The sequence below is a fragment of the Stomoxys calcitrans genome, chromosome 1, assembly GCF_963082655.1.
Source record: "Stomoxys calcitrans chromosome 1, idStoCalc2.1, whole genome shotgun sequence".
NCBI classification, from domain to species: Eukaryota; Metazoa; Arthropoda; class Insecta; order Diptera; family Muscidae; genus Stomoxys; species Stomoxys calcitrans.
Genome location: NC_081552.1, coordinates 70,425,588 through 70,547,483, shown reverse-complemented (window position 1 = coordinate 70,547,483; position 121,896 = coordinate 70,425,588). Strand labels below are relative to the sequence as shown.

At 38.3% G+C, this 121,896-nt stretch overlaps 4 protein-coding genes and 4 long non-coding RNA genes across 9 annotated transcripts in view; 6 read left to right on the top strand and 2 right to left on the bottom strand.

Moving 5' to 3' along the window:
* Positions 1–4,376: 4,376 nt before the first annotated feature.
* Positions 4,377–4,843, top strand: LOC106093678 (uncharacterized). The gene is made up of 2 exons (XR_009398488.1): positions 4,377–4,447; positions 4,527–4,843. It is a non-coding gene; the product is annotated as an uncharacterized LOC106093678 (long non-coding RNA).
* A 6,489-nt stretch (positions 4,844–11,332) lies between these two features.
* Positions 11,333–37,545, top strand: LOC106093680 (endoplasmic reticulum-Golgi intermediate compartment protein 3). The gene is made up of 6 exons (XM_013260798.2): positions 11,333–11,697; positions 11,770–12,124; positions 12,195–12,354; positions 14,680–14,860; positions 36,818–37,019; positions 37,098–37,545. The coding sequence occupies exons 1-6, from the start codon at positions 11,610–11,612 to the stop codon at positions 37,231–37,233; spliced, it is 1,122 nt and encodes a 373-aa protein (XP_013116252.1). The 5' UTR covers positions 11,333–11,609; the 3' UTR covers positions 37,234–37,545.
* LOC106093682 (reactive oxygen species modulator 1) lies at positions 14,886–15,672 on the bottom strand. The gene is made up of 2 exons (XM_013260800.2): positions 15,380–15,672; positions 14,886–15,192 (listed from the first exon to the last, which is right to left on the bottom strand). Exons 1-2 carry the CDS (start codon positions 15,508–15,510, stop codon positions 15,084–15,086), a joined length of 240 nt encoding a protein of 79 aa, XP_013116254.1. The 5' UTR covers positions 15,511–15,672; the 3' UTR covers positions 14,886–15,083.
* On the bottom strand, positions 37,412–39,581 carry LOC106093679 (U4/U6 small nuclear ribonucleoprotein Prp31). 2 transcript variants are annotated; one of them, XM_059369911.1, is made up of 7 exons: positions 39,564–39,581; positions 38,957–39,328; positions 38,695–38,899; positions 38,488–38,630; positions 38,244–38,428; positions 37,897–38,187; positions 37,412–37,835 (listed from the first exon to the last, which is right to left on the bottom strand). In XM_059369911.1, exons 2-7 carry the CDS (start codon positions 39,300–39,302, stop codon positions 37,497–37,499), a joined length of 1,509 nt encoding a protein of 502 aa, XP_059225894.1. In that variant the 5' UTR covers positions 39,303–39,328; positions 39,564–39,581; the 3' UTR covers positions 37,412–37,496. The 2 variants fall into 2 exon arrangements, with proteins under 2 accessions (XP_059225894.1, XP_013116251.1); XM_013260797.2 differs by lacking the exon at positions 39,564–39,581 and having other exon boundaries at positions 38,957–39,332.
* Positions 39,582–55,778: 16,197 nt separating this feature from the next.
* Positions 55,779–56,401, top strand: LOC131998014 (uncharacterized). The gene is made up of 2 exons (XR_009398490.1): positions 55,779–55,932; positions 56,012–56,401. It is a non-coding gene; the product is annotated as an uncharacterized LOC131998014 (long non-coding RNA).
* A 10,822-nt stretch (positions 56,402–67,223) lies between these two features.
* On the top strand, positions 67,224–69,511 carry LOC131998001 (uncharacterized). Its single transcript, XR_009398486.1, has 3 exons — positions 67,224–68,216; positions 68,291–69,171; positions 69,384–69,511. It is a non-coding gene; the product is annotated as an uncharacterized LOC131998001 (long non-coding RNA).
* Positions 69,512–94,489: 24,978 nt separating this feature from the next.
* LOC106095142 (probable DNA mismatch repair protein Msh6) lies at positions 94,490–112,365 on the top strand. Its single transcript, XM_059369860.1, has 9 exons — positions 94,490–95,141; positions 95,274–95,582; positions 96,165–97,475; positions 97,529–97,681; positions 97,743–98,042; positions 98,107–98,689; positions 98,755–98,906; positions 98,969–99,124; positions 112,194–112,365. The coding sequence occupies exons 1-9, from the start codon at positions 94,719–94,721 to the stop codon at positions 112,338–112,340; spliced, it is 3,534 nt and encodes a 1,177-aa protein (XP_059225843.1). The 5' UTR covers positions 94,490–94,718; the 3' UTR covers positions 112,341–112,365.
* Positions 112,366–115,860: 3,495 nt separating this feature from the next.
* Positions 115,861–121,896, top strand: part of LOC131998016 (uncharacterized) — a 41,063-nt gene continuing 35,027 nt past the window's right edge. Inside the window, exon 1 of the long non-coding RNA XR_009398491.1 lies at positions 115,861–115,993. This is a non-coding gene — a long non-coding RNA (uncharacterized LOC131998016). The remainder of the gene's footprint in view (positions 115,994–121,896) is intronic.

Below are 121,896 nucleotides of genomic sequence, written 5' to 3'. Positions count from 1 at the left end.
CGCCCATAGATTGGGCTATCATTTTGTTCAATGATTTCTTTCATGACTTGGTTTTTTTCGTACCGTGTATTGATATTGCTACTACTTAAATCTGACTCCTGATTTTTACTTCTAATCCTGGTTTGAAATATAGGAAATATGGAAAATAACCGGTAGTATGGACATTTAATATTAGAAATATCGAATGTTGTGATTATCGATAGTTTGCCAGCTATAGTCTGCAATCATCTAGTTATCGAGATTAATAACGGTTTGCAAAGAATATTGTTCTTATATACATAACCTATTGAGTTGCCCAAAAAGTAATTGCGGATTTTTTAAAAGAAAGTAAATGCACTTTTAATAAAACTTAGAATGAACTTTAATCAAATATACTTTTTTACACTTTTTTTTCTAAAGCAAGCTAAAAGTAACAACTGATAACTGACAGAAGAAAGAATGCAATTACAGAGTCACAAGCTGTGAAAAAAATTTGTCAACGCCGACTATATGAAAAATCCCCAATTACTTTTTGGGCAACCCAATATATTTAATATATGCACCGTCAATACCAATACCACAGTTTGACCGTGTATATATACTGAACATAATTTGTGTCATTAGTTATTTCATTTTATTATACCAGCACATACTTATATAAACGTATATGTGTGTAAATATCTATTTATATATAAACTATTAATTTAAACTCATTAACGCGCGTAAAAAGAAAATATTTTTTTGTAATCATCTTGAAGCAATTCTCTTATACTAAATCTTATATTTATTTGTAGTGATTAAGAATTTAAATAACAGATATATAGGGATTATTGTTCAACAATTCCCCCTTCGCGTAATTTTGCATAAAGTCGTTAATTTTGAACCCCCTTTCAGGAATCGAGCTCGAACCCCGATAGGTCGGGTATTTTAGTAACTCGTTATTATACCATTCACCGTAGGATATACTATTTTCGTCATTCTGTTTGCAACTACTCGAAATATTCGTCTGAGACCCCATAAAGTATTTATGTATGTATATTCTTGATCGTCGCGACATTTTATGTCGATCTAGCCATGTCCGTCCGTCTGTCTGCCTGTCGAAAGCACGCTAACTTCCGAAGGAGTAAAGCTAGCCTCTTCAAATTTTGCACAAATACTTCTTATTAGTGTAGGTCAGTTGGTATAGTAAATGGGCCATATTGCTTCATGTTTTGATATAACTGCCATATAAACCGATCTTGGGTCTTGACTTCTTGAGCCTCTAGAGTGCGCAATTCTTATCCGATTGGAATGAAATTTTGCACGACGTGTTTTGTTATGATATTCAACAAGTGTGTCAAGTATAGCGTAAATCGATATAGAACCTGATATAGCTGCCATATAAACAGATCTGAGATCTTGACTTATTGAACCTCTAGAGGGCGCAATTCTCATCCCATTTGGCTGAAATTTTGTACAACGGCTTCTCTCATGACCTTCAATATACGTGTTTAATATGGTCTGAATCGGTCAATAGCTTGATACAGCTCCCATATAAACCGATCTCCCGATTTTGCTTCGGGCCCCTACAAAGCGCAATTCTTATCCCAATGAACTGAAATATTACACAATGACTTCTACAATGTTCAGCATTCATTTACCGTCCGAATCGGACTATAAATTGGTAAAGCTCCAATACCATAGCAGTTTTTATTCAATATTTTTCTTATTCTTTTGGGAATAATAAACTGTTTGACCCTATCGCTTCATCCAAAATTATATTTGCCAAACAAAGCGAATGACGTCATATTTGGGCGAACCACAACTCAGGATTACTCTTATTAAAATTGGGTGTATGTACCCAATGCATTCCAGGTCGTTGCACATCATTTGAAGTTTGCTGTGCTTCTAGAAGAGAAATGACTTTACTCTCATCCTCACTCAAATCCTCCATACGTTTTAGAATAATTGCCATTTCTGGCATCTCTGTATCACTGGAGTCGAAAAAAACCCAAATTCTCGCCGCTACTTCCTTATAATCGATGTCTCCTCGTTGTCGCAAGTTGTATTGGTTGGTATGCACCAGCAAAAAACAAAATTTGTCATAGCAAAACGATGCATGCACAAAATATGATGAAATTGACGTTGAATTTGAAAATTCTGCCGCTGCTCTGCTTCCAAGAATACTATTTTCCAATAACGTTGAAATCAATTGTATCTCAGACCGTACGTGAAATGCAGAGGTCAATGTTGATAATTAACGCACTTGCAGACAGACACAAAACACAAATAGCTGGAAAATACGGATGGCGAAACAATCTTCTGTACAACAGGCACAAATCTTTTGGAGCAATCCGCCATCTTGTCATCAAACTGATTGACGTTTTGGCAACACACACAAAGAAATTTGTGGGCATGTGTGTATACATGTGCGTACATGAGAAGAGAATATGCGAGAAAAACGATAACACCAAAGAGAATGCAAACAAAAATCTGATAATATAATGCCGTCAAACCTGGCCAGCTGTTCTTGTGAGCCACCTTTTTAAATCCGCCTTGGAAAATACGTTGCATTTGCATTGACTACTTATGCCTAGTTCTAGTATTAACCCAGCAATGCTTTGCGTGTTCAAATACAAATAAAACAACGGTGTGGTGTAAAATAGTATATGTATGTAAGTTTAAAATAATTTTTGTAGTGGCCCGACGACTGATTGGAAAATTAAAAACAAAAAAGGAAAAAATATCAGTTTAGAATAAGTTGTAATGTTCGGACAACAGAAAAAAGACAAAACGTAAAGGTTTTTCAATAAAAGGAAAGTGCCATATTAAATCCAAAGTCGATGAAGCCTATAAAAAAAGAAGGAATATCGGCTAGAATACTCTCAAATATTAAAAAAAAAAAAACAGAAACGCAATCCGTAATTTACTGTATCCAGTTAAATTCAGAACGTTAGGATGCTTTACAGTGGGTTAGAATCCAAAAAAAAACTAGTAAACAATCTGCGGTTTGAGAACGGGTAGAGAGTTAACGGGATTATATGTAAAATTTCAAGGCCATTATTCGTCCGGGCAAATCTTTTCTGGTATCGAGGATTTTCGACGTTTAATTTATGCCAAGATAAGCTTCCTAAAACGTTTTTTGCACACAACAAAAGGCTCCACATTTACTAATGAATGACGATTTTGACACTATTCTGCGCAAAATGTATATTTCAAACAAACGGGCTTGCACTGGAAACATTTTTGCATTTATTTTTTGCCTTTCACGGATAGTATATCCAGTACTAAAATAAAACACAGCTTCAAAATCTATTCTTACTTAATCTTAAAAAGTAATCATGAAAAAATTTCGCTAAAAGCGAATATAGTACCACCCTTATTGTGGAAAATCTCATAAAAAGGTTTTTTGCAATAAAAATGCATATAGCACATAAGAGTAGCACGTCAATTTAATTTACTCCCTAAAACCTAGTACTGACTTCGACTTTTCACACGAATAACTCTCAAAACGCACCATCAAAAAATGGTGACGAAGATAATGCGAACACATTCCGTAAAAGTGGTACTGAGTTCTATAAGCGAAATAGTAGCGACATGTCGCTGCATCAGGATAAATTTCGCACAACTTGTTATGTGTGCGCTTGGCCGGCATTTGAAATAGTCACCGGTTAGCTGTGGAGAGACACTCAGGGCTAGGGGCCTCAACCCACCAAATCAAACTTTGAAAATATGAGGGGACATTATTTCACTTACTAACTTGCAACTAAACACGAGAGGTAAACATTTTATACAGGGATCTTGGTGCTACGATCCTACACTTGCCCTCCCAACCATGGTCCAAGACGTCCTCTTACCTATTTCCTTCTTGGACCCCAATTACCACACACATTAATTCACGCACTTACTTCATAGCTTCACCCCGCAAGTATAAAAATGACCAACACATATTTTCTTTTAATAAACACTTAAGACATGATAGAGGTTTTTAGGGGGGGTGAAAAAAAATTAAATTTTATTTTGTTTCTTATATTACTATTACAATTGTTAAACTGCAAACAAAACACAAAGAAAAATACCGTACAAATTAAAGAATAATAAATAGATGTTTTGGCTCACTTTATCTAAGGCAAGACCACGCGATTCACCTCTGTACCTTGTCCTAAGACGCTCTTAAAAGAGCTCTCTTAACAGATTTCCGCCACTCACTTATAGCAGAACAACAACAATTAGAACGAAGTTTGGGGCCATTTTATTGGTTCTCTTAAGCATTTTTTTACTGAACAGAACGGGTACTATTCTCCTCTTTTTTATATTTACGTTAATTCCTATATCTAACCGCCTAGCCTATATTATCAATTTATAAGTTTTCCTTTTTTGTTCATAATAAAATTTGACCTCTATTCATGTTTTCTTTGTTCTAGCTTTCCCGACGGTTGTCAGACACACTAGTCGAACGCAATTGAGACACAAGGACACACACAAACTGGTAATACTTTTTACCTTGATTCCAGTACAAATCTATCTATTGATTGATTTGATTTTATTGTTCTCTCTCTTTTTTTTAGGGCGTTATTTGTATGGAATGTGGCTTACAAAGCTCTTGGCCAGACAACGCACAAGGCAATACACTCGGCACAAGCTTCAATAAAATCACGGCTTTAACGAACGCACAATACAATGCAGCTGCCACAAGAAGTATCACCGTTCCCAGACCGATGGCCTGATGATAGTTGGGGAAAGTTTTGCCACAAGCTTTTTTCGCAATAAAATATCGCACTGGCCCCCTTCGTAGCTATGATGGCAGGTGCTATTCTTCACAGGAATCACTTTCTATGCACAAAAGATCGACTATAAAAATAAATTTGATTTTACTGTCTTTTAATTCGACTTGACTACAAAAAGGTTAATATTTTACTTAAGCAGGCAAAAAAAAAAAAAACTTCTTCACGATGACTTCTCTTTGGTAAATGGCTTCCTTTTGGCCACGCCAGCTTATATAGGCCAATTTTCCTCCCGCCAAATGCCAATTTTCCAACGATCGACCATTTTCCTCGTAGCTTTGTTTTGGCCGCATTTTCTTTTCTCCCAAAATAAACAAACTATTTCTGCCACTCTTTCTTTAAAGACAGGGCCGGTATTTTGTTATTGTGAATAGTTATTCGGTATCAACCCTGGACATTCAACCTTCAAATAAACGGACAAATCGTCGATCTATACAAAGTAACTTCACACATCCAAACACATATGGTCGGCTCTGCTCAACAGAACCAAACATACATACAAACGAACACACAAACAACATCATCTCGTCTATGTTGGTACAAGCCATAAAAAAAATTATACATGAGTAGGTGACGAAAATAATGCGAGCACATTCCATACAAGGATAAATTTAGCACAATTTTAATTACAAATGTAATTGAATGCTAACGAAATAGGCCGGATCAACTCTGCTCAATGATGTTGTCTTTTTTGTGTTGTTGTTTGACTTTTATTTCATATTTGCAAAAATTCAATAGTCATTTTCGCTATGAATAAAGTCAGTACTCGCTTAAAGGATAAACTCGTAATGGCGCAGCGACATGACTCCTCTACTTTAAACATTATGTCATTCATGCGATTCACCCCACATCATCCACTAACTGTAAGCCCCTCTGACATTCTGGTGATACTTGAAGGCAACTTCATGCATTTCCGCATTCACTCACACGCCACCACCATACAGCATCAACATCGGAGAGCATTTGAAAAATTAAAAGAAAACAATTTCCAAAAGAAAAAAGTGTGCTCATCCTTTTAGGAATATCTCCCTATTTGCATCGCCGTCATATTTCATACATCGGTGGTGGCAAGATATATTTATTTACAGGTAGTGGCAGTTGCCCAACAACAAAATATTGAGTACACTATCAGTCAAAATCACAGATTAGTGCAACTCTGATTTTTCGTATGTTACTAGTTCCCGCCATTTTTCGTTGTTTGTGTGTGTTATGGTTCTTAACTATAATACACACACAACCAAAACTCGTTGACGGATAGTGCCCCTCCAAACATTTGGAAGTGACTTTCTCACTCCCTCCGAGAATAGACACTTTTTAGGTCCTTTTGTATGATAGTTTGTAGAGATTTCATGATTTAAAACAACAAAATACATTACTGTCGGAATTCTATCATTCATGTTTCGCTAATTAGTTTATCATAACCAACTGTCATTGCTACAAATTTAAAAATAGATTTTTTGTTGTAGTTTTGGACGCTAATTCAAAAAACCCCACTCAAGAGAATGTATGTTTACTTAGCCTTCTGTAATGAAGAAAGGCCGGTAGCACAGAGGGATAGCATACGCCTCACAATCAATCGTAAGGTTGGCTGTTCAAACCCAGTCAGGAAAAATCATTGCAAATAAAATCTTCGATTATTAATCTTGATTTGTAAAAAAAATAAATTAGAGAAATAAAAATAAGTCTCACTCTCAATGGTAAAAAAAAACATTAGGCAAATAAAAATTTATTTTTATTAATGACGTTGATAATCGAATTTTAAACTTTTTTTAGTCCCTATTTAGTCACTAATGGGTATATATCGCCAAGTGGCACGTATTCTGCAGATTTAGTGACTCGCACGATAGAAAATGTTTTCAGGGGCGAGAAGAAATTGTACTCAGCAGTGTGAGTGTGTGGACCGTACTCAAATCCATATGTGTTGTTGCAATTTCAATCAAAAACCACACCTTCGAAATTGATAAAAAATAAAACACAAAACTATTTAAACAGAAACGAATTCAGCCTTTATTTGTAAAAATAAATAGATTTTGTAGTATTTCCGTATGTATTAGTTAAATAAGCACAACTTTCCAAAAGCCTTTGCCCGCATCTTCCACTTGTATAAAAAAATGTTTTAATAGCAAGACAAAAGAACAACACTCACTTTCACAATCGATACTACTTTGTATAGATGTATTACAATAGCAGCTGGTTGTAGCATGGCAGTCGGTTGTACGCATGGTAGCCGGTTATATTCACCGGATCGGCCCGATGGAACAGTGATCGGCAAGGGCTGCCGCCTCAGTGTACGTGTTCGTCTTTTTTCGTCATGGGAGAGGCACAACCCGGAGTGCCTTCTCCGCACGCTTCTGGTCCGTGCCGGGATTGAAAAAAACCCCGGAACCTAGTTCTGTTCGGTTTGCCAGAAGCGCCTCCATCATTGGTCGGTGTCGGTGAGGTGAAACCGGTGCATGGAGTGGGTACATTTCCAATCTTTCTCTGGCCTTACTTCACTACGGGAGTGTAGTCATACTGGATATGTTGCAAGGTGCTATGTGAACATAGCCAACAGTGGGTAACAAGCGTCGTTGTCGTCACTTTCTGCGTCCTCGTCGTCGGACTATGTGACTCCCCGACCTCACCCGTACCGCAATTTACGCAACGGCAGCATCCCAGCCCTAATATTGCCAGGCCAGTGCCGGGAAGTGTATCGTTCTTGCAGTTAAACTGCAACGGACTTCGTGGCAAGATCGATGAGATTGTGGACTTTATGAGTCGGAAGAGCATATTGGTCGCAGCGATCCAGGAGACAAAGCTGACCAACACCTGCAGCTTGCACATTTGTCACGGTTACAATGTGCTACGTAAGGATCGCTCAAGGAATTGAAGTGGGGGATTGGCCTTCGTGATACACCATTCAGTGCAATATAGACCTATCTCGCCTGCACATGGCGCTAGTGACCCTAAATGGAATGAATGGGGATAGCAGTCAGGTGGGGTACTGCCGAGATAGAGCTATACAACGTGTACATACCGCCGGTTGGTAGCTGTGTCCCGAGTAATGTCCAGGCTTACAACGCCGACATAAGTGGGTTGCTATCTGGCCATAATCGTCTGGTTCTAGGGGACTTTAATGCGCATCACACGTCATGGCATTCTCCCCTAGGTAACGACCAGCGTGGCATAGCTTTGGCAGAGAAGATTGAAGGCTCCACGTTTTGCACGGTGATTACGAGGAGGTGCAGAAGCTCCCCAGACATTTCCATTGCATCCCCTGATCTCCTGAGTGACGTATCCTGGCAAGCCGTCATCTCTTTGGGGTCAGATCACCTCCCCATAATTCTCACCATCGACCGACCACCCGACTTTATATCCTCTGAGCGCCGGACGTTTATCCAACAGAAGAAATCCGATAAGCTGGCTTCAGAGAGTATACCAATCGCCGCTTCCATTTGCCGAGCATCAAAATGGATTTTTAAGACTACATAGCACAGCAACTGCTTTGCATGCCATCACCGCAAACATTTGCCGTTGCTTCAATCAGCCCAGGCCATGTGATAGGACGGTCCACGGGGCCCTGAACCTATCGAAGACATTCGACACGGTAAGCCATGCCAAACTATTTGAGGACATCGCCAACACGTCCCTCCAGCCAAAACTGAAACGCTGAGTCGCAAATTATCTGTGTGGTCGCCAGTCATTTGTGGAATTTAGGGATAAAAAGTCGAAGCACCGTAGAGTGAAACAGGGAGTTCCCCAAGGTGGGGTAATATCTTCGGCACTGTTTAACCTCTACCTATCCTCCATTCCACCCCCTCCAGACGGCATAGAGATCGTATCATATGCGACAATTGTACGATCATGGATAGGTTGAACGTCTGCATCAACCAACTTGCTTCACATTTCGCTGCAAAAAATCTGAAGATATCTGTTACCAAATCTGCAGCCACATTGTTCACTACAAATACGCATGAGGTGAATACTGAGCTGACTGTGGTCGATGAAGAAATGATTCCGACCATCAAGTGTCCCAAAATAAAGGGTGATTTTTTTGAGGTTAGGATTTTCATGCATTAGTATTTGACAGATCACGTGGGATTTCAGACATGGTGTCAAAGAGAAAGATGCTCAGTATGCTTTGACATTTCATCATGAATAGACTTACTAACGAGCAACGCTTGCAAATCATTGAATTTTATTACCAAAATCAGTGTTCGGTTCGAAATGTGTTCAAATGTTGACAAATTTTGTTCAGCGATGAGGCTTATTTCTGGTTGAATGGCTACGTAAATAAGCAAAATTGCCGCATTTGGAGTGAAGAGCAACCAGAAGCCGTTCAAGAACTGCCCATGCATCCCGAAAAATGCACTGTTTGGTGTGGTTTGTACGCTGGTGGAATCATTGGACCGTATTTTTTCAAAGATGCTGTTGGACGCAACGTTACGGTGAATGAACACATTTCGAACCGAACACTGATTTTGGTAATAAAATTCAATGATTTGCAAGCGATGCTCGTTAGTAAGTCTATTCATGATGAAATGTCAAAGCATACTGAGCATCTTTCTCTTTGACACCATGTCTGAAATCCCACGTGATCTGTCAAATACTAATGCATGAAAATCCTAACCTCAAAAAAATCACCCTTTACTTGGCGTCACATTTGACAGCTCTTACACTTTCTCCCCACATGCCACAGCAATTTGCGATAGAGTCAAAAGTAGAAACAAGGTCCTCAAGTCACTTGCTGGCAGCACTTGGGGTGCAGACAAAGAAACCTTGTTGACCACGTACAAAGCAATTGGCCGGTCTGTGGTAAGTTATGCAGCGCCAGTGTGGTCGCGTCAACTTTGTGACACGCAGTGGAATAAAATTCAGATCTGTCAGAATGCCGCCCTCCGAACTGCGACGGGCTGTCTCCTCAGTTCTCATGTGGACCACCTCTACCAGGAGACAAAGATCCTACCAGTGCGAAGGCATAATTAAATGCTGTCTATGCAATACCTTTTGGGCTGTTATCGCAAAGACCATCCAAATCATCATCTTGTGGATAGATATCTTCCTTAAGGTAGATCTACATGATCTAGAGCGTGAGGTTCAGCGCTACAAGAAAGAACCTCTAGATCAAGCATGACATAACTACCAGGTAGTGTACCGTAAACTGTCAATGATTGTTGGTTGTGTGTGTGATGGCGCGAACTAGTAACATACACAAAATCAGAGTTGCACTAATCACTGATTTTGACAGATAATGCACTCAATATTTTGTTGTTGAGCAATTGCAACTACCTGTAAATTAACATATCTTGATATCAAGCAGGTCTAGACAACATTCATGCAGACACGGTAGCATATGCGGTGATTGGCTACCGGGTGAATGTCGTCCTTGAAGAACGACCGCCTCCCATTGCACCTAAAGCAATTGACCTCCCCCGGCAAGCCAGAGTAGTTTCGGCTCAATTACGTTCCGCCAGATGCAGCCGCCTCAACTCCTACAGAGCAAGAATTGATGCCGACGTGCAAGATGTATGTCCCGATTGTAACCACGATACACATCACCTGTGTAACTGCCCAGCCAGACCCACTCGACTCAGACCCAGATTCCTGTGGGCGCACCCCATCCTAGTCGTAGAGTTCCTGGGCCTTGACACTCATAAGAATCAAGCAGACGAAAGATTGAACACAACAAACTGCTACAAAACAACAACAATAGTGTTATGAAAGAAACATATATTTTTTATTTATTTTAGAAGTATATTTATTTATATTTCTATACAAATAGTTTCTTATTTATGCATCCACAAATATCTTTTTCCACCCCTAGCAAATACATATGAGCAAGATCACTAACACTAACAAACACAAACAGCGACAGTGGTTGTGGTCTTTTTGGGCGTCGTGAAATGTAAATTTCCCCTAGATGAAATAACAAGTTATATAAAGAAAGGAACACTTCTCATCAATATTTTCCGCTCATTTTTTTATATGGAGTTTCACCGCGAAAACCGAATATAGTACCAACCTTTAAAAGTTAAAAATTTTATATTCCATATAATTGATTTGAGAAGTTTCATGTTTGAGAGTAATTTTATTGAATGGGCTTTTATAAGGCTTTAAAATTACAAAATTCAGAAATAAAATAAATGAAAATGGGCAACCCTGCCATTATATGTTTTACCACCAACATTATTTTGGTAAATTATATTGAAGCGAAAGAGCTATATTTGCTAACAATTGTTACTTAATTAAAAAATAAGGACCGAAAATGCAACGAAAAATCCTTGTTTCTCATGTTGGCCCAAGTTAAAAAACGTTTCGTCCACGCCTTAGTGAATGTCAAATTTTCACTCAACGAAGATCTTAGTGCCACAAATGAAAAAGTTTCCACAGATTTTGTTCACTATTTTTTTGTATGGAGTTTCACTGTGAAAATTGAACTTAATACCACCATGTATATAAATAAAACATTTGTCTGAATCTATTAGAAGAAAATATCACACGGCGGCTTGGAATTAACCGTTATTACAGAGGCTTTGTTTTGCAATACACAACGGCGTTTACATTTGATAGACCTCTTATTATATGACTTTGAACTCTCTTGGTTGCTACGTTGCTGACAATCAGCTGTTACTAAGAAAAAGCCGACTGATTAAAACCAAAAACACAACTAAAATCCTGTAAAATCAATTTGATAGCGTTTGTGCATTTGTTGAAATCCAAATATTTAACTTTAATATTTATTTTGTTCAAAAGTCTAATGAAGCAAGGAAAAAAACAAAAATAAAGTTGACCAATGTTTTAACGCGGCCAAACAACGTACTGATATTTTAACATGTTTTAAAACAAAACAGATTTTTTTTATTATTAGTTAATTAGAATCTCATAACAATGAAAATCGCAGATGCTTTAAGACGCTTGGATGCATATCCAAGAACACTAGAAGATTTTAGTGTTCGAAGTCTTAGCGGAGCCATAAGTAAGTTGACGTTTGCGCCAATAGATGGATTGTGGTTCGTCCACTAGTACAGTAAGTGGTTATTTTTTTCAGTAACGCTGATAAGCACAAGCATTGTCATAATCTTGATATTTCTGGAATTTGTGGCCTATGTGACACCTAACCTTACTGAAGATTTGTTTGTGGATACCACACGTACCCATAAATTAAGAATCAATGTGGACATAACTTTACATAACTTGGCATGTAATTATGTTTCCTTGGATGCCATGGATTCTTCGGGAGACCAGCATTTACGTGTAGATCATGACGTATTTAAACATCGTTTAGATTTAAAGGGAAATCCTTTAAAAGAAACGGAACCAATCAAGGAAATTGTGGCCGTATCTCCTTCTAGTAAAAACTCTACATGTGGTAGTTGTTATGGAGCCGAACACAATAAAACACAGTAAGTTCATTAATGTTCATTTTGGTGTGATTTTTGTATAATTGCTGACTTTCTGATTTCTTACCATTAGTTGTTGTAATTCTTGCGAAGAAGTATTGGAGGCTTACCGCCAAAAGAAATGGAATGTTCAATTAGATAAAATCGATCAATGTAAAGATCAATATAAGCGTACGGATGCTGATGCATTCAAAGAGGGATGTCGTATTCAAGGCCATTTAGAAGTAAACCGGGTAAGTTGTTTATCTTTTCTATCTAATATTAAAGGGCGTACTGAGATATCTATTTTGCGGATATGATCTAAAATGTTTATGCATTGCCATTACCAGGCTGTAAAAAAATAATTCCCCGCAGAGATATAAATTATTTGTTATGATTGCGATAATGAGCCCAACAGCTGAATAAATAACTAAATTTTGAATACAGGGGGGTAAAAATATATAGTAACCATTTTTATAACCACCACGATTTCAATTGAGTCTTTTTTTTATTTGATTTCCACGTCAAGTAGACTTACGCCTTCCAACACCCTTACCCAATGCCGCCGTGCCATGGCATAACTAAATTATATTTGTTTGTATTCATTATTTTTTTAAATTTCTCTGTACCGGCTGCACTTTAATTTTAAAAATGTGAGAAAAGTCCGTTTAACTTGACCATTTGCTCTTCAATTTGCATTTAAAGGCCTCTTTATTGCAAATATTGTAATACCCAAATGACACTCAGAATGGCTGGTATTACATCTATATATGACCTCTTAATACCAGTGTGGATTGCTCCAGAGACAAGCGCAATTGTATTCAAAAAGAATAGAGATGGCATTGTAGTCAAAAAAAAAAAAAAAAATCAAAAATTATGTTGTTGTAGCCACATTTGCATGTGGAGGCGACAAACCTCGTTAAGCTCTCATAGACGAGCAAGCTCGTTTCGGTTTGTACGACCGATCGCCTTGAGAATATGATGAGTGCCTATGACGCTCGATATGACAAGGCGATATGACAAGGCGAGTTATTGGCGCCTTAAAATAACCAATGGCCAACCTGTTCCCGCGGCGATCGGCCCTTTGGACCGGAACGAACTTGTTCCCTTTCAGAAGCTTGACGAGGATCGCTACCTCCACATGCAATGTGGCTACAACAACAAAATGATTCTCTTTATCAGACATCGAGAGCAGTAACTACCGCATTTAAATAGATCAAGAGAAAGGATCCGTTAAAGTTGTTCGGGCAGTTAATGCGGATGATATCAACACTTAGAACGTCTTGTTAGCCCGTGCAAACAAAACAAAAGATTAGATCCTTGCACGGGATGAATATGAACACGACACGGGTTGGAACTCCTAGTTCCGAATTGTGTGGTGTTCATCGTCCATATACGGAGTAGCTGCAACTGCAGAGGCTGACAATCAGTGGTATCGAGTGGAGAGTCTCTTGCTAAAATACTGAGTGTCTATGATACTTTAATATTATATTCTACGGACCGGAACGAGTTTGTTCACATATGGAGCATGACGATGAACGCCTCCACATACAAATGTGTTTACAATAACATCCAAAGATTAGATAAGGATGAAAAAAAGATGTGTATTGTAATTCACTCCATGCAACTATGGACATAGACCTGAACCAGCAAATCTTTGTCAAGAACTCTCTAATCTCGCTAACCATTCTATGCCTCAAAATTATGACTCTGAAAGCCTGAGCTCGAATCCTGGCGAGAACATTCACAAAAAAGATTTCAGCAGTGGTTATCTCCCCTAATGCAGACGACATTTGTGAGGTACTTTACGATGCAAAAACTTCTGCCCAAAGAGGTGTCGATCTGCAGTTCGAACTCGCTTATAAAAAGAAGATCCCTTATCATTGAGATTAAACTTTAATCGGACAGAAGTCATATATGAGAATTTTGCGCCTTTTCTTTAATTTAATGTTCATAGGTAAATTAACATTTTTTACAAGATACTGATCCTTCCTGCGTTGTTATGTGGCTCTGAAGCACATATACTTGTAAAATTTTTGGATAATTGGACATTGAGCTCCGATCTGTGTGGTGTTAATTGCTGTCACGAGAAGTTTAGATGCGAGCTACGGGGCGCGTCCACAGGTTGCAGATAGTGGAATATTCCGTAGTAGCTGCAACGGCAGTCGCGGACAATCAGCGGTATCGAGCAGTCTCAATGAAAGGCCGGGCGGCACCGGCTATTGTAGATATACTGAGTGCCTATGATGCTCGATATGACAAGGCGAGTTATTGGCGTCTTTACATAACCAATGGCTAACCTGTTTCCGCGGCGATCGGTCCTTTCGGCCGGAACGAGCTTGCTCGCCTACAGGAGAAATTGGAAATCTATACTTAATTCTAATGAATCAAGCTTTCCGTCCTGGATTCAACCAACAACATTTCTGAGCATAAGCCCTCTGCCTTGCAATTCTGCGACATTTACAACTCGGCTACAAAACGGAGGCCTTTTTTTCATTGAATGAGCTTAAAATCAGGCTCTCACATTGATCATTGACAATCTCAATAATTTTTAAATTCTCTTTATTGTTTTCTTACAGATGGCTGGTTCCTTTCATATAGCACCCGGAAGCTCATTTTCGATACGACAATTTCACATACACGATTTTCAAATTGCTGATGTTAAACTTGCACATACCATAAATCATTTATCGTTTGGTGATAAAATCGAATTTGCCACGACACATCCTTTGGATGGTTTTAAGGTTGAGCCCGAAGGAGGTAAGTAAAAGCTTCACTACATATATTCTCCTTAGGAAATATATATTAAAATTTATTAAGCATATAATGTAATTTCAATTCAAAATCTACTTTCAACAACAGAACGTTAAAGATATATAAACCACAATATTAAACCAAATCATATGGTTTTCGAGCTTCACGACAAAGATATTCCATTAAACGCTCATTAAGCGTTGAACTTAAAAGTCATTCACCTCTTGCATTAACAACGAATTCCTGTGCCAATGGCCATAAACGTACCAAAAGTGCCACCACCTTGTATCATAACTTTGCCAACATTATTAATAAGTTCACGTCCCCTTAGGCCGTATCTAGAAATAGAAAAGCAAGCGAAAAAGGCCACTAGTCAAAACAAAACCATAGCATTGTGTTTTTGCACTTATGGCGTCACAAAGATGAATTTGTGTACTACGTCATTATGTAATGGTGTGCGGTTTACCGGTATCACGTTGCTTTGCATGCTTTGTTTATACATTTTTCTTAATATTCGTAAATTACCTTAAAGCTGAAAATCCTCCAAACAAAGCTCCACTGGCCATGCCCACACAGAATCCAATTGTAAAGCCTGTTTTCATTTTATCAAAGCATGAGGGTCCTTGTTGACCAAATGCACCACTAGGCAAAGGCATATCTGTTCAAATGGAATTTATCTTTTCACTCAAGATTTATTAGGAAGCTGTATAATTTTGCTTATTTTCTAGGTGGTTTAAGATAAATAATGTGAATAATGATTTCTATTCTATATTTTTTCTGACGTGCTCAGATGTTATGATTTCGTATTGGTGTTGCCGTACTGTTTGTTTGTCAATAGTATAACTAAATGGCTGAGTCTTGCGTGACGTGGCTACTGGTTGACATTACTGTGCGATTACGCTTGATTAGGGTTGCCGATGTAGATAATTTTATTTTGAATGTGATCGAATTGTTCAGTTTTTTTTAAGACTATTACAAGGTATGTAGGTGTCTTATGACATGTCAAATTTAGCGCATATAGAGTGTTACATGTTGTGTGATGCAGATGAAACTAACATATGAAAAATAATGTTCAAAATAGCACATGTAATTTTTATGTATCATGGCTGGTACTATGTTCGTTTTTCAGCATTGAAAACCCATGTTTTTTACGATTACTTTTTAGAACGACACACAAATAACAATTTTATTACATTTTTACCATTAGTAATGGCTGGTACTATTTTCGCTTTTCACGACATTTTTTCATGATTACTTTTTTTAGATAATAGATTTTGAAGGAAAAATTGCTGATTTCATTCAATAGGACATACCCATATTTCATATAAAAAAATGTTCATAAAAATATTATGTATTCATTGACATTTTTGTAGTGTTACAAAGAAGTAGCCTTGAAAAATGTGTGTTTTCTACTGTGGAAAACGAATATATTGGGTTGCCCAAAAAGTAATTGTGGATTTTTCATATAGTCGGCGTTGACAAATTTTTTCACAGCTTGTGACTCTGTAATTGCATTCTTTCTTCTGTCAGTTATCAGAAGCTTTTAGCTTGCTTTAGAAAAAAAGTGTAAAAAAAGTATATTTGATTAAAGTTCATTCTATGTTTTATTAAAAATGCATTTACTTTCTTTTAAAAAATCCGCAATTAGTTTTTGGGCAGCCCAATAGTACCAGCCTTAATGAGGGAAAGTCCTACTGAATGAAATCAGCAAGTCTATTTGCTTTAAAATCTAGTATCTAAACAAAAGTAATCGGTGAAATCTATTCCTTCTGATAAAGACATAAACAGCTGTTTTTGTTGTAAATCGAAACAAACGAAGACAAACGTCAAAATTTGTCAGTGTAAAAAATGGTCGATTGGCAACAAAAAAGATTTTTTTCTCTCCAGTGTAAAAAACACTCCCTATGTCATTTTTACATCTACCATAGGAGATTGCTATCATTCGACACGCTCTTAGTTTCATTCGTATCACACTATGTGTGCAACGTAGCAACAGCAAAATTTGATATTTAGACATTAAACAAAAACATGTAGTGTGATGGACAAGAACTTGTAGTGTGATGGACAAGAACATGTAGTGTGATGGCACCTTAAAATAGGTAAATTTGACAGGTCTGTAAAGGTAATCTATTAAATAAACCTATTTAAAATCTACAAAGTTTGATGAATACGGGTCTAAGCCTGTGAGTCAACATAAACGCATCGATATATTTTTCGAGTGTCTAGTCGAGTATCTGACGAAGGTTGTCAACATTTCTCTGTTCAGTTTTGTAGTTTCTAATGTTGAAGCCAGGAAACGGTTAGAGTAAGGCAGAGTGGTACAGAGCGATTTCCCTTTTCTCGAAAATGTCCATATATTGAACACAAAAATAGATTTCGTAAATTGTATAGCACGACGAGCGCTTTGCCTGTCTTTTCTGAACATATAAGGCGAGCCCTTAAACAGGTCAGAACGTGCCGTAGGTCAATACTCGTAGCTTTTGGCCTATTGAAGGCACGTCACGCTTTTTGAGGATATTGCCAACTGTTTTGCACGCCATAACCATCAGGCCATGTGATAGGACGGTCCGCGTGGCACTCGACCTATCGATATGGCAAACTTTTGATGACATCGCCAACACGTCCCTCCAGCCAAGCCTGAAACGTTGGTTCCCGAATTATCTGTGTGGTCGTCAGTACTTGTAGAAGTCGAAACACCGTAGAGTGAAATAGAAATTTCCTCAAGATGTGGCGATATCTCCGGCAGCCTTTAACATACAGACGGCATTGAGATCGTATCATATGCGAACGATTGTATGATCATGGCATCAGGATCCCCACCCGATCAAATAAAAAAATTTTTCACTTTTTTTTAATTTTTATTTTATACTAGGGATCCTATGTTGGAACGAAAAGTCGACTTTTAGACTATCAAAATGGCAATAGTCGACTTTTCGAAATTTTTTTGCAAAAAATCGACTAGTCGATTAGTCGAAAGTCGACTTTGGGATCTCTATTTCATACCTATATTGCTTAGTTTAGGATGTTCACTATCGTAATGCCCTTTGGAATTTTCCCGGGTAGTATTTTTAGGCATATTTATAATCTACTCGTTTATACGTTTTGTTTGATATCCATATTGCCTAGGTTACAACACTTACCATTAAGTGGTTTATGACCCCTAGGGAGGTCCACGTATCTTTGACCCAAAAATCGGCTTAAGATTCGTGTTCCTGGGGTCGACCCACATCTACATACTTTATAGGTGCGCTCTATAGAGAATTTTTACCGCGAAAGCGGTTAACAGCTATCTTGATTGGTCCTCCACGTTGAAGTTAGGAAATTCAGTCGAAATTCTCTATAATGTAGCAGTTGGGTACACGTTATGAAGAAACTTCGTTAAAGAGAAACAGACAAAAATTAGGTTAAATTTGACGTGATTTTAAAAATAAACAAAAAAATTTTTGAATCTGAATACACAGAAAACAAATTTTTATTTGGTTATGAAATATGAAGTGAAAATCAATCGGGTTATGCAAATTGCAAATTTTGCCCATGAACATTCCACTAAGGAACAGGGTCAAACTTCTCACATATCAATGAGTGCAGTCCGCTTCATGTTTAAGTTCAATGATAAGGGGCCTGCTTTTTATAGCCGAGTCCGAACGACGTGCCGCAGTGCGACTCCTCTTTGGAGAGAAGTTTTACATGGCATAGTACCTCACAAATGTTGGATTCGAACCTAGGCGTTCAGCGTCATTGTCGGACATGCTAACTGCTACGGTGGTACCCACACCATAAGATGGGAGGTATACTAATCTAGTCACTCCGTTTGTAACATCTCGAAATATGGATCTTCAACCCCATAAAGTATGAATGTTTTTAATCGTCTTGACTTTCTAAGTCGATCTAGTCATGTCCGTCCGTTCATCCGTCCATCTGTTGAAATCAAGATAGCGGTCGACCGCTTCTGCTTTCCTTTTATAATCTCGCGTCAGTGTACACAAACTGCTACAACAACAACAACAACCGCTTAATACTAGCTGCTCGAAATTGCGAACAGATATTGATGTAGGTCATTGGAGATTGCAAATCGGCCATCTGGTTCAAATTTCTGTAGTATCGTCCTTGGACTTGACTTCTTGAGCACCTCTAAGTCGCACTTCTTACCCGATCGTATCGTTCTGTTATGACTTCCAATATTTGTGTTTAGGCCCAAATCGGTGTGTAACCTGATATAGCTCCCATATAAACCGACATGCGAATTTGATATTGGAAGCCCCTAAAAGCCGCAGTTGTTATCTGATTTGACCGAAATGGTGCCTCTTAAAGCTTCAGTTTTTGCCCGATTTGGTAGAACTTTGGTACATAAATACTTATTTTTACTTTAATTGGCTATGATAGAACATTTGTCCCTTTAACCGAATGTAGAATAACGTTCCAATCGCCTCAATCTTCTGCGTTCCTTCTATAATCTCTGACACCAAATTTCAAGGTGTCCCTCACCGCTTATTCACCACGATATTTCCATTGGGCTTTTGGCTGTCCCGGTTTGCGTGTACCATCTGATCGCCTTTAAAAGACTTCTTCGCTGAAGCTTCTTCATTCATTCATTTTGGCAACATAACCTAGCCAACGCAACCGTTGTATTTTGATACGTTTAACTATGCTAATATCGTCATACAGTTCGTGGTTCATACGACGCCGATACTCTCCATCAATGCAAACACTCCATTGTCATCCATCCATAAAGTTGCTGACTATCTCAAAGTTGTGTTTTCCAAGTTTCTCCATTTTCTATATCTGATCGATTGTACAAGGCGTTTTGGGAGTGGATACCACCCATTTACTTATTTCGTATCTTTCCAACGCTACGCCTATTTGGCCAAAAAATTCGCACTGCATATACCCAAGTACAAAATAATACTAAACACTGACTAAACTCTAAATAATTATTGTTAGATTGCAAAAGAAATTGTTTTTGTAGGCTCCCCAGTCAGTTAACAATCAAAGCAGAAAGACTAAAAAACGTCCTATGGTGATAGCAACAGCATTGTTGATAGGAAAAAAAGAAAAACTATCTACGTAGAATAAGGCACACATTCAGATGCTAAAGCATATGATCAAAGCGAAAGTCAATCTCCCTTATTCCGCTTGGCGATGGCGTAGTCGAATGTCGAAATGTTTACAAAATTGTATTATGGTTGTCGTAAACGAAAATTCGTTTACATTTTTGGTATCACAGAAGTCAAATTTGACGAAACCGATCGATATAGAAGCTAATTGCATTCTAAACTACATCGCGCCTGTTTGTCGAAAGAGTACACAACCTACTTTTATATTATTTTTTGAAGGCGAATAAGTACCAAATACCATGAAATGTGAATTTCGCCTTCGCCTATGACTGCTGTCGATCTTCGCCTTCGACAGCGGGAATAGGGGTGAATCAGGATCTATCAGAGCTGAAATAATTTGTAATTTTCAATCGAAAAGCATTGTTTGAATGAGCGAAAATTCTCATATCAATCGGGCAATACGCACAACGAAAAATTTATCGTACGACGACAACGACGACGAACGAAAAAATGTGCATAAATCACGAAAAGGAAAAGGAAAGCAATTTTTAATAATTTTATAAAACTACAGCAAATTAACACGCTTAATATAGTTATCGAAGGCAACGCCAAAAAACTCTCGGACGAATTCTGTTGTATGTTTACGCCTGCGAACATTAAATACAAATCGAACAATGGTATTCATTATACGCCTTAACATCCGAATGTTGCTTCTCGCAGTACCAGACACAACCTCCCGACCATATCTAATAGTAGGCATCAACATAGCATTAGCCAGTCGTTTCCCCACCCAAAGATGCAAATAAATGTTTGTAGAATATATCCTACGCAAATATAAAGGGTGATTTTTTAAGAGCTTGTCTGCCTGCATAGACATTCGAAAGGCGTGAAATCACACGATCTAGGCGGCCAATTGACCGGTCCCGAACGTGAAATAAAATGTTAACAGAACTCGCCTCACTAAGTCCATCATCGTTACGAATCGCATCATCTTTGAAGAAGCACGGTCCAATGATGACACCAGCCACTAAACCGCACCAAACTGTAATTTTTTCTGGATGTAATGGTAGCTCTTGCAATTTTTGCTTGTTTACGTTCCCATTGAGCCAAAAATGAGCTTCGTCTTAAAATGGAAGAAGCGAGCAATGAACAAAGCACACATTTTGATAGTAAAATTGAATAATTTTCAAGCGTTGTTCGTTTGTAAGACGATTCATGGTTAAATTATAGACCAAACTGAAGATGTTTGACAGTGAAACAAAATTCGAAACGAGCGTGAGCTGCTTAAACCAGTGTTGCCAAAGAGATAATAGCTAAAAAATAACCCTTTATAAAGCACTAAACAAGAAAGGAACTGATCCTTGCGTAACTCCAAAGCAAAGCAAGCTCGTCATTATGGGAACCTACCATTTTCGACTTCGGAATAGGAATAATCCAAGTAATCTTCCAATCCTGAGGAAAATTAGATGTAATCAAAATATGGTTCACTATGTCTAAAATAAAACAGGAAATGTAAAATGTCTTGATATCCCATCAATTCCAATTGACCTAGATTTCACCTTGTCCATGGCGGTTATCAAATCAATTTTATCAATACAGTGGGCCCAATTTTATCAATACGTTCCAGAAGCTTGGTCATTATGCGAAACGTTCGTTAAGCAAAACCATTATTTCCATATATATAAGTGCAAAATAAAATAATGCGTTCCAAAGTGGAAAATGTACATACAGTGGGCCCTCGGTTAACGAACACAATTCGTTCCAGAAGCGTGGTCGTTATGCGAAACGTTCGTTAAGCAAAACCATTATTTCCATATATATCAGTGCATAACTAAATAATGCGTTCCAAAGTGGAAAATGTACATACTAACATATTTCAGTATTAATTATTTATTAAAAGTAATATAATATATAATTATCAACATTTTTAAGGAACTGAATATAGAACAAAATGAGACAATCTGCAAGGAAAAAACGAAAAAATTACAAAAAAAAAATATTTTGTATGATAGCTGGACGCATACCTAGTTCTTCTTTAACAAAAAACTGTTGGAGTATCAATCGACTTTGAATAATTAACTTTGTTATTTCTTTTATTATATTCACATAGATAGCATTGATTTTCAATGTATTATACATGCTGTTAATTCTAAAGAATATTTTTTCTTTCTCAAATAAACCTTTGTATCATTCAATTAGTGTGTATTCTTATTAACTCAATTCCACATATATAGAAGCATTTCCAATAGGTTTTGGGTCCAGCGCTATGGAGTATTTAAGAACATCTTTCGCGAAATTAAACGAGGACAACTACCATTTGTGGAAATTTAAGCTGGAGTTGATTCTACGTAAGGAAGGTTTGTGGGAATACGTAACAAATCCGGTCCCAAGCGAACCAGACGAAATTTGGAAGAAAAAGAATGAGGAAGCCACGGTCATCATTGGTTTATCCGTGGAAGATAGTCAACTTATGCTCATTAAAAAGGCTCGAAATGCTAACGAATCCTGGAAATATTGCGTTCTCACCATGAAAAGGACACGCTCGGAAGTAGCGTACGTATTATGAGACAAATTTGCAATTTGAAATATTCAATGGATGGTGATATAAATGAGCATATAATGGAAATGAAGCTATTGTTTGAAAAACTGGAAGCTGTCGGTGAAAATTTTTCAGAAAGATGGCTAGTAGCAATGCTACTGAGTAGCTTACCACCATCATTCGATACGCTCGTGACAGCCTTAGAAGTTCGGAAAGGAAGAACTTACTGTAAAAGTCGTGGAAACTTGCTTGACTGAAGAATGTTTGAAAAATAAGGAAAATGTAGCTTCGAATTCAATACTTAAGATTTCAGACCGTGAAGGCGAACATCATGCGAAACGTTGTCATTTTTGTAAGGCAAAAGGTCACCTTAAAAAGGATTGCTGGAAGTTCAAGAAAGCAAAGAATAACTATAAAGTCAACGAAGCAAAAGAAGTTAATTCATCAGAGGGAAACTCTTGTTTTTCAACTGGAAGTGATGTTTCATCGTGGGTAATCGATTCTGGTGCAACTTGCCACATAAGTTCACAATGCTCGTTTTTCTCATCGCTGGATGCAAGTGTTCGGGAATTAGTAACTGTTGCAAATGGTGAGTCAGTTTATTGTGAAGGCAAGGGAACTTGCATTGTTCAAACTGTGAATTCCAAGGGCGATAGTTTTAACATAACTATACATGATGTGCTGTTTATTCCGTCTTTTCAAGGCAATTTATTGTCTGTCAACAAAATGTTAAAGAAGGGCTTGAAGATAGTTTTTGAAAATTCAAATGCAAGTATCGTAGCGAAAGACGGGAAGGAAATTGGTTTTGCGGAAAGTATATCAGGGCTATTTTATTTGCGTCAAAAACAAAAACAAAAAGCTTTGACTGCCTCATGTGATATAAACAATTGCCAACATTATTGGCACAAGATTTTTGGCCATAGAGATATCGAAGCACTGAAGGAAATGCAGAAACAGAATCTTGTAAGTGGTATGAAAATAAGAGATTGTGGCACAAGCAAACTTTGTGATGTCTGTGTCACATGTAAAATGTCCAAGAAGCCTTTTAATAAGAAATCTGAGAAAAACTCAAGTCGAGTTTTGGATTTGATTCATACCTGTGATGAAGATGAACGCGAAACAGCCGAGAGAAGATCTGAAAGGAAAACTAAAGGTAACCCTCCTGATAGATATGGATACAGCGTACACGCCGATGACAACTTCATTGAACCAAAGACATATAAGCAAGCTTTAGAATCCCCACAACGTAAACAATGGATCAGTGGTATGGAGGATGAAATGTCATCTCTAAATTAGAAACGTGGGATCTGGTTGTACCTCCAGAAAATGCCAATATCGTCAGTTGTAAATGGACGTATAAAATAAAGAGAGATGCCGAGGGAAGAGCCCAAAGATTTAAGGCACGACTGGTGGCTCGTGGTTATTCTCAAAAGTATATGGTTGACTATGACGAAGTATTCGCTCCTGTTGTCAAACAGACAACCTTTCGAACCCTTTTATCTGTAGCAGGTGCAAAGAAAATGACAGCGGTTCACTTCGATTTCAAATCAGCGTTTCTAAATGGCGATCTTCATTCATGGATTCATTAATCCATTTACATGCAGCAACCTGCAGGATTTGAAGAAGGCGGAAAAAATCTGGTACGTAAATTGAAAAAGAGCATATATGGTCTTAAGCAGGCTGCGCATGTTTGGAATGCAACCCTTCATAATGTCTTGTGTAAAGGAGGGTATAAACAATCTGTTGCGGATCCTTGTCTTTATACAAAATGCGCCCACGAGGAAGGGATCATATATATTCTTGTATACGTTGATGACATTTTAGCTGTTTCAAAAAGCAAATCAGATATTAGAATGTTTGAAAAACTGATTCAATCGCATTCTGAGATAAGTAATCTCGGAAATGCAAAACACTATTTAGGCCTCGAAATTTTTCAAGACAAGAATTTTAACTTTTGCATACGCCAACAAAAATATATTACTGATATGTTGAAGGAATCCGGTATGGAAAATGCAAAAGAATCAATATATCCGTTAGATCCTGGCTACGGAAAAACCGAGTCTAATCTTCTGATAGACAACACCAAATACCAAAAATTGATTGGATCGCTTTTATACCTTAGTGTTAATTCTAGGCCGGACATTGCTGCGAGTGTTTCCATACTTGCGAGAAAAGTAAGCTGTCCCACTCAGGAAGATTGGGCAGAGTTGAAAAGCATCCTGAAGTACCTCAAGGGAACAATAAATCACTTTTTAAAGTTAAGTAACAACAATTCTGAAGGTAACATATTGATTGGATACGCCGATGCGAATTGGGCCGAGGACAAGATAGATAGGAAGTCCAATTCTCGATATGTGTTCCAAATAAATGGTGGTTCAATAAGCTAGGCTTGCAGAAAACAAACTTGTGTTTCACTGTCCTCTACGGAAGCTGAGTTTATTTCCCTTTCTGAAACTTGCAAAGAAGCAATCTGGCTAAGACGTCTATTGAGTGACATGAAGATAATTCAAACTTCACCAACAATAATCTACGAAGACAATCAAAGCTGCTTGAAACTTATTAAAGAAGAAAAACTCAGTAACAGAACGAAACATATTGACACAAAGCTCCATTTTGTAAAGGATCACATCAAAAAGAAAGATGTTGAATGCAATTACTGTCCAACGGAATCAATGGTGGCGGATATAATGACTAAACCTTTAAAACCACCTCTATTTGCAAAATTTCGAAAATCAATTGGCGTTGAACTCGATTGAGGAAGGGTGTTGGAGTATCAATCGACTTTGAATAATTAACTTTATTATTTCTTTTATTATATTCACATAGATAGCATTGATTTTCAATGTATTACACATGCTATTAATTCTAAAGAATATTTTTTCTTTTTCAAATAAACCTTTGTATCATTCAATTCGTGTGTGTTCTTATTAAGTCAATTCCACATATATAGAAGCATTTCCAATAAAAACTGTCTATAGTCGTTTGTTTTTGGCGACGCTTCAAAATTTGTTGAAAATGCGAGACGGCATTATCATTGAATAAATCTGTTACGCGTTTAGCCACTGTCTGATTGGGGTGATGCTTTTTAATGTATGATGCCACAGACTCTGATGCCTTAAGCATTTCTTTAATTGCACTAGACGGTTATTGTTCTTCTGTAACTTCCTCGGTTGATAAATTTTCCTCTACATCTTCTTGCTGTAAAGCACATTGCAAATCCATAAGCTCTTCGGTAGTGAGTTCCTCACTGTGCTCTGCCACAAGCTCATCGATATCTACCTCTAGGCCCATCTGGATAGCCAGAAATATAATTTCATGGATGCCAGTACGTTTTTTAAAGTTCTCGACCCACCCCTTGCTTGCTTTAAATACTTCTTCTCTGACTGCTGATGATCCAGGTGTTCTTTCAACAAGATCGGCGAATATCGATTTAGCCTTCTCACAAATTATGTTCTGCGAAATGCTATCACCTTGCATTTGCTTTTCGTTAATCCATATAAGAAGTAATTTTTCAACATCATCGAGAATACGTGATCGTTGCGAAGATATTCTTGACACTCCCTTTGAAGCATTTGCGTCCTTAAGTTTGTATTTATTCTTTAGGATGGTGGATATCGTTGATTTTGTTAGGTTGAATGTACGTGCTAGATGACCTACCCCAACACCTTGCTTATGTTTTTCAATGATTTTATGCTTCATTGCTATAGTTATTTTTGCTCTATTATTTTTCTGTTCTTGCGAATCTACGTTTAAAGGCATCTTTTAATGATACGTTACACTTTCACAAAAAATGACAACACTTCTTCTTAATTGTACAAACACAAGTGATACTAAAGCTAAACACAAACAGAGAACTTTTATGCGCAATTCGGTAGTTCCCCTGTTTTAACACAATCAAATACATAATGAACATGAACTATATGTTTCTATGTCTCAACACGTCTTCTTAAATGTAAGAACACAAGTGATTCCAACAGAAGTTTTCCGCGCAATTCGGTATTTCCCATTTTGCGTTGGTCGTTATACGAAACTTTGTTCGTTAAGCGAAACTTTTTTTTTTTAAATGTGTTCGTTGTGCAAAAAGTTCGTTAAGCGAGGCGTTCGTTAACCGAGGGTCTACTGTACATTGAAAAGAAAAATAATTAACAAATTCATCGAAATTATCGGCATTGAATTAACAGCATTGGGAGGGTAGTCAAGAAAAACATCATTATCCGCACCTACACCTTTAGTATCTCTTAACACTTTCCACAATGCACATGAATGTAAACTCCAGAAAAGACTGAAAAGTAATTTCTTCTTTTTCTTCCGAATAATGCTTTTTGCCTTGTTACGATGTCTGCAATATGTCCACCAGTTTGCCTCTGAACTGTGCAATTGAAAAGCTGAAAATGCAAGACCTCTTAAAGATTTAGCGAAATCCTATTCGAATCCATCCAATCGTCTTTTCGGCAATATAACGCTTTCTAATAACAGCAAAAAAAAAGGAATTGAAAAGAGAAGAAATATAATAGAGCACTTAACATTAATGTCAGTTGCGTTGAAAAAGGTATCAGCGTTAAACTCACTAAAAAACAAAAACAAATCATCGCAATCTATGTTCTTAAAATCATGGTACTCTACATACTCGGGTAACTCTCTTACTTGTAAATGAAAAACAGTGAAGATAGGGCATGATCTGGCGGAGATGAACACTTTTGAGCCTGGCCAGAGAATCGTCACTGATTAAGAAGAAATCGAGCAGCCATGTAGACTGAGTTCTTATATCAAAGTGTGTCTCGAGCTATGTGTTAAAGACAAGTTCATTCACGATCTAGAGCGTGAGGTTCAGCGCTACAAGAGAGAACCTCTACATCAAGCGGCATATCAAGCGGGTCAGAACAACATTCATGCAGACACGGTAGCAGACGCGGTAATTTGCTACCGGGTGAATGTAGTCCGTGGAGAACGATCGCCACCCATTGCACTCGAAGAAACCGACCTCCCCCGGCAAACCAGAGTTGTTCTGGCTCAATTACGTTCCGGCAGATGCAGCCGCCTCAATTCCCACAGAGCTAGGATTGATGCCGACGTGCAAGATGTATGTCCCGATTGTAACCAGGGACCGCACGATACACGTCACGTGTTTAACTGTCCGGCCAGACCCACTCGACTCCGACCCAGATCCCTGTGTACGCACCCCATCTTAGTCGCAGAGTTCCTGGGTCTTGACACTCAACAGAATCAAACAGACGAAAGATAGAACACAATAAACTGCTACAACAACAACAACAACAAATTAATATCATAAAGTTATTGGCTGCTATAACAAGTTGAACAAAGCAAAATCATTGAAATACCATAGGAACATCACTTTCATTTACTGTTGGTATTCTTTTCTGCTTTCGGAATAGTCGCTGAAATGTTTGTTTCGTGAGCGAAATTTTAAAGTAATCACTTTTTTTTGATTTTCATAACAAAATATGTTTTTTACTTCCACTTTGGTTTTATAAATTTTTTTCACAAAAAAAAAATTTAAAAAAAATGAGCCGTTGCAACCAATAAAACAAACAAAAGTGATGGCGAAAATAATTCCAAGCGTTGCCACTAAAATTTCTTTTTGCCATTCTCGTCAGTATAAACTCAGTATTACTTTTTCGCCTATTTTCCTCCAGGGTTTCGCCGACGTTTTTTATATGGAGTTTGACAGCATTCCGCCTGAAAAGCTGATCAGAACTCAGCTTTAGCAAAGCAGAACATCTGGAGGAATCTTTTATAGCTTCTTTTCCATCTGTGAAAATTAGTTTTGCCTTAGGTCTATCTGAACTTAGGATTCTAAACTTCGATATGATCATTGACTTTAGGAACTTGTCAAACAATGCACCAAAAAAACTATTGGCAGGAGTAAAATGATCATTCAATATTCAAATACGTTTGTTAATCACGGAATCATCAGCACACTTTCAATGTTAGAAATGTTCGAATCCAAATTACTCACCATATGCTATACCAATAAGGGTTTATAATTTCTGTATAATTTTGTCTCTTAAAAATACGCTGCTAAATTTAACGAGAAGAGACTTTATGGAATTTGTAGCAGGCATAAATGATATCCGAACGTGTGATCGCAATTCCGTATAACGTACTCAATTTTATAATTGGACCAATTAAACAATCGAAAATTATAAATAAATTAAACTAAAACTTCAGCAAATCCAATTATTATTACCAACGATGCTCAATTTAATGTTGCAAATACAATTTTTGCCCATGAACATTCCATTAAGAAACAGGGATAAACTTCTCACACATCAATGAGTGCTGTCCGATTCAAGTTTAAGCGCAATGATAAGGGACCTCCTTTTTATAGCCGAGTCCAAACGGCGTGCCGAAGAGGTGTCATTGGGGAGAAATTTTTACAAGGCATAGTACCTCACAAATGTCGCCACCATTTGAAGGGGATAACCACCGCTAAAATTTTTTTATGATGTTTTCGCCAGGACTCGAACCCAGGCGTTCAGCGTCATATGCGAACATGCTAACCTCTGCTATACGGTGGCCTCCTATTTCAATTTAATTAAAGCAAATAAAGTAAATCAGATTTTATGTGATACTAGCTGGACCGGGCCCGCTCCGCTGCGCTTTTTTTTACTTTATATGGAATATTTATTTCCAATAATTAAAGAGCTTCTAGTGAAATAACATGCTACGAAAATAGTATATGCATATCGCTTAACTAACAGTATAACATAACATAGTATAAATGCCTTTATCTGAATCCCGTATGATCTTTATTGGACTACGAATCCGCTCGGAGGGTTTAATGTCATTTAAGTTTGGATATTAGATGTACTCCATTCTTAAAAAGATTTATTTCTCATGGAGTGTCATTAGGAGTGTTTTTGGGGGTGAGCGGGTCCCCAGACAGTTGGCCCTGAAATACCATTTATTTAAACCCCATAATGCTATTGTTTTAAGGAGAGTTTATGGGATGAGGCCTCTCCCAAACACTTGGGCCCAAAATTGGTTTTATAATCTCAAATACCTTTAATTTGGAGGAGGTTTGGGGAAGGAGCGGTGCCCCAAATACATGGTCGCACATTTTGATATCAGATTCGTATTCTACAGGGTGGCTGATGAAAGCCGCTACCAAAAAAAAATGTAATAACTTTTTTTCTATTTAATAATAATAATTTAATAATTAATTTAATTAATTAATTAATTAATTTAATTAATAATAATTTAATAATTAATTTAATAATTTAATTTAACATGAATAAAAGAAAAATGTATTCCATACACCGAAAAAAAAATGTAGCAATATTCATCATTGTAGCAATATTCATCAGCCACCCTGTACTCCCAAATACCTTTATTTGAGCCCCTTATTGCAATGGTGCAATGGGGTATTTTAAAAAAAGGGGTAGACCCCCAGAAAATTGGTCCTGAAAGTGAGTATCAATTTCGTGCTTTGTTCCCCAATACCTTTCATTTGCGCCCTTACATTGACATGGTCGGTAAATATGCCCGATTTAGGGGTGTTTTGGGGAGTGGGTGGTCCCCCAAACACTTAACCCTGAAAATATACCAGCATCATGCAATATTCCCATATATCTATTATTTGAACCCCATATTCCCATTGACCTCGAAATTGGATATCAAATTCGTTTTCTAAGCTCAAATACCTTTCATTTAAACCCCTTATTAGAGGCCACCGTAGCGCAGAAGTGAGGATGTCCGCCTATGACGCTGAACGCCTGGGTTCGGATCCTGACGAGACCATCAGAAAAATTTTCAGCGGTGGTATTACCCTCCTAATCCTGGCAACATTTGTGAGGTACTTTGCCATGTTAAACTTCTCTCCAAAGAGGTGTCGCACTGCGTCACGCCGTTCGGACTTAGCTATAAAAAGGAGGCCCCTTATCATTGAGCTTAAACTTGAATCGGACTGCACTCATTGATATGTGAGAAGTTTGCCCCTGTTCTTTAGTGGAATGTTCATGGGCAAAATTTGCATTTGCATTGCAAAAGTCAGGAAATATGTCGGGTTTGGGGTATGGGCTCTAAAAACTATCGATACCGATCTCCACTGTCTTGAAGACCCAAATTGTCTTGGTGAGCAAATACGTCCTATTTGGGGGTTGTTATGGTGGTGGGACGTCCCCTAGACATTTGGTCCCGAATGTTGATATCAGATACGTGGTCCACTCCCTGGACCACCAGATACTTGGTCCCACATTTGGATATCAGATTCGTATTCTACTCGCAATTACCTTTCATTTGAGTCCCATATTGCCATGGTCGGTAAGAATGTCCGATGTTTTGGGTATTGGGGTGGTCCCCCAAACACTTTTTTTTTTATATATGAGACTAGCTGAACCCGGCCCGCTTCGCTGCGCTTCCTTTTACACCATATGAATTATAACTTTCTTTTCAATTACTCGTCTTTGCATTCACTAAGTTACGTATATATTTTACGGCCATGTTTTTATAGAACTTTTAGACTATTCTGGAAGCTTGTCCGAGGGTAGGAGGGTTAAACAAATAATACCGAAAACAGTCAAAGGCTAGTTCCTTTATTTTATTTATTCGAAGGACAGACAACTTGTCAAAACAGTAGTGAAAAGCATATGATCGACTTTAAACATACTCTCCTGTACCTCTTGCGCTCTTTTTCTTTGTTCGGGTTTGCTTGGCTATTCAAATTCAAAGCATCTTCGGCTTACCCATGCCAAAAATATCAGAAAAAATTGTCTGTACTGGATATTCTTTCAATAATAGTTGCGACAATAATCATTATCCATTTAAACTTCAGGACAAAAACTTACGGTCTAGACCACTAAATTTGTTTTTTTCTTTTTATACCCTCCATCATAAATTAATTTTGTCATTCCGTTTGTAAACCATCGAAATATTCATCTGAGACCCAACATCTGTCGAAAGCACGTCAATTTTCGAAGGGATAAAGCTAGGCGCATGAAATTTTGCACAAATATTTCCTATTAGTCATAGTCATATTGGTCTATGTTTTGATATAGCTGCCATATAAACCGATTTTGGATCTTGACCACTTGAGCCCCTAAATGCCGCAATTCTTATCCGATTTGTCTCAAATTTTGTATAAGGTATTTTGTTATGACTTCCAACATCTGTGCTAAGTATGGTTCAAACCGGTTTAAAACTTGATGTAACTCCCATATAAACCGATCTCCTAATTTGACTCTCTGAGCGTCTAGAGGGCGCCATTCTTATGCCATTTGCCTAAACATTATTTTAACGACTTCTTCTATGATCTTCCACATACGTGCCAAATATGGTCTGATTGGGTCCATAACCTGATATAGCTCCCATATTAACCGATCTCCCGATTTTATTTCTTAAGCCACTATAAGGCTCAATTCGTATCCAATTTTTGCTGACATTTTTCCCAATGACATCTACAATGGTCTCCAACAGCCAAACAAGCATGTTCCGAATTGATTGATAACCTGAAATAGCTCCAATAGCTTTGCAATTTTTATCATTATCCTTTGTTTACCTATAAAGAGAAATCGGGCAAAAAAAATGACAAATAAGATCCATGGTAGAGGGTATGTAAGATTCGGCCCGGCCGAACTTTTCCCGCTTTTACTTGTTATCACTCGATTCGTTTATAAAATCAGCTGTTTTCAATGACTTGGAGAACGAATCGAGTGACAAAACGAAAAAAATGTGTACTTATCGGCACGCCACTTGAGCTACATTTTCAATCAAACCCGCTCCACTGAGCTTTCGCTTTCAAGACGTAGAAAAATGTCACCTCAGTAACGTGACCTACTCTCACGTTCGTTAAGCCTTCCCCTCTAACAGTTTAACACAAACTTGGATATTCACGCTCTACTTAATAATTTTTTATCTATGGCAAAGATAACCACTTAAACTACCTGAAACACATATTGTTAAGGCCCATCTTAGGGAGGGAAATTAAAAAAATAATAATACAGCAAACAACCGCAACGAAATTCCTATATTTTATTTTGCTTTATTTTAAGGACCGATAGGTTGCAATAACAAAGATAATTGCTGCATGATGAATTTTTACCACCCAGATTCTTGAACACAAAGTTTAATGTCATATTCGTAATTTGCTTCCAAATGCCTTTAATTTCAGGCTCATCTAGCTGGGATCGTATTATATTCCCATTTGAGGGTGGGGCGACCCCCAATTACTTGGACCTCATTTTCATAGTCTAGTCCCGAATACCTTTCATTTGAGTCCCATATTGATATTTACGTCCAATATGTTTGTTTGGGGGAATTTTTCTACTCCACAATACCGCCCCCTACCACAAACCGTTTTTGATTTTTTTTTAATTTATCAAACTTGTGGCGCACAACATAAAATGTACCAAAAATACACATGTTCCCTTTTAAAACATTGTTTTGTTTGAAGGCACGCAGTAAGTTTACCGTGTACATGTCGGAAATCTGAAATATGGAAAATACTCAACCATTTATCTATTGTGAAATTTGAATTATGACGCGCTAGATTCGCCGTTTCGTCTACTGTGCGTTGTAATCATTGAAAATCTAACGTATTTAATTGCAATTTTCATTTTGTGTCTCCCTGCAGGTGCCTTCATGATCATCATTGAATGAGTTATAGTTGTTGTGGCTAATGAAAGACTCTAGTTTAACTTAACAACTATTTAAATCTATCTTTATATAATATAAAATTGTGCGACAATTAATACAATAAACTTTTACGAAAGTGTACAGCCGAAGGCTTAACAACTCACGAGCAACTAGCAATTTTTTTTATTTTTCCAGGTCTAAGTTGAAGGGTTGCCATCTCGTTTACACTCAGAAGTCGGCAAGTTCGGGGTTTCCACATCCACATGCCGGCGTTGACGAAGATGGAATAGTCTCAGATATCGACGTTGCATCTTGTGTTGGCTGTGGTTCTTGATGTTGTTTTACCGGTCGTTCAGAATTATTGATGATGGAAGCCGCTTTCAGACGGTCGACGGATATGTTAACATTCTTGTATATATTCGATCTGAAATTCTTTTAACTATTTCGAATGGTCCAGTTGTAGCAAACATCGGTGTAAATGGATCTAAAATCCTCTTAGAAGTTGGCCTATGAGAAATGAGAGGCATGGCACGCATTTTTGCCACCCTTATCGCTCGTCGTCATCGAAGGTACAAAATTGTGCCCTCGAGAAATTTAGAGAAAGTGACAGAAAAAAAAGAAAGATAGAGGAGTGATATCCGAATTTTATCCAAATTGATGCACTTGCGCTAAGCTGTTTAATGCGCAAGTCATTTGCCCGCCCTACCCGTTTACCTAGAACCGAAACCATCATGGTAAATCCATGTTCTGTTATCCTACACCTCTGATCCAGCCCTTACAAATCAAACGTCTCACAAATTTAGTTCATAATTACAAAATAATCCATTTTATTATATTATTATGCCGCTCAACTTGGTTTTATTAACTATATATGAGCTATATGTCCCATTATAAGACATTTCTAAATATATCTGGCAAAATTCAAAATTCATTTAAATTCGGAAATGAAATTTCGAATGGACAACAGGGGGGTTTCGATGTACGGCATATGTTCCTTGTGACAAAACTGAGGGGGAACGTTGTTAGAATATCTAAAAAAAGACATCCTCAGTGCACAGTCTGGTTAACTTTAGAATTCTGTCGCAAAAAATTATATATTGGGAGCGTGCAATGCGTAAGGCTGCATTTCAAATAAAAATTGTCCAGATGCTTGACCATGAAGGCTGCGATGTTGCCCCCTATTCTACACTCGGCCGTGACCAAGAACATATTAGCTGAATTACCACTACTAACAAAAATTTCCAAAATTCAATATGTCCTCCATACAAATACTATTCTCACCAAACCATGGAAATGTAACTGCCAGAAGTATCTCTCATTAGAAAATATATGCAAAACGTTATAAAAATTCACCACATCTAAATTTGTGCAAAATTCTTAAAGTCGAAGTGCGCAACAATCATATGAAATTATTTGAAAGAGCATTCTCTGTTAAATAAAATGACTAAAATCTGTTTGAAAATGAATAGCAAAATAAAGAAAAGAAAAAAAAAAAACCACAACCACTGCCGGTGGGATTTGAACCTGGACATTTGGCGTGCTAGTCTCAGACACTTGCGCTAGGCTACCAAAATTACATGGGTCTGTTGAGTCTACAGCAGCAAGATTCAGTTCAACGTAGAGGAGCGACTCCTAACATGGGCTCATCAATAGCAGAACCAAATAGGGGAACATCAAGATAGCAATAGTTGCAGAGGTAGGACAAAAAAGGATATTCATGTTATGAAAGCAACGATGTTCAACCGTAAAATTCTTGGGATTTTTCTATGCGTAGGAAAACATGAGTACAATCCTCAAGATTCTTAAATATTAACATTTTACTATTTTGGTATTGGTTGGTATGCATCAGCAAACGATGCGTGCAAAATGTGATGAAAGTGACGTTGAAGTTCAAAATTCTGCCGCTGCTTTGCTTTCACAAATAAAGGGTGATTTTTTTGAGGTTAGGATTTTCATGCATTAGTATTTGACAGATCACGTGGGATTTCAGACATGGTGTCAAAGAGAAAGATGCTCAGTATGCTTTGACATTTCATCATGAATAGACTTACTAACGAGCAACGCTTGCAAATCATTGAATTTTATTACCAAAATCAGTGTTCGGTTCGAAATGTGTTCATTCACCGTAACGTTGCGTCCAACAGCATCTTTGAAAAAATACGGTCCAATGATTCCACCAGCGTACAAACCACACCAAACAGTGCATTTTTCGGGATGCATGGGCAGTTCTTGAACGGCTTCTGGTTGCTCTTCACTCCAAATGCGGCAATTTTGCTTATTTACGTAGCCATTCAACCAGAAATGAGCCTCATCGCTGAACGGTGAATGAACACATTTCGAACCGAACACTGATTTTGGTAATAAAATTCAATGATTTGCAAGCGTTGCTCGTTAGTAAGTCTATTCATGATGAAATGTCAAAGCATACTGAGCATCTTTCTCTTTGACACCATGTCTGAAATCCCACGTGATCTGTCAAATACTAATGCATGAAAATCCTAACCTCAAAAAAATCACCCTTTACAAATTTTCAATAACGTTGAAATCAATTGTATTTCAGACCGTACGTGAAGTGCAGGGGTCACCAATATAGTTGTTGTTGCCAATAAAAGGCTCAAGTTTAACTTAACAACTATTTAAATCTATCTTTATTTAATATAAAATTGTGCGACAGCAATTCGATTAACTTTTACGAATGTCTACAGCTGAAAGCTGAACGACTAGCAATTGCTTTCGTCTTCGTCTGGCAGCTGAAGAGTTGCCATCTCGTTTACTTTCAGAAGTCGGCAAGTTCAGGGTTACCACAGAGTCTTGTTTTGTTTCTCTTCTTTGTGTGAGCTTCACTAAAGAAACAGGTTTGCCAAAAATTCGTTACACAGAGATTAGTTTGTATGAAAACTTCAAATTGCTCTTTAAAAACAATTCGTTACCGAGAAGTATTCGTTATAGAGAACAATTCATTATGGGGAAGATCGTCATAGAGAAGTTCGACTGTACTAGATTACTAAAAATAGTAGTAGAGTAGCTGCAACGGCAGTCGCGGACAATCAGCGGTATCGAGCGGAGAGTCTCAGTGAGAGACCGGACGGCACCGGCTCTTGTACAAATACTAAGTACCTATAATGTTCGATATGACAAAGCGAGTTATTGTCGCCTTTAAATAACCAATGGCCAATGTTCCCGCGCCGTCGATCCTTTGGACCGGAACGAGCTTGCTCACACAGGGGCTTGACAAGGATCGCCACCTCTGCATGAAAATGTGGCTACAACAACAACAACTTAAAATTGCTTAGGTCGCTTAAGAAAACATTGATACGTGAGATGTTTTACAGTTTTAAATCAAAATCAAATGAGCAAACTGTAAACTGTTGGGCTAGCTGACGGGAAGAGGGCTCATAAATGCACTTATCAAGCGAAAAACATCCACTAACCGATCCTCCGATCCATCCATTCTAGCGATATTCATATTCATGGTCATACAGCTGGATTCTCTCCTCTTTGGGAGACAGGATCATAAGGAGATAAAACCCAATCTGCCGATTGGACATCTTGATAACCCAGGCTGCTAATTTTTGCCCGAATATGGCTCAGATAGGTCCATAAATACATACAGCCCCCATATGAAACGTTTTGACTTTTTGAGGCTCGGTTTTTATCCGATTGATCCTTAATCTTATACCTGCTATACACTTATGACTGAGAATTGCTAGCTTTGTCTCATTTCCCTTACGATTTCGTTGCCTATAATTTTAAAATGTTTTCCCGCCTTTTTTTTAGATGCCAAGTCGGAAATGTATAATTATTATCTCAAGATTATACCTACAGTTTATGTTAGAGCTAATACGGCTCCAATTAACACCAATCAATTTTCTGTTACACGTTACCGCAAGGATTTGAGCAGCAGAGAAAGGGGAATGCCAGGAATATTTTTCAGTTATGAATTGTCCCCACTGATGGTCAAATATGAAGAACAGCAAAGGTAAAGTGAATTTGTAGTTTTGCTTTTATTTATTTCATATAAGTATCAAATCAATCTTCCTTCCCACTTTACTTACAGATCCTTTGGTCATTTTGCCACCAACTGTTGTTCTATTATCGGCGGAGTATTTACAGTAGCCGGAATTATCGCTGTATTTTTGAGCAACTCTTGGGAAGTGTTACGCAATAAATTGGAAATAGGGAAATTAAGTTAACGACATTCGTTAAGTTCGCATACCAAAGGTGCTCAATGACCTAATTTTCTAGACTTTCTATTAAATCTTTAATTTTCTTCTTCTAAAGTTTGGCATTTTATACTTAGTGTTTATATTTTACCAAACTAGACGCAATGTCCAAAGCATTCCTACGAAAATGAAACTTTTTTAACCCTCCTTCTATGTTTATTATAATTGAAGTTCTTTTATTGATTAATTATTGTATTTTCATTGTTTTTGTAATAAAGAAAAGTGTTTGTGACTTATGTTGTCCGTTTACCAACTGACAAAAAGCCCGATGTATTGGAGAAATATTTGGCATTCAATTCAGCTTGGGATTTTTCAGCTGCCTGGGGATTGACAATCTCCAAACCTTGTAGAGGTGTAAAGGCTACACTAGAAGCCGTACCCGAGACAATTTGCCTTTTCACTGTTGTACTACCTCCATAAACCTGTTGTTTTTGCAAATTCTTTTGGAGAGTCTTGCTAATTCGTACTTTAGTCTTTTCATCAACTTGAGGGAGGCGTATGCGGCCAGTTCCTGTTTTACCTATGGTACCGCGAGAGTAACCCAAATCATCCTGATAGGCGTCCTCTTCGATCTATACGAAAAAACATAACTCATCATATTAGAAATCATGCTTTAAATTTCCACAGACTTACATCACCAAAGTTCATTCTATTTGCATGCTTGCGGAACTCAGTCAAGGCATATCTTTCCTTCATTTTGCGAACCCGCTTGCCACCACGTTTCTTTTTGCTACCTTCTATGGGTTTGGGCAAAGGTTTTATAAATTTCACTGGAGGTGGTTCTTGTAGTTTATCCAACTTTTTCTCAATGTCCTCTTTGAATTTTAACCCAATTTCACCATGTACCGATTCATGGCAGGCATCTACGCGGGCAGCCAACACAGCTTTGGCAGCTACCAAACGAGCTGCTTTACGTCTTAAATCCTATTTTTGAATGAAGTTGCAGTGGCATCTTGTTATTCTCTTAAGCTTCTACTTACCGGTGGAGTGTCTTGTACAATCTGTGAAAAGAACACATAGCCTGTGTGGGGAAGCATTTGAGTTTTTGAAAACCCCGATAATGTTTTCTTTTGGGAACCGAGTACCTGAACATTACAAGCCGGCATTTTGGAAAGTTTTGTAAGACCGCCAGCAATACCCAAAAGCTTGGCTGCAGTAGATGCGCCTAAAATATAGATAATTTGTTTAAATCCACATTTGCTTTAGAAAGAAGTTTCAACTTACCCACTATCATTGAAAGATTTGGGGCAATAAATGTCATGCGACTTTCAACATATTCATAGATTTTGGTTTTAATATTATTGAGTTCTATGGCCATTTCACAAGCCTCATCTATTTGAGCTTTTTCATTAGGGGTTAAGACAGTGCTGCAATAAAAAAAGAGAAAGAAATCAAATTTTATGGCTTTCATAATTTTATTTCCACTCTCACCCCTGTGTGGTAGATGCAGTCACTGAAACAATCATAATTGTTGCCTGTGTTAGTATGGCCTGTAACTTTTCATTGTTCTTGACTTGATCTAAATCATTTCCCAATTCTTTAACAGCTAGCAAATATTCAATTTCTCCCACAATCAGTGAGTCCAATTCGGGAAAACGTTTCTGATATTTCTCCTTGGCAAACTTGTGGATAATGGCTGCAATAATAAATTGGCTCATCTGTCTTTATCTACTGTCATTTTGTCATAACTTACATATTTCATTATCCACTTCAACTGCCAAAGCGTTGGCATCTACTATCAACCTATACTCGGGATCAGATTCTACATTTCCCAGCATCTCCGAAGCAGTGCGCTGACGTTGCGAATAATTATCAATTAGACTTAAGATATTCTGCAATCTATCCGAGTCCCTGAGTTTACAAAGCTCCCTAATGGAATTTACTTTCACATCCACTTCCATGAGATTATTTACCGTTGGTTTTAGAAACTGTTCAGCCTCTTCTGGTACATCTTCCGAAATTTCCTCCTCCATGGCCAAATCATCGTCGACGTCATTATCATCCTCTAAATCGGCTAAAAGTTCGTCGGCTAAAGACATGGCGGGAACTAGATATGTCCTTTTTTTTTTTTTTTTTTTTTTTTTTGGACTTTAATTGAAATGGCAGAGTACGACTCTATATGCCAGGTTGTACTTCCGAAGTTGGTGTCCCCACCAACTGTATATAAAAACACGTGTAATAAAATTACAGAATTAAAAACAATGTACAGTTATAACTGTACTGAGTATAACGATGACTATGCACCGAATCCCGAAGCGTCCACTTCAGACGAATTCTAAATGCAAATTGTGTCCTTTTTTAAGTGGAATAAATTGTTGCAACAATAATACCGCTAATCTGTACGTAAACAATGAAAAAAAGTTAAACGTATATGACATCAGCTGATTAGTACAACAATTCTCCGCATGTCGATGTTCAGCACAATAGCTGCTATTTATCGATATTTACTATCATAATGAGTCGTTCTCACATGGGGCTTTTTATATTAAAAATCATTTATAAGCAGAGTTTACATGGCACATCATGATCGTACTCATCGTGTGTACGTACGTGTTGATTACAGCTTGTGCCTAAAACGGTACATCGATTTTTTCTTTTCTTTTGATTTTATTTAATTTTTCATGCTTTACTTCTCATTTCTTAACTTTATTTGGCACAGAACGCCTTTTCAATATCTGTCAATTAATGATTACACATTTCTTTGTAAACGGTAATCGATAGACGCCATTCATCGAAAAAATCAAATGATTTTGATTTTTCAGCCATGACTGATAGTTATGTGTACATATGAAGCATACACCTTTGTTTGCAACAATACTATTACAATGACCATACATCATATGTGCAATGTAACCTCCGAGTGTACTCATCGTGTGTACGTGTTGATTACAGCTTTTGTCAAAAACGGAACATCGATTGTTTTCATTGATTTTATTTAATTTTCTTTTGTTATCTTTGTATTTGGCGCCGCGTGTTTTTCAATGTCGGTCTTGTAATGACTCCACATTTCTGCGAAAAAAATCAAATGATTTTGATCAAATGATAGCCATTGCTGGTGGTCATGTGTACATGTAGCGAATACACCTTTAAGACTCTATCACACTATATGTTTTGTCTTATGCATGACATAATTACCAGGTAGTGTTCTGCAAAAAGCTGAGTACAATTTTTTCTCGCGAAGTGCACTATCGGTCAACGAGTTTTTGTTGTGTGTGTGTGTATTAGAGTTAAGAACCACACACACACAAACAACGAATTATGACGCGAACAGGTAATATACTCTAAACCAGAGTTCCACTAATCACAGATTTTGACAGATAGTGCACTAAATATTCTGTTGTTGAGCAATTGTCACTACCTGTAAACGAATATATCTTGGTCTTATGACATGTCACTTTTTATGTATCAATGGTATTTCATTATGTGTGTCAAAAATGGCAATTTACATATGATTTATCATTTTTGTATCACACTAGTATGTAGTTTTTGCATGAGATAACCTAAAAATGTAAGCAAAAGATGATTTTTTGTGACTACATATTGTTTAAAGGCTGGTACCACGTTCTTTTTTACGGAAAATTTTCCGAAATAGTTCTTTCGGTGGTTTGACAAGGTTGATTTTTTTTTGGGTATCTTTGGCCAAAATGCTGCCATTTACATAAAAAAAATAAGTTTGACGGTTGCGTGTATTTTACGTAAGAAAATGATTTGTTGCACAGCGACTGTGGTTGTGCTCTCAATGGGATAGATACCTTTTAAGTATTTACCCATCGCCCATCTCTACTCATATGGAAAATGTTACCCGACCACTGCAGTGTGCATTAAGCGGAGATCCTTGCAATTTGAGAATGGAGGAATGGGTTATTGAATGTCATTACGACGATTGGCATAAATATCTTCTCAGACAGCCATTAAATCCCTGGAGAACACATTTCTGAACACAAAAACCGCCCTCGACTGGCGCAGATCTCTCAACGAGATGGCTGAACAGTTCAAAATTCACCTGTTCTGGGTGCCGGGCCACAGAGATATCCCAAGAGAATTGTAAAGGGGACGAACTTGCGAGACTAGGAACTATCCTACACATTCCAGGAATACTAGAATCTATGGGTATGCCTCTAGCGACATGTAAGCTAAGATTTCATGACCAGGCCCGAAGGACAACTGATGATAGATGGTCACAAAGAGGGGGCTATGAGCATTCCAAAACTATGTGGCCTAATCTCAACCCGAAGAGGTCTACCTCTTTGCTGTCATTGGCTAGAAGAGATGTCTCAGTCATTGCGTCCGTCATGACAGGTCAATGTCTAATCGGAAAACATGCTGACAAACTGAAAGTTGCCAGCAACGACTTTTGCAGAAGCTGTGAGGACATCAAAGATGAAGACACTATGGAACACCTTCTGTATGTGTGTCCCGTACTAGCAGTCAAAAGGAATTCCACTTTAGGTTCTCATTTCTTTGAGAACCTGTCTGAAGGAAGAAGGCATCTTCCTTCTTCTGTTGGACGAAAACGTCTAAGTGAGTCTGATGGCAGACTGCCTCTTAAACCTAACCTATTACAATGACCACGCATCATGATGGCTGGTACTATGTTCGTTTTTCATCGTTGTTTATCTGCTTTATAATCTACTATCTGCACCGGGCCCGCTCCGCTGCGCCTTCTTTTACTTAGTATGGAACAAAATTATCCTTTGAATATTTATTTTCGACAATCAAAGAGAATATGTATATCGCTTTTTTGGACTACAAATTCGATCGGAGGGTTTAATGTTATTTGCGTTTGGGTGTTAGATGTACTCCATTCTTGAAAGACTTTATTTCAGTTCGATATTCTCATGATATCCGGTTAAGGGGCGTTTTCGAGGGTGAGGTGGTCCCCTAGACACTTGGCCATAAAAAATAGCAGCATCGTGCTCTTCTCCCAAATACGATTTGTTTAAATCCCATATTGCCATTCGATTAAGGGGAGTTTATAGGATGAGGCGTCCCCCAAACATTTGGCCCCAAAAATGGTTATAAAATTTGTTTTCTAATCTCAAATACCGTTAGTTTGGGCCACATATTGGCATGGTCGGTACATTTTTACCCTTTAGGGGATGTTTTGGGGAAGGGGCACTGACCCAAAACTTGGTCCCAATATCAGATTCGAATTCTTCTCCCAAATGCCTTTATTTGAGCCCCATATTCCAATGGTCCCTAAATAATTGCTGTTTGTAGGGTATTTTGGGAAAGAGGTAGATCCCCAGAAAATTGGTCCCGAAAGTGGGTAATTTCGTGCTCTACTCCCCAACACCTTTCATTTGAGCCCCACATTGACATGGTCGTAAATATGGCCGATTTAGGGGTGTTTTTGGGAGTGCGGTGGTCCCTAAACTCTAAGACCTGAAAATATATCAGCATCGTGCTCTATTCTCATATATCATTTATTTGAACCCCATATTGCCATTGGCCTCAAAATTGGATATCAAATTCGTTTTACTATCTCAAATACCTTTCATTTATCCCCTTTTTGCAAAAGTCAGTAAATATGGCCAACTTGGGGTATGGGCTCTAAAAACTATCAATATCGAGCTACACGGTCTTGCAGACCAAAATTGTCTTGGTGAGCAAATACGCAAATACCTTTTTGAGGGTTGTTATTGTGGTGAAGCTTCCCTAGACTTTTGGTCTCCAATGTTGATATCAGATTTGTGGTCTACTCCCAAATACCTTCCATTTGTGCCCCATATTTCCTTAGTCGGGAAACATGAGGTGCTATGAGGGATGGGGCGACACTCAGTTACTTGGCCTTGAAAATATACATCAGATTCGTGTTCTAATCTAAAATACATCTTATTTGAGCACCATATTGCAATGGTCAGCAAATACTTCCTATATGGGGGTGGGTGGCTCCAAAGGCACTTTTTCCCAAATATTGATACCAGATTCGTGCTTTACTCCCAAAGACCTTTCATGTGAGCCCCATATTGCTATGGTCGTAAATTTGTCCTCTTTGGGGGATGGCGGCCCCCAAAACACTTGATTCAACATTTGAATATCAGATTCGTATTCTACACTCAAATACCTTTTTTTTAGTCCCATATTACCATGGACAGAAAATAAGTCCTGAGTGGAGGGTGGGACGGCCACCCTAGGTACCCCATCAGAAATTTGGATACCAAATTTTTGTTTTTAGGTTACTATAAGATAGCACATAATATTTAGCTTAAATCGCACCACCCATTTCCAAGATCTGGCGTTTCTGAAAATTAGGGTAAGGGCGAGGGTCCACCCCCTCTTCAGATTTAAAAAAAATTTATTACCCTATTTCACCACGGGATCATTATGCATCTGTGAAAATTTCAAAAAAATCGGTTCAGCCGTTTGGAACACACAAACAAAAAAACATACAAACAATCAAACACAAATTCATTTTTATGAATATAGATTATCTAAAAAAGCAATCGGCGAAAAATATCGTGAAAAGCGAATAAAGTACCAGACTTTTGCCAAAAAGGGTACATCGGTATTTCCTTTTCTTTGTGTTTGTGTGCACTCATCGAAAAAATCAAATGATTTTGCATGTTATCGATAACTTATCAGTACAACTTTGTACTCATGTTGTATCGAGAACATCCGACTTGCACTGGATAGAAGTAATATAAAACATAGCATACATAAAATCCATGTGGTTGTACCCACAATTTCATGTGGAGGTGGTGATCCTCGTTAAGCTCTTATAGGCGAGCAAGCTCCTTGCGATCCAAAGAACCGATAGCCGCGGGAATAACGTGGTCATTGGTAATTTAAAAGCGCCAATAACCCGCCTTGCCATATTGAGCATCATAGACACTCAGTATTTGTGCGGGAGCCTGGACAGTAGTAGTCCTGGCAAAAACGGCGTCCGGATCGCACGTTCTTTGTCCTTCATCCGTGTCGTGTATAGTGGTTTTACTATTGTCAATAGTTTTGATAAAACAGTTCATAACTACCTATGTGCAAACAAAAAAATAATGCAGTGATTATAAATACATAAAGAAAAGAACAAAACAGATAATTTTACAAAACGACAAACAATAACAAAATACCGCGCTGTTACAAGAAAAACAAGTTAGATATGGTCCGGTTTGGAGCACAATTAAATTATATTTTGGAGACCTGTGTGAAATGTCAGCCGATTTGAATAAGAATTGCGCCCTTTGGAGGCTCAAGAAGTAAAATAGAGAGATCGATTTATATGGGAGCTGTATTGGGCTATAGACCGATTCAGACCATAATAAACACGTATGTTGATGGTCATGAGAGGATCCTTCGTACAAAATTTCAGGCAAATCGGATAATAATTGCGACCTCTGGAGGCCCAAGAAGTCAAGACCCAAGATCGGTTTATATGACAGCTATATCAGATCATGGACCGATTTGAACCATACTTTGCACAGTTGTGGGATATCATAACAAAATACTTCGTGCAAAATTTCATTCAAATCGGATAAGAATTGCGCCCTCTAGAGGCTCAAGAAGTCAAGACCCCAGATCGGTTTATATGACAGCTATATCAGATCATGGGCCGATTTGAACCATACTTTGCACAGTTGTGGGATATCATAACAAAACAGGTCGTGCAAAATTTCATTCCAATCGGATAAGAATTGCGCACTCTAGAGGCTCAAGAAGTCAAGACCCAAGATCGGCTTATATGGCAGCTATATCAAAACATGGACCGATATGGTCCACTTACAATACCAACCGACCTACACTAATAAGAAGTATTTGTGCAAAATTTCAAGTGGCTAGCTTTACTCCTTCGGAAGTTAGCGTGCTTTCGACAGACAGACGGACGGACGGACGGATGGCTAGATCGACATAAAATGTCGCGACGATCAAGAATATATATACTTTATGGGTCTCAGACGAATATTTCGAGTAGTTACAAACAGAATGACGAAATTAGTATACCCACCATCCTATGGTGGAGGGTATAAAAATAACCAAATCCACACGCGAATATCGGAACGCTTAACAAAAAACAATAGCAGACAAATAGACTACAAAAAATAAACAACAACAATAGCAACATGCAGACACACACACATTGTTTCTCTTGGGAATTTTACAAAAGAGAAAAACATATCTCCCCCACACCACTTCACCTACAGATGTTCAATAACTATAGATGTTCCATCGCCTCTTTTAGGAGGCCAAACGAACAAATATAACAAATAAATGAAACAAATTAAAAGAAGAGAATTTCAACATAAGTGTGTATGAAAAAATGAATGAGTTTTCAATGGATTGTGGACACTTTTTTCTTTTAAACTTAAAATTATTTTTACAAAACACCTTTCAACTTTTTGTTAATTTACTTGTGTTTTTCTGCAGTTTTTATGTTCACCCAATTCCATTTGCTCCTCTCCTATGGCTGGTCTATGTTCGTTTTCACAACATTTTTTCGTAATTACTTTTTTTAGACAATAGATTTTGAGGCAAAAAAAAACGTGTTGATTTTATTTAGTAGGACATTTCCTCACATTCCGTTGTCATTTGTTTGAGAGAGGGAACAAATGACCCCCTCCCGTTCCTTTTCATGTCTTGAGGTTGGAACTTTTGTTTTCTTGTCGCTGTGCTCCCATTGCTTCAGGCATAACACTGGGCAGTGGAAGTATTGAACGAGACGAGAGATTCGAGTCTGTTTACCTTATTAAACACGGCATTTTGTTTTCCGGTAGGCAGTATGTTGGATGGGTACATTTCGTCAACATACGAGGCATGAGATCTAATTTCTTTGCAGAGCATTCGCAAATTTATTACCATCGCCCTGATGAACTAGTTCTACGTAAGACACAGGTGCTTGAGAATGCAGATCCAATGGGTTTTCACTTTCCTGGGTATCACACCCCCTAATATTTTTTTTCTCACAGAGGTCTTGTGATATGCGTCCGTAACAATGTAGTGTTTCAAACGGCAACACATGGAATTACAGGATTCAGAATTTTGGCACACATGGTACATTTCGGATTTTATATGCTTCATGTGCTTGCTTCTTCAAGGGGAAGTAAACGTTTTTCGTCGTTTGTGAAAAGAGTGAAGGGCAACTGATCGGCTATCCCGACTCAAATTAAAGGCGATCAGATATTCACTGACCGGTTGATAAGGCTAACCTGCTGGCTGACATGTTTGCGGGAAATTCTTTCCTGTCGGAAAACGATCAACCACTCCCCGTTATTGAATACGTATCTAATTCCGTTCTTGCATATCTCGACGTAAATAAATCCCCGTGCCCGGATGGCATATCGTCATTTGTTTCTACCAGTTCGGTGAGATTAAGGTCGTGGATCTGGATATCTCCAATCCATTTGATAGGGTCTTGCACGGTGCACTCATTTCAAAGCTTATCGCTTTTGGTGTCGGTAATAACTTCGCTGGATATCGAGTTTTCTCAGAGATCGCACTATATGAGTTGTTGTTGATGGACTCTTATCCGACGTATATGGATTGACCGCAGAAGTACCACAAGGCTCTGTTCTTTCTCCTTTTTTTTCTTATTTTCATTGACGATCTACTGGGCGTGACTCCGAATCGGATCTACTCGTTCGCGGATGAGAGCAACCTCTGTAATTCATTTTCATTCGACCACAGCCCGAGTTTTCAAGAGATTGACAGGAGGCGGATGGACGTAACACTCTGCCTGGATTTGCTGGCCATTTCTGAGTGGGGTCGATTGAATAGAGTGGATTTTAATTGTCCTACAAACGATTCACTGACACTTTACAATAGTCAGTATCTATCGACGGTGTAGAAATCAAGCAGTCAGAGGCTTTTGAAGAAATATTTCACTCCCTCTGATCTTCTTAATATTTACTCTACGTACATCAGGAGCTGGTTGACCCTGTCCAGAGGCGGGCGTTGGTGTTGATTGGAGATGGTAGGGTATCCAACTCTATTGTTTCCCGTGAACATAGTCGAAATGTGGGTTGTGTGGCGCAGTTTTATCGATTCTTGCACGGTGTGTGTTCTCCGGAAATCAGTCTTCTGATTCTTGACTTTAGGTTGTTTGTCAGAAAAACAAGTTTTTCCAGAAACGCGCACCAGTTTGCAATCGATCGGCCACCTGATCGGACCATGCAATACCGAGAGAATTCTTTTTTCGCAAGGACGGTTCGTATGCGGAATCGACTTCTGGCAGATGTCTTTCCCGCTACTTACGAAATCCAAAAATTCAAAACAAATGTCAATAAACACTACTCTCAATTCCCCCCTTCGATCCTTAACTATCATTTCCAACGCAATGCAAGTTTAAAGTCTTGTACCGCAATTCTGTAACTTAAGGCTGGTACTACGTTTTATTTTGGAGAAAAATTTTCCTAAATCGTTCTTTCGATGGTTTGACAAGGTTACCACATTTGATTTGTGGTATATGGTCAGGCAGTCTAAAACTGATGTCAGTCCCTGGGTTTTCAATGTAAACCCCCCAGGTCCACCCTGTCCTCTAGTTTTGATCCATCCATGTAACATGATCTTCCAGATGGCAATAGTAGGGTTCCGTCAATCCAAGACTGTGCCTCTGGCAGCAGTGCGTCGCACTCGACTTGAAGTTCATCTCAGGTATCCGATCGGAAACCTCTCCCCTTCCTTCCAGGTTTCCTATCGTCGCCTCGATTATACGGCGATGGTACGAGCTGCTCCCATCCTCAATCCATTCTCCCATCGCCTTAAGTCTCATAGCTGCAGTGGCTGCCTCACACTTAATCTGTATGTCAATGGGTCGGATATCTAGAATAGTCTCCAGTGCCCTAGTGGGCGTGGTCCTCATCGCTCCGCCTATGCCAAGACAACATGTTCTCTGAACCTGTTGTATGGTCCTTATGTTGCACTTTTTCTCCATAGCAGTCCACCAAACTACTGAGGCGTAAGTTAGTATTGGTCTCATCACGCTCCTGTAGAGCCAGTGAACTATCCTAGGACTCAGGCCCCATTTCGAGGCTACGGCCCGTCTACATAGTGCCCAACATCTGTAAGCTTTCACAGTACGCTCCTGAATGTGACACTTCAATTCAGTTTCCTGTCCAAGATCACACCTAAGTAGTTGACCTTGTCAGATATCGAAATCGTCTTATTGAGGAAACGTGGTGTGTTAGATTCGCCCACCTTCGTCTTCCTCGTGAACAGGCATATTTCAGTCTTCTCTGGGTTAACATTGAGACCTGTGGATCTAGCCCAGTCATATGCCATATGCAAGACCCTTTCGGCCCTTCTGCATAGCTCGTTCGGATCCTTTCCCCTTAGAAGTATTATAACATCGTCTGCCTAGCACACGGGTTCAAATCCCTCTTCAGTCAGCATTCGTAATAGGTTATTTATGGTGGTCACCCACAGGAGTGGCGATAAAATACCCCCTATAGAACCCCACCAGTGCAGTCGTAATCCTGTTGACATTTTCGTCAATCTCTTCTATGCTTGGACAATCTAAATTATCCCAAGTCTTTTTCTGAGTAACCTTACGAATTTTGTGCAGTTGGTTTTCAACTTATTCCGGAAGCTTATCGGATTCGGCGCTGGCCATGCTATTCTAAACCTAATGTAGCATTGGTCAGAGAAAGAGTGTTCCATGAAGACCCTCCAATCCTGAACCTCATCGATAAGATTTTCTGAACATATCGTCACATCTAATACCTTCTCCCTAATCCTATTAACAAAGGCAGCGGTGTTACCAATATTAAGTGTTATTAGGTCATTACTATTCAAGAACTCTGTCAGGGCTTGGCCCCGCTTATTCGTGTTGGTGCTTACCCAAGAAATGTGGTGAGAGTTTCTTTCTTTAAATAAAATATTGTGTCAAAAAATGTCGTTGTGAAACTGTTCACAGATCACTAAAGCACTAGTCATAAAACTTAGATGATGCACCGAAAAAATATGGTTTAAACAAGACTCGATTTGATCTTTCCTCTTTCGCAGTTGGCAAGTAAAAGGAAATTATTAAGTTGGCTTTGTAACTTCTAGCCTTCACTTTGCATAAAAAAAGGCATCAAAGAAAACATCAAAACCAACACTATTACCTGTTGCCAATTGCAATGGCAATTTCATGGTTGCCACCAATCAAAGATCTCGGCTTGGCAACAAAACTCTTCTATGAAATTCCTTTTATACAAATAAAGAAATGCTGGGCAGAATCCATCTCAGACATTACCATAAAGAATATCTCTATAGAAATAATTCCTAATAAAAAAAAAGTTTGTACATGCCCAAGCCATGCATCAAATTTGACCGGCCGAGTACTTGCTTGTAATAAAAGTGAGTGAGAGATAAGCACACCCTTTCTTTGTAAACATTGGTGGGTGGTTCATGTAAGAACCTGTAAAAAAAACACCATCACAAAGCAGAATGTGTGCAATAAAAAAATGATTTCTGCCTTTCAATCATATAACTGTCTTTCTAACTCTTTAATTCGTCCGCTATTCTAAACAATAAAGCATTTGTCTGCCTATAAAAAATAGAAAAAATCTATAATTGATCACATTATGATCATAATCATATTTAAAATCTTTAAAAGTTTAGAATTCACTTGCAAATTATAAAAGATTTCTGGATTGTGTGGATAAAAAAGGCATATATTGCTGCATATGGAAAAAAAGTAAAATCTACACCCAAAAATAAATGTGAGTAGTTGGATATAATTTCAAGAAACATAATCTTATGTATTTTTTTCGGTGCGATGGCTGGAGTAAATGCATCGGGATGAATTTTTGAAAATATATGTCAAACTATAAACATTCCTACACCAGTTGTTAAATCCATATACCGACTGCAAAACAAAAACAATAAGCACCAGAATTATTCCCCAGATGCTGTAATTATTGTCAAACTACACTCAACATACGACAAAAACTATTTCTTGAAAACCTTAAGCGAATTCAGAAGTAACACCAAATCAAACCTATCCTTATCAATATTAGGGTTTCAAACCGAAACCAATTTTTATATTAAAGAAAACCTAACACCAACTATCAGATCCTTCAAGCTGCAGTTCGATTGAGGAAACAAAATCAAGTACATTCGGCGTACACCTATCGCGGATTGGTCTATATCAAACACTTTGTTAATGATAACCCAATTTGCATTGAACACATCAATATGCTGGATACTCTTTTTCGCTCTGCGGAAACTAGCAGAGAACAACATAACGCAGATACTTGCTATAACAATAATGATGAGAATCTTTTTAATTAAATTTTTCATGAAATTAAACCCTTTTAAACTATATTTTATTTATCTTTCAAACAAAATAACGTTGCCTTTTCATACATAAATTTAAAATCAAAGATTTGTACTGTCTACAATTACATCTATGTTTCTCAATATGTTGTGCCCTCGTAATGAAAGGGAAAATTCTAGAGACAATCTACACCTGATGGTCAGGGTTCTAGCGCGACAGAAGCCAGGACTGAAAATTGTGCATATAAATGCTCAGAGCCTTAAGAACAAAATTGATGAGTTTCGCTATATATTTGAGAAATTCGGTGTGGACGTTATTGGGGTCTCTGAGACATGGTTTCAACCACATTATGGGAATAGACTGGTATCTGTAGATGGTTACAGGTTTTTAAGATCCGATGGCAGAGGTGGTGGAGTTGCTATCTATTGGGTTGCCCAAAAAGTAATTGCGGATTTTTCATATAGTCGGCTTTGACAAATCAATATATAAGACATGACATAGATTTCAGACCCATTGCTTCGTCTAATTCAACAGACAAAGTTGAATATATTTTTGCCGAACTTCACTGTTTGCGTAGAAAAGTTCTGGTTGGGGTTGTATACCGTCCGAACAAAAGAGTGCAATATGATGACTTGGTGAAGAGACTTGAGGATATAAACTGTCATTATAATAATATTATAGTCACTGGTGACTTTAATAGTAATGTGCTTGAAGAGACACATTTGACGAGGATCAATAGGATTGCATGCAATCAATAGGGTTGCATGTTGTTAATTCCAATACTGCCTCACACTATACAATGACAACAGAGACTCTTATTGAATTGTTCTTCGTAAGTTCCAAGACTGATGTTAAGTTATATGATCAATTATCGGCACCCCTATTTTCAAAACATGATTTATGTTTTTTGACTTATGGCGTTCCAAAGGAATATACAAGTATAACATATACGTACAGAGACTATAGAAACATTGATTATAACTCACTACTTTGTGAAATTGGCACCGTTGAGTGGCAGAGACTTTATGGCATGTCTTGCGTAGATGAACAGATTGCATTTCTTCAACATAATGTGAGTCAGATTTTCGACAAATGTGTTCCGATGAAGACCCGAACTGTTTTTTCGAATGGAAATCAGTGGTTTGATAATGATATTGGGTTGCCCAAAAAGTAATTGCGAATTTTTTGAAAGAAAGTAAATGCATTTTTAATAAAACTTGGAATGAACTTGAATCAAATATACTTTTTTTACACTTTTTTTCTAAAGCAAGCTCAAAGTAACAGATGATAACTGGCAGAAGAAAGAATGCAATTACAGAGTCACAAGCTGTGAAAACATTTGTCAACGCCGACTATATGAAAAATCCGCAACTACTTTTTGGGCAACCCAATATTAAAGTATTGATACGTAAAAGAGATTGTGCGTACTCTCGATGGAAGCGTTTTAGAACACCTGAACTCTTTAATGATTACAAGCGTGCGAGGAATCAGACCACTTCTTGTATAAAGACGAAGAAAATAGCTTATTTTAGTCGTAAATTTCAAGAGGCATTGAACACGAAAGATACTTGGAGACATATTAAGTCAATTGGAATAGGAAGTGATAATGCATCAATTGATAGACATGTTGATTTAGATGAGATAAATAGGAGTTTCTTGAACATATCTTTTCCTGAGCCAAACGTACATTTCTACGACAGTGAATTTAGTAACGTTAACCATAGTAGTAACAACACCTCACCAGACCTACGTTTTGATCTTGAGCGTTTTGAACAAAGCGATATCGTTAGCGCTGTAGAATCGATTAAGTCTAATGCCATTGGTTCTGATGGTATTGACCCAAATTTTTTTAGGATAATTCTACCCTTTATTCTTCCGTATATGTGCCATCTTTTTAACAATATTATTTTAAGGAGTTGCTATCCACAGTCTTGGAAACGGGCGAGGATAGTCCCAATACCAAAGAATAACCAGGAATTTAGGCCAATAGCAATACTTCCATACGTCTCTAAGATATTTGAGACTCTAGTCAACCGGAAAATATCTGAATATATTGCGAATAATTCGCTGCTAACAGATTTTCAATCTGGTTTCCGGCCAAAGCACAGTTGCACTACTGCACTTTTGAAAGTAGTTGAAGATGTAAGGAGTGATATTGACAGCGATAAAGTTGCCTTTCTTGTTCTTTTAGATCATTCGAAAGCATTTGATTCCGTTGATCCCAATATACTTTGCCTTAAACTGAAACATTTATTTAAATTTTCTGAAAGAACAACGGATCTTATATATTCCTATCTTACGAATAGAAGCCAATCGGTATGTGTTGATAGCCGCTGTTCTAATAGTTATCTTCCAGTCTCAAGAGGTGTTCCACAGGGGTCAGTATTGGGCCCACTCCTTTTTTCCTTATGTAGCAATGACCTTCCTGGACAGTTGCGCAACTGTGGTTTTCATATGTATGCCGACGACGTACAGCTGTATATGAGCTCCTAGCCGGAGAGGCTGATCGATGGCGTACTTCGACTAAATAATGACTTGGATAGGATAAACACATGGGCAAAAGCCAACGGACTACTTTTAAATCCAACAAAGTCAAAGTGCCTTGTAATTGGTAGGAATCGGGTGACAATGCCGCCCAATCTTGATGTGGCAATTGCTAGAGCCCCAATTGAGATTGTTTCATCTGCAAGAATCCTTGGTTTGTAGTTTGATGATAGACTTTCATGGAATAATCATGTCAGTATGACAGTGGGCAGGACCTACGGCGTTTTACGAAACTTATATATGAGTCGACAGTATACCCCTTTTTCAATAAGAATGCTTTTGCCTAGGACATTTATTCTGCCGAAACTATTATACTCTTGCGAGGTTTTTTACAGAATAAATTGCACGTGGCCTTTAACGATGTCGTTAGATACATTTTTGGTTTACGTAGAAGAGACCGGGTATCTGACTTTGCTAGACAAGTATATGGTGTCTCTTTTAACTCGTTCCTTAAGATACGCTTGTTGCAAATGATCCACAAGATAATTTATACTAATGAACCGTCATATTTGGCTTCTTTATTGCGTTTTGCCAACTCTACAAGAGGTAAACAAGTAATACAAATACGTCATCAATATCGTGTATCTGAACAACAGTTCTTTGTTAATGGTATACGTCTCTGGAATAATCTTCCCAATAGTATTCAAATTATAAGTAATGAACGACAGTTCAAATCTTTGATTTATAATAATTTTAATTAATTATTTGTTTCGTTATTTTTTATAACTATTTTTTAAATAATTTTATTAGTAACTTTGATTAAATTGTTTAATTTTCTTTAAAGTTTCTTTTTCCTTTTTTTTTTATTTTGTTTTAACCTTTTTTTTTTACTTAAATATTGTATCAGTAACTTTGCTTAAATTGTTAAATATTTTGTACCAAATATTGTTCTATTTAAATGAAAACTTGTTGAACTCATTGTATTTATCAATTTACTAACCCATGCTTTATATAAGACACTGTCTTTTGTATGGGTTTTATCATAATAAAATACAAATACAAATTTAAGGAAAAAAATGATGTTTTGGGAATGGTGAGTGATTAATGAAAATAAAGTGTATTGGTATGTCATTTGTCCCAGTGGCTCATAAGGTGAAAAAACAAGGGACTACTATTGGACACATTAAGACAGTCTTTAGTCCGTGTAATGTAGAAATAAATTTTATAAATTGGAAGATATAATTATCAAAACAAAAATGCTCAAATTTGAGTAATCTGGTTGTGACGAATATCTTCATATAACCGGACGGACAGACGACATAAACTAGATATTCTGATAGATAAATGAATAGAGTCAAACGGAGATAAAGTGTAGGGTTTCATATTGGCAGTAAAGGTCCACTACAAAATCCGATCGTCAACCAGATCCTCCAATTGGGACCGATGATCTGGTGGAATCCTACCGGATGCACAGTCCATATTGATGACTGCATAAGTCAGCTCATCTCTATTACGCCTCCTTGCCCTTCTGGCGTAAGAGGGCGGCTCCTTACCATTCTCAGCGACCATCTTCCCCTTCGTGATGGCTGTGGCCTCCTTTTGGAAGTCACAGTCCACCATGAAAACTCAGGGGCCGTGCGCGCTTCCTTCGTTCCTGTTCCAACTTTGTCCACCTCCGCAGGACACTGTCTGAAGTCTCCATTGTGGGATGGCTGGCTTGGTTTTCCGAGAGTACTTGAAAGCGGGGAGCTCTTTTCTCTCTCTTCCTCATTTATTAGTCTGACGACCAGTTGTGCGCTTGAAACATTACTCTCGACTACAGGTGCCAAGGCACCCACACCTATAGGAGGGGAGGACAACATGCTGCAGTCTGACGCCACCACCGCAGATGTTGAGTCTTTGGAGTCCATTTCTAGCCTACTCCAAAAGGCTTTAAAATTTTTTCGTAATAGGTAGTAGCTATTCCGAGATACGAATATACATTTATTTTTTCTTTGAGGAGCAAAATAAAAGCAGGTCCACTTCACTCAACGGCTACAATACAATCGTCAAAACACTTAAGATGTTATGTGTGCGCTTGGTCGGCGTTTGAAATGGTTACCGGTTAGCTGTAGGGAGACAATCAGGGCTAGGTGCCTCAACCCGCCAAATCAAACCCTGCACACAAACATTGAAAATATGAGGGGACACTATTTCACTTACTAACTTTCGACTAAACACGAGAGGAAAAACATTTTTACACAGGGATCTTGTTGTTACGATCCTACAATTGCCCTCCCAACCATGGTCCAAGGCGTCCTTTTACCCATTTTCTTCTTGGACCCCAAACACCACACACATTAGCACACGCACTTACTTCATCGCTTCACCCCCGCAAGTATAACATTTACCAACACATATTCTTTTCTGTTTAACACTTAAGACATAATAAAATTTATTGAGTTTTTTAAGGGGATAGAAAAAATTTAAAGGTTATGTTGTTTCTTATATTATTATTACCCTTTTACAACGGCAAACAAAACACGAAGAACAATACCGTACAAATTAAAGAATGATCGAAAGAAGTTTCGGCTCCTTAATCTAGGGGAGACCACTCAATTCACCTCTATCCCTTGTCCTAAGACGCTTTAATTGGCGCGAATATGCTACTTTTGCTATCTACTAAAAGAGCTCTCTTAACAGATCTCTGCCATTCATTTATAGCAGACCAAAACACAATTTAGAACGAAGTTTGGGGCTCATTGATTCCCTTAAGCCTTTTTTTCTGATTGGAACAGGTATTATTCTCTTCACAATATAGTTTTTTTCTTTTATTCTACGTTACTTCCTATATCTAAATGCCTAACCTAAATTATTCATTTATAAGCTTTCTTTCATAAAATTTCCTGTTATTTAATTACTTAATCTATGTTTTTCTCTTTTCACTAGCCTTCTGGACGGTTGCCAGACAACTAGTTGGACACAGTTGAGGACACACGGACACACACAAATTGGTAATACTTTTTACCTTGATTCCCGTTTAAATCTGATTAGTTATTTGATTTTTTGTTGTTCTCTTTCTTTTTTTTTCAGGACTGTTTTCGTATGGTAGGTGTCTTACACAGCTCCTGGCCAGACATCACAAAAGGAATCACAGTCGGCACAGGCTTCCATACAATTTCGGCTTCAACGTGCACTACAAGGTAGATGTCTCACCCATTAACACCGTTCCCAGTCCGATGAGCTGATGGTAGCTGGGGAAAGTCTCACCACTTGCTGATTTTCCGCAATAAAATATCGCACTGGCCCCCTTTATAGCTAGGATGGCCAGTGCTATTCTCCAAATCACAGGAATCACTTTCTATACAGCAAAAGAAATGACAAAATCTCAAATCTACTACACATTTTTAGAAACTACAGTTCACTCACATTCAAATCTTATCACACAATACACAAAAAAAAAATAAAATTAATTTGATTTAACTGCCTTTTTATTCAACTGGACCACACAAACAAAGGTATTTTAATTAACCGGGCAAAACGATCACTTTACTTCTTCCCACTACTTCTCTTTGCTAAACGGCTTCTTTTTGGCCCCACCAGCTTATATAGGCCCATTTTCCTCCCGCCAAATGCCAATTTTCCACGATCGACCATTTTCCTCGTAACTTTCTTTTGGCCGCATTTTCTTTCCTCCAACAATACACCCCCTTTCTCTGTCACTCTTTCTTCAATGTCAGGGCCGGTATTTTGTTATGGTGAATGTTTATTCAGTATCAACCCTGGCCATTCAACCTTTAAATTAACGGACAACAGATTTGTCGGACAATTCGTCGCTATACACCAGTGCGACTTACCCCACGTCATCCATTAACTCTAAGCTCCTCTGACAATCTGGTGACACTTGCAGCCAACTTCATGCATTTCCACATTCACTCGCACGCCACCACCACCTCACAACATCAACCAGAAGCACGCCGGAGAGCACATAAGAAAATATATATTTAATTTTAAAAGAAAACACAATGTGCTCATCCATCTAGGAATATCTCCCTATTTGGATCGCCGTCCTAGTTTATACATCGGTGGTGGCGTGCTTTGGCCATAACAATTCTAACATGTTAATTACCATAGCACCCCCACCCCCTTATAGCTATCGTGGCCTCGCTACTGACTGTTCGTCTTAGGATGGCCTGCAACAAAGAAACCGATAAATGCTCTTTTCTTGGTGTCTGGAAGGATACAACCGACTTGACGTAAAATTACAACTTCATTTGTCGAGTTTTCTGTATCTAAAGGCTAGCTGCTGCCATCTTCATTAAAAGTAAATAAAAATGAAACAAATTTAATAATAACCGCGCTTTCAGATAAGACTCACTAGTGTTGCATTGTGCCACTGCCTTGCTGGACAAATCCATGTTTCGAGAATACCCAATCTGGTAACTTCGTTATTTAGTAACATAAGTCTTTATCGATCTCTGCGTGTGTGAACAAAGTTGGTAAACACATACACTCATACATGACGTCCACATAACGGAAAAACACATAAATTACAAACAACAACAACAAAGAACAATGAAGAAATTCTAAGAAATATTAGAAACAATGTGTGATGAAGGAACCTTAAAACTAATAAACCCCAATTGTAGCAATATCGCAGCAGGACGCACTAATAAGGTGAAGTCATGTAAACAGCTGAGTAATTTTTTTTTAATTTTTTTACGATTTTGCAGTAAAACTAAATGTCAAAGGCTTGATATCACAGCTGTGATAATTTTCTAAAATCTTAAAAAGATGTTCTATTTGATCCGACAAAACAGAATTATAATGATGAAAATACAAATATAAAACAAATTTGTAGACAGAAAGAATTTTCCTTCATAAATGTAATAATCGGATTTCATAAACTTTTGTTCATAAATATTATGAAAAGATTTATTATATTAATGAAAAATCACAAATAATATGAAAACTCTTAAAAAAGGAAGATGTATATGTTCGTTTATGAAAAAAGTTCTTATATTTATGAAACTTTGTTTCAGGTACGTAAATAAACTTTTCATAATATTAGTAATTTTTATCATAATATAAGAATTATATTATTGAATTATGTTTACACAGGTATACAATGAAAATTGTCTCATTTATGAAAATTTTATGGTGAAATTTTCCAAGTCAAGTTCAAGTAAACTACTTAATGTATACTTGGAAGAGGTGCAGAATTTTGCCACTATTACTCGTTTGTTTGTTTGTTGTTCATTTTTGCTCACATGCTTGTGAAAGAACGAATAAAAAACAAGCACATGCATACCTACGTAAATGTTTTACATTACAACAATGCACAACATGTACAGTTAGATCTCTACGTCATTCATTCTACGTAAAATCATGAAGCTATTGGGTGTAAAGTAAGTACTGCCGATAATATAGCGTTTTTTGTGCAAAAAAAAGTTTTCCAAATAAACCTGAGGATGCGCAAAATTTCATAAGAATTCCATAATGAAACAACTCATCTTTGCATAAAAAAGGTAACCGTGAAGCAATATTATTATCAACTGTGGAACAATTGCGTTCGTGTACAGCGTCGGTTTCATGTATCGGAACGATCCAGCTTTCCCAGAAGCTGGTCAACAATCGCTATGCCCCTTCCACACACAAGTGTGACTACCACAACAACAACACAGTACAGATTTATGTATGTATACATTTTATCTCGATAAATTTATCTAAATAACCAAGCTTTTGGTTGTATATTTCTTTTTTATAAATGTAATGAAAATATTTATAAACAGTAGAACAGGCTTCCATGAATATAATAATAAATATAACTTTGTCTACTTGGTTTGGCTCGAGTTCATCGAACAATTTACAAAAACAGGAGTTGGTGTTTTATTTAATTGTTCTATTTTTTAATTTTTACCAATATTTCGACCACCGCCGGCGATCTTCTTCAGGGTCTTAACAGTTAAATAAATAAACAAACAAGTTATATTAAAAAAATTAAAAAAAAAAAACATTTTTACATTTGAAAATAATTACATTTTGCAACAAAACAATCGGCTTTTCCTTTACAGCGCACAAGATCGACTAAAGCTCTCTCATTTTTGTCTGTATTTTTGCACCAAGTTCCTGTAAATTTATGCACAACTGTCTGTGTCTTTCTTAAAGTTCATACGTTTATTTGTAGGGGTGTCAATAATATATATGTATGATTGGATTCTTGTGCTAGTATGTCTACGTCGTTAAAATTTGGTGTATGCCCTGTTAAAGTGCAATGTGCTGCAAGTGCAGTTTTTTGATCTAAAGGTTTGTCTTTCATTTTCTTGCCAGATTTGTGAGATGATAATCTTGTTTTTTTTTTAATTTCGTTTTGGTTGTTCCAACATATGTCATTTGACATAAATTAGCTTCATCACCGCACAGTGGGCCAAATGGCAAAAAAATTGGAAATAAGTCTACAACTTTTTATCTGTTGATTTTAGCCATACAAAATGTTCTAGACATTTGTAGAGGAGGACATAGGCTTTCAGAAAAGTGCTGTTGTTGGTCCATATCTTTAATACAGGGTGAGCTACAGGGTGTCAAAGTTGACCACTTTTGACTTCTCCAAGCTTCTGGGGGCCATAACTTTTGATCTACTCAACCGATTTACATGATTTAGGACTCTAGAGAAAGAGCTTGACAAGATCTAAAAAACTTATGCATAAAGTACCATGCCATCGTGTACTGTTAAGGAGTTATGAATTGTTTAATTTTAAAATATGAAAATTTGGCCTTGGTTTTTTTCAGTGTTTTTTTAATAACTCCGTCAATTTTAAAGCTATAAACTTCATACTTCACACAAATTATGCCAGCATATGTGTGCATAAAATACAAAAGGAATCACGTGAATATCTTTGGCGGTTTAAAAATGGCATCGTTTTCAATATGAAAAATATTTTTTTTGTCAAAAAATTGCAAAATTTTTCAAAAAAGATACTCCCATTTCCTTTAAGTTTTCGCAAACTTTGGCCGTCAAAGCATTATCATTTCTTTCCATTTTCACAAAGTCGAGGTATTAAGAAAAGTTTTAAGTGCTAATTTGGCTAATTTCGATATCAAACAACACCGTTATCTTAAGACCAAAATGGCCAATTTTTTTACTAAACTTCAAAAGTTTCTCACTGGAAAAAAAGTTCCACGGGGATTTTTTCGCTTTTTTTGAACTTAAATGAAAGCTTAAAATGTTCCCAACATTTTAAGGTATGTCTCGCCATATCCTAGCCATAAATGAGATCGTAGCGATCAAAATACTGAAAAAAGTCAATTTTCAAGTAGTGCTATATTCATTGCTAAAAAACAAGTATTACGTCACATTTTATTGCAAAGATGTTAAATAAACTTTTATTTGGTAACACTTCTTCTACAAAACACAAAAAGAATCATGGAAATATCTCTATTCTATTCCATTTTATGGAACCGGCAATAAAAAAGTCAATTTTTCAAAAAAGTCGAATTTCCCAAATTTTGTTTTTGTTGTCCTAATTGCACATGACACACTATAGCCATATTTACGCAACATACCTTATCGTAAAGGAAATTTTCATACCTTTCCAACGATGTATAAAACATTTCTCAACTCGGATTCTATCTACTCTAAAATTCATTTACACTTCATTAAACTCTATATAAAAATGTCTATTTGTGAAATGGAACCTTATATGGGGCCTACACTAAAACATTGATAGATTTGCCCAGGGTTTACAATACAAATGTGTTAGAATAAAAAAAGGTCTCCTGCCAAAGTTTAAAAAAATTGGAATAAAAATATGTGTTTTAGAGCGAAAACACTTCGCATCGGCGTGCGTTTATATGTATATTAGCTACTCCCAAAATAAAAAAGCATTTTAGTTTTGTATTATTTGATTTTATTCTCTACCAAATAATCTAAGGTATCAAAATTTAAAAGCTCTTTAATTTGAATGGCATCGGGATCGTCCTTATCTATATCGTCACATATTTTTGGTAGCCATTTAGTTCTGATGCTGTATAGTACCGGATCAGACGATAACAATAAATATTGAAGTAAATCATAATTTTGGTTAAATTTGGTGCTCTTTCGGGTATTGAAAAGCCGGAACTGTTTAACATCTCTATTACGGGATTCCTGAGCTTCTTCTGTAAGTTCTCCTAACGGAAGTATGTTGTATTCCACAATTTCCTTGCCATGATGTAAGACTTTATGTACTGTCGGTGTTAAAGCTTTCCACGAATATAAATCAGATAAAATGTTTTTTGTGTCATTACTATAAGCTTCAAATTTGGTTGAATTTATCATCTTTTTGCTATTGATTACAGCCAAAATCACTTTGAATCGTCTTAGCAAGTGTTCATCAAGACCGGTTATTTTAGATGTCGATACGGGGTCCTCAAAAAACCGCCTTGCCGAGTTGCCATCATTTGTGCTTCCGTATCCGTAAAGAGGTTTATCTATTATAAGTCCCTTTTGTTTAAACTCCAACTGGATTCGATTCTTCTCTTCCTGCCTCATTTTGTGAAGATCTTGGTTGTTTCTAGCAGAGACATCGCGGTTTCCAGGGCTAGTCCGATATTTAAGGTCATACGATAAATGCAAACAATACTCCATGAATCGAATTCTACAGTGCAGGGGCGAAATACCGAAATTGAGCGCATTTTCGTTTACTAAATTTTCATCAGACTTGTCCTCGAATTGCCCATTCTTCTTGCCACAAATATTGCATCTCCAATTGGACATAACGCCAGTTAATGCGTTTGCCACCTTTCCATCGATCATAGTGAGTTGTAGTTGAAACGAAACTTTTATATTTCTTCCCAATTGGTTTATAACAATCATGGGTAATGCAGCAATTTCTTCCTTTATTTCGTTCACCAAAGATCGTGTTGTGTTCCGGTCTTCCTTTGTATACTCAAACCGAATTGGGCGACATAAATATTTTGACCCAGGTGTTCTATTTATCCATATATCTTGAAATGCATTTTCTTTCGATGATGAAGATTGGTCCTTGTACAATCTCATTCTCAATGGTACTAATGATGCCATGAAAATTGATGCGAAGTTGGTATCTATTTCTGTTTGTTGCTTATATTCGGAAAATCCAGATGATCCATCACAACCCCATTTGCTGATCAAAACCACTTCGGAATTATTACATGTGTTCAACTGTTCTTCAGTAAAATTAGAAATAATTCTAACAGCTGTATTTTCAACAAGATCAGCAAGTTTCACTCTTGCTTTTAATTCGTCCACGTATATATTTGATGGCACCATTTTCGTCCTGGTGTTGTACAATTTATGTTTTGAGGGTAAACAACCCCATCCTTTTTCACGAAGAGCCTTCCTCATTGTTGAGTATTTGTTTCTTGAGAGGCCTAGGTTCAAAATCAGGGCCAGTGCATCTTCCTCCGTGAATTCTGTAGTCGATTTTGGAGTTGGAATACTTTCTACCATTCTCTTTACCCTTTTCGGAGATGCTAATGGTAAAACATCGACAATTCGTCCAACATTTTTTGGTTGTGTTTTTAACAATGCTGTTTTGAACGTATCTTTTATTAAATTTGGCGGATGTGCCGCCAATAGTTCCTCTTGTTTTTTCTTTTTGGTTTTCTCCGTAACTTCGTCGTATGCTTTGCTAGGCCGGCCGGGAATCAGCGGTTTAATTTCAATAAGTAGATCCGATTTCAGCCACTTCTCATACATTTTGAAAAACTTGATTTTTGCGAATGAACATTCTGGCAACCTTCTCTCAAATGATTTGTAGAATTTTTCAAGTTTGTCTAAAGCGTCTTTATTTAGCCTTATTCCATATATGTGGTCCAAAGTGTAAACAAGTTCCTTAAATGACTCCGTGTATGATTTGGAATCATTTTTGATGTCCCATACAATTTTCGAAAGAGTGGAATACTTCAGTATGACTTCCATAACTTATAAATGTCCTTTACGCCTCTACAAAATATAATGAAGAAAATTTGGATTTTGTTCAAATATTTATGCAATATATTCACAATTAATGACCCATTTCAGGTATCAGACGCAATCGTAAAAAGGGGTCCAAAGTGCCTCTTTTTACTTACTCTTCTATAATTATTTACCTGGACTCGAATTTGGTTAAAAAAAATGACAATGAATTTTTTATGGGTAGGTTTTTTCACATTCATTGATACGGTGGATTTCCTGGGAATTCGACATAGCGAAACAGGTAACATTTGTCTGCATCAAATCTTAACACAAATATATATATATATGCAGGTATATTTCTAGGTTACTTTTTATTCAAAAATCATCAGCTTACATTAAAAATAGATGTAGGTACTATACAAACGCACGCCGATGCGAAGTGTTTTCGCTCTAAAACACATATTTTTATTCCAATTTTTTTAAACTTTGGCAGGAGACCTTTTTTTATTCTAACACATTTGTATTGTAAACCCTGGGCAAATCTATCAATGTTTTAGTGTAGGCCCCATATAAGGTTCCATTTCACAAATAGACATTTTTATATAGAGTTTAATGAAGTGTAAATGAATTTTAGAGTAGATAGAATCCGAGTTGAGAAATGTTTTATACATCGTTGGAAAGGTATGAAAATTTCCTTTACGATAAGGTATGTTGCGTAAATATGGCTATAGTGTGTCATGTGCAATTAGGACAACAAAAACAAAATTTGGGAAATTCGACTTTTTTGAAAAATTGACTTTTTTATTGCCGGTTCCATAAAATGGAATAGAATAGAGATATTTCCATGATTCTTTTTGTGTTTTGTAGAAGAAGTGTTACCAAATAAAAGTTTATTTAACATCTTTGCAATAAAATGTGACGTAATACTTGTTTTTTAGCAATGAATATAGCACTACTTGAAAATTGACTTTTTTCAGTATTTTGATCGCTACGATCTCATTTATGGCTAGGATATGGCGAGACATACCTTAAAATGTTGGGAACATTTTAAGCTTTCATTTAAGTTCAAAAAAAGCGAAAAAATCCCCGTGGAACTTTTTTTCCAGTGAGAAACTTTTGAAGTTTAGTAAAAAAATTGGCCATTTTGGTCTTAAGATAACGGTGTTGTTTGATATCGAAATTAGCCAAATTAGCACTTAAAACTTTTCTTAATACCTCGACTTTGTGAAAATGGAAAGAAATGATAATGCTTTGACGGCCAAAGTTTGCGAAAACTTAAAGGAAATGGGAGTATCTTTTTTGAAAAATTTTGCAATTTTTTGACAAAAAAAATATTTTTCATATTGAAAACGATGCCATTTTTAAACCGCCAAAGATATTCACGTGATTCCTTTTGTATTTTATGCACACATATGCTGGCATAATTTGTGTGAAGTATGAAGTTTATAGCTTTAAAATTGACGGAGTTATTAAAAAAACACTGAAAAAAACCAAGGCCAAATTTTCATATTTTAAAATTAAACAATTCATAACTCCTTAACAGTACACGATGGCATGGTACTTTATGCATAAGTTTTTTAGATCTTGTCAAGCTCTTTCTCTAGAGTCCTAAATCATGTAAATCGGTTGAGTAGATCAAAAGTTATGGCCCCCAGAAGCTTGGAGAAGTCAAAAGTGGTCAACTTTGACACCCTGTAGCTCACCCTGTATTAAAGATATGGACCAACAACAGCACTTTTCTGAAAGCCTATGTCCTCCTCTACAAATGTCTAGAACATTTTGTATGGCTAAAATCAACAGATAAAAAGTTGTAGACTTATTTCCAATTTTTTTGCCATTTGGCCCACTGTGCACCGTTACATAATCTTATATACTCCATTTGATTGGTTCTCTTCGATTTAGTCCTGCTGAATAGACTATTAAGTGTGTTGTGGCTTTTTAAAGCAAGCTGGTATTTTCCCTGTTGTATATATTGGAATGTGTACCCCTTTCCGAAAACCCTGAAATATACGTTTTCTTGAAGATTTTTGGTGTTGGTTCCATTTCGTGGTTCGCTGTTTTATTCTTGACGAATTTTATAAGGTCCTAAATGGCGTTGTTTGGGAAGTCATTTAATCGAAGTATTTGTTGAATTTTTCTATCGTTTTCTTGATGTCATATTTGTATTGTATTGTATTTGTATTTATTTTTATTGCGATAATACACATACAATAGACTAGGTCTTATATGAAGTATGGGTAAGGTAATCGTACAGTCTTGATTTGCGACTTAGTTATTAAGTAAAAATTAAGTGATATATTTTAGTTTTAACAAATTGAAGACAGCAATAAAAATTGCAGAGATCAAATTAATAAAAGAGAAAGAAAGATTATAAATTGTAAAAAATAACTATATAGTAAATTTTAAGTACATATGCATTTTCGCATTTTAACAATGTGTATCAACAAAGGGGTTAAATTAAATAAATAAATTTGCTCAAAGTTTTGTTTAATGTTATTAAACAAATAAGAATTGTTCATAAATTGTTTAGAAAAAGATTGAATATGTTAAAAAGATTAAAAATGATTAAAAATCGAAGATTTAAACTGTTTTTCGTTACTTAAAGTTTGGATATTATTGGGAAGAGTATTCCAGAGGCGTATTACACTGATAAAAAACTGTTGCTCTGATATGCGATATTGGTGTCGCATTTGAAACAATTGCTTGCCTCTACTAGAATTAGCATCACTAAGAATAGCAGACCAATAAGACGGGTTATTTTTGTATATGTAACAACCTCTTTGTGCACAGAGACTTTGACTTAGGTTTTTACCTCAAATCATAGCCTTTGTTAAGCGGATCCGGTACTTGGATGTTGGCTGCGGCTTAGCTCGCCGGATGGGGAGGTTCTTTTCCGCTAACGGCTGTACATTTAAATTTGTACCGGTTTTTTTTAAAAATGAACTTTAAAACAAATGCTCAAATACTCTGGAAAAAATATGATTAGTGATAATAGCTTGTGGTCCATTTGTTTGAATCTGATGGTTTACATCTTATCATGGGAGAGTTTAGGTGTTATTTCTCTCCCTGGCATCCCACCCCATTTGACCTATTGTCATCCATGGTATTTTCGGTGCCAAAAAAAAAATATTTGAAAATACCCCAAAATTAATTCATCCATTCCTCACATGACCGTTACTTTTCAGCCTTTTTGAAAAACTAACACATTGTTAATTAATTTTATATAGCAATATTCACATATTTATTTAAAGTTTAATTGATGGACTAAATTATTAAGAAAAATTATAAACAATTAGGGTTTTTTTGTTTTTTAGGAAATATTTAACAATGTTCTATGAATGAATGATTAAAAAAAAAATATTAAACAAGGCCTTTATATATAACATTTCATGTTTCTTTGGTGTCCTAAAACTAACATAATCATAAAAAAAAATAATATATTTTAATTTTAAATGTTTTTATATATTAACAAAAACATTTTTTTAGATTAAATTTCTAGTTATTTCGCTTGATATTTATATTTGTTTCCTCTTTTTTTTATTGTCCAAAATATTGATTTTTAATAACAGTTTCGCCATTAACAATAAAGATTTTATAAGTTTATAGTACAAATTTTTAATTATTTATTCACTTTAGAAAATTAGCAAAATTTTAATAATTATTGACAATTTTGTTAATACAAGTGAATATTTTGCATGCTTAACAAAAATTGAACTTTATGAGGAAAATTTTAACACTTTTTTTAAATAAGAAAATGGCGGTTTCTTATAAATATGTATTTATTTAATACCTGTTATTAAATGTTAAGCAATCAAGTATATTTTAATATTTAATTATTATGTAAATAGATTAGTTTGCTTGTGTTCCTTTTTTTAAATAATCGTTATGGTTTTTTTTTAAAAAAAAAAACTAATAAATCCAGTAGTTTTACAATTTTGTCATACATCTGTATGTATTATTATTTCTGTGATATTTTCTCTTCCAAATCTTGTATGTAGTGCAATTTATAGCTGTGATATTAGTTTTTTTATTCAACTTTTAGTTTAGTAGTAAGTTAGGTTAAGGTTTGCGTATTTTTTTTATATACATAGGTTTTAGTAGTGTATATATGTGTGGCTATGGGACAATTTGGGGGTTATGTTAGTTGATACATGTGGTTCCGGACTTACACAATCAAGCCCATACTTAATATGGTTTTTTTTTCCAAATTTCAAAAAGGCCTATATTCGGCCGACCGCCACAGCAATACAAAAGCAGGGATGTTGTGTGGCACCTGCAGTAGTACTTGCAACCCAACCCTGAGGTCTTCTTCTTCCTGTGGTAAATCCACCACGTGTGGCTAACCTCAACTGCTATGTATGTACAACCACAGATGGCTCTGTTGCACGGTGGGTCCCTAGTAAAAATGCCACAAATAAATACGCATCTCACATTACCGAAAACTATTAATTCTCTTTCTATTTACAATAGTGAATATTAAAATAAGTTTAAGCACGTGATATTCTTCTCTTTAGACTAAACGCTTCATGATGCCTTATGTTCACACTGAACGTTTTACTATTGGTCATATTTCATTGCCACATATTTAATATGCTCCAATTGTAAATGAAGGACATATGTATAAAAACGCTTTATCATTTACTTAATATGTCCATCTAACGTTCCTTTCCCATAAAAACCACGTCTTCCTAAAATTTCGCAATTAATTTGTTCAAAACTTTTTCTTTTTTTTCTTTTCTAATATTCACTTTTATAAATCTACTAACTAATTCTATCTATACAGAAATAGCCAAATAATTAAAACAAACTGATTTTTCTTACCCTTTTCTTGGGGCTGTCTTATAATATAAAGAAACGTCCTCAATAAAAAGCACTGACACAGAAAATAACCACAACTAGAACTCAATGACGCTTAAAACACGATGTTGACAGGTCAGTCTCGAGATTTGGAAAGAACTTTCCTACTAAAACTTGTCAAAAGCATGTCCTTAAGTCCTACGCCGGTAACGTTCTTACGTCGTTACGACTATACAACCCTGCATTCGTTGCACAGGTGGCAATTCCTGTTGTACGTCCTACGCTCTTATAAAGGTTGTGCCACATAAAATCATTATTGTGAATGGCAAACAAAATAGAAAATTTAAAAAGAAGAAGACAAAGAACGACACCACAACAGCCGCCAAATAAATAAAAACAAAAGAAGTTTTATTATTTAAAGTGGTCATCACAAAGCCTGCTATTTTTACGTAGCCTGCGAAGTAAAAATTGTTGGGAAAGTCTTGTCTTGTCTTGGCCTTCATTTGTCATTGTTGCAACCAATGCAAATGCCCAAGGAATCAAAAGAAAATGCCAACGCAAAATCCTACTGTACACAAACAAATGGTAAGAAACTTTCAAATGAAAACAGCTATTGTGCACATTTCTAAAATGAATTTCTATCCGCCTGTCTTCTACAGAAAAATTTGGCCAATTTAAATCTGGAAATATCTCAAACACATGCATCTGCAAGAAGCTTATCGAATGGTCAAGAAATCAAATGTGAACGGAAATCGTAAAAGCCCATTGCCAAAATGTTAGTGTTCGTTGTCAATGTATCCATGCCTGTACATTGCCTGTTGTCGATTTCGTTGATGTCCTTATGCCGTAAATCCCTTGTCGGCAATAATATATGTGCACAAATAACGACAAAAACAAATGGATGTCCGTATACCGCCTGTTGGTAATGAAGTGTGTATACAACAAAAGTCTGTAGACGTTAAACCTTGTATGCAAACTGGATATAAGAATGAAAATGCGACATGTCCTGTAGCAAATGCCTTATATGATGCCTGCAATCACAAACATCAAATGCAAATGGACATTGGAAAGTCCACAATTAGTCAAATGCCAGCAATCCGTTTGTGCCCTATCGTATGCGACTGATGTCTATTTCCTGTCTATCAGCCTATTTCGTAGTGCCTTATATGAAGATGTGTATGGCAGGTATAAAATATGTTGTATGGGCGATAACCAGCTGCAATGCACAACAAAAAAAAGCAAACCTATGTCTGTCCGTCCGAACTAACCACACAATCAAGTATCAAAAGGAACTCTTTCTACATGCGTGGACCTCTGAATGGCGAAGATAAGTACACATTTCAAATTCAATTATTACAATCTTCTAATTCGTTTCTTCTCTTTACAGGTAATTCTTTTCTCATACATTTTCTAATTTATTTCTTTCCTTTCTAAATTCCAGGTCAATAATGGAAAAACATCAATACAAAAGCCATCAAATAAGCTGCTATGATCTGACATCTATAATATAAATGCAACATAATAGTGGCCAGCGCCATTGGTAAGAGTAACTAATACTCATAGCTATAAGATCTAGTACCGTGTAGATTTAAGTTAGGCGTTGGGTATGTTTGTGTCTTTTAGGCAATATATTTTGTTATAAGGGTTTAGTTGATAAGTGTTATATCTACATGTATACTACAAAAAAACAACACTAACAAAAACAAAAATTTTAACAATTAAGATTAATTATATTTCTCTTTTCTTTTTCAGATAAGGACAATATACATAGGTATGATGGCTGAAATCTTGTAACGGATCAAGTGATGGTGGAGAATGGTGTATAGCTTTAAGAATTACTTTTAGTTTAACAATTTCAAATTAAATTTAAAAAAAAAAATACTTTAGGCTGAAATTTAAGATGTAAAATAATAAATTTCATTTAATTTTTTCTTCAATAAAAAACAAAGAAATCTATTCAGATTTAAACAAAGATGTTTGTATAGAATTCTTGGACATAAAAGCAAATTGTCAAAAATCAGTACGCTGAAAAAAATTACTTTGTGTGGAATACCTTCTAAATCGCATCATGCTATTTAAAAACAACAACAAATGTAATATCCTGCTATATAGCATCAGAATACATGATTCCTGCCTCTATAATAGATTGATTTGATTCAGTTGGTGACTTAATGATTGGATCTATTCTAACAGTCGTTGCAACACAGGCATGGCAATATTTTGCCTTCCGGGACACCGCTATATAGAAAAAGAATCTTTCTCATAAGTTTGGGCTATTTATCTTAACAAAATTTCAATTAAGTGGATGGTGTTGGGTAGCCAATATGCAATAGTAATAAAGGCAGCCCCACGTTGGGCGCCAAAATGTAACAACCTCTTTGTGCACAGAGACTTTGACTTAGGTTTTTACCTCAAATCATAGCCTTTGTTAAGCGGATCCGGTACTTGGATGTTGGCTGCGGCTTAGCTCGCCGGATGGGGAGGTTCTTTTCCGCTAACGGCTGTACATTTAAATTTGTACCGGTTTTTTTTAAAAATGAACTTTAAAACAAATGCTCAAATACTCTGGAAAAAATATGATTAGTGATAATAGCTTGTGGTCCATTTGTTTGAATCTGATGGTTTACATCTTATCATGGGAGAGTTTAGGTGTTATTTCTCTCCCTGGCATCCCACCCCATTTGACCTATTGTCATCCATGGTATTTTCGGTGCCAAAAAAAAAATATTTGAAAATACCCCAAAATTAATTCATCCATTCCTCACATGACCGTTACTTTTCAGCCTTTTTGAAAAACTAACACATTGTTAATTAATTTTATATAGCAATATTCACATATTTATTTAAAGTTTAATTGATGGACTAAATTATTAAGAAAAATTATAAACAATTAGGGTTTTTTTGTTTTTTAGGAAATATTTAACAATGTTCTATGAATGAATGATTAAAAAAAAAATATTAAACAAGGCCTTTATATATAACATTTCATGTTTCTTTGGTGTCCTAAAACTAACATAATCATAAAAAAAAATAATATATTTTAATTTTAAATGTTTTTATATATTAACAAAAACATTTTTTTAGATTAAATTTCTAGTTATTTCGCTTGATATTTATATTTGTTTCCTCTTTTTTTTATTGTCCAAAATATTGATTTTTAATAACAGTTTCGCCATTAACAATAAAGATTTTATAAGTTTATAGTACAAATTTTTAATTATTTATTCACTTTAGAAAATTAGCAAAATTTTAATAATTATTGACAATTTTGTTAATACAAGTGAATATTTTGCATGCTTAACAAAAATTGAACTTTATGAGGAAAATTTTAACACTTTTTTTAAATAAGAAAATGGCGGTTTCTTATAAATATGTATTTATTTAATACCTGTTATTAAATGTTAAGCAATCAAGTATATTTTAATATTTAATTATTATGTAAATAGATTAGTTTGCTTGTGTTCCTTTTTTTAAATAATCGTTATGGTTTTTTTTTAAAAAAAAAAACTAATAAATCCAGTAGTTTTACAATTTTGTCATACATCTGTATGTATTATTATTTCTGTGATATTTTCTCTTCCAAATCTTGTATGTAGTGCAATTTATAGCTGTGATATTAGTTTTTTTATTCAACTTTTAGTTTAGTAGTAAGTTAGGTTAAGGTTTGCGTATTTTTTTTATATACATAGGTTTTAGTAGTGTATATATGTGTGGCTATGGGACAATTTGGGGGTTATGTTAGTTGATACATGTGGTTCCGGACTTACACAATCAAGCCCATACTTAATATGGTTTTTTTTTCCAAATTTCAAAAAGGCCTATATTCGGCCGACCGCCACAGCAATACAAAAGCAGGGATGTTGTGTGGCACCTGCAGTAGTACTTGCAACCCAACCCTGAGGTCTTCTTCTTCCTGTGGTAAATCCACCACGTGTGGCTAACCTCAACTGCTATGTATGTACAACCACAGATGGCTCTGTTGCACGGTGGGTCCCTAGTAAAAATGCCACAAATAAATACGCATCTCACATTACCGAAAACTATTAATTCTCTTTCTATTTACAATAGTGAATATTAAAATAAGTTTAAGCACGTGATATTCTTCTCTTTAGACTAAACGCTTCATGATGCCTTATGTTCACACTGAACGTTTTACTATTGGTCATATTTCATTGCCACATATTTAATATGCTCCAATTGTAAATGAAGGACATATGTATAAAAACGCTTTATCATTTACTTAATATGTCCATCTAACGTTCCTTTCCCATAAAAACCACGTCTTCCTAAAATTTCGCAATTAATTTGTTCAAAACTTTTTCTTTTTTTTCTTTTCTAATATTCACTTTTATAAATCTACTAACTAATTCTATCTATACAGAAATAGCCAAATAATTAAAACAAACTGATTTTTCTTACCCTTTTCTTGGGGCTGTCTTATAATATAAAGAAACGTCCTCAATAAAAAGCACTGACACAGAAAATAACCACAACTAGAACTCAATGACGCTTAAAACACGATGTTGACAGGTCAGTCTCGAGATTTGGAAAGAACTTTCCTACTAAAACTTGTCAAAAGCATGTCCTTAAGTCCTACGCCGGTAACGTTCTTACGTCGTTACGACTATACAACCCTGCATTCGTTGCACAGGTGGCAATTCCTGTTGTACGTCCTACGCTCTTATAAAGGTTGTGCCACATAAAATCATTATTGTGAATGGCAAACAAAATAGAAAATTTAAAAAGAAGAAGACAAAGAACGACACCACAACAGCCGCCAAATAAATAAAAACAAAAGAAGTTTTATTATTTAAAGTGGTCATCACATATATTATTTTCTGCAGTGCCAGCAGCGAACGTATTTTAAGGTATGCATCGAAAGTGACACCATATAACTGTTTGGCAAAGTCCGATATCCGAGCTCTCCTACGCAAAACAAAAACATATCTAGAAACATCATTAAAGGCAACATGCCAAGTTTATATAATTCGCCCATGATAATTTATCGTCAAAAACTACGCCAAGATTACTCGCTGAGGTCACCATTTCGATTGCAGAACCATTAATTACAATATTAATATTTAACGGCAATATTGTGCGATTGCTGTAAATAGCTATGCATTTTGACTTCGAGGGATCCAATAGAAGGCCATTCGCATTCGCCCACGCATTAATATTATCAAGGTCGTTATTCAGACGAACTATGGTATCATTTACTTTCTCAGCTGACGTGCTTATATACAGTTGAACGTCATCGGCATACATATGTATACTACAACTCTGCAAAGGAGAGGGCCTAATATCGTGGTGTGTGTTGCTATCTTTGGCTTTCCTTTTCCTTTTGCATCTCCGATCATTGAGCTCGTCTCGAAAGAGAAACAAACAAAAATTGTCAAATTTAATGACCTCGCCCTTACAGGCAAAAAACTTGAAAAATGTTATCCCTTAATTTCTCAACCATAATACCAAAGCAAATAGAATTAAATGCCTTAGTCAAGCCAAGAGACAAAAGGACACAATCTTTCCCATTATTCAAGCCATTCCGTATTGGCTCAGTAAGATGAAGCAACATAGATGTCGTGCTGTGACCTGATCGAAACGCATATTAGGAATCAACAATTTTATGCCCAGCACCCAACATTATCTAGTCTTGAAGAATATGTTTGAAAACTTTAGAAAGTACTGGAGGAATTGAAATAGGTCTTAGATCATCAGGACCACGAATAATAGAAGACTTAGGAATTGGTACTACACGCGAAATTTTTCATACATTAGGAAACACAGAAGAAGTCAAAATAGAATTAAATAAATGCAAAGTCAAAAGTGTAAGAAAATAAAAGTTTAAGAAACTTCATAGGAATACCATCAACACCAATGAACTTAGATTTAATTTTTCCTAAAGCTACCGCAACATCATCAATATTTACACAATGAAAGGAAACCGAATCTCCAATATCGGGAAATAATTCAAAATCATAATGTATTTATTAAAAGGTCGGCTAGCTCGAACACCGGAACCAAAAACATTGTTAACCGTATCAACATCACCATCATACACTAGACTGTCATCGCTAAAGCAACCAGAACCCTTAAGAAAGCGCCAAAAGCCCTTGGAATCTAAACTACCAAATCCTTCAGAATAATATCTATTTCTTTCCTTCCGTATAACGGATTTGGCCTTGTTCCGATATTTACAAAAAGTCCTCCAATTCTCAGAAGTACGATGCTCTTGATATGCATTATATGATAATTCTCTAAGATTCTGAGCATACAAAATCTTCCTGCACTTCATTTAATCACCGCCATCATTATGAATCCTTTTTCTTACAACAGGCACGAACGCAAAAAGTTAATCAAAGAGCAAGGTGATACGAGCACCCAAATCATCGACTTCAGAAGTGTTAAAGAAGGCTGCATAATCAAAGGCAGATAAGCACTGCATCAAACCGTCCTAGTCATTATTTCCATAGTCCCGGTACTCTATTATGTCCTCAAAAGCCGCCAAAATGATATTAAAAGATGAAAAAATAAGTGCGTGGTGAGAAATAGATGGACACTGAACTTGATTAGAGTAACAGGTCATTGAGCCATCACTTACTAGCATAAAATCTATTAAAGATGATGATCCATGAGCAACACTATAATGGGTCGGTCTAGAATTGTGTACAATAGATAAATCAAGCCTACTACAAACAGATCGCAATAAGTTAGACCTCGATACATTAAATAAGTCGCAGTTAAAATCACCGACAATAGACTTTTGAGTAGTTCAAAAGAATGTCATAGTGTAGTTCCTCAAAAGACATGATATCGCCGACAGGAGGAAGATAAACCACACCAAATAAAAGATTCATATTACCAGAGATTATTTCAAGGAAATGGGACTCACATTTCCCCAAAACAGAAGAACGAAACACAACTTTGTGTTTCAAAGTATTTGACACATATACACCTACTCCACCACTCCTCATCCCATCAAGATTATTTCTGTAAAATCAGTAGCCCCGAATACTAACGGCTTTACTAGAAACAGCAGGTTTCAGCCTTGTCTCAGAAATTCCACCCACACCCAGCTCAGACAAAATCGACCTGAGCTCGTCAAACTTGATAGAATTTAGAGAGGGTCGAATACTCGGATAATTTATATGTCCCACATTAAATTTTCCAACTATTGTGCCCAAAACAGAACTAAAATTGCTAACCACAGGACCCCTGATTAATTCAAAAGACATCAAAAGTGAAAATTACTACCATGGCGGGGAACCAAACTGTTGATATTAGATATAGCAATAATTTGCTTTTGAAACGTAAAGACATTTAAAAATCCATCAATTATTTAAATGACACAGCCAATCATTAATATTATGAGATCAAAAATGTAATTATTATTCAGAGAATGTTAGAAAAATGTATGTATAAAAAAATTGTAAAAAAGAAATGAATGAGAAAAATAGTACCAAGATTTAACGATATTAAAAAGAAATTTAAAAAGTCACAATCGGACGGTAGTTCAATGTAAAGCGTAAATCAGTTAAATCAAGGTTTTAAATACGTGCATACATACAAAGCAAAACTTAAAAGTAAAAACAAATTTAGACAAGCGTAGAAGTATCATCCTCAAGAAGTGAAGTACACTGGTTGAAATCACGGACAACTTCAGTTTCATCAAGATAAACATGTACGTATGCAGCTGATAAACATGTACGTATGCAGCTGATAAATTGGATGGTGCCATATGAATTGTTATATGTAAATGGCAACATTTTGGCCAAAGAAATCCAAAAAAAAAAAATTAGATGTGGTAACCTTGTCAAACCACCGAAAGAACGATTTAGGGAAAATTTTTCCCCAAAAAAAAAGTAGTACCAGCCTATACCGATTAATTTAGCCATAAATACTATAAACGAGAAATGGAATGACATCCAGGAGCTCACAAAGATACCAAAGGATTTATTTATAGAATTCTAGACACTATGCATAAAGGATTCTAGATATTTTACTTATGTTGAGAAATTGCATGAGCAAAAGAAAGGCATGCCAATAATCGCCGATATTGTAATGGAAACCTTACTAGACGCTTCAATTGAGAAAATGACAACAATACCAAGATTTCTGACCAAATACGTGGACGATATATTTTGTGTGTTGGAAAGAAGGGAAGTAGAAAATACTCTACAAGTTCTTAATTCCTTCCACCCACAAGTCCAGTTCACAATGGAATGTGAATCAAACAACAAATTTCCATATCTTGACACCGTCGTCCATACATCAGAATAAGTTAAAATTAAATTTATTAAATTGGTATCGAAAAGATACAGCTTCTGAGGGACTCATAAATTATTGGGTTGCCCCAAAAGTAATTGCGGATTTTTTAAAAGAATGAACTAGAATGAACTTTAATCAAATATACTTTTTTAACACTTTTTTTCTAAAGCAACCTAAAAGTAACAGCTGATATCTGACAGAAGAAAGAATGCAATTACAGAGTCACAAGCTGTGAAAAAATTTGTCAACGCCGACTATATGAAAAATCCGCATTACTTTTTGGGCAACCCAATATTATTCAAATCACCCGAGAAGAATAAAAATAAATACGGCTACTAATTTCATCGACAGAGAACTAAAAATATCATCAAGAAAACGAAAGGAAAATTCAACAAATACTTCGATTAAATGACTTCCCAAACAACGCCATTTAGGACCTTATAAAATTCGTCAAGAATAGAACAGCGAATCACGAAATGGAACCAACACCAAAAATCTTCAAGAAAACGACGTATATTTCAGGGTTTTCGGAAAGGGGTACCAATTCCAATATATACAAAAAAAAATACCAGCTTGCTTTAAAAAGCCACAGCACACTAAAGTCTATTCAGCAGGACTAAATCAAGGAGGACAAATCAAATGTAGTTTATAAGATTAAATGTAACGAAGATGAGGCTAATTTATGTCAAATGACATATGTTGGAACAACCAAAACGAAATTAAAAACAAGATTATCCTCTCACAAATCTGGCCAGAAAATGAAAGACAAACCTTTAGAACAAAAAACTGCACTTGCATCACATTGCACTTTAACAGGGCATACACCAAATTTTAAAGACGTAAAAGACGATTTACTTAAGAAATATTACATATTATTGACACCCCTACAAACAAACGTATGAACTTTAAGAAAGACACAGACAATTGTGCACAACTTTACAGGAATTTGGTACAAAAATACAGACAAAAATGAGAGAGCTTTAGTCGAACTTGTGCGCTGTAAAGGAAAAGTCGATTGTTTTGTTTCAAAATGTAATTATTTTCAAATGTATAAATGTTTTTTTCATTTTTTGTAAAATTACTTGTTTGTTAAATTTATAGTCAAAACCCTGATGAAGATCACCGGCGGTGGTCGAAATATTGTTAAAAATTAAAAATAGAACAATTAAATAAAATACCAACACCTGTTTTTGTAAATTGTTATAAAATTCCAAAGGTCTACAATAAAATCACATATAATAATAAATATTATACATTTTATGAAATTTTTTCTAAAATGTTATGAAAGTTTTTCATAAATATTATGACAACTTTTCATAAACTATATGTATGATTTTCATATATTTTATGACATGTTTCATTGAATTGGGATTTGTGAAACGAGTTTCATAAATGTTATGAAAAGTTTCATTCGGACATATTTAAACATTTTTTTTCATAAATGTTATGACAAAATCATTAATGAACATATTTCTTTATGTGTAGAAGATACGTTGTAAAACTAAGTTTATTTCTAAAACAACTTTGACATTTCAATTTGCGGCGTTTGCCACTCGAGGTTGTTTCGTTGGGGGTAGATTTTTGTTGTTGTGCTGATGACACAACCTCTTAATTGTACCATGACACACATATCGCAAATGTTTTAAGAAAAAAACCAGAAAAAATACTCTAAAGCCATCGTTAATATTTACCATTATTTATTTCTTAAAGTAAATACCAAATAATTGTACGTCGGTTTGTTAGCGAATAGGAATTCGTTAGTAAAAACAGCTGATTTTAACAATGTCGTTTATCGTTAAAAGTGGCTACTGAATACCAAAGTCGTAATTTTTTTTGTTATCGCTTTTTAACTTAACGATTTACGTTAAAACACTTTACTGAATTCCACTACTGTACTGTTAGCGGATGTCATAGCGACCAGATATATTGTGAGTAGAGTGCGTGAAGAAAGTTAAAGTGAAAAATTGTGAAGGTGAATAGTGAAAATTTTTTTTTGGAGTTTAATTTTTGGGAGCGATTGTTTTGACCAAAGTGAGACAGGTTAGACGGAGGAGCTTTGGTATGGTGAAGAGGAGCAAGGGGAAGAAGGGGAGTGTAGGAGGTGGGGGGACCTCGGATGGTGGGATTAGCACCGATTCGTCGGTGGCTCGGGCTGGAGGGATGATGATGAGGAAGGAGTCAGTGGACTTGTTGTCCAGTGGCAGTGGAGGCGAGGATGGGAAGCGCCTGAAACTGGGTTCGCCTGGTGTGGCGGTTGGGAAGGGGGGGAAGGTGGTGGCAGGTGGTGGTGAATTGCCATCTGGTAGTAGGAGGACAGCTGGTGGGGTTGATGGCGCTGGTGGTAGTGCCAGTGCGGCGGCGGTGGTTGATGGCGGTGCTGGTGTTGCCAGTGAAGGTGGAGGTCCATCGACTCCGAGGAAGGGGGAGCAGCGGGAGAGTAGGGCTCGCAGGCGGGTATTTGCTGCACCGTTGGGGAAGCAAGGCGTCACGGTAGGGGAGATGAAGGAGGTGACGGATGCGTTGGTGGGTGCTGTATATGAGGCTGGTGTGAGTGGAAGTATGGCGAGAAGGGTTATCCAGTATGCTGGGCAGTATGAGCAGCTACTCATGAGGCTGATGCTGGATAACGAGGCTATGAAGGGTAAGCTGTCGGCTTATGAGGCGATGGCTGGTCGCGGCGCGTTGGTGGGTGGGCGTCAGCCTGTTGCTGTTGCCCCCGGGGCTGTGAACGCGAGAACTGGCACATTTTTTGCCCCCGCTTCCCCCGTTGCTGTCGCTGTCGCTGCCGCCCCGTCTGTGCCGGTTGTGAAGCCGGTGGAGACATGGTCGATGGTGGTGAAGGGCAAGGGGAAGGCGGTGACGACTTCGGCTGAGGTCGTGAAGAAGGTGGTGGAGGAGGTGGGCCCTACACTTGGTGTGAGGGTCCATGGTGTCCGGCCGACTCGGGATGGCGGAGCGGTTATCCGCACCCCGTCGGTGGCTGAGAGGGAGCGGATCAGGGCGAACGGCAAGTTCGCGGAGGTGGGATTGGAGGTGGAGGTCCGCGAGAAGCTGGGCCCGAAGGTCGTTGTAAGGGGGGTACATGCTGCCATAACTCCCGATGAGTTCATGGCGGAGCTGTACTCCCTCAATCTGAAGGAGACGATGACTGAGGAGGTGTACCGTCGGTCGGTGCGTCTGGCTTCCGCGCCTTGGAAGCCGGAGGGTGGCGCTGCCAATGTCACCCTGGAGTGCACTCCGAGGGTGGCAGACAGGTTGTGCGAGGAGGGCGTTTATGTGAAGTGGTTCCGCTTCATCGCCCGGATGCAGGATGCGGTCTTCGCATGCCATCGGTGCATGGGATTCGACCACAGGGTGAGGGATTGCCGCGTGCAGGGCGATGTTTGTCGCCGTTGTGGACTGGGCGGACATGTGGCTTCGGCCTGTCCGAACTGTCGCAATTGTGCGTTTAAGGGGTTGCCGGCGGATCATATGATGATCTCCGCGGCCTGTCCAATTTATGCTGGTTTGGCGGCTAGGGCGAATGCTAGGCATTAAAGATCGTCATGGGAATTAAATTTTTTCAATTTAATTGCCAGCGGTCTAGAGCGGTGACGCAGGAGTTGGGTCATGTCATGCGCGGCACTGGTTGCTCGGTCGCGCTGGTACAGGAACCGTACGTAGTGGATGGTAGTGTTGCAGGATTGCCGGGGGGATGCGAGTCTTTACTGACAGCGGGGGTGACTCTGCGATAATTGTAGATGACAGCGACATCGACTGTACGGTGGTTAGCTATAGCCAGTGGGGAGTCTCTATTTGTGCAGAAGGGCGGTGTGGTAAGATGTTCTTGGCTAGCATCTATTGTAGGTTTAGCGCCGACTTGGAGCCCTATCTTGGATATATGGATACGGTGCTACTACTCGCGAGTAGGAATCCGCTCATCCTAAGTTTAGACGCCAACGCAACCTCCCCGATGTGGTTCTCGAAAATGACCCAGCACTCGCTTGGTCATGAGAATCGCCATCGTGGGCAGTTGCTTAGCGAATGGTTGACTTTGAATGACGTCGGTGTGTTGAACGTACCGAGCGAGAAGTATATCTTTGATGGGCCTTCAGGCGTTAGCGACATTGACGTTACGGCTGCAAATGGGGCGGCATTTACTGCTTACCAGTTTAGGTGGAGGGTTTGTGACGAATGGGGCTCAAGTGACCATAATCCGATTGAGATTATGGTCACTTCCAGGGATCGACGGACTCGGGTTACGACTGAACGATCCAGGTGCTGGAAAGATCGAGACGTGAACTGGGACTTGTATGTGGAAAGTTTTAGGGAGACTGCATCAGCATTGTCTTTAGATGACTTTAGGGCACTGACCAAATTGCTAAGGTAGACGAGTGGATGTGCGCGGTGAATGATGCGCTCCTTGGCAGACGTCGAAAGGCGAAACCAAGTAAGGTCAAGTGGTGGACCCGTGGGCTGGAGACAATGCGGCGGAACGTCAGGCGTCTGAGGAAGCGATTCCAAAGAGCCAGAAGTTCCAATGCTGAGGATATTGTCTCACGCCGAAACGACTACCTTAGCAATTTGAGGACGTACAAGCAACTGTTGATTAGGAGCAAGGAAGATCACTTTAGGAGATTTGTACAGGACAACAGAGATGATCCATGGGGCAAGGTATACCGCGTGTGCCGGCTCGGTGGGCAACAGGGTTCTAGTCAAGGTGACCTGGGCGGTTTTAGAGTGGGTGACAACGTGTTGACTTCTTGGAACGAGTGTGCTAGGGTGTTAATGGGAACGTTCTTTTCCGATGCGGATGAGCACGAACAGGCTCCCAGTGTGGAGATGATCGTGACTCCTCCAAGTCTGGAAAGGGTCGAGATAGTGGACAGTGTATGCCGGCTTAGAAGCGGGAGGTCACCTGGCATGGACGGTATGACTGGACAGATGTGTAAAAGCATCTGGAAGGCTATACCTGACCATGTCGAGTTGATCCTCACACGATGTGTCGAAGCAGGTTATTTCCCTCGTACGTGGAAATGTGCTCGAGTCGTAGTCCTTCTGAAATCGCCCGATCGATTGAGGAGCAATCCAAGATCGTATCGGGGCATCAGTCTCCTCCCCGTGCTTGCAAAAGTATTGGAGAGGATAATGGTGACAAGATTTAGGGAGGGCTACGAGGAGGGTACTTCTCCGTACCAGTTCGGCTTTCGGGAGGAAAAGAGCACTGTGGATGCCTGGATCCACGTGCAGAACTGTGTGAGAGAATCGAGCGCCAAATATGTCCTTGGCATATTTGTCGATTCCAAAGGCGCGTTTGATTACCTTTCATGGCGTAGTGTACTCACGAGATTAGGCGAAATAGGTTGTCGGGAACTTTCTCTCTGGCGTAGTTACTTCTGTGATAGAAGAGCTTGCCTGGTTGGTGCTAGCGATACGGTTTGGAAGGATATTCAGCGTGGCTGCCCTCAGGGCTCCATCTGTGCTCCATATATATGGAACCCCATGATGGATCCCCTGCTGGGATGTCTCGCTGAGTCCTTCAAAATCAGCGCATATGCGGATGACCTGCTCATCCTGGTTGAAGGAGATTCCAGACTTGCTCTGGAAACTCGTGGTGAGCTTGCCATGGGCATTGTGCGCGAATGGAGCGATCGTGTTGGTGTTGACGTCGCGGAGGACAAAACCGTGACAATGTTGCTCAAGGGCATCTTGTCGCGGAATCGTCCACCCACGATTCGATATGGTAGAGCTAGCATCAGGAACGTAGCGCTCGTCAAATATCTGGGAGTGACTGTTTCGGAGAGAATGGGTTTCCTGGTCCATTTGGATCGGGTGAAGGAGAAGATGACTGGAGTAGCCGGCATGGTTAAGCGTGTTCTGAGAAGTGATTGGGGTCTTAGTCGTCGCGCTGTTCGGTCCATATATGGTGGTCTATTTGTTGCTTGTGCAACTTATGGAGCGCCTGTATGGCACGGAATTGCTGCGACTGTCTTAGGACGGAAGAAGATCCTCTCTTGTCAGAGGGTGGCAATGCTGGCTTGCTTGCCTGTTACGAATTTATTCGTGATGCGACGTTCGTACGAGACCGCCCGGACTTTGGCTTCGGCCTAAGTCTGGGCTTCATACTGACGGGACATGGTTCCTTTAATGCATTTTTGCATCAGAGGAACCTGTCCGCGACTGATTTGTGCGACTGTGGGAGACGTGAGGACTGGAGGCATGTACTGACAGAATGCCCGTACTATGCAGACATTAGAGATTTAGGCGCGATGGGGATTAGCGAGGCGGTGTGGGATTTCACTAGACTTAGTGGAGGTATGAATGCACGCTAGTTATCCATAACGAGGTGTTGCTGTGCTGGCGCGACTGTGTGATTTGGTGCTGCGCATGGCATGGCCTGGCACCTGCCTTGCCCATGTTGATGCAGCGGTGTTTGCCCATTGTTGATTCCCTTAGCTGTTGTGGTTGTGATCGGCCCATGTTGTTGCTGATTTATGTGGCGTAGCCCGTGAGGGCTGCCGTGTCCTGTTTGTGTTTTGTGTATATTGTCTGGCTGTATGTTTGATGCATACTTTTGTATGTTGGCTGAGGTCGGCGTAGGGTGATTTTCTCCCATTCAGGTGACCAGTCCGGAACTGTTTGGGGTTCAACTGGTAGTAGTCTTTTAAGGCTACGAAGTCTGACCGGAGACTTTAATCTGGTACCACGGGTGTCAGGAGCCCCTGGAACTTTGGTTCCAGCCTGACAATGGTGAGGACCCAGTGGGGAGCAACGTGGTGGCTGTGGTTTGTACCCAAATCGCGGGTAGAGCAAAAGCTCGGCGTGGAGTTGCGTTTTCAACCGGGTGCCGTGACCCATAGATCGGAAGGAGTTTTAGGTAGTGCTCCGCTCCTAACCAAGGAGGTGAACACGTCCAAATACGTGGGATCAAATTGGTACTCATGTGTGGATTACCACATGTGGGGGCGTTGGTAGACGCATTGTATTCACCCTTGGGCCTTGGGCCTCGCAGGTTTGGGCCGTGATGGCAGGTATCTGCGTAAAACTCGACATTCGTGTATAATGGCTGGTACTATGTTCGACATGTTTTCGTGTTACTTTTTTTAGATAATAGATTTTGAAGTAAAAAAAACTTGCTTACTTCATTCAGTAGGAAATTGCCTCATTACTTGGGGTAACATTTTAATAAAATCGTTATTCTATCATTAAAATTTTTGAAGTAGTAACAGTCCTTTTTGTTAAGCGGAAATGGTACTGAGGTCTAGGCTGTGGCTTAGCTCGCCGGATGGGGAGGTTCTTCTTCCGCTGAACTGCACACTTAATAACTTTTCGTATCATCTTCAAAAGTTTAAATTTAAAATGTCAAACGGATATTTACAATTTATAATAAAAACAAAAATCGCAATAACAAAAAAAAGGGAAACGGATGTAAATTAATAAATAGCTTTTTGCCGTTCAGTTTCAAAATAACACTAGGATTTCCAATATGTGGGGTTTAGCTGATCTACCTCAATGGCTTCCCGCCCCTAATGACTTTGCAGTCATCTATGGTATTTTCTTGCCATTATGTCTTTTTTTGAAAATGCCCCAGTTTTAATGAACCACGTGGCAATTATTCAGTCCACCGTATTAAAGTATTCAACCATTAAACGAATTCAAAATATATTGTCAATTATTAAATCTTTCCCCGGCACCACACAGGCTGGAACTTTGAGCTCCGACTTGTGTGGTGCCCATCGTTATCACGGGAAGCTTAGCTGAAAGCTACCGGGCGCGACCACAGGTTGCGGATGGTGGAAAGCTCCGTTTTTATGCGGAGTAGCTGCAAATGCGGCCACGGGCAGTCAGCGATTTTCGAGAGGAGAGTCTCAGTGAGGAGTCAGGTGGCACTGCCTCTTAATTAAATACTGAGTGCCAATGATGCTCGAGATGACAAGGCGAGATATTGGCGCCTACAAATAACCAATGGCCAACATCAGCGTCTGTTCCAAGGTTAGGGGCGGCTGGAGGCGTCAGATCTTGGAGCAAGCGGCTCGCCACAACGAGGGATACATGCAATCCCACAAAACCCAAACATGCGGTTGGGGCGCCGGGTCAGTAACCCGCCCCCGGAAAACATAGAACTACTATGAAAAACGAAGGAATAGTAAAAACGGATCCCCCCCAACGTTGACGATCCACGCAAACGAAAAAGGACCATGATTTGTGGATCTGCACCTGGAATGTCCGCACTCTTTATAGAGAAGGTGCAGTATACGCGCTGGTGGATGTATTAGAAAAGTACAAGGCAGATATAACCGCCTTACAGGAAGTGCGATGGACTGGGAATGGCGTCACTACAACACCAAACGGTGACGAACTATACTATAGCTGCCATAACACGAGGCATGAATTTGGCTGCGGATTTGTGGTTAGTCGGAGACTGAAACACCTTGTCTCCAGCTTTACTCCGGTGTATGAGAGGCTAGCCACAATTAGCATAAAAGCCAAATTCTTCAACATCAGCCTTATTTGTGCCATGCCCCGACGAAAGACAAAGACGAGCAGACCAAGCATATTTTCTACGAGCGCCTAGAGAGAGAATATGACCGCTGCCCCGCCAATGATATTAAAATCGTTCTGGGAGATTTTAACGCAAAGAAAGGGAAGAAATACATTTTTGGTCCAAAGTCGGAAAGTTTAGCCTTCACGAGATAACGTCCAGTAATGGGTTGAGGCTGATAGATTTCGCCGCGGCAAAGAACATGGTAGTTAGTAACACCAGATTTCAAGATAAAAATATTCACAAAGCCACATGGCTGTCACCCGATCAAAACACGAGAAACCAAATTGATCACGTTGTGATAGATGGAAGGCATTCATCCAGCATGTTAGATGTACCATCGATCCGTGGAGCGAATATAGATTCGGATCATTACCTTGTTGCAGCAAAGGTTCGCACCCGTTTGAACATGGCGAGGAAAGTACGATCTGACACTGCACGGAAGCTGGACATTGAGAAGCTGCAAACACAACAAATGGGAGCGGCATACTCCACTCGACTGACCTGCTTGATGAAAGCACTCCTTGTTCCGATGATATAATGGCGCAGTGGAAAACTATTGCCCACAACATGGAAAATGCCTCGAAATCAGTACTTGGGTCCCGGAAGCCTCCTCCAAAAAACCCATGGTACGACCAAGAGTGTCGAGATGCTACTGAAGCCAAGAATTAACGTATGCATCAGCTTATCTGCGCAATCTGGCTAAAAGAAGGCATACCCGATGATTGGAACCTCAGCATACCATGTCCCGTACACAAGAAAGGAGACAAGACGGAATGTGCCAACTACAGAGGAATAAGTCTCCTCCCCATCGCATACAAGATACTCTCGAGCGTACTGTGTGAAAGATTAAAACCTAAAGTCAATGTGATAATTGGACCCTATCAATGCGGCTTTAGACCAGACAAATCCACCCTAGACCAGGCAAATCCACCCTAGACCAGATATTCACACTGCGCCAAATCCTGGAAAAGACCCGAGAAAGACAAATTAACACCTACCATCTCTTTGTTGACTACAAAGCCGCCTTCGATACTCCTTTACGTTCAAAGGTATTCCAAGCCATGTCTGAGTTTGGTATCCCTGCAAAATTAATAAGACTCTGCAGGATGACACTTGCTGATACGCGTTCCTCAGTAAGAATAGGAAAGAATCTCTCCGAACCATTTAATACCAAACGAGGTTTCAGACAAGGAGACAGCCTCCCGTGTGATCTCTTTAATATCCTGCTGGAGAAGATTATACGAGATGCAGAAGTGAATATATATGGCACACTAATCACAGGAGAGCACATGCTTCTCGCCTATGCCGACGATATCGATATCATAGGTCGGTCACCGGAAGTAGTAACTGCAGCCTTTGAAAGAATCGAAAGAGTCAGTGAAAATGGGTCTGGCAGTAAATGGAGATAAGACGAAATGGATGGTCTCCAGTCCCAAAAAGCCTTGTACAACCGAGCAGATAAAGAACATGGAGAAAGTTGGGAACCACAACTTTGACATAGTCAGTAACTTTATTACCTCGGCACCGCCGTAACCGAAACGAATGACACCAGTATTCAGATAAAGCGAAGAATAATACTGGCAAACAGATGCTACTTTGGACTAAGTAAGCAGTTCAGAAACAAGGCCACCTCTGGACAGACGAAGACTACACTTTACAAGACACTGATACTACCCGTGCTGTTATATGGTTCTGAAGCATGGGTACTTGTGAAAGCAGATGAGGCAGCGCTTGGAGTATTTGAGATAAAGATTCTTCGTAAAATATATGGAACAGTTGGCGTTAACGGAGAATAAAGGCGACGTATGAACCACGAGCTGTATGACGACGATAACATAGTTACACGCATCAAAATACAACGGCTGCGTTGGCTAGGTCATGTTGTCAGAATGGATGAAGAAGCTCCAGCAAAGAAGTCTTTTGAAGGCAAACACGGTGGTATACGCAAACCGGGAAGACCAAAAGCCCGATGGAAAGATCAAGTTGTGGGAGACACCTCGAAACTTGGTGTCAGAGATTTTAGAATGAGCGCAGAAGATCGAGGCGCTTGGAACGCTATTCTACGTTCGGCTAGTAGAACAAATATTCTGTCATAGCCATTAAAAGTGAAGTAAGTATTAAATCTTTCAAAATAATCATCTTTTGAAGCTTAATCTATATATATGTTAACCTAGTTTTGTCAAATGTAGAATAATAATAGGGCCATTTAGAGAATAAATAGAAAATAAATTTACAAATTATAACAGTTTCTTCTTCTTATTTATACAAATATACTAATAAATGGGTAATGTACATATATATTTATGTAAATAGTTTTTTATGCCCTGCTTTCCTATTTATTATTTTTATACATTTTTCTTTCGGTGTATTTCTTTTTTAATTAAATATGTTTTAATTTAACCTTTTTTATTACTCTATAAACTCTTTTCAAACTCAAATATCACATATATGTTGTGTTCTTTTCTTGTCCCATACATTACTTCATTTCAAATAACAAAAACTCAATTTTGAAGATTTTGTAATTCAGGTCTGGTAGAAAATATTACCGACTGGAGTTATGCTTCGCATTATATTTCCAAATGAATTCCACAGTAATGTTACTTGATAACTGCTTGCTGTTAACCACGTGCCGTACAAATGTATGGTTATACGAAAAAAAAGTGGTTTTAATAAAAAATTAAAAAAAAAAGGGGAAGCATTTATATATAAGTATATATTGCTCTCTTGTGACTTTTTCTCCTTAACTTTTGGCTGTCTTCAAGGATGACGATAAACCTATTTCTATCTTCTTTTAGCACAACAGTCGCTACAGTACTATTTTGGTCTGTTAAGTTTGGTTCATGCACTCACTCAAAAAATGTATATATGACCTGGTGGCTCCAATAAATTAAATTTTATCGGGATATTAGGTGTTACCTAATGCCGCTACCTTCCGGTGACCAGGCCGCAATTTGTCGAACGATCCGTTGTGAACTTATGGAGGATATTGTTCTGAAAGGTCCCAACCAAAATATCCTGCACAAAGAAAAACATAATTTGTTTTATACTCTAACGAAACAAAATTTACCCCATCTCCACAAAAAAAAAAAATTGCACTTAATAGAAAAAAAAATTATAAAAACTTTTGCCTTAAACCAGGATTCACTAATAGAAGGTTAGGTCACATGTAAAAACATAAAGTGGATAGGCCCCATAAACATCATTAAGGATGTCAAATCTGACGATTGAAAATGTCATCATATAGGAGAAAACGTAAACAAAGAATGAATGTAAAAAGAGAACAAGTTGACATCCTCAATGCCAAGTACTGTCAAATATTAAAAAAAAAGTATATCGGCTGATCGCTTGGCTTAACCTTATTCAGTGAATCCTGGCCTTAAACAAAATCTAATGACAAATAATTTTTCTATATAAAAAAAAGAAATACAAACGATATTACATTAAGCCATTGATAGTACCACGTTTCAACTCCGAACTAACCTAACTTTCAGTTTTACTGTACTTAGTTCGTCTTTAATTACAACGAGGCAGGAGTACCTTGTCACACACTTTCAACTTTTGTAATGACTAAAATGACTGCTTGTGATATACATCTATCCTAGTGACATCTAAAACCGTCCAGGCACATGGCCTGGAAGTAAAAGTGACGAATAATCGGTCTCCCTAGTCCGATTGCTACTTCCACTACGAAAAAAAATATAGATGGCGCCGTCCGCCTTTAACAAGTCACACAAGGGTATCTAAGTTCTGTTTGTCATACTTATTGTACGACCACATTCACTCCACAAGATCGTGCAACAGCTGTGAGGCCACAAGAAAAATTACCTCCCCCTTACCATAATTTTCAGAAACGCCAGATCTCGGAAATGGGTGGTGCGATTTAAGCCAAATTTTGTGTACTCTCTTACAGTAACTTAAAAACTAAACTTTGGTATCCAAATGTCGGATGGGATACCTAGGAGGGCCGCCCCACCCCCAGAACATACCAAATATATATATAGACCAATCACGACACTATGGGACTAAAATGAAAGGTATTTAAGATTAGAAAACGTATCTAATATCCAATTATAGGACTAAGTGTTTGGGGGACCATCCCATCAATATATCAAAATGTGGGACCAAGTGTTAAGGGAGCCCCCCCTCCCTAAAAACACCCCCAAACAGGACCTATTTACTGACCATCGCCATATTGGGCTCGAATAGAAGGTATTTTAGTGTAGAATACGAATATGGTGTCCAAATGTGGAACCAAGTGTTTTGGGGGCCGCCCCTCCCCAAAACCGCCCGCAAAGAGCACAATTTTACGAGCATAGCAATATGGGGCTCAAATGAAAGGTCTTCAGAAGTACCCCTCGAATCTGAAATCAATATTCTGGAAAAAGTTTCTATGGGCCCAACCCACCCCATAATACCACCCAAATAGGAAATATTTGCTTACCCTCCCCCTTATCCTAATTTTCAGCCAGATCTCGAAGATGGGTGGTGCGATTTAAGCGAAATTTCGTGTGCTCTTATATAGTACCCTAAAAATAAAAATTTGGTATCCAAATTTCGGATGGGGTACCAAACATATATTTAGACCAATCAGAACAATATGGGACTCAAATCAAAGGTATTAAGGATAAGAAAACGTATCTGATATCCAACTGTCGGACCAAGTGTTAGGGGGACCACCCCAACCCCCAAAACACCACTAAATCGGACATATTTGTTGACCATGGCAATATGGGACTCAAATGAAAGGAATTTGCGAGTAGAATACGAATCTAATATCCAAATGTGGGACCACGTTTATGGGGGTCCACTGCTTCCCCAATACACCGCCCAAACAGGACTTATTTACTGACCATGGGAATATGGGGCTTAAATAAAAGGTATTTGAGTGTAGAATTCGAATCTGATATTCAAATATGGGACCAAGTGGTTGGGGGGCCTCCTCTCACCAAAAACATACCCAAAAGGGGACATATTTACGACCATAGCAATATAGGGCTCAAATGAAAGGTCTTTGGGAGTAAATCACGAATTTGATATCAATATTCGGGAAAAGTGTCTATGGGGCCGCCCCACCCCCACAACACCACCCAAATAGTAAGTATTTACTGACTATTGCAATATGAGGCTCAAATAAAAGGTTTTTTAAAGTAGAACAGGAATCCGCTATATATTTTCAAGGCCAACTCACTGAGTGGCCGGCCGCCCATCCCCCAAAACACCCCCCAAGCCGGTCATGTTTGCCGACTATGGAAATATGGGGCTCAAATTAAAGGTATGTGGGAGTAGACCACGTATCTGATATCAACAACTGTCTAGCGCACGTCCCACCACCATAACAACACCCAAATAGGACGTATTTGCTCACCAAGACAATTTGGTCTTAAAGAGAGTGGAACTAAATATTTATAGATTTTAGGGCCAATACCCCAAGCCGAACATATTTGCTAACTTTTGCAATAAGGAGTTTAAATGAGATTAGAAAACGATTTTGATATACATTTTTGAGGCCAATGGCAATACGTTTCAAATAAATGATATATAGATGTATGAGAATAGACCACGTTGCTGATATATTGATAATGGATGGATGGATGGATAATGTTGGTGGTCACCGTAGCGCAGAGGTTAGCATGTCCGCCTATCACGCTGAATGCCTGGGTTCGAATCCTGGCGAGACCATCAGAAAAAATTTTCAACTGTGAGGTACTATGCCATGTAAAACTTCTCTCCCAAGAGGTGTCGCACTTGGGCACGCCGTTCGGACTCGGCTATAAAAAGGAGGCTCCATATCATTGAGTTTAAAAACTTGAAGCGGACTGCACTCATTGATTTGTGAGAAGTTTGCCCTTGTACCTTAGTGGAATGTTCATGGGCAAAATTTGCATTTGCAATGTGGGAGGACCACCCCAATCCCCAAAGCTCCCCTAAATCGAGCACATTTACCTACCATGTCAATGTGGAGCTTAAATACAAGGTATTGGGGGTAAAGCAAAAATTGATACCCATTTTCGGGACCAATTCTCTGGGGGTCTACCCCTTTCCCAAAATACCTCACAAACAGCAATTTTTTGCTGACCATCGCTCAATATGGGCCCATATGGGGCTCAAATAAAATTATGTAGGACCATGTATTTAGAGCATCACCCCCAAAGGGTAAAAAATTTTCGACCATGCCAATATTTGGCTCGAATGAAAGGTATTTGAGATCAGAAAACAAATTTGATAACCAATTTCGGGGCCATGTGTTTGGGGGATGCCTCATAGTGTAAACTCCCCTTAAACCAATGGCAATATGGGGTTTAAATAAATGGTATTTGAGAGAATAGCACTATGCTGATATTTTTCGGGGCCAAGTGTCTGGGGGATCACCTCACCCCCGTAAACACCCCTAAATCAGATATCATAACAATATCGGGCTGAAATAAAGTATTTTAAGAATGGAGTACACCTTACATCTAAACTTAAATTCGTAGACCAATAATATGATCTTTATGGGATTCAGATAAAGGCACTTATATTGTTAAAGTGTTAGTCAAGCGATATACTAGTTTCGTAGCATGGTATTTAACTAAAAGCTCTTTAATTTTCAAAAAAAAATATTGCAATTAAAATGTTGTTCCACATAAATGTAAAAAAGGCGCAGCGGAGCTGGCCCGAGTCAGCTAGTTAATAAATAATGAAAAAGAAAACTATTTAAAAAGAAACTTTTAGAAAGAAAAGAAAGAAAAGCTTTTATTTGTAAAAATAATTTGAGTTTGTAGTTTTTCGTTGGTCATACTTAAATAAGCACAACTTTTCAAAAGCCTTTGCCAGCATCTTCCACTTGTATTATGTTGTTGTAGTAGCAAGACCAAACGCACAACACTTTCACAATCGTTATTACTTCGTAGAGATTTATTGCAATAGCTTTTTATGAAAGGAACATTTATTTTTTATTTATTTTAGAAGAAAATTTAGTTATATTTTCATACAAATAGTTTATTTATGCATCCACAAATAATATTGTTTTCCACCTCGAGTAAATACGTGTGAGCAAGATCACTAACACTAGCAAACACGTAGTTACAATTAGAAGTATGGCGATCGCGTTTATTTTACGTAAGAAAAAGACTTGTTGCGCAGCGACATTGGTTGTGCTCTTTTTTGGCGTCGTGAAATGTAAATTTCCCCTAGATGAAAAAACAAGTTATGGTGAAATTAACATTTTTCATCAATATTTTTCGCTCATTTTTTTATATGGAGTTTTACCGCGAAAACCGTATATATTACCAACCTTTATGAAGAAATTTTCACAAAAGTATTATGTTATCTTTGAGATTTGTTTAGTGTTTTAAAAAAGCAACCGTGAAAAACATGTGTTTTCACCGGTTAAAAACGAACATAGTACCATCCAATAGCCAAGCCAACCCGATCGTCCAATGACTTATACGACCATGCTAACTTTTGTGCCACCTTCTATTTAGTTTGATCTAGCAGTCATATAAACATATCCTACGATTTAACTTCAAGGAGCCCAGGAGGCTGCAATTGGTATTCATCTCATGCAAGGAATTTGATAAATGTAAACCATTGTGCGGGATCTTGACGGGCCATCAAGACTCCCGTTGAGTGTGACATAGATCGATTTATATCTTAAAAAAGCCCGCATATAGACCATTCTCCAAGTTTGAGGTCTTTGTCGCATTTATTACCTGAATTCGCTGAAATTTACAATATGGGCTGCGCAAAGACTCCCAAAATTCGTTATTATGTTTTTTTTTTTTTTGTTTCATTTCGAGTGTGAGACAGCCACTGTGGCGGTATAATAGAGGCGACGGTGGGAAACCTGAAAGGAATAGAAGAGGTTTCTTATTGGATTCCTGAAAGACACTTTAGGTCAAGTGCGAGGTACTGCTGCCAGCGGCACAGTCTGTGATTGACGTATGGATCAAAGCTAGAGGACAGAGTGGGACTGGAGGTCTTCATTGAGAACCCAGGAAAGTTAAGTGGCTATCAGGGCAATAACAACCAGGACGGTAAGGTCACAAACAGTCGTCGATTATAAGAAAGAGATTAACGCCTTCTTTGAGGATGGCACGATCCTCATTGCTTAGGTGTCGGGCCAAAGCAGATTAAGAGGGAATAAAAGAGCAGACGATTTGGCTGCGAAGGCCAGAGGACTGCGATCCCTAAACTTGGTAAATCCGGAGCCTTTCTTAGCACTGTGGAACTGCGAGACAGCAGATGAGACGACGAAAACCCTATGAGAAAGATGTGAGGCGCTGGAACACTTCCTATGTCATTGCCTGGCTTTCGAGGCTAACGCCACTTACCAGACATGAAACAACTTAATGGCGTGGTATGGAAAATAATAAGGGATTTTGTAAGTCGCTTAAAGCATGTACAGGGTGGCTGATGAATATTGCTACAATGATGAATATTGCTACATTTTTTTTTTCGGTGTATGGAATACATTTTTCTTTTATTCATGTTAAATTAAATTATTAAATTAATTATTAAATTATTATTAATTAAATTAATTAATTAATTAATTAAATTAATTATTAAATTATTATTATTAAATAGAAAAAAAGTTATTACATTTTTTTTTGGTAGCGGCTTTCATCAGCCACCCTGTATAATCCAAGCATGGTTAAAACAAACATGTTCCGCACTTCAAACGCAAAATTTTCCGTTGTTATTTGTTTTTATTAGAACTATTTACTTTATTATCAAACAACACATTACATTTTGTATTGGAAAATTATTAATTATTTTGAAATAACGTAGAAATGTCAACTGTTTAACATTTCTATTTGTGTCTACATCTGCTTTGACAAGTTCGTGGAGCAGAGTTCTATCCCAATTTTTTGTTGTTGATCATCTGATCATACCTAGTATATGATTCTACCATGTATACAGTACTAAAATAAAGCACTGCAATGATAAAACATAGAGAACGCAAAGAAAAATCTGACATCTTAATGTCGACAAACCTGGCCGGTTGTTAGCAGCTGGTCGTGTGAGGCATCCTTTAGTGGTTCAGCAATGTTTTATTGTAGTACGTTATAGTGCAAATCACGATAAATTGGTTATTATTATCTGTTATCACATGACCATGGCGAAACCATTAAAGGTGGTCTCATTTGTACAACAACACAAATAATATGGTGCAATCCGCCATCTTGCCATCAAGCTGATCGACGTTTGTGTGTATACATGTGCGTACGTGAGCAGCGAAGATGACAACAAGTAGGATGCAAACAAAAATTTGACATTTGACATAATACCGTCAAACTTGGCCGGCTGTTAACTGCTGTTCGCGTGAGACCACATTTATAGATCCGCCTTGTCACATGACATTAATAGCTACCCAGTACCATGCCCAATTAAAGGTGGTCTCATATGTACAACAACCACAAATCATATGATGCAATTCGCCACTCGTCTTCAAGATGTTATTTCAAAAATGGCATTGTTCTCAACACAACCAAAGAAACTTGCCCTCGTGTTTGTACGTGTACAGGTAAAATGAGAGAGAAAGAGAAACACTAACAAAGAGAACATGGAAAATGGCGCGGTTTGCTGAGAATGTAAAAACAGAATTGACATCTTAATACCGTCAAACTCGTCTGCTGTTTTCAGCTCTTCGCGGGAGACCACCTTTTTGAATCCATCTTGCCCCGTACAGACATAAATTTTTTTAAATTTTTGGCAGTACTTGGCATTGAGGATGTCAACTTATTCTCTTTTTATATTCATTCTTTGTTTCCTCCTATATGATGACATTTTCAATCGACAGGTTTGACATTCTTATTGATGTTAATAGGACCCAAGATATATTCATTTACAGTTAGTGGCAGTTGCCCAACAACAAAATATTGATAAGTGCAACTCTGATTTTGAGTATATTACTAGTTCGCGCCATTTTTTTCGTTTGTGTGTATGATTATTAACTAAATATAATACACACATAACCAAAACTCGTTGACAGATAGTGCACTTTGCGAGAAAAAATTGTACTAAGGTGTTTACGGTACACTACCTGGTCATTATGTCATGGATAGGACTAAATATTTAAAATACAGCTTTTAACATACATAAACATCCAAGGTTCAATTTTAAGTTGGTGCTTAATGTTATTTTTTTTTTATCGGTTATGACTTTTTTCGCAAATAATCGAAAGTGATATCGACAAATTGGACCCTTGTTGCAAGGGGAAGTGTTGTAGTTTAGCCGCCAAAATTGGCATTTGTGTCCAAAAGACAGAATATTGATTTACCCAACCCAATTCAAGTTTTTGACCACAAAATTATAAGATGTCGAAAAAATTAAATTCTTCCTTTGGCAAAGATGTGGGATCACCTAAAAATACACTTTTTAAATACTTCAGCTCGCCGGCGAGCAAAAAAATATTGAAAACTCCAACGACTACAGAGAAGAAGAATAACAACAATGCGGATGAAATCAAAGGCAACGAGAAATTAAAAAATGGTGATGCGGGAGCAACTTCTATGGATGTATCCGAGGATGAGGAAGATGTGATTGGAGCAAAGAAGAATCGTAAACGTTATGTACTGTTGGATTCCGATGACGAGGCAGATGGTGCAACGGCATCCAAGAAGAAAGTGGAATCATCACCGGAGTCGGAAAAAGAAAACAAACGAAAGATCCTGTCTGATGAGGAAGAGGAAGCTTCATCTGAAGCAGAAAAATCTTCCCCGGAAAAACATAAGAAAAGGGTAAGCATTAACGTTGTGTATGCACCCATTGATGTGTTTGGTAGTGTGCTCCTATGATTAAATAAAAGGATAGGGACAATTGTATGAAAATGTACACAGCCTAAATGTGCCGTTTGTCTGTTATTTTTCCAGTCGAAGCATAACGAGCCCAAATCAAAAAAGGTTAAACTTGATGAGTCTGTGGCCACGGGCACCTTTATGGAAAAATTGCAACATTTGCAATCGTCAGAGCAATATAAAACCTCTAAGAAACAAGAAGCCAAATGTGAGGCCATTGTGACCACATCCACTTTAGATGAGCCCGTCATATGGCCACATCAGAAATTGGAATTCTTGAAGCCTGACAAAATTAAAGATAAACAAGGACGACGACCAGATCATCCAGAGTATGATCCCAGCACATTATATGTACCGGAAAAATTTTTGGATTCACTTTCACCGGTAAGAAATATAACTGGAGGGAAAGAGAGGCACATCAAATATTAGGCATAACCTAATATAAGGAAAAAGTGGGGGCATTGGCAGTCACTTTAAAAGGGTAAAACAATACAGGTATGACTTTATTTGTTTAAATTTAAATTTATGATGGAGTAACTTAGTTTCCTGGAGACCACCGTGGTGAAGAGGTTAGCATATCCGCCTATGACGCTGTACGCCTGGGTTCAAATCCCAGCGTGAAAATCGGAAAATTTTTCAGCGATGGTTAACCCCTTTTTAATGCTGACAACATTTGTAAGGTATCTCTATTAAGTGGTGTCGCTATGCGGCACACCGTTCGGATTCGGCATAAAAAAGGATAAGGTGTTATCATTGAGTTAAAACTTTAACCGGACTGCATTCGTTGATATGGGGAAGTATTCCCTGTTCCTTAATGGAATGTTCATGGGAAAGTTAGTAACAAAGCTTCATGGCATGGGGGATGTATTTGATTTTTTAGCGATACTATTTGAGGCTTGTTTTGTAATAACAAATAATTGTCAACTCTAATTTAGGCATTACTCCTTTTAAATTTTTTTCTAAAAGGGCGTTCGACAATGGTGGATACTAAAATCGGATCATTATGATTGTGTGCTATTCTTTAAAGTAGGAAAATTCTATGAGTTGTACCACATGGATGCCGATGTGGGAGTTAACGAGTTGGGTTTCACCTACATGAGAGGTGAATTTGCCCATTCCGGGTTTCCGGAAATATCTTTTGACAAAATGGCCTCTGTTTTGGTTGAAAGAGGCTACAAAGTTGCCCGCGTAGAACAAACCGAAACCCCTGATATGATGACCGAAAGATGCAAACGCACTAAATCTACTAAATTCGATAAAGTTGTAAAACGAGAAATATGCCAAATCACTGATCGAGGAACCCAGGTCTATGGTTCTCAAAGTCGGGTTACCCAAAATCATCAAGCGAGTTATATGTTGGCCATAGTGGAGAAACCACTTCAGGTGGGTGGTACAAGCAACTATGGAATCTGTTTTGTTGATACTTCCATTGGTGATTGTTATATTGGCGAGTTTGATGATGATAAAAATTGTTCAAGGTTACACACTCTACTATCACACCATATGCCTGTCTTGGTGGTGTTGGAGAAATCCAATATCCAAGAGAAGACTCAGGATATAATGAGAACTGTTCTGGGTGGCACGTTGAAAGAATATATGCCGGCCACTGGTAGTCAACAGTGTACAGCTGAGAAAACCTTAAAAGAATTGGCCGAGAACTATTATGCTGGTGGTGATAATTGGCCTCTGGTGTTGAGAACAATGCAGGATGATTCAGATCATTTGGGTTTGACACCTCATCGTGAATCAAAATTGGCCCTCAAAGCTTTGGGCTTATGCATCGGCTATATGAAAAAGTGTAAAGTGGCCGAAAAGGTTTTACCAATGGTGCGATATCATTTGTACCAACCGCCAGATACTCTGGCTATGAAAAGCGACAAGAAAGATGTTCCCAAGAAATCATTCATGCAACAAAGAGCTCATATGGTTTTGGATGCCACCACTCTGATGAATCTGCGCATTACGGGTGAGGAACATTCACTTCAATCTACTTTGGATCAATGCTGCACGAAATTTGGTAAACGTTTACTGCACCATTGGCTTTGTGCTCCCTCATGCAATTTGGGCACAATAAAAGATCGACAAGACGCTATTTCAGAGTTCCTAAATAACACAAATCTTTTGCAAGAGTTCCGTGGTTTAATTGCTCCCTTACCCGATTTCGAAAGGTATTTGGCACAATTTCATCATTTCGGTAGTAAAATTGTCCAAGAAAAGCATCCTGATGGCAGAGCCATATTCTTTGAAGAAAAGGTGTATAACAAAAAGAAAATACAGGTGAGTTAACAGGAACCAGTTTTAAAAGTCTAAATTAAGTGGTTATTTTTTAGAATTTCATTGCCATACTCAAGGGTTTTGATACCCTGGCAAAGATTCCTGCTATATTTGAGGATGTGTGCTCAACCCAACTAAAACATTTGAGCCAAGGATCCGATAAAGAAGGAGCCTTCCCCGATATGAGGGAACAATTGACATTCTTTCAGGTATGATAATATTTTGCTGATATAGTACCATTGAAATTCTCTTAACGTTTCTTAATTTCAGCAAGCCTTTGATCATGCAAAAGCCTCAGAAAGTGGTGTTATTGCCCCTGAGCATGGAGTTGATGAAGACTATGACAGAGCTGAAGATAAAATCAAATGCATCAATAAAGAACTACAATCGTATTTAGTGGAGCAGGAAAAGTTTTTCGGTTGCCGCATTACCTATTTTGGTAGCGATAAGAAGCGTTTTCAACTAGAAATTCCTGAATCCCATGCTCGCAAAGCAAATAGTAAATATGCTTTGGAGGGTCAAAAGAAGGGATCTAAGCCCACCCGCCGATACACCACTGAAGAAACCAGGGTATTTTGTTTAAAACTTGCTACTACTAAAAATATTTCTTTATATGTAAATGTTTTCTTAAAAGGCTTTTCTCAAACAAATGCAAACTGCCGAAGAGGAGCGTAATAATATATTAAGGGATTTGTCTCGACGTATTTTCGAAAAGTTTTCCCAACAATACGGTCTATGGAAACAGAGTGTGGACTGTGTTGCTGAGCTGGATGTTTTAGCTTCTCTGGCCGAATATGCCCGCATGCAAAGTACTTCCATGTGCATACCAGAATTGTTTAATCCCGAAATGGGACAACAAGCATTTATAGAAATTGAAGAGGGTTATCACCCTTGTGTCTCCTCTGAGACTTATATACCAAATGGCTTAGCTTTGGGTTGTAATGAGACAGCACCTTTGTCTTTACTAACAGGACCAAATATGGGAGGAAAAAGTACGCTCATGCGACAAGTGGGTTTGTTGACTGTAATGGCTCAGATTGGTGCTCATGTGCCCGCAGAACGCTGTCGTTTGTCTTTAGTTGATCGCATATTTACCAGATTGGGAGCTCAGGATGATATATTATCGGGTCATTCAACATTTTTGGTTGAATTGAATGAGACATCTTTGATCTTGAAACATGCAACACCCAATAGCTTGGTGTTATTGGATGAATTGGGTAAGGTTTAAAGTGTTTACTCTTTAATTTGGCACGACAATTCTTGTTTATGTTATTTTTTATAGGACGAGGCACAGCCACCTATGATGGCACAGCCATTGCTGCTTCCGTTGTTAACTTTTTGGCTGATCTCAAATCTCGTTGTTTGTTTTCCACCCATTATCATAATTTAATAGATTTCTTCCACAAAGATCCCAGAATTACTTTGGGGCATATGGTAAGTGTTTTGGCTACCTGGCACTTGCAGTATTTTTGTATAAATGTGAGTTTGTTTCCTAGGCTTGCATGGTTGAAAATGAAGATACTGAAGATCCCACGCAAGAAACAGTTACCTTCCTTTATAAGTATTCATCAGGAGCTTGTCCAAAGTCGTATGGTTTTAATGCAGCAAAATTAGCGGGCATGCCTCATGAGGTTATTAAACGTGCTTATATGGTAAGATTTTAATGATGAACTTTGTTTAAATTACATTTTTTTTAAACATTTGTATTTAACAATGGAGGGAAAAACACGTGCACTCACTATAGAATGTAAGTATTGGTCTTGGGTTATGCCTCTTTTGAAAGATATGCTATTCAGCGAAACAGAAATCGTATCTTTGTAGCGGAACCATTCCCCCCGCCTACTCTCAACTTTCTTTGTTTGCGCTTTGTTTTATCTCTATGTAATGCCAAACACATCCCCAGACTTGGAGTCAAACGTGGCGCATATGTTATCATGTTCGCCTATGACACCGAAAGCCTAGGTTCAAATCCCCATTAGAAAGTCTTCATTATCAGGTGGTTTCTCCTTCACCAACCAGACAATTTTTATGAGTTATCTAGCCACGTAAACCTTGCTTTACAAAGTAGGAAGGATATTGTAAAGATACGATATAATCTCTTCCTTGTTTGGGGGTGTCAATCTCGCAGGGATACCAAACACGGAAATAGCTTTAAACTGTTTTGAGTGTTGTCCTTACTCTGCCTTTCTTGGATTATCCAGGAATTGGCGTAGCATGAATATCGAATCTATGATGGATTTTCCATGCTCATAATAAGATCCCATTCTCTCGTTGGCCTTAGCACCTTGAGAGCATCTGGCACTCTGCAGTTGGCCCACCTCTTTGTATACTGGATATAGAATTATGAGTTTTCAATTATCGGATTTGCGATCTCCTAACAAAATTCGGCAGACATGTTGAAGAATGCGCCTTATCAGCGTTGTTGTTGTTGTAGCAGTTTATTGTGTACTATCTTTCGTCTGCTTGATTCTGTTGAGTGTCAAGACCCAGGAACTCCGCGACTAAGATGGGGTGCGTCCACAGGGATCTGGGTCTGAGTCGAGTGGGTCTGGCCGGGCAGTTAAACAGGTGACGTGTATCGTGCGGTCCCTGGTTACAGTCGGGACATACATCTTGCACATCGGCATCAATCCTAGCTCTGTGGGAATTGAGGCGGCTGCATCTGCCGGAACGTAATTGAGCCAGAATCACTCTGGTTTGCCGGGGGAGGTCGATTTCTTCGGGTGCAATGGGTGGCGGTCGTTCTCCAAGGACTACATTCACCCGGTAGCCAGTTAACGCGTCTGCTACCGTGTCTGCCGCTTGATATGCCGCTTGATGTAGAGGTTCTCTCTTGTAGCGCTGGACCTCACGCTCTAGATCATGTAGATCTACCTTAAGTCTTCTGGGCGGTGGGTATCTATCCACAAGATGATGATTTGGATGATTTCTGCGATAACAGCCCAAAAGGTATTGCTTAGACAGCATGTAGTTATGTCTTCGCACTGGTAGGATCTTTGTCTCCTGGTGGAGGTGGTCCACATGAGAACTAAGGAGGCAGCCCGTCGCAGTTCGGAGGGCGGCATTCTGACAGATCTGAATATTATTCCACTGCGTGTCACAAAGCTGACGTGACCACACTGGCGCTGCATAACTTACCACAGACCGGCCAATTGCTTTGTACGTGGTCAACAAGGTTTCTTTGTCTGCACCCCAAGTGCTGCCAGCGAGTGACTTGAGGACCTTGTTTCTACTTTTGACTTTACTGCAGATTGCTGTGGCATGTGGGGAGAAAGTGTAGGAGCTGTCAAATGTGACGCCTAGTATTTTGGGACACTTGATGGTCGGAATCAATTCTCCATCGACCATCACAGTCAGCTCAGAATTCACCTCACGCGTATTTGTAGTGAAAAGTGTGGCTGAAGATTTGGTGGCGGATATCTTCAGATTTCTTGCAGCGAAATATGAGGCAAGCTCGTTGAGGTAGACGTTCAACCTATCGCAGATGTCATCAATGGGTGGGGGGCCTGATGCCAAGATCGTACAGTCGTCCGCATATGATACGATCTCTATGCCGTCTGGAGGAGGTGGGATGGAGGATAGGTAGAGGTTAAACAGAGCCGGAGATATCACCCCGCCTTGGGGAACTCCCTGTTTCACTCTACGGTGTTTTGACTTCTTATCCCTAAATTCCACAAATGACTGGCGGCCACACAGATAATTCGCGACCCAACGTTTAAGGCCTGGTTGGAGGGACGTGTTGGCGATGTCCTCAAATAATTTGGCATGGCTGACCGTGTCGAATGCCTTCGATAAGTCCAATGCCACGAGGACGGTCCTATCACATGGCCTGGGTTGATTGAAGCCACGGCAAATGTGTGTGGTGATGGCATGCAAAGCTGTTGTTGTGCTGTGCAGTCTCCGAAATCCGTGTTGATGCTCGGCGAATGGAAATTCTCCTACGAGGCTCGGGAGGAGTAATGCCTCAAGCGTCAAGGTACTCAACTCCAGGTAAATCCAGATTCTTCAGCATCAATGTAGAGATTCCGTCGGGGCCCAACGCCTTGGAAGATTTGGCGCCACGGATGACATTAGTAACTTCGCCCACGGTAAATTGTGATGGCTGTTCATCGGCTCGGAGACCACGAATACGGCGAATGGCTCTCCTCCTTGCCCTGTCTCTCTCGGGATGCACGATAAATTGACGGTTGAACAACCTGGCGCATCTCTTCGGATCAGTCACGGTTAACTCGCCAAAAGTGACTGAGGTCCTGTCGTCCCGTCTACCGGGGTTCGAGAGAGACTTAACAGTGGCCCACAATTTTCCTGCACCGGTGCCTAAGTTACATTGCTCCAAGTGTTCCAGCCACAAATTCCGCTTATGTTCGTTGACTACCCTGTTTATTTCCAGATTCAGCTCGCTGATTCTGGGGTTAGCGGGGTCCATAGCACGAATCCCATCACGCTCGTCTGCGAGTACCACTGCTTGCGCCGGGAAATTGGGTCGCACTTGCGGTATTCGACCGGCTGGTATAAAGCGAGCGGCTGCTGCGTTGATGATGTCTCGGAATTTCCTCTCGGCCACAAGCACATCAGAGGGGGGTGGCAGTTCATTGAAGCGGCGATTGGTATACTCTCTGAAGCCAGTCCAATTGGCCTTCTTGTAGTTGATGAACGTTCGGCGCTCAGAGGTTATGAAGTCGGGTGGTCGGTCGATGGTGAGGATTATGGGGAGGTGGTCTGACCCCAAAGAGATGACGGCTTGCCAGGATACGTCACTCAGGAGATCAGGGGATGCGATTGAGATGTCTGGCGAGCTGCTGCACCTCCTCGTAATCCTAGTGGGGGCATCCTCATTCACCGTGCAAAACGTGGAGCTATCTATCTGCTCTGCCAAAGCTATGCCACGCTGGTCGTTGCCTAGGGGAGAATTCCATGACGAGTGATGTGCATTGAAATCCCCCAGAACCAGACGACTATGGCCAGATAGCAACCCACTTATGTCGGGGCTGTAGGCCTGGCCATTAATCGGGACACAGCTGCCAACCGGCGGTATATACACGTTGTATATCTCTATCTCGGCAGTACCAGACTTGACTGCTACCCCCATACATTCCATGTATGGGTCACTAGCGTCAAGCGCAGGCGAGATAGGTCTATACTGCACGGAATGGTGTATAACGAAGGCCAATCCCCCACCTCCATTCCTTGAGCGATCCTTACGTAGCACATTGTAGCCGTGACAACTGTGCAAGCTGCAGGTGTTAGTCAGCTTTGTCTCCTGGATCGCTGCGACCGATATGCTCTTCCGACTCATAAAATCCACAATCTCATCAATCTTGCCTCGCAGTCCATTGCAGTTTAACTGCAGGAACGATACATTTCCCGACACTGGCCTGGCAATAGTAGGGCTAGGGTGCTGTCTTTGCATAAATTGCCGTACGGGAGAGGTCGGGGGGGTCACATAGTCCGACGACGAGGACGCCGAAGGCGACGACGGCGACGCTTGTGACCCACTGCTGGCTATGTTCGCACAGCACCTAGCGACATAGCCAGTATGACTATACTCCCGTAGCGAAGTTAGGCCAGAGCAAGAACGGAAATGTACCCACTCCAAGCACCTGTTACACCTCACCGACACTGACCGATGATGAAGGCGGTTCTGGCAAACGGAACAGAACCAGGGTCCGGGGTTCTTTTCAATCCCGGCACGGACCAAAAGCATACGGAGAAGGCACTCCGGGATGTGCCTCTCCCATGACGAAAAAAGACGAACACGTACACTGAGGCGGCAGCCCTTGCCGATGAAGATTCCATCGGGTCAATCCGGTACGTACAACCGGCTGCCATGGGATTGCTTATCAGCGTGTAACCTATCTGTTTGTTTTATGGGTGGATTATGGATTAGAACAAAACTATAGTGGCGTTGCCAGGAGATAAAAGCATGAAATAAAAAACAATATATGTGTGACTCTTGAAATTTTCTGACTCCTAGAAATTCTTGCCAGTTTTATTCAATATCAGTGTTGTTCAGCTACTAACTAAATTTTAAAAAAGTATGCAATTTAATACAAAAATGTAAATTTGCCCGTTGGCAACTCAACTGAAGTAAGATTGTAATATATAATCGACCCGTTATATGCTTTGTAAGCAACCAATCGGCCGCCCAGTACGGGATAGCTGTGGGCACCAAACAGGCCGAAATTTTGAGGTCCGATCTGTGTGGTGTTCATTGCTATCATGTAAAGCTTAGCTGCAAGCTACTGGGCACGTTGACATGGATAGTGTGATGCTCCATACGGAGTAGCTGCAACGGAAGTCGCGGACAATCAGCGGTATCAAGCGGAGAGTCTCAGTGAGTGGTCGGGCGGCACCGGTTCTTGCACGAATACTGAGTACCTTTGATCCTCGATATGACAAGGCGGGTTATTGGCTTAGGAGCTTGACGTGGATCTCCACATACACATGAAAATGTGGATACAACAACAACAACCAGCTGCCTTGTTGTTCTTTAGCCAGGTTACTGCGACTTTTCATTCTGCCTGGGTGGTATACATTCTATTCCTTCACAAGGGGGTTGGTTATGGTATCCTTATCGCCGCCACGATGCCAATAGCTTCGAACAATGTTTTTGTCAATCCAATGGCAGCCGGTTGTAAGCGCGGGATTAACCCAATTGAACCCTTCATCGACAAAAGCTGCCGCCACAGTGTACGTGTTCGTCTTCTTTCGTACGCTTCTGGTCAGTGCCGGGATTGAAAAGAACCCCGGACCCTGGTTCTGTTCGGTTTGCCAGAACCGCCTCCATCATCGGTCGGTGTCGGGGAGGTGTAACCGGTGCATGAAGTGGGTACATTTCCGGTCTTGCTCTGGCCTCATTTCACTACGGGAGTATAGTCATACTGGATATGTTGCAAGGTGCTGTGTGAACATAGCCAGCAGTGGGTCACAAGCGTCGTCGTCGGACTATGTGACCCCCCGACCTCTCTTGTGCGGTAATATACGCAACAGCAGCATCACAGTCCCAATATTGCCAGGCTAGTGCCGGGAATTGTATCATTTTTGCAACTAAACTGCAAAAACCAACACCTGCAGCTGCAGTTGTCACGGATACAATGTGCTACGTAAGGATCGCTCAAGGAATTGAAGTGGGGGATTGGCCTTCGTGATACACCATTCCGTTCAATATAGACTCATATCGCCTGTGCCTGGCGCTAGTGACCCCTACATGGAGTGCATGGGGATAGCAGTAAGGTCCGGTACTGCCGAGATAGAGCCATACAACGTGTACATACCGCCGGTTGGTAGCTGTGTCCTAATTAATGGCCAAGCTTACAACCCCGACCTATGTGGGTTACTTTCTGGCCATAATCGTCTGGTTCTAGGGAACTTTAATGCGCATCACACTTCATGGCATTCTCCCTAGGTAACGACCAGCGTGGCGTAGCTTAGGCAGAGCAGATTAAAGGCTCCACAGTTTGCACGGTGAATGAGGATGAGGAGATGCAGCAGCTCGCCAGACATCTCCATTGCATCCCCTGATCTCCTGAGTGATGTAATCTGGCAAGCCGTCATCTCTTTGGGGTCAGACCACCTCCCCATAATTCTTATCATCGACCGACCACACGACTTTATAACCTCTGAGCGCCGCACGTTTATCAATCGGAAGAAGGCCGATCGGGCTGGCTTCTTCATCATTAACGCAACAGCCTTCAGAGTATACCAATCACCACTTAAGTGAACTCCAACACCCTTCGGATTTGCTAGTTGCCGAGAGGAATTTCCGAGACATCATTAACGCAACAGCCGCTCGCTTTATACCAGACGGTCGAATACCCCAAGCGCGGCCCAATTTCCGGGCGCAGGCAGTGGTACTCGCAGACGAGCGTGATGGGATTCGTTGCATGGACCCCACTAACCCCAGAATCAGTGAGCTGAATCTGGAAATAACCAGGGTAGTCAACGAACATAAGCGGAATTTGTGGCTGGAACACTTGGAGCAATGTAACTTAGGCGCCCGTTTATGCAAGCTGTGGTCTGCTGTTAAGTCACTCTCGAACCCCGGTAGATGGGATGACAGGACCTCAGTCACTTTTGGCGAAGTAAACCGTGACAGGTCCGAAGAGATGCGCCAGGTTGTTCAACCGTCAATTTATTGTGCATCCCGAGAGTGACTCCGAGCCGATGGACAGCCATCACAATGGCTGGCGTGGCGCCAAATCATCCAAGACTTCGGGCCCCGACGGAATCTCTTCATTGACAGTATCTGGATTTACCTGGAGTTGAGTATCTTACTACTGTCCTCAACCTGTCTTTGAACACTCTTATAGTTCCCGATGTCTGGAAAATGGGCAGAGTTATACCGCTACTGAAGCCTGGAAAGGAGGACCCGAATTTGGGGGAGTCGTACAGAATGATCTCTCTTCTCTCACCAGTGGCAAAGACTCTTGAGGCATTACTCCTCCCGAGGATTTTGAAGACTACATAGCACAGCAACTGCTTTGCATGCCATCACCGCACACATTTGCCGTGGATTCAATCAGCCCAGGCCATGTGATAGGACGGTCCTCGTGGCCCATCGATCATCACAGTCAGCTCAGTGTTCACCTCACGCGTATTTGTAGTGAACAATGTGGCTGAAGATTTGGTGACGAATATCTTCAGATTTCTTGCAGCGAAATATGAGGCAAGCTCGTTGAGGTAGACGTTCAACCTATCGCAGATGTCATCCATGGGTGGGGGGCCTGATGCCATGATCGAACAATCGTCCGCATATGATACGATCTCTATGCCGTCTGGAGGGGGTGGAATGGAGGATAGGTAGAGGTTAAACAGTGCCGGAGATATCACCCCACCTTGGGGAACTCCCTGTTTTACTTTACGGTGCTTCGACTTCTTATCCCTAAATTCCACAAATGACTGGCGACCACACAGATAATTCGCGACCCATCGTTTCAGGCCTGGCTGGAGGGACGTATTGGCGATGTCCTCCAATAATTTGGCATGGCTGACCGTGTCGAATGCCTTCGAAAGGTCCAGTGCCACGAGGACCGTCCCATCACATGGCCTGGGCTGATTGAATCCACGGCAAATGTGTGTGGTGATGGCATGCAAAGCTGTTGTTGTGCTGTCCAGTCTCCGAAATCCATGTTGATGCTCGGCGAATGGAAATTCTCCTACGAGGCTCGGGAGGAGTAACGCCTCAAGAGTCTTTGCCACTGGTGAGAGAAGGGAGATCGGTCTTGCGACATAACCAGTATACTCCCGTAGTGAAGTTAGGCCAGAGCAAGATCGGAAATGTCTCAACTCCATGCACCGGTTACACCTCACCGACACCGACCGATGATGAAGGCGGTTCTGGCAAACCGAACAGAACCAGGGTCCGGGGTTCTTTTCAATCCCGGCACGGACCAGAAGCTTGCGGATGTGCCTCTCCCATGACGAAAAAAGACGAACACGTACAATGAGGCGGCAGCCCTTGCCGATGAGGATTCCATGGGGTCAATCCGGTGCGTACAACCGGCTGCCATAGGTTTGATATTATTTTTATGTTATTTTTTGTTTGTTTGCGCTTTCTTTTTTTTTTGGTCTTAAAATATTATTTGGCTTCTATTGCAGGATATTGTCCGGCTGATCTCAGTGCAGAGAACAAATAGGTTCGACAAAATTGTGTTTGTTGCTATTGACATTGTTGGATGAGCTGAATTTGAATAAGGGAACTAAGATTTTACTTGTTGCCTATTGCGCTTGTGAATCAAGTCGTCTTTAAGAGCCCTGTTCAAGTTCAGATGTGTGATTTGCAACCTACTCTAATTGGGTTGGTATGTAAAGTACCATGATCGATTTGACAAATTCTGCTGATGAAGATTCGTGGCGAATCAGAAATCGTGAAACATATAGCCGGTCAAATGCTTTTAAGCAACATCACACATTTTGCCTTGCTTTTTAATGTTATTTGCTGTGCTATTCTTTGAATAGAAAGCATTGAACGAAATAGTCTGTAGCCGGACAATATCCTGCAATTATTTTATTTTGTTGTTTTAATTCAAGCTCGAGGTATTTTTTATTTATTTTATTCGTTTTTTATTTGTTATATATGATATTTGAGTAGTATTTTTTTAATGTTAACTTTTAGTATATGTACTATAAATTATTATTGGTAATATTAGTTACGTTTATGAGATTAACTATTTTTGAGTAGTTGATTTATTTTTAAGGAAACTTTTGTGAATTGTTAATTTTGTAGTGTTTTAGTCATATATGGTCGACTTGACGACTTGACTAATAAATGACCAAATTAAATTAAAAGTATATTTTTTATTTTGTTGTTTTTCATTCAAGTTTTTTTTATTGTATTTATATATATTTTTTATTATATTAATTCGTTTTATTCGACCTTTTATTGTTGATAATTAAGCTCGAGGCCAATGTTGTTTGCTTTTTATTTATTTTAAAAATATTTCGTCTTTCTTCGGTTGGTATCATCAGGTTAGACTGACACCAAGCAATAAAGGAAATAAATTAATTAAACACAAATTGACACACATTCCACATAAACAAAAGCTTATAGAGTTACAATAATCAAACGTCTTACAACACAGCATTTTATATTGAACTAACAAGTCATTTTCTCTTACTTATAATATGCCTATAGCTCGGCGCACAGTTTTCTACATCAGTCGCTTTTCTTGTGGTACATTTGTGATTGAAAGCATTTCTAATGTAAAACGCTTGCTAAAGTTTTCAATATCTCTGCATTAACCATGTTAGGGGAATGTTTTCTCTCCACACAGTGCTCGCTAATACTGAGTTGTTGTGTCCTGATTTAAAATCCGACTAGTGTCCCGCTTACCTTGTTTTAAATTTGTTTTTCCTACATAATTTTGATGGCAGCTATCAGTTTCATTTCCCATGCTGTTAATTTTGTAGATAACGTTGGATTTTACCATTTTGTAAATTTTACTTTTTGTGCTAGAGATCAAAGTCCTTAGTGAGTTTGGCGGTTTTTGCGCTAGATTATATTTTTCTTAATCGTAAATTTCCGAGTTTTCATCGCATCTGATATTCCTGATATATATATTATTGACTTTTGCGCGGAAGGTCGTTTATCATTCATTTGTACTTTAGGCCTTTGTATCATAAGGTTTTCTATGACATTTTCCGGAAATGAAGTTTGCCATAAAAACCTCTTTATTACATCTTTAACTTTCCGGTGAAATTATGCATCAATTATTTCGAAAACGCGTCGTATAAATTTGGTCGCTGTTAGCATGTCCGCCTATGACGCTGAACGCCTGGGTTCGAATCCTGGCGAGACTATCAGAAAAATTTTTCAGCGGTGGTTTTCCCCTCCTAATGCTGGCAACATTTGTGAGGTACTATGCCATGTAAAACTTCTCTCCATAGAGGTGTCGCACTGCGGCACGCCGTTCGGACTCGGCCGTTAAAAGGGAGGCCCCTTATCATTGAGCTTAAACTTGCACTCATTGATATGTGAGAAGTTGGAATGTTCATGGGCAAAATTTGCATTTTTTGAGATGGCACGAATGGCCGTGGCCGTTGGCTTGCGGTCCGTTTTAATTACAGTCCCCTAGGTATATCTAAATATGTTAGGCATCCATTTAGGTACCTTGGACGTACCGCAAGCCAATGCATTAATCGCAAACACATTTTACCTCATATCGTGTGTATACACACATTGAAAGGTTACTCTTTAGCAAACGAAGATTGCTGGGTAACAGGTTTTTGGCATTGTGTTTTTTTTTAGTAGAGATATTGGCGGTTGGAGGTTTACCTTTCTTACTGCGCTCGAAGAAAGCTGCCCTGATATGATACAATGTCCGTCTCAAGAAGGCATGCTTCTACCATTGGAGAGCTCACTAATTAGTGAGTGGTGACAGCATGTAATCTTTTGGGAGCAAGGCAGACTTATGTTGGAGTTTTTTTCTTCTTGACGAACCGATTTATTTCAAAATCGTGTAAAAAAATTTTACCATATTTGCTTTAAAGCAGTAGTTAGAATCGGTTTAACCTTTTCGAAAACATTTTTTCACATCACGAAAAGTTTAAACAACAAATTCAATGAGCCTCGCTTTGAGGTTCTTTTATTATTTTATTCATGGTTAGAGATGGGTTTCTACTGGGGTGAAACCCAACGCTTGGGTATTGGGTAAATACCCAATAAATACCTTTATTGGGTATTTATTTGGGTATTTATAATATTGCAGATATTTTGGGTATAAAAACATTTTTCAAAAAATTTTTGATGATTTTGTATTCTTTGTATATAAACCTGATCTTCCGATATCATAAAATCGGACTTTAGTTATATATAGCCGCTATATAGACCGATCTCCAGACTTAAAGTGCTGAGGCAATAAATGGGTCATTTTTCATCCGATTTCGATGAAATTTTGCACAGTGAGTTCTGGTAGACCCCTATTCATTTCTGTGAAGTGCGGTTCCGATCGGACTATATTTGACTCAATATAGAGTATTGAGGCCATAAAAGATCCATTTATTACCCAAAGTCGATGAAATTTGGCACAGTGTGTTTTGGTAGACCCCTACCCATTCCTGTCAAATATGGTACAGATCGGACCATATTTGGTTGTAGCTGCCATATTTACCGATCTCATGATATTGTGTAATGAGCCTATAAAAGGAGCATTTTTCATCCTCTTTCAATGTTATTTGGCATTGCGAGTTCCGGTACCCTTCTTAACCTTTTTGTTGAATATCGTCCAGATCGGACTATATTTGGATATAGCTGCAATATAGATCGATCTCCCGAAATAGAGTATTGAGCCCATAAAAGGAGAATTTTTAATCCGATTTTGATGATAATGATGTTTCCTCGTCGATTCTCTGGAAAATAGTGATAAACGAAATCCTGCTGGATCTCAACAGGGATGACGTGAGAATGGTCGCATATGCGGACGACGTCGTACTGCTGATACGGCACAAATTTCTGTCGACATCTTCGAAAGGTTACTCTCGAGAAGGGCTACAACAAAATTAAGGATGATAGAGTTGGTCCTTGAGATATAAGTTACAGGTTTTTAAACTCCCGTCTTTAGACGGTCATCACAGATGGCTCCAAGGTGAAGCCAGGGAACGGATCAGAGTATACTACGAGACTCACAACAGCGGTATGTCCGTGAGACTGCCGGGCAAGTGTACGCTCTTTCAGTCATAACGATGGCCGCAAAATATATTCTTAGAAGGGATTTACCGTCTTTTAAACTCAGGATTGATGTGGACAGTATGGCGGCATTCAGTGAGATTGAAGTCCGTGGCGGATATTTGAAATCTCTGAATAGACTCCGGGGCTCACGACATAGCGTTAATTTCGTTTCCCGTATACGATTATCTTGTAGTTTCATCTTATATCAACAATAAATTGTTAGAAATTACACATAAAAATCATAGAATGAAGTATCAATTTTCTAATATGTACACATTTTTGCTATTGAATTTTGTTCAATCTTCAAATATTTTATCAGCTGACACGAAAAAGGAACGTAATTTTTTTTTTACTAAATTCTATATTCCGGTTACGGTCGACGGACGGACGTTCGGTAATCGTTTGCTTGTGTTTTCATAAGGCAAAACAAACAGTTGACATGTTGTTCCACATTTAGAGTGTGTGTCGAATGATAGCAATGTTTTTTACACTGGTGAGAAAAAATTTACATTTTGCTGTGCCAAACGGTAACTTTCTCACTATACAAATTTTTGACATTTCTGCCTGAGCAACAAGAAACCAAGCTATTTCAAATAATCAAAATTTATTGAAAATTATCCATGACTTGCTTAAAAACAATTGGTTAAGGCTCTATTACACGGCATGTAGTTGTGTTATTACATGTCATGTGATACAAACGAAACTAACATATGAAAATCACTTTTCAAAATAGTACATGCAATTTTTTTCGATTAGAGCGTGCTCTATTCCTTCTGACAAAAACATAAAGAAATCAGTTGTTGTTGTTGTCAGTCGAATGAAAGCAAACCCAAATTAAATTGTTTTCACAAATTTATGATTTAATCAGCCTTTTCTTAACTTTTTTTACTAATAAAAAAAACAGCTTTTGTTCAAATTTTTAGGTTATGTCATACGAAAATAACATAAAGGTGTGATAATAATTTTGACAAACATTCAATTACATGTGAATACAAAAAGTGACATGTCATAAGACATTTACATGCCGTGCAATAGCGCCTTTAATAAACATGCAATAAGAACAATTAAATACTTGGGCATTGTTCACAGATAAAAGTCTCTTTGGATTTATGATTTTATTGTAACAAGATTTTATTAACATGTAAAAGTCAAATGATGGCATCAGCCGACGCCTTCCAACAAATATAGAGGTTGCAAATAAAAACATTTTGTTTTGCCAATTTCTTTCAACAGTGTAGGATTTATCGTCAACTTTCAAATGGCAATTTGACAATATTATATATTTAACAAAATCATCAATAAATCATAAATATGTTTGTGTGTAAGCAGTTACATGGAACTCTGCTTTATAACCGTCAAAATTTGTTTTGCCTTCTGTCAAAAATCTTAGTGGGCTACTCAAAAATTATTCACCACACTAAACGTCAGGCCTTTACATACCGCACTGAGGATTTTTGTCGAAGAACAAAAAAAAAGAGATTATTTGTATATTGCTCTTTTTTCTTTTCTTTCTTTATTAAATTTAACTTTATATGTTTTTCTCTTCCCAACTAAAGCTTTCGAAAAAGGTAGAGGCTTTGGCTCTTAAGCGCAAATTAGCTGCCAAAATTGTAGCTGCAGCCGCAGTTGGCAACACAGGATCCGCTTGGCAGAGTAGCAATTTAAAAAATTTGCTAATTCAACTTCAAAAATGTCAAGTTTGAATAAAATTTTCTACGATTTAAGTTATTCGCCCTATGGTGTCATTTTGTTTTTTTTTTATTTCTATACATCATACATCAGCAGTATTGTTATGTCTCTCATACCATTTGTTAGTTTACTTCTTTCTTTTTACCAAGTGTCAATAAAACCACACATGTACTCATATACAATTTTTTTTAATAAACATTTGTTTTATTGTTTTTTACTTTTTTGTGTCTTCTTGAAATTTTAATTTATTTCGATTTTATTTTGTTTCTTTATCACAGTAAAATAATAAATAAATAACTTAATTAACACACATACAAATTTGCAAAATTTTTTGTATAAATATTGCTACACAAAAAATAACAACAAAATTAAAAAAAATAAATACAAAAACAAAACTATATTTCTAAACTAAAGAAAAATACAAAGCAATTCGTACATGTTTGTACTAATGGGGTATAATTATAATCTATAAACAATTGCTTTTTCAAGTTTTATTTTATATACGCAAACAAGGTAATTGTTTTGTTTATTTAATAATACAACATAATTAGGAATATTTCTTACATTTTTGTGTTTGTATAAAAAGAGGTCTGTTTCTTTCATTCGATATTTTGTTGTTTTTTTTTTATACGTTTAATGCGAGTGTTACAAGAGAAATTAATTATTGTTGATTTTTTCTTATGTAAAAAAAAATAATTCTTTATACTAAAATCTGAGAAGAAGCTGCGTTTTTATTCTGAATTGATTTTGTAATATTTCATCTGGTCTTATATGGAAAAATGCTTGAAATGTAAAATCAAATTCTGTTTGTATCAAATATAAGTTTTTTTCTGTTGATGGATATTTGCCTTCGTCAGCTTGGGGAGAAATGAGTGGTAGCTCGTCCAACAACTACATTTATGCAATTTTATTCTGGTATCTTCTAGTTAATAAGCCTGTCATATTTTTCTGTTGAAAACGTTAGAACTCAAACAAGTAAAAATGTATTCAGCCCTATTCTAAATAACAATTTTCCAGGAGTTTTTCATTCCTCCCTTTTCGAATATTCTGAATAACAATTTCCTGGGAGTTTTTTTTCCCTTATTCAAAACAAACTTCGAAAAAGGAACATATCTCCCTGGTAAAAAGTAGTTATTCTGAATCGAAATAAAATGGAGAATGAGGAGGTCCCCCACCCCCACAAAACCCCCCCCCCCCCAGCAGGTTTGGGCAATATGGGTATCAAATCAAATTTACTCTAAAGTAGTGTACAAATCGGAGATAAAAATATATTCCTTGGTACCTGAGAGTTAAAAGTAATGTATGAAGACCGATCAGGATAGAATAGGACAGCAATAAAAGATCTTTGGTAGTAGAAAACACTTATTGCCCTCAAATTGGGATAGATAGACACAGGACGACCTGCGGATCGTTAAAAATGTGGTATCTCAAGTGGTAGCCTTAATATATGTTAGTTAATGTAGATAACCAATACAAAATACAATACGTAGCACTGAATGTCTTGATCACCAGCTTACAAATGCTTAAAGAAAAATCCATTATCATTAAGCTATTTTATGGAGTAGCGAAGCGCAATTGTGTTTGTTTGTTTGTGCATTCCTTATATACTCAAAAACGGCTGAACCGATTTACTTGAAATTTTCACAGATGGCGCATAATGATCCCGTGGTGAAAATAGGTACCACTTTTTTGATATCTGAAGAGGGGGCGGATCCTCCCCCTTACCCTAATTTTCAGAAACGCCAGATCTCGGAAATCGCTGGTGCGATTTAAGCAAAATTTTGTGTGCTCTCTTATACTAATCTAAAAACAAAAATTTGGTATCCAAATTTCGGATGGGGTACCTATGGGGGCCGCCCCACCACCAAAACCTACCAAATATATATATGTATCAATCACGACAATATGGGACTCAATTGAAAGGTATTCAATATTAGAAAATGTATTTGATATCCAATTGTCGGATTTGGTGTTTGGGAGACCACCCCAGCCCCAAAACACCACTAAATTGGACATATTTACCGGCCATTGCAATATAGGACTCAAGTGAAAGGTATTTGCGAGTAGAATACGAATCTGATATCCAAATGTGAGACCAAGTTTCTGGGGGTCCACCTCGTCCCCAAAACACCTCCCAAACAGGACTTATTTACTGCCCATATCAATATGGGGCTTAAATAAAAGGTATTTGAGTGTAGAATACGAATTTGATATCTAAATGTGGGACCAAGTGTTTTGGGGGCCTCCCCTCCCCAAAAACATCCCCCAAAGAGGGGTTGTTTTATGGGATGAGGCGGATCCCCATATATCAGATTCGTACTCTGGGGCCGAATTACCGCATACGTAAATGAGTAAAATTGTTCAAAAATTTTTGAAAAAGCACTTCAACAATCGAGATTATGGCATTCGTTAACGAGAGCATAATCGAGTATCAGCTGTTCGAAATCCACTCGTGAGCTCTGGAGCAATCGAATAGAATTGCTTTTTGATATAAATAGTTAAAATGAAAGTCAAAATTTAAGTTTTTGAGCGTAATTATAATATGAAATAAATAAATAAATACTTTTTCGTATTTATGCAAAATAAATGGGCTACAAAAGGTTGAAATGACTCAATTCATGGCCATCCGAATTTTGCAAAAAAAATCCAAATTGTAAGCAAGGGAAGGCAACATCTAAAAAACAAATGATGTCAAATCTTGGAGAAATGGCCAATTACAGCTTTGGTGGTACCGTGGTGGACATGAGCCCTTTGAAGTTTAGCTCAAATCAAGTAAAATCAATCAAAGTAAAGGTAATTTATTATCGTTAAAACACGTTGGCCGCTGTTTTGAAGCCGTGGGCAAGCATATATTTCGGTCGCAGACCATGGACGTACCAACAAGACTCAGCACCGTCACAACAAGACTCGCATCGCGCTTTAGCACGTGTAAACCAAGAATGGCAAACAAATTATGTTCCGTACTTCATTTGGTCCACAGAGTGGCTGTCCAATTCGCCACAATCTGCCAATCCGACAGACTTTTTTTCTTAAGGCCACTTTTGAGAGCAAGGTAAGTACCAAGGCGGATTTAATAAGGTGGTCTCACGCGAGCAGCTTTTAGCAGCCGGCCAGGTTCGACGGTATTAAGATGTCAGATTTTTGTTTGCATATTATCTGCTCATGTACGCACACGTATACACACACGCACATCATTTTTATGTGTGTGATGGCAAAACTACGATCAGCTTGATGGCAAGATGGCGGATTGCACCTTATGATTTGTGGTTGTTGTACAAATGAGACCACCTTTATTTGTTTCGCCATGGGACGACTACAAAATACGCCCGTATTGATGCGCTAATGAAATACATTGTACGGGAATAGGCCAACATAACGGCAGACATTCGTGCTACCTGCAATTCGTTACTTTAACGACTCAGAACAAATGATAATGGAAAATGTGGTCATATTGCGCAAAAGTGAATGGATTCAAAATTATTTCCACATAGCTACCCGGTAAATCTAAATAACATGCATTTGTTATTCATAATATAAATGTTTTTTTTAGATTATTTATATACGCTTTATTCGGCAGTGTCATTTATCTATCATTACTCTGCGAATACGCACAAAGTTATTGTCCTCTTCAGAATCAGGGGACGACAAGCACAACAACAAAAACAATGTAAGCATGCTTTTTTTTATTTATAAATTCACGTTTGCTTCCAAAAATTTCAATAGATTCATATTTTTACAAAAGTCGGGTAGATGTTAATTGTCATTTGTGTATTTGTGTTGTTTTGTTGTCGGTAGCCATTTGAAAAATTTTGATACGACGGCTTTCGAATGCGGTAATACATCCGTTCGACACGTGACGAAATCTCATTCGATACAAAAGCGTACTCGATCACGGATGCGGTAATTCGGCCCAGCATCATGCTCTACTCTCAAGTTTCTTTTATTTGAGCCCCAATTGCCATTGGCTAATTGGAGTTTAAGGGGTGACACGACCCCCAAACAAAATTTATTTTATTTGAGCTCTCATTGCGATTGGCTAAGGGGGGGTTTATGGGGTGAGACGACCCCCAAACAAAATTTATTTTATTTGAGCCCCACTTGCCATTGGCTATGGGTGAGTTTATGGGGAGAGACTCATAATGTCAAGCATTTTGAAGATGGCTATCAAGATATTCAGGGCTACGCGTCTCGTTCAGATCCACATAAATTAATTTTTTTTGTATTGGTTATCTACATTAACAATCATATTTTAAAGCTACCATTTGGGATACTACATTTTTAAAGATCCGCAGGTCCTCCTGTGTGCCCTATTTGATGGCAAAAAGTGTACTCTACTGCCGAAGACCTTTTATTTCTGTCCTATTCTATTCTGATCGGCCTTCATATACCATTCCTCTTTTGGGTAGGATAGGGGGAGAGGGATTAACCTCTGACACGTCCTTTCATTTATTTCATATATTCTCTGTCATCCTACATGTCAGTTTGGCGTTGTTTTTATTGGGAGGAGGGGGTCGGTCCCTCCGACGCTAAGAACAAAAGACAATTTATTTAAGTCCTTTATTGCCGCGATCTACATGTCCTGCGGAACGGTTGGACGTGATCCAGATACTTGAATCCTTAAATCAACATAAGATTCGAACTCTACTGTCATAGACCTTTCCTGACCTCAGACACTAAGGAATAAATTTGTATACCAGCATTGTACTCTACTTTTATATACCTTTCATTTGATATCTATGTAGTCCCAATCGATAAATATGTCCTGCTGGGGGGTTGGGGGCCCCTCAGACATCAAGGATTACATTTTTATGTCAGATATTTACTCTACTCTTAAAACCTTTCATTTGATACCCATATTGTCCTAGTCGGTAAACATGTCCGTTCGTGTGGGTTTTTGGATGGGGGGGGGGGGGGGGGGGGGCGTCCCCCCAGGTTATTTGACCTCAAAATGTTATGTCAATTTCGTGATTTTGGGGTACCATAAGGTGGCAAGCAAAATTTCACTTACCCATCCCCGAGCGTTTTTTGAAAATGGGGGTCAAAAAATGTAGTACCCTATCTCTACCATCTGTGAAAATTTCACGAAAATCGGTTCGGGCGTTTTTAAGTCTATACGGAACAGACAAACAAACTAACAAACAAAACGCAACAATTTAATTTTTAAGGCTGGTAACATATTCGTTTTTCACAATTGAAAACACATATTTTTCACAGATACTTTTTTGAAACACTACAAAAATCTCAATGAAAACATAATACTTGTAGAAAAATGTTTCATAAGTAATGATGGAATGTCCTATTGAATGCAATCAGCAAGCTTTTTTGCTTCAAAATCTATTATCTAAAAAAAGTAATCACGAAAGTGTTGCGAAAAACGAACATAGTACCAGCCATTATATAAGAGATGCGTTTTTAACTATTTTTACCAAATTTAACATGAACTTAATAACAACAATTCTGGCCAACTTAATGAAAAGCACCAAAAGTCATAAGAAATTGCGCATAGACTAAAGGCTGGTACTATATTTGCTTTTCGCGATATTTTTCGGCTAATTACTTGTTTTAGATAGAAGATTTTAAAGCACTAAACTTGCTGATTTCTTTCAGTGGGACATTCACTCATTACTTGTGGTAAAAATTTAATAAAATTGTTATTCTGTAGTGTTTGAAAAAAGTAATCGCGAAAAACATGGGTTTTCAACGGTGAAAAACGAACATAGTACCAGCCATCAGGCGACAAAGGGACTGCTGAAGTTTATTCCTCGCTTGGTGGTCTCGGTGACAGTTGGGTTGTTTTATACACCAATCTAGCGGATTTCCTAGTTTGGGTAAAAAACGCTCTTCCCGCTATATAAAACACCCCTAGTATAGGTTGGAAAAAGATAAATATATGAAACCTTGCCATAGTCATTTTCAATCGATTCTGGACTTTAGATTCTTTTAAAAAGTCATTGTATTGCTGACTATTTCACCTCTTCCAAGGTTCAACCATTAACTACAATATATTCTTTTGGAAGCTGCTAATGGTCAAAAGATTTTATTGTTGTTATTGCTGTTGCCAGAAAACTTTTGCACATAAAATCGCTTGCTTTTTGCACATCTCCATATACCAATAAAACATATCCATACAGACCAACCACAAGCATATTTGTCGCCAAATAAGTTTCATTATCGTGTGTGCACGAAGATGGAAGGAACACAAAGTGGAATGAATCTATCCTTGGGTGTATGGCTGAATTATTTCAAAGGTTGTCTTGTTTGGACCATAAAACATAAAACCATATGGTGAAATCTCCATCTTGCCATCAAGCCTAATTCTCGCATCCGTTAACGAGCGAGTTTTTGTTCGAAGATTAATTCCGTTCCATAAATACAAAATGGATCATGACTTAGGAACGTAATTTGTCGAAAAGTGATCGATTTCGGGCAAGAAACAATCGATCCGCCGAGCATATTTTGCCATCTCAAATGCAAACAAAGCATGGTGTTTGTTAAAAAAGTTATTACTAGTAAGAAAAATAAATAAAAAAACACACATTTTACGATATATGCCATAGTTTTATACCGATATGTTACTGTCTATACACAACAAATTGTTGTTTATGTGAAAGAGGACTTAAAAATATATGGCTTACGTCGCCTCTAGCAGAGTCAACAATAGCTGTGTTCGGGAACTCAAAAATTTGTGCTAATTTGTAAAATTTTTTACTGGAAATCGTTCGCGTACTTTATTTGCCAGCAGAAGAGAACGCGAGAGAAATTCAAAATTTTGACAGTTCGAAAATAGAGAACCTGCAATTTTCTACTGGGACTTGTTTGCCAGCAGAAATTTGAAACTTTGAACAGATGTTTTGTAAAGGTCAGCTGTTTCATGAGAAGCAGCTGTTACATGAAAATACAAAAGCTAACACCAAAATGGATCAAAAAGGCAGTGGTAAGTAAAAAATAAAAATATTGTTTATTGGTAATTATCAAATTTGTTTCATTTCATTTCATTCATTTTAATAAAGATTCAATGCAGCAGCTAGTGTTCAGCTACAGAAAACTCGCCAAATGAAGTTGAAGTGTGTTGTTCTTCATTAGAAGGTAAGTGCAAAATTTGCGAAATTATTTGGAAAATCTTGAAAAATTAAAACATTGTATCCTTCCAGACAATAAGAAAAGAGCAATGATCGGTTTCCTTATCAGAGAGCTACGATGAAACCAACACCGTTCGTTTGGATTTGTTAAGGAGGGAAGATGCTGCCATGGTATTTAATGGGTCTGTCTGGGCAGTTGAAAGTTATGCACAGTGGGATTGGAAAATCAGTGCAAATCAGTCTGCCAATTGTGAACGCATACAGATATTATCAATGAAAACACAGTATTCGTAGCCGCCACATGACCAAATAGAATGCTCCCTTAGCCTCAAATCAGTGGTTGCAGCAATTTCTCTAGGCACAATATCCAGAAGCATTAGGTGGTTAGTTCAAGGTTCCTTTGTCAGCAATCCAAGTGCTGCGGACAAGGGACTTAAGAACGTTGTTTCTACTTTTGTGTACGGTGATCAAGATATATTTATTTACAGGTTGTGGCAGTTGCCCAACGACCAAATATTAAATGCACTATCTGTCAAAATTAGTGATTAGTGCAACTCTGATTTTGTGTATGTTACTAGTTCGCGCAATTTTTCGTTGTTTGTATGTGTGATGGTTCTTAACTATAATACATACACACACAACCACAACTCGTTGACAGATAGTGCACTTCGCGAGACAAAATTGTACTCAGCTGTTTACGGTATACTACCTGGTAATTATGTCATAGAAATACCACGAATAAGCACTTTGTTTTTAATTTAAAGCACTGTTGAACTATTTATCTATGTCGCCGTTTTCTGCTCTTCTCAATGGTTTTCTTTAGCTGCTCCAAACCCAACATATTTCCAACACTTAAGAGCTGGCCTACTGAATTTAAATCTAAGTTAATTTGCAATACATCTCATGATATATAGCATACACCAAACAGCTGAGTACAATTTTCTCCCGCCAAGTGCACTATCTGTAACTAGTTTTGGTTGTGTGTGTGGAATTTAGGTAAGAACCATAAGACACACAAACAACGAAAAATTGCGCGAATCATGCACAGAATCAGAGTTGCATTACTCACTGATTTTGGCAGATAGTGTAGTCAATATTTTGTTGTTGGGCAACTGCTCCTACCTGTAAATGAATATTTCTTTGTACATCTGCTCCCGTCTGTTTAATGGGAATAAGTAGACACTCCTGGCGGAGGCTGACGGTCTGTGATTCGTTTTTTATTCTTTTATTGCAAACCAGTTTAATTTTTTCTTTGCTTTAAAATCTTTTCACACTCAACTATTCTTCGCCGCTTAGGCGATTTTTTTTTTTGCACATGCACAACCCGGGCTGCATATAGGTTTACCTCCAATTTTCTAACATAAAGAATTATTTTTTAACCATGGTGAAGCCTACAAACACCAAAACATTTGTAATAAACAAACAAATAAACAATTTCACAAAAAAAAAAATAATTTCCTTTTAATTAACTGCTTATTTACTAATAAAAACAACAGAGCAACTACAACAAGTAAAAGCGTGCTAAGTTCGGCCGGGCCGAATCTTATATACCCTCGACCATGGATCGCATTTGTCGAGTTCTTTTTCCGGCATCTCTTCTTAGGCAAAAAAGGATATAAGAAAAGATTTGCTCTGCTATTAGAGCGATATCAAGATATGGTCCGGTTCGGACCACAATTAAATTATATGTTGGAGACCTGTGTAAAATGTCAGCCAATTCGAATAAGAATTGCGCCCTTTGGGGGCTCAAGAAGTAAAATAGTGAGATCGATTTATATGGGAACTGTATCGGGCAATAGACCGATTCAGACCATAATAAACACTTTTGTTGATGGTCATGAGAGGATTCGTCGTACAAAATTTCAGGCATATCGGATAATAATTGCGACCTCTAGGGGTCAAGAAGTCAAGATCCCAGATCGGTTTATATGGCAGCTATATCAGGTTATGAACCGATATGAACCTTATTTGACACAGTTGTTGAAAGTAAGAATAAAATACGTCATGCAAAATTTCAGCCAACTCGGATAGGAATTGGGCCCTCTAGAAGCTCAAGAAGTCAAATCCCCAGATCTGTTTATATGACAGCTATATCAGGTTATGGACCGATTGAACCATACTTAGCACAGTTGTTGGATATTATAACGAAATACTTCGTGCAAAATTTCAGCCAAATCGGATAGGAATTGGGCCCTCTAGAAGCTCAAGAAGTCAAGACCCAAGATCGGTTTATATGACAGCTATATCAGGTTATGCACCGATTTGAACCATACTTAGCGCAGTTGTTGAATATCATAACAAAACACGTCGTGCAAAATTTCATTCCAATCGGATAAGAATTGCGCACTATAGAGGCTCAAGATATCAAGACCCAAGATCGGTTTATATGGCAGCTATATAAGCTTATGAACCGATTTGAACCATACTTAGCACAATTGTTAAGTATCGTAACAAAACACGTCGTGCAAAATTCCATTCCAATCGGATAATA

What these genes read in the sequence shown, in the direction of transcription:
- LOC106093679 (XM_059369911.1), bottom strand. Translation starts at nt 39,302, where the DNA reads ATGTCTTTAGCCGACGAACTTTTAGCCGATTTAGAGGATGATAATGAC. An exon ending in AAATCTTTCAATGATAGTGG is followed by an intron (nt 38,429 to 38,487) that starts GTAAGTTGAAAC and finishes TCTATATTTTAG; the next exon opens with GCGCATCTACTGCAGCCAAG. An exon ending in TTGTACAAGACACTCCACCG is followed by an intron (nt 38,188 to 38,243) that starts GTAAGTAGAAGC and finishes ATTCAAAAATAG; the next exon opens with GATTTAAGACGTAAAGCAGC.
- LOC106095142 (XM_059369860.1), top strand. Translation starts at nt 94,719, where the DNA reads ATGTCGAAAAAATTAAATTCTTCCTTTGGCAAAGATGTGGGATCACCT. An exon ending in ATAACAAAAAGAAAATACAG is followed by an intron (nt 97,476 to 97,528) that starts GTGAGTTAACAG and finishes GTTATTTTTTAG; the next exon opens with AATTTCATTGCCATACTCAA. An exon ending in GGTGTTATTGGATGAATTGG is followed by an intron (nt 98,690 to 98,754) that starts GTAAGGTTTAAA and finishes TATTTTTTATAG; the next exon opens with GACGAGGCACAGCCACCTAT.
- LOC106093682 (XM_013260800.2), bottom strand. Translation starts at nt 15,510, where the DNA reads ATGCCTTTGCCTAGTGGTGCATTTGGTCAACAAGGACCCTCATGCTTT. An exon ending in GGAGGATTTTCAGCTTTAAG is followed by an intron (nt 15,193 to 15,379) that starts GTAATTTACGAA and finishes TTCTATTTCTAG; the next exon opens with ATACGGCCTAAGGGGACGTG.
- LOC106093680 (XM_013260798.2), top strand. Translation starts at nt 11,610, where the DNA reads ATGAAAATCGCAGATGCTTTAAGACGCTTGGATGCATATCCAAGAACA. An exon ending in GCCGAACACAATAAAACACA is followed by an intron (nt 12,125 to 12,194) that starts GTAAGTTCATTA and finishes TCTTACCATTAG; the next exon opens with TTGTTGTAATTCTTGCGAAG. An exon ending in TAAGGTTGAGCCCGAAGGAG is followed by an intron (nt 14,861 to 36,817) that starts GTAAGTAAAAGC and finishes CCTTTTTTTTAG; the next exon opens with ATGCCAAGTCGGAAATGTAT.